Genomic DNA, 121,896 nt, shown 5'->3' on the forward strand with positions numbered 1-121,896 from the left:
AACTGATTAACAACTCCCTCTGATACTAACTGACCAGATCAATATCCTAGAAGTTTCACTGACTTGATGTTACACTCTGATTAAGAAGTGCTGCTTTCTTTTTCTTTTTTTTAGCATTGTAATTTCACTTTAAAAGTTTAACTTGACTCTGACACAGAGGAACATATTAGACAATCACAGGCAATACTGTAAAATATCTCTGTTTTTAGCATTTCACTTTTGAGAAAGAGAAACCAATGCAATGCGAGATTTGGATGAGCAGTTGATTTAGGGGACTCACCTGAACCTTGCACATATATAAAGGTAAAACAACATTTGGATTTCATATCAGTCTGACAACAAAATTCACCTCTTTTGGGGGGCAGAATAGCAATGTGAGAGTTGAGACTGTCTATCACCTGGAAGGCAAATGCTGAAGCCTCCATGACAGCAAGCTTCTGCACTGCTGAAGGCTCCTTCAGCTCCACAAGGGCTTACCTCTATCTCGCCTAACCTCTGACCAGAATCGAAGACCTCTCCCAGGACCTGTGTAAAGCTACCTGATTCCCTTCCTGCCCATGTTTGAAGTAAGATGGAATAATGTTAGGCATTTCCTGCTCTTTGGTTCTGTGGCAGCTGGATTGGATAGAGGACAGGGCACTGAGTCAGCACAACGGGGCGGCTGCACAGAGGAGCTGATTTAAACCACTGCCGAACCAGGGCTCAACTTTCATTAGCCGTTGTCATTATTCCCCGGCCGTTGTCTGACAGATGGCATTGTGGGATATCGGATTTTATGGCAGGTCATCTTTCATATCCAATTTCTTTTCCCATTTGATGAGAAGTTCTCGCTCCAGTCAAATTCATTTTGCAGTTTGAATATTGATCGGACTCTTTTCTCTCGCTCTCTCTCCCTCGTCCTCCTGCCCCGTCTCTATCGCTCTCTCCTTTTCTTTACCGACATCTACTGCGAGTCTCTTAAGACTTAATGGTCTCTTGCTCTTGGCGCTCGGTCTGGAATGCTGGCTCTTGTCTCCCTGATGTAGAGTGAACCGCTGTGGAAATTAAAAAAAAAAAACATGAATAAATATGAGGTGAATTTGGAAGTCAATTAATAACTCTGCATTTATCAATTCTCAATTTTCAAGTTTGCAGTAATACAATTATGACCTATAATTACCGCAAGGCCTAATTACCAGAGTACATTTAAATTAGATGGAATCCGTAATGCAACACAAACAAGTCTAATGGCATATAGGAGCACAGTGGGCCTATAATATTGCTCTGGCTAATACATCATATCAGCAAATCCTTTGAGGGCTGTTGAAATTAGCTTTAGCCTACCCCCGAAATAAACTGATGGCTTTTGAAATGTACTGTCCATCTTGGCAGCTTTTATTCCCTATCTTTTTTTTTCCCCCTTCTTTTCTTTTTTTCTATTCGGCAGACACGTATATAAATGGGGGATCAGTGGAGATATTTCGCCTGTGTAGACGGTGACCTGATAGAACCCTTCTCCACCTGTTTGCTCTGACAGAACTGCTGCTGGAAAATCGCCGGCCATAATGATGGCCATTAAAAATTCAGTATTTGGTGTAATGAGATGATCATGCTCTGCCAGTGGTGTCTTGGATCTGAGGCACGGCTGCAAAGAGCTGAGGCACAGCAGCACAATATTATATTCTAGCTGATAAAAGCCTCGAAGGGGGCTGTAGGTATAAGTAGACCTTGTAGCTGAATACGTCTTTATCATTTAAATATGACTTGCTCCGATGAGGCTGGGAAATATGGGGCCTTTGGTCAGAATGACTTTTGTGTCATATTAGTATAAGTAATGGCTCATTTCTGAATAACACAATTTGCAAAAACAACCTGTAAAATGACTTTTTCAGTTAGGCGCAAAATGAAACAATCCAACCTGAATCTCGTAGAGCGTGAAGGAACCGATTTGTCTTTCCGAGATATTGCAATTTGAGAAGTGATCAAGCATGAGATAACGCAAACCGCAATCTGGACCTGTGCATTTCGAAACCTCTTTTTTTTTTTTTTGCTCCGTGGGGCTACAAGGCAGGCTGTCAATGTGGCTGCACACAAGTGAGCAGAAAGAAAAGCAAAACAAAACAAAAAGAAATATCAGAGTTTATCTGTTTTTCAGCTCCATCAACTCAGTTCCCAAAGAGGTGTGTCAAATAAAGAAATGTCGCCTTCAGAGGTTCCCAAACCTCACTCATGCATAATCATATTAAATCTGCACTGAGCATAATTAGCCAGCTCCCTTTGGTTAAAATACATGAGTTTGTTTGGACACAGTTTTCCCTAACATTCCCATGGGAAGCCTTTGGATCTCTAAGGATCACAAGCGTCATTCGGTTATGGAGTGTAGGCACAACTGTCAGGAGTCAGCGATAAAGAGCCTCTAACTAACCTAACAGTGCATGAAACACAGAAGCCTCCTTGGTCCATTGGTGCTCCCAAGGGCTGGAGTGAGTGCTGAACATCACAAGTAGCTGGATCCATGTGTGTACGTGTACTGTTGGAAAAAAATGTCCACTGCACAGCATCTGTTCAGTTGCTATGGTGATCTCCACACTTTTTGCCCATCTAGAGCTGTGGAGCGAGAAATCACAAAGTATGGAACAATGTGGACTCAAGCTACGATTGGATGGAAAACAATCTGCGGGACTGCATCACGCACACGACGAGAACAGATCTGGGTGTCAAATCCTGGCGTAACAGGAGCAAGGCCTCAGAAGTCAGATTCTCTGACAGAAGAGGATTAAAAAAAGAGAAAGAGCTGTATTTTTCTGTTTTCCTAGAGCTATTTACCGTTGGATTTGTGCTTTTGTGGGTATATTGTTAGTCAGCGCCCATGTCAGCAGTGAGTTCTCACCAATCTTCTTTGTTTTAGCAACTTTAATGGAATTACAGAAAGTTATGTTAGGCTCTATTCAAAGGAACAGACACTAATTATTAGCTGATATTTGGCTCCACACATGCCTACTTGCAGCTACATGCTAACAATACAAATGTGACAATGCTAATATTTAGACTGTATAATATTTAGTACCGTATAGCAGATTACATTAAACCATGGTAATAGTTAGGTAGGTAGTCATTTAAATCCAAAAGTTAGGGGATTAAATTACTCAAAGCCACAAATGTCAATCTTATGGTGACATTAAGGTTTAAATAACCCTTAAAATGGACAAATAATTTATCTTGTTTTTTTAGACTGGTAGATAATAATACCTATCACCATATTTGGATATTGAATTTTTGTAATACATAAGCAGAGGGTAAAGTGCAATTTGGAAGATGTGGGAAGTCCCATAATAATGTCTATTGTGAGTTTAAGTAGATTTGTTTCCTTTATGGACAGGTGGTGGTCTGTTGATCTATGTTGCTGCTGGTTCTAAGATTCCCTACTCCTTTGTGGATTTAGCTAACGACATTCTGCAAATCTACCAAGTATTACTAAACATACTTAGCTTCAGATCAAATTCATAACACCTACCAAGTCCTGTTACTTAGCAGCCATATTGAAATACATCGTTTCACTTATTTGGGCATGTGTTTTGAATTGTTTTCTAAATTGATTTTCATGCCAGTGGTGAAGGAGATATAAAAACTGTGTGTAAAAATATCCAGTTAAATCAGATTAAAGAAAACTCAGAAGATTTGCTGACTTTGCCCACAGGCATAAGTTTAAAAGCTCTATTTCTACTGGAACTTCTATCACTTTCTTTGCTGTAGCACAATTTTACCATAAACTTTCAGAATTCTTTAAGTGCCATGACTCTCTTTTATAATGTCTCTGTTGCTACCCAGGACCTAACCTATTGGTGGCCCTGGATACCACTGTCCTGAAACACGGCATTTAAAAAAATCTTTAAAAAAAAAAAGCAATGCTCACTCCTTTTCAGCAGATAGCTAGATAGGACCACCACCACATTTTTATTGACCTCTGCATGCATGAAAAGGATGACCATGGTGACTTGCTGACTTGGTGTCTATGTGGCATTAGGACTGAAGGGTTATTCCATGGCACTGACAAATGAAAAATGAGCTCGTTTGACACTAATTTATTCAACTGTTAAACATGTCAGCTAATCTTAGCTAAAGTGGTTAGCAAGGTACAGTCATAGACCATATTGGTGAATCGCAGAGAAATATATACTGGCTTCAAAAGTACCATACCACTAACAGTGCAGAAATTAACACACCACTACTGGAGCTCAGAGATCTTGAGATCCCGCTAGTAAATCTATGTTATTTGCTAGATAGCTTCTTTTAAAATGCTCCAAAAAGCAACACTGCAAAATTAGCATTTAGAAGTACAGCCAACACTGGTACCACATCCATTCTTAGTTTAGGGAAAAACTAAGTTCAGGTTTAAGATTTAGATTTGATGAATGATTAAGGTTAAGTTAAGCATTTTTTGCTTAGATGAAATGTAAAGCTAATTTGAAAAGATCAAATAGTTAGCAAATACATAGTCCAGCTAAAAGGGCATGATTTGGTCACTGAAAATCATTTGGTACTTATGTCCTTCTGATAACTAGAGTCACTTATGAGGTCTCTGATGGGCTTTTGGCAAAATAAAGACACAAAGAGGAATTAAATAGAAATACTTGGCAGTCCAGCTAGGTGTATAATCAAAAAAAGCTTAAAAATATGGGTAAGTATCAGTGTTTCCTTTTTTCAAGGCAAATCGCCTGTGCTTGCCATCTGTCTTGTTGCCTGTGGTAGCCTTCTGCCAGTTTCCTCAGCCTCGGGCTTGGTGCTATCTCAAGGTAGACAGCTCAAAGAGAGCTTGAATGTACACCTCTGTGGGGTAGATGATGTTATTTTATTCTAACTGAAGATAAAAAAACTATTTTTTTGTAATACTAATTCTAATTTTTCTGTACTTCAGCTGTACTACATTATGAAAGTTGTTGTTGCACGCAGCAATCACCCAGTATATTCAAGTTTGGATTTTGAGAAATGCATGCACTGGTTTGCTCTCCATAAGGACTGTTTCCTTGCATGTAACCAAAGCAGTTATAATCTGTCTGTAGAGCCTGGATTAAAATTGGATGTTAATCGAAGGCTTTCAAAAATAAAAAATTATACATAAAGGTTTGTGGTTACTCTTTTTAATTTCTCACTTGCACTTTAATTACATTAAAGTCATTATGATTTTCTTACTTCAATATTAATTCAAATCTACATTTATGGCATGCCTGAGGCAATTAGCTGTATCATAGTTCTGACAGTGATTGTGAAAAAGTGCAATACAGTTTATTTGAAATCTTACAGTTTCATGTATCGATCCAAGTTTTGCCCCTAAACTTGTTTGTTGGATTTATTTATATAGTTTCAACTTGTCTTCCTGCCTGTCACTCACACCAGAACAAAAGAAAAAGTTTCCCTTTCTGTTACTGCTGACAAATAATTTAAAGCTTAGATTGAACTTTGCAATTTTTCTTAAGAGTTACATCAGAACAGCTTTCAATTAATGTTTGCATTTTCCACTACATACTCCCCAGCTCCCTTCTATTCCGTCAAGGATGCACAAGATGGTGTTCTTGAACTTGAGTTCAGACGTCGATAAAGACATTTCCTTTTCGAGTTGTTGAATCAGTTAATGAATTTCAGAAAGCCCCCTCCATTTAGTGTGTGGTTAGATCATCTGGCATTTGCATAGAGGAATATTAATAAGAGGCCATGGCTTACTTCACAGGAATTTTTTCATTTGAAAATTGGCTCGTCCACTGAGGTGCTTTTGAAAATGGCTGCCAAGCCTCAACTAATCAGCGGTGGTAAATATTTCATGATGAAGTCATTTTAAAATTCCTAAAATCTTTGTCAACTTCATAGCTAATGCCAAAATAATGAAGTCACTGCTTTGTAAGGAGTAAATAATAGTATCTTCACCATTTGCAGTGACAGTAATATTAGATGATCCCACCCTTCTATTGTATGTTTGAATATTATATTAAGTTGTCAAGAAGTATCTTAGTATGAAGTGTGATATTGTAGCATGCTGTAAATTAATTTTGGTAGACATGCCAATCGCTGCCTCAGTATAGCTCCTCTGGCTCTCATATAAGGTATAAACAACAGCTGTGTGAAATAAATTGAACATTTGATGCAAGTAATTGTGGGCATAAACCTAGTTATGTTGCTACATTTGACTCGGCTGTATTTCCCGTGGAAGTAGCAGCCAAGTTCTTCTGGACATGTGCACAACCTGACAGCTTGAAGAGGCTTTGGGCAAATAACCAAAGCTGATTTAGAGTATTCACTTTCTGTGCAAGTTCTACTTTTTTAATGTGAGCTGCTGCATTGCGATCCCCCACTACTCTTGCAAAAAGCATGGAAAATGCTCACTCTAATCTTCTCTTTTCAGTTTCTTTTTCACATTTTCTTCTATTTTTCTCCTTCTTTGCTTCCCTTGCAATAATTCTTGTCTCTGTATAGACAAGTGTTCCTTTTTACTTTAAAGATTCAACCCATAGCAGTGGATATGTTAATGGAGCCATTCTATAACCATATAATGCACTCCTCTATACCCATCATATGTTTAGATATTCACAGCATAATGTAAAAGAAGGAGACTGCCTGTGTGCAGCACCTATCCAATTACTGTCTGAGATGCTAAAGGCTGCCACATGATGGACAGCTCAGCAGTCTGGCAGCAAAGGATCTAAAGCTTTGAGTGGGATGTACAGACGGGAGTCAAGGAAAATTGATTTCGATGCCGAGGCAGAACGAGTCAGGTGCAGTGGAAGCATGTTGAATTATCTTCAAACAGGAATAGTCACTGATGATGAACAAATCAGTGACACATGCCTCTGGGTGCATCAACCATGTGTGGTATGAGTCACAGAGGAAGTTTGATATGTTCAGACCGGGAAATAACATAAAAGAGTATTCCCCCTTCGCTCCTGTTCTTCTTTAGGAGGGGGGAAAAAAGATGCCACTACGGGCCTTCTTTTCCAGGACAGTTTCAAAGAGGAGACAGTTGGTGGCTGTTGGCACTGCCATGTAGTGTTGCCCCTTCCAAAAATATGGCGGAAATATTCATTCAGGGCCTGTTGTGAATTTCCTGCTAAACCCGCTCTCAACATCAAACACGTTTCTTGGACAACGATCAAAGAAATGCATTGCCGAGGAATAATTTTAGATGCTAAATATACAAATTAGGTGGAGGATGGCCCTTAGAATGCTCTCCACGACTGAAAAAAAACAAGGACAACGAGTACTATTAATGGTAAAGTCTGAAAAACAGCCCCAGCATTGAATTACAGAGCAGCAGAATAGGACTTTTGGCAAGGAAACATAACAGCAGTGATTCAGGATGTCTATGTTAGATATGCTGAAATCCACCGTTTACGTATAAGCAGGGGCCTCATTTGCACTTCTCATTTCAAGTGGCTTATATCCAGATCAAATTCAGATGAGATTTCAGATGCTTTCACTGCAGGCTGCAGCTTATTGTGTTCACCTTGCAAGTGTGTTTATGTCTGTGGAGGGAACTTTGGCAAGTAATAGTGTCCCAAGTGTGCAAGATACAGTCAAGAAACATTATTTGAGAATGCTCAGATGTTTGAAGCACTGTTGCACCTGGTAGAAATGTAATCAGCGATGATTTCTCATGGGCCATCAAAGATAAAGATAGCAATTTGACAGGCATAAAATTGTATTTTTGCACCAACAAGATGTGGTGCAGAATGGTGTGCAGTGTGTCCTTAAAACCTTTGAGGAAACTGAACAAGGGGAGCTCTGAAAAACTATCTTCAGCAAATAAACAGTATGTGAAAGTCATGTTCTAAAGAAATAAGAAAAAAAAAGACGACACTTTTTTTACAGGATAACTTAGAGAAGTTGCAAAACTGCCAATCCATATACACATCCAATGACAAACCAACAAGGATGGGCGCATGATCATGTAGTTTGGGTCAATATGTTAGGGTTCACAAGGAGCAGGACTCAAATACAAAACATGATAATCCATCCATCCATTCGCTACTGCTTATCCTTTTCAGGGTCATGGGGGGTGCTGGAGCCAATCCCAGCTGTCATAGGGCGAGAGGCGGGGTACACCCTGGACAGGTCGCCAGTCTGTCGCAGGGCTAACACACAAGGACTGACAACCATTCATACTCACATTCACACCTAGTGGCAATTTGGATTATCCAATTAACCTATCCCCACAAACTGCATGTCTTTGGACGGTGGGAGGAAGCCGGAGTACCCGGAGGGAACCCACGCAGACACGGGGAGAACATGCAAACTCCACACAGAAAGACCCCGATGGTGGAATTGAACTCAGGACCTTCTTGCTGTGCGGCAACAGTGCTAACCACCGTGCCACCGTGCTGCCAACATGATGATGATGATAAAAAAAGCTAGCCTTTCATTATAATCCAAAAACAAATAGTAAGCACATTCAGAGGAATCAACTCGGAGGCCTGTACAATGAAATATGCAGTGTTGTTCAAGTTACTTGAAAAAAGTAATTAGTTACTAGTTAGTTACTGTTTCTTTTTAAAAACATGATGTGCAACTTGAATACGTAACAAAGCAATAGACCTTTCTACAGTGGCCCCTAGAGACAAAGCACGTACAAATTCCAAAGCACGTCTCTGTGAATTTCACATTCCCATGGCAGCGTGCTAGGTACTTGGTGAACTATGAAGTTTGCTTCCCATGCAGAGTTTGCAGCTGACGCTAATGTTTTTGCCACTTACAGAATAAAACTTGAAGTAATGTAAGTACTTCCACTCTTTTAAAGCTGCATGGTCATACAAACAAATATTTACATCATTGTCATGAGAAACTCTCACAAACAAAATCACGGTTTAGTAATGCAGTAACACCATGTGCTTATGAGAAAGTAACAGTAATCTAATTACTTTTTTGTAATAGTAATCCCTTACGTTATTCGTTACTTGAAAAAAAAAATCGGATTACGTGTCACTGCCCATCTCTGAAAATATGCAATATGATTAGATTAGAGATCAATAGGTACAAAATCACGCCTACTAACTAATTAAATAACATCACCATTCCTGGAAGATCCCGCAGATGTGTGCCTGGATAGTAGAAGGATCTAAAAATTTACAATAGGATCTAATAATTTCAATGTTCCCTGATAAGCATCAGGAAGAAACATAAATTCTTAAATGCAACATTATTCCTTTATTTTATTCCTAATTGTTGCAAACAAATTTACTGTAAATATATTAAGTAAATGTTTTTCTAAATGTGCTATTGACATAAAACTATTACCAGATGTCTGTAACAACTCGTCCAATCTAAACATGCAAAGAAGTCAAGCCATAGATGTCCTTTAATTAAATTATGAGTAATAAAGAAAAATGACACAGCGGAAAAGTATTGCACATGTTTACTGAAATGAATTTAATAGTTCATACAGAAGCCTTTGTTGGTGATGACACCTTGAGATGCCATGAGAAATGATCAGATGTGCCGTGGAAGATCTGGTTTCACCTGATTGATACGCCGAACCAGCAGTCCTCAACCTTTTTGAGCCGACCGGTTTAATCTTCCACAATATTTTGACGGACCAGCCTTTAAGGTGTCACGGATAAATACAACAAAATAAAACCAGTACTGGTATTGCTATTCATAACACTCAGGAAAAGACCCCGGGAAACCGAGTTAACGATAAAAACGATAAAAAAATAACGATAAAAAACTATAAAAACCCTGCAAACCATAAATTTCACACGTGAGCGTAACGGTAGAACAATTACATTCTCTTCACTAGAGGGCAATGCAACTACCTGCTCTAATTAAATGGGCTGCCAACTGCCAGTACAGAAGAAGACGACGAAGAAATTGCATAGTCATGCTGCGGGTGAGACAACACAGCGCATAATATGAATAGATACATATTTGAAAAGAAAAAGTAGTCAATCTGACCTGGGTCCTGGAAAAAATTCCAACTCAAATGAAGACAATAGCATGGGTAGTGGTCAGAAGACAGCAAAAAAGGTATATAAGAGACAAACCAAATCAATTCCACTATGCCTGGTGCACAGGGAAAAATGATCAATATGCTTTTTGTGACATTTTTGTTTGGTGGTGTGTCGTGTGATTTTTCTAATGTGACATATGTGCCATGTCTCCAAAAGATTGGAAAATGCTGGCTTAGGTCTTAAGACACCTCAAGACAACTTTTCGACATACTGGTTTTATCCATCATGAGATGTTTCTTGTGTGAAACCTTGGTAGTAAGATACTTTTTATTGGCCTCAGTTGGGGCTGGACCAGCTGATGTTAGTTTGCACTAAGTGGCAGGATAGCTTTCTAATTACTGATAGTGTTTAGCTGGGGCCATAACTTTCCATGCCTTTTTTGCACCTCACTTTCCTCATGCGTTCAATAGTTTTTTCCTGTGAGATTTCTCATTTATGGACATGCATGTGTGCATTGAATGGGCTGTTGCCGAGATCTGGTGAGTATTTCATGTCAATAGCACCTTTAGAAATACATTTACTGAGAAAATTGGTGACATGTTTAATAACTATTTTACCCACTGTATATGATCCTAAAACAGGACACCTACTGGTGCTGTTATGGTCTCCTTGTCCTCCTTTGCTGTCCTGCCGATTTATTCCACTCATTTTCTCTATCTCTACATGTGGGCGTGTATGCTTGTAATTCTGCTTCGACATTTCAGAGGTGGAGCCTTCTCCTGACCCCCATGCTTTTCCCGCCTGCACACCTGGAAGCAATTAGTAATCGCTCACTCACCACTACTGAGCAGTTCCCTCAGTCGCTGTCAGATTGTTGCATTGTAGTAGTCTCGTTTGTTCCTCATGCTCTGTGTGGCTTCTCTTCTGTGCAGATGCTTCCAGCCATTGTGGATCTGTGGAGAGAAAAAAAGAAAATCTGCAGAGAGAAAGAAAGTTGTGAAGCAAAGTAGTTTTCAAACAGCCTTTGTTTATTCACCTGTCTGCCCTCTCGCTTGCCACCCGGAAGGAAGACATTCAAACAATTCACAAGTCGCAAGTCAGTCTTTGACTGTGGAAAAACATCTGTGAGCAAAATAAATCTGAACTGGTATTCTGGGTGTCTGCGTTTGAGTCCAGAGCTGGTTAACTGAACAATCTGGCCGCAAACATGGACTCAGCAGCACAGATTAAGTCCAGAGAGCACTCATAACTCCATATTACCTCAAATTTGATACATTTGAATTCTGTTTTTTCTATTTATGCTTTATTTACTTTCATGCAGTTAAAACGTCTTTTAAACTTTCAAAACATTAATCTACACAGTTTAATGAAATAATCATAATCCATAAGATTCTCACATATCTGAGTGACAAAGCTGTAATATTGATACAGACACAGTCACTTAAAATGGCCACCTCAACCCTGACAGGACCATGATGGAATTCTGATTAACTGTCGCCTGATCGATGACCGTAGTGATGTCAGTCTTTCACATGGATGATGCAACCATGAGTAGCAACGCCCCTAAGCAGTATTTAGGAAAACTGGTGTAGTGTCTTGTGTATCCACCAGGGGGGGCAGTGTTGAGGCTTTACAGACTTGCTACACACTCGCAGACCAGTTGCTCAACTGTGTGTGTGTGTGTGTGTGTGTGTGTGTTTTTCTGCCAGAATTATGCGTTGTTCTAAATATTTTGAGTGATTAATAAAGTGAAACATTCCATTTTGAGAAAATCACAAAACTGTGGCTCTCGCTATTTATGAGTTCCAAATAAATTAATGGTCACAGCAGCAAAGATCGCAGTCCTGTCTGCTTTCTCAAGCCGTCTGCTGCCTATCATATCACTTTTTTGATTCATACTCTGTCACACTTTAGATGATCGTTCAAACAGCTCTCCGACCCCCACAGAAGGGCAACAACTTTCAAACCCCAGCCCAAATATCCTCTCTAATCCTATGTAACCATTGATGTGTTTTTTCTGATGAATGTTTTTGTATACTTTATTAATCCCCTTTAAGGGCATTACTCTCTGCATTTAACCCATTCACTCTGTGAAACAGTGTCCAGCCACCAATCCAGTGCCCGGGGAGCAGTGTGTAGGGATGGTACATTGCTTCTGACCCAGCGTTTTGAGTTTAATTCTGTATTCTGCTTCTGGTTAAAATGTGTGTGTTATTCCTATTTAGGGTTAGTTGAGTTTTAGGTTAGCCATCATTTATCATCTGTCTCGGTTTTTGTGTTTGGTTTCTTGTCTAGTCTGTCATGTGTTTTAGGTCTGTCAAGCTTGTGTTGTCATGTCTACGTCTCAATGTTTCCTGCTTTATTTTGAAAGAGTGTTCTGTTCTTTGTTCATTGTGTTTAGTTTCACTTCCATTATGTTCATTTCAGGTAATCGGTTTTCCTTTAAGTCATAGTTGTCAGTCTCGTCACAGTTTTCCAGTTTAAGTTTCTCAGTTTGCAATCACCCTGTTCGCCTTGACTAGCTTTTGTTAATGTCAATCAGCCATAATAAAGGCTCGTTTTTTTCTTAAAACCTGCAGTGACTTTCTCAGTGTCTGCTTCTGGGTCCTGTACTCAAACCCACTGGCGTACCCCGCCGTGACAGAATACCAGTCTTTTTTAACTTGGGGTAACTGTGAGAGCATGCACTCTCCTCCTTCAAACAAACTGAAGGTTTCAATTGAAGCAACAAAAACTGAATATGGTAGGAAAACTTACATTTATGGAATTTACATAGTAGTATAGACTGCATTTTTTTTCCCCGTCATCTTCTAATGTCCTGTTTTGAGAAGGTGCCATGAAATTGCTTCTGTTTGCAAGGTCCTGGTCCGAAGACAACATCCCAGCCCCCATGAAACTCAGCCCAAACAGCCTATAAGTTATCCATCAAGTTATCATTGGTCTGTCGCTGGTGTATGCTAGAAGGGAAACCCTTCTAAACAGGAGGAGAAGCAGGGGGTGATAATGGGAACAGAAAGACGTATAAAACCCGGTTAAAATATTTAATAAAAATATAAAGTTTATTTACAGCATAAAAATACCCTGATCAGGAAACAGAATAATTTAAAAAACATGAAACTAAGCACAATAAAAGTACAATCCTCAGTCCGTGAGCTTAAATGGCCTGGTTCTTATATAGTGTTTTTCTACTCATCTGAGCACTCAAAGCGCTTTGCACAACTTATGCATTCACCCATTCACACAAGCACATTTTTCTAAGTTCTTCATAGCTGACATTCACACACATACTCCAATGGATGCATCGGAGAGCAATTTGGGGTTAGTATCTTGCCCAAGGATATTTGGCATGCAGACAATAGGGGAAGCCAGGAATCGAACCACCAACCTTCCGATCAGTAGTTGACCTGCTCTACCACCTGAGTAACAGCCACCCCCTTAAGTCCCCAAGGCTCCCAATCCTGAGTCTCTACAGCAGGGGTGCTCAATACGTCGATCGCGATCGACCAGTCGATCGCAAAGGTAGTATTGGTAGATCGCATGGCATTAAAAAAAAAAAAAAAAAAGAGATGCCAGCCTATCATCCATCCCGTCACTTGATTGATACAGGGTAGCCAGTCAGATGACATCAGATTTTTTCTGACGCTTAGGTCGCTGCGCATGCGCAAACAGCGGCGCGAAGTGTAGTAAAACTGACAAGCTAGTCAGCGAGTTAACTCCAATTTTTAGCTCTCGGTTTTTTCTCGTAAACCTGGCCGTCAGCAGCTACTGTCCGGACTATGCATCCCTGGCTGATTCAATTCAGTGCAAGTCATCAGAGTAAACTCAGGTAATGACAAAAAATTTACATAGTTAATTGTGTTGTGAAATATTGGATATTGCGGTTATGCATGTATATACATTGTAGATCTAAAGAATCCTCAATATATTTATAAATAAGTATATGTTTTGGATTTTTGTAGTGGGTAGATCATTTTGACTTGGTCATTTTATAAGTAGCTCACATGCAGAAAAAGTGTGAGCACCCCTGCTCTACAGCAATAGAAGCATGCAGAAAGGGGGGAGAAAAAATAAAAAAATAATACACTCAACATCAAACATAACAAAGCATGCAACAACTAGGTAAGAAAAATCCTTCTTCCCCGGATGACAGGTCTAATACACTTTAATTTCTATGGTTGTAAGGTTAAAACCATTAAACTCTCAGATAACAAGACACAACTGAAAAGGATTTAAAAAGAAGCCAATGTCCAAAGCACAACTTTGAAATAAGCCCGAAGGGCACTTACAACAAGAAATGTGAACACAAAAGGGGAAACCCTGGGTTAACAATTCAGGCCAGAAACCAGTTTCATGTGACCACTTACCTTGGCTGCCAATGTTAAGGTACATGAAGCCAGATAACATGAAGACACTCTGTGATTGATGAACTGTCTTCATAGAACAGCTTTCCTGAAAATAATACAGGCATGGTGACCATGACTATTACAAAAAAGGAACAATGAATACACAGAGGGGGAAGCAGGGGAACAAAAAAAAAAAAAAAAAAAAAAAACAGCTGAAGCTAATCAATACAACAATGACCCGATAAAGGCCACAAGCCAAAACATATTGGTCAAGAAATTAAATTGATGTCTTTCACCCATGATGCAATCTAATATAACCTATAATCTAAAACCTAAACCACAGCCTGCATCTGTCACGGCGAGTGAGAGGAGCCGTGTGGAGGAAATGAAGGAGGATCCAAACGCAGGCAGTAGTGAAGAAGTGAGGGTGGTTTATTGAGCACAAAACGAGGACAAACAGCAAATGGAGCTCGAACTAAACTATACTGGGAAACAACTAAACTATAGCGCAGAAACCAGAACATGAAGCAGGGCTAGCAGAGGCAGACGATGGTAGACAGCAGGGTGCACACACGAGCGAGACACGGTGGTTACACAGACAGACCAGCAACTACAATGACGGAGGACACGACTTAAATACACACAGAGAAACACGGGAATTACACACAGGTGGTGGACACAGCTGGGAACAATCAGTAAGACGAGACAGAGGTAAAACTGAACACACTCACATGAGACGCAGACCTTCACAATAAAACATCACATGCAGGCTCGACATCGAGAGACAGACAGGAAATGACATATGAAACTAAACCCACATCTTAAACCCAGATAAACAGAAACATGGAACTCTAATAATAGACATCATAATCATCATCATCATCATTAACACAACAAGAGAACAAGAAAACAATCCCTGATGCAAAATTACACCAAAACATAATAAACTCAAAATACTGGGTCCCACGGACCCAGAACCGTGACAGCATCAGCCCAACATAGTGCTTGACCATAAGCTGCACAGTACTGCAAGCTAAACAGTTTAGCCCAGACTTCCTGATACTTATTTATCCAATATATACAATATTTTATTAGCACAAAATCAGCATACTTCAGTTAGTTTAGACTTTTCATAAAAGCTTAATTTATCAATACATTATGTATAGCCTCAGCATCTGATTTTACAATGATTAGGATGAGAGAAGATTTAAATTTCCAGTTAATAAATTGTTGGCTGCTGAGCAGCTGTAACATTTTTTTCTCTTTACCTGCCACTTAAAACGTGTAAAAATGTATACTCACTCCTCTTCTGTAGCGCCAGATGGATGTTTAAATGCTGTGACTGCAGCTTTATATAGAAGGAAAGCTTTACGCAGACTGTGACATGTCATCACTTTCATATTACTGAGGAAATATTTTGATGCCATCAGCTGGAAGCACATGAAAAAATAACTCTTTTAACAATGTATCAGATTTAATTGCTCACTAATTGAAGGTGCCAGAATTCCAGTGCAATCAAACCCCAGTTTAGGATTAAAGATACATTAATAAATCTTCATGTTCTGACAATAAAGCCTCTCTAATTGGTTAAAACTATATACAGCCAGAGGATGTCAGACTTGGGACAAAAATGTTAATATATATATTGAATATTTGAATTTGAATATAATATATATTCAAATTTGACAACTAATATAGGCTATATAACACCATATAACACCTTAACCTGATGCCTCTGTCTTTTTATCATCACTGGACTACACATTGTCCAAGTTTATGATTTTTACTGGCATGTCATCACCCTGGAATATTCCACTTTCATACCTGGTGGACTTACTACTAGAAACAAGCAACTTTTGCCATGCAATGTTTAACTTCCTGAGAAATGCTTGTATGGTGAACCATGAAAAAAAAACCAGTTTTGTTCAGAGTGCACAACAGCAATAACAGCAACTTTCTCTCCAATATTAGAAACTTCAGTAGTCACATGAGGCTGTCAAGCATTTGTTATCCATATAACAACCGTGGCTCAGGGGGGTTGGGAAGCGTATCTGTAACCGGAAGGTCGCCGGTTCGATCCCTGGGCTCTCTGTCCTGGTACCGCCTACTGGTGTTGGCCAGAGGGGCCGATGGCGCAGCTTCGCTTCTGTCAGTCTGCCCCAGGGCAGCTGTGGCTATAACCGTAGCTACCTCCACCAGTGTGTGAATGCGAGAGTGAATGAATAGTGGAATTGTAAAGCGCTTTGGGTGCCTTGAAAAGCGCTATAACTGCAATCCATTATTATATAGAACCAGGCTGGGGCAGCTGTCTGACCAGTTGGAGGCAGTGTTTTGGAGTTGTTATTCAAAATAGTACTCTATTACACATTACTTGTTACTTTGTGCTAGCAAAGCTAGCCAAGATAGGGGTTACCCATTGGTGCTCTATCTTTGCAGGTGCTTGCAAAGAGCTGACGTTGTGTTCGTAATGTGATGCAGTTGTTTCTGTCCTGAACACAGTTTGCATTTTACCATAGTGCTCTTGTCTTTTTGTGCAATAAAAATAAATTTAATGTCTCCATTCCTTAATGGTTCTACAATTCCACCATTTTCCTTCTTGCATAGATGGACTGAAGTCAGCTGATTGTGATGCAAGTCTGCCAAAAGAAAAAAGAGCATGTTTGTTTTAATTTTTTTGTCTTTCAATCTGCTTGCCATTCAGGTAATTGAAGAATCTTTGTAACGTAGGCAACGACATAACAGAAATTTAATTACAGAATTTAGTACAGTAATGTTTCATTGAAAAATGTAATGTGGTTACGGTTAAAAATTTCAATTTGTAACACATCACACCCAAAACTGGTTTGGAAATTGAAGACAGCAACAAAAGACAGAACAAAAGGCAAACTAGAGAGCAGCAGAGTTTAGTAATTGCTAATGATTGAATACAGTAATGATGTGTAAAGAAAATTAAAAAAGATGTGCGAAAAAGAAATGCTCAGTGTGTCATCAGTTCTCGGTTTTCTTTTTTTATTTGTTTCTATTTTTACACCTGTGAAGTCCATATCTGGGTCTACAGTTTTAAACAAATACACTGTTATTTTAACTCCCAGTGGGCAGTGAAGATTGGCATGTGTGTTATGATGGCACCATCCCTTTACAGCAAATCTTTCCTCTGCCACATATGGAGGAGTAACTCTGTCAGAATGCAGCTTTGCTTATTTTTGAACAACTGTGCCTGTTTTTTCCTCCTTGGTGCCACAGGAATACAATTAAAGTAACTGTAATGTTGTTAGGGAAGCTTAAAGCATTGGAAAGTGACATCTGAAAGGCTCTGCAGTGTGCCTTTCCAGAAAAAAATAGGTCCGTTAATCCGCAGACCTTCGGTTTTCACTGAAGCGTCTTATTCACTGAAGAAATAACCCCCATATGAAAAGGACTGATGTCGAGGTCTGTCGATTATCCAGAGTAACCAGGACATTGTTTCTGGTAATTACAGTTTTTTTTTTTTCCATTTACTTTGAAGGAATGCATAATCACCAGCTAATTTACATTTCTCTCATTTTTTCTCCTTACTTTCTGTTACCGGAAGCATTTTCTGAGCTGTACTACTTGCAAAGGGACCTTGTTAGCTGCAAACTCCAGTGAACAGTGTCTTCTTGTTGCAGGAAGTACAATGGGGACACGAAATACATGAGTTAAAAAAAAAAACACTCCTTTACAAAAATCCTTTGTTTTTTCAATGATAATTAATGGGGAAATAATTATAAGATCCCGGTTAAATATATTTACACATCAAACATGCAGCCTGCTAATCAGAGATGACATTTCATTGCATGAGGTCAGTGTGCATTTGTGCAAGTCGTGTGTCTCTGCACGCTTTTGTGTTCATTCTTTTGTTTTTGCTAGCATGCATGTTTTTTCACAAAAGGAAAACGTGGACTTATTAAGATGCAGGATATGTAACCCTTTCTGGGATACACTGCTTGTTAATCTTGCACTTTTACTTGTGCATCATTTGCCAAACACATCCGCCACTGTTGTAAATACACAAACAGCTTACAAAATAGTTGTCCTTTCTTCTGTTGTGTCAGTGAAATAATGCATATTCACCTGCAACCGTGTTTAATTATTAAAGCTGTTTGGAGCACCCTTAATTAGAATGCAAAATATGTGCAGGGAGAATTTTAATATATGGGTGTTACATAAAATAAAAGATGTCTATATTGGTTTAAGATAAATTTACAGACCTTATGTCTTGTTTAACATTGTTAATTGAAATGTCCTGTCTGTAGTTTTCAAGTAAAATAGACGAAGCAAAAATAGCTGCCAATCGCATTGCTAAAATGCTTCTATACATTCTATGAATATGAAATGGAATGTCCAAGTATGAACTCCAGCACTTTGTATCCATCTTTTTCCTATTCCTTTCCCTCCACGGGAGGCGATGGTAATCTTTCTGTGAGCAGAATGAAAGCGTGCGAGTGAAGGTATTTGGTGATCCCCAAAAGGGATTCCCAAGGTTAAAGTGCACGCAAATTCATGCAGTCTGCATGCCTGCACCTTGTTACATCCCGTGCTTATTTCAGTACAGTGAAGAGAAACAGTGTTTTTATTATAAAGAGCGGCGCCCGCCTACCCCCCTACTGATTTTTATAAACATATAATTCAGCCTAGCCACAAAATGCCATGTTTTAATTTCCCCATGCTTCAGTTGAACAAGCACGCAGGATTACAAGCAGTTTGGGTCTGTGCTCGCTCAGATTTATGCCGCCCAGGTAAATTATAAATAAGTATTTTCAAAGCCGCAATTAAAAAATAATCTTTTTAATGGGCAAAACCACAAAAGTTTCAAATGGAATAGCTGTAGCCTATTTGCAAATCCCTCTGCGTGGCCATTTGTGCAGGACTTGCACAAAGCCTTCTGCTCAGTAAAGATAGCTTTTTACCCAGCGCTTTCATGTATTATAGCAGAACAAGAGAAGAATAAAGAAAGCTAGTTCATAAGTTTCCTTATTTTTTTTGTTTATTTTTTGTCATATTTTTAGGTGTGTTGGATGTAAAACATCTCCTGCCACAGCTCGGGGCTACATGTGAAATTAAAAGCCATGGGTGACAGTTTGATGCTGAAACTCAACATGACTTTGAATTGTTGCGCGACGGAGTCATTCATTTGGGATGCCCGATCCATTATGTGCATGAATCATCATCAGCGTGCATTTCCATCACATTCGCCTCTCTGCCTGAAATATGCATTATGTTTTTCATTATTTTTTGATCTCATCTCCCTCTGCATGGAAATGTTTGAAGGTTGCAATAGTGAGTACACAGTAAAGTTGATAAACAAGGGTGCAATGTAGATATTTATCCAAAGAGAGCTCATATTCTGGGAATCATGACACAAAATGCAAAATAAAAGTAAACAATATGTTAAGGTTCTTATGTATATAACAGCAAAACACCCAGATTTATTTTTCAATCTCATGTTCTCTCTGTTTACTGCAGTCTTAAATGTTATTTTATCTTCAAGGATGTGGAGCTTCACAGAAAATATGAGGCAATTCAGCTAGAGTTTACTGGTGCTGGTATGCTACTTAAACATTTTATTGTGCAGTACATGGAAGGTGAGGGGTCACTGAGTGGGTCTTTGTTGTGCACCAAGCAGAAATGTGCAAGAACCTTTACAGCACAGGGGGGGGAAAGTGTTAATATACACCACCATATTTCATTCTCTCTCCACACACACAACTTGTTCGCATCCACACACTCTTGAGATTCATCCCTGTGGGTGGACAGAGCCACTTCCTGATCCACAATGCCTTGCATAATGCCTCTCTGCACTGCGTAGGGTACAGGCTGTGTACCATCAGCCACAAACTTGCAGCAGCAACTGGGCTTCTTCAGAACAAAACTAGAATTTGCTCAATTGCTACAAGTCTGATTTTTAAGTATGTGTTCACTTGTTTGGCCTCTGAGACCTAAGAGCTAAAACCAGCAGGTGAGGAGCTCTACAGCTACCGCCAGAAATCTGCATCCAGGTCTCCAGTGAGACACGCAGGCCAGAGTGAGGGATGCATTTTTCTTGAGGTCAGTCCTCGAGATGTTTGGCACAAGCTCACTTTCAGCTGCCAACAGGGAGCTGACCTGTGAGACTCGAGACTTTGTGAATTTTTTTGGCCTTTAGCATATGTTTGCAACCCCGAGCAAAGAAATATCAAGAATACTTATAAATAGAAGAGGAAAATAAATATTCACAAAAAGTACATCAAGTTTTTTGTTTTGTTTTTTTAGGATGTATATAAACAGAATGTAGTGATTTGCAAATGTCATAAACCCACATTTTGTTTACAATGGAACAGCAAAAACACACCAACTGTGAGAAAATGGAAACATATTAGATCATCTTAAATTTCATAGCAACACGTCTCAGAACAACAGCATGTAAATTTCTGGTAACTGATAAGAACAGTTGCTGGACTTTTTGGAAGAGGATTTATTGTAAATTTGTTTTGATCTCTTGCTCTTTTCCACAGTGTGTCTTTGTCCTGTCTCCCTCCATCTTTCCACCAGATGACTGCTGGAGGTTTCTTCCTATTAAAAGGAAGCCTTTCCTTCCCACCGTAACCAATTGCTTGCTCTTAGGGGCAGCTTGGTTGTAAATGTATTTGTGTCAAGGAGAAAAATATGTAAGTAAAAGAAAACTGATGAATGTTGCAGTGTTATCTGAAATCACTCCAGGAATAAGTCTGTTTGAGTTTATCTTATCTTAAGCTGTTTTTTTTCCTCCCACCACCTAATACACTTTACTTCACTACTTCTGGTCTGGTTCTGTGTGGTGGAGGTAAACTTTAAAAAGCTAGACTATGCATTTAACAGAATTACAGAGCACAAAAGTGGAAAGAACTAAATCTAATATGTACCAGCTATTACATTTTCTAAAGGTTCCGCTAGAGAAAGCAAAACTTTTCCTGCACAAGTGTAAAAGAAGATTAAACACCAAGGTCAGTATGCTTCCAGGTCAGAGAATGCAAAGGCTCTTTCCAGGAGAAGTTATGCGATCAAGCCATTTATAAATCTATTTTCATTCCATTGCAAAATCACAATAAATAACAAATGGCACACAAGCACATAGTAATGCACATTGGGTTCCTTTTACGACAATAAGATTTTTCTTCATGAATTGTTGTCATGATCAGTCAGATAGTTTAAAGGAATCGTGAGCAATTATGAAAATCGAGCCGTCCATAGTGCATACTAAAGTGGTGATTATAACCAGCTCATGATTTAGGGTGATTACCCTAAATGAGCCTTCAGGTGTGAAGGTGAATGCAGACAAAGAGGAGACAATGAAAATATCTATATATAAATTTAAACCTTGAGACAATGAGCCTGAGGTGTGAATTGTGCTGCCTAATATTAAGTTCTCCTTATGTATTATATATTTGATGTACTAAGGCAAACAGTCTCCATCTTCCAGAGAACTCTCTGAGCCGACAGGCATCATAAAAAAGATTCACAATAATGGCCTTCCATCAAGATAGCAGTGAATTTCTTGTTGTCATATCCACAACTATCCATTAAACACCTGCACACAACAGTATTCTTAACCCTTGCGTGCTTATATGGGCAACAATGCCCTGCTGTAAACATTTAGCACAACAATTCTGCTCTGTCACCGGTGATGGATGCGCAAGTAAAAACTGCAATATTGGCATCTAAACAATAGGCAAGGCACTATAGCTAAGTATTTCTCCAGAGAAATCTAAAATTATGTTCTCTCAAGGACATTGCCGACTGAGCATTATAAAAAGGAGAGGAAAAAAATGGACAGGGGAGGAAATTGCAGAGCGCCCCGTTTTGCTCCCCAGCTGTTTACACAGTGCTGCAGAGGCTGTAAATTCTAAAGAGCTGAAGCATATTGGGCATCATCTCCGGCACCCATCATTCCAGAAATTACCTCTCTTTACCCCTCTCTCTGGAGAAGGACACAGTTCATTGCCATGCCCGCGGATCCCTTTGCACTGTCACTTTCGCAGTGACACTCAAGGGCCCCATAAACAACCAGTCTCTGCGATATCTCAAGGGTAGGTGGCTGGATTGGACTCCTGCCTCCTCAAAGATATAAAGGGTAATAATATTTCCCTTACCTCGACTTCTTTCGTTCCTCATGGCAGCAGATGTTGGGTTTTAAAGGACAACATGAAAACGGTGTGCTACTCAAATTCCCATTTCAAAATCGCTGAATTTATATGTGAGAGACCATTTTAGACTGCTTGTATAGAGTCTGTGTAGCAGTGCAATAATTTTGACTTGTTTTTGTGTTGAATGCTGTATGTGGAGTGCAATGAATTTTTAACAATATGGCTAATTATGTGAAAGTATTGCTTATTATAACTACAATGCTTTAAATGACAAATTATAATAAAGAGCACGCATATAAATTCAATTTTAATTCAACTGCTGTTCTAAATTTAAGTAGAAAAAATACACATCAAAAAAATGTTCAAACATTGCAATTCTGCCGTTCTACTTACTATATCCATCTTTTAGTTGTAGAAGCTATTTGCTTTCTATTGTCTACATGCACCAGCATCACAGCTCTTTTGCGGTGGGACACCATCAATGTAGTGCAACTGATCACGGTTGATCCATAATCCGAACCAATCCCACTCCACGGTTCAGCACGCACGTGATCCGAAGATTCAAAAAAGAAGGAAAAAAAATATGTGTATGGTGCGCGTGGTCAGTCTGTCAAGCGGTAGTTATGGCCAGCGCTAGCGGTCCAAGTGGAGGAGCAGAGGAGTTTGCGGCATTTAAACAGCCCTTTGCTGCCCAATCCGACCGGGCTAAAGCTATTACAAAAGCTACTGGAGTGTTTAGCTGCAGACGGGAGGCCGTATTCCGTTGTGCAAAACAAGGGGTTTAAACTATGATGACCGTGCTTGAGCCACACTATGATATCCCGTTGCGCGTCCACTTAAGTGACAGGCATGTATGAGCAGGAAAAGTTTAAAGTTACGGCTGAACTGTCCCAGGCATCTTCTGTTGCCCAACTACAAACAGGTGGACCTCCAGGTCAACGGAAAGCTATGTGACCGCTCATTATATCACAGCGGAGTGGTAGATACAAAGCCCTGTACTGACCTATATTGCACCTTAATTTGTTTTTATATAATTGCGTGGAATGAGTCTTGAGTTGAAAAGTTAATAAGTAAATGTTAAAATTTTGTCTTTTTTTCTTTTTTGCTGATCCGAAAATTTATCCAATCCGTGACTTAAAACCGTAATCCGATCCAAACCGTGAGATTTTTCATCCGTTGCACCACTAATCAATAATTACATCTCATCAGACTGTCATGGGAATTAAACTCTGTGTTGTGTGGTCAGGTCAACCATGGAGGCAGTGCTTGCCCAAAACACGAATTAGCATCACAGCAAAGGGAAAGTGTTCACTTTCCTTACTCTCAGAGTAGTTCTGTCATATAATAATAATAATAATAATAATAATGGATTGGATTTATATAGCGCTTTTCTAGGCACCCAAAGCGCTTTACAATGCCACTATTCATTCACTCTCACATTCACACACTGGTGGAGGCAGCTACAGTTGTAGCCACAGCTGCCCTGGGGCAGACTGACAGAAGCGAGGCTGCCATATTGCGCCATCGGCCCCTCTGGCCAACACCAGTAGGCAAGTAGGGTAAAGTGTCTTGCCCAAGGACACAACGACCAGGACAGAGAGCCCAGGAAATAAATGATTTCATGTTGCCAATTTGTATCCAGTTTGTAGTTTACTGCCCTTTTGTACTAAAAACTTCAGTTACCCTTGGTTCCATTTGAAGCTGGCTACAAAAGGGAATTATTTCATACAGACCTCCATGTCAAAAACATTTACAGCATTAAAAAGCTCATTAATACTGCTGAAATTGCAGATTTGGCCTGTGAGTAAAATCTTTAAGGTTGAAAAGGTAAGGTTTGTTGCTGATACTGAAGCTTAAAAATGAGGAATCCAAAACTAATAGGTTACATCACAGCAGCTACACCCATTTTTGATATTGTCGGCAGTGACTTCCTGACAATTATAATTTTGCATTTATCATATGTGGGCTTATTGATGTTCTACTGAGGGGAAAAAAACCCTGAAGCATATTTTAGTATTTCACACATGCACATAAGACTGTGTGCTGGTCAAGCTTTGCCTGGCTAACTGTCACCTGCTGTGAGATTGGTTACAATGTTGCAGTCTTTTTTTCAAACACATGCAGAAATACTTGTGCTAATGTAGCAGTAGTAAATAAGCTAATTACACAAGGATTTATCATCTCAACAAAGGGAGTTTTCTCTTTCTAATCACCTTGGTCAAACTGTTGTGAACAGGAACAAAGGCAGTGTGAAGCAGCTTTTAATAACTCCTTCAGCAGTTTAGCAAGGAAAGCCTCGACAGAAGATTCAAATCAAATCAAATCACTTTTATTGTCACATCACATGTGCAGGTACACTGGTACAGTACATGCGAGTGAAATTCTTGTGTGCGAGCTTCACAAGCAACAGAGGTGTGCAAAAAAATACAATAACATAAAACAAGCAAAATATAAGAATGGCTAAATCTGAGAGTAATAAATATATGTACAATATGCATTACTGGGTGTATATATTAAATATGTTTTTGACTACGTCAAAAACGTGTGTGTGTGTGTGTGTGTGTGTGTGTGTGTGTGTGTGTGTGTGTGTATACATGTTTTACAAATTAAATAGAGTAAACAATAAATAAAATATATAAAATATACAGAGTATTCCTATGATTGAGTGGGAACAATCAACATCCTACTATGCTGGGATTGATCAAACAGGCAACTTTAACACATGTAGGCACTATCACACACATTTTTTTTGCCAATTATACCAACTTGATTTTTCATAGATTTTTTTTAATTTTATTTTAGAAAATAACTATTAACAATGTCACACAGTTTTCAAGCCTTTTAATTCTTTTCAGGTTTTGTATTATTAGTGTGGTATAATGATTACCAAGTGAGTGCAATTTAGTTAAATTATTATTGAGAAGGCAGACGTTTCTGCAACCAGTATCTCCAAAACTCACACCAAAGATTCACTATTTTGGTGTGAACTGTCCCTGAAACTCTTGATCTATCAAATTTCTATCAATTGTATTTCTATATTCAAACTATTAACCTCTTTAGTAGCAATCACAGGCTATGTTTAAGAAGTGTGTCTCAAGTATTTTAATGATCATGCATTAATTACTGATTTAGTAGTGGGAGGCTTAAACTGCTTTCTTCTAAAGATACAGTTAATTAAGGTCTGATTAGGTAAATTTGAGCATGGAAAATTAAATCTTATTCTTATAGCCTCATCTACACTTTAGAGTACTTTTTGTCTTTTTGGCAACTCTAATTCTCCTTTTCCTTTTATTCTGTTAAAATTCATATATATAGAATAGTCTTCCAAATATATTTATCTTAAATATAACCAAAAATTTAATTCATTGAAGGAAATGTCGGTACCACTTTACAATAAGTCTCCCCTTATAGATGCTAATAAATAGTTTATAGCTATATTATTAATTAATCTGTAAATGCTTTATAAACCATTATTAATGGTTTATTATGCATTAGTCAAGGGTGAGAAAAAGAAAAAAAACTGACCGGTTTCTTGCCAAATAGTGAGCCAAATGTGTTCACCTATATATTTCATCTAGAGTTGCTATATTAAACATTTCAGACTAAGTTACTATCCTGTAAGCACAATCAGCATTTGTAGACATATTTTTTATCATATAAAATTGTACTTCATAAATGCATTATAAATATCCACAACTATCAATCGGAGCTTTGTTGTAAAGTGTAAAGCATAAAACCATTTATTAATGAATAATAAATATTTATAAATGCCATATGGGAGCCTTATTGTAAAGTGTAAAGCATAACACCATTTATTAATGACAAATAAACATTTATAAATGCCAAATGGGAGCCTTATTGTAAAGTGTAAAGCATAACACCATTTATTAATGACAAATAAACATTTATAAATGCCACATGGGAGCCTTATTGTAAAGTGTAAAGCATGACACCATTTATTTATGACTAATAAACATTTATAAATGACAAAAGAGAGTTTTGTTGTAAAGTTTAAAACATGTCAACATTTATTTATGATCAACAAACATTTCTAAGTATTACTGGGCATTACTATAAAAAGTATAAAGCACCAACAGTTATTTAGCATTGCTAAACTTATATACAAGCCCTTTAAAGATAGCTAAAACTATATTAAGGAAACAAATCCCATCCCTAAATTCACCACTGGCATAAAACAAAGGAAAATTATAATAATTATAATATAATAAATTATTATACCTTAACTGAAACTGCACAGCTGTATTATTTACTCTACACACATTTATACAAATCAAATACAAGTCAGGACGCCAGGTCAGGGGGGAGATATCATCACCCGAGATTGGGTACATAGCCCCAAGTGCGATAGGAGAAGGATCGTTGAGTGCGAGAGGAACTGACCTGAAAAATAGGATCATGGCCAAGCTTGAAACCTGGATCCCCCGTAGCCGGTTACCAAGATTACGTGAAGTACCCTCAGAAGGTCTGCTAGATGATGTTAATGCAGCACTACGGGCAATACCTACAACCACGATTACCGACACTAACAAGCTCATCTACAATACGGCAACAGTGATCAGTGAGATGCTTGGCTACAAGTTGAACAGCGACAAGGGGCAGTACCCTCCATGGAGAAGGAGGCTAGAGGGCAAGATCAAAGTAGCACGGAGGGAGGTTAGCCAACTAACGGAGTTGCAGAAAGGTGCGACAAATAAGGTGCCTAAGAAATACAGCAAGCTGTCCATACCTGAGGCCTTGGAAACTGCCAAGCAAAGACTCACAGCCTTGGCCAGCCGCTTGAGGAGGTACACCAGAGAGATAGAAGGCAGGAGAATAAACCAGCTGTTCTCCACAGAACCAGCAAAGGTGTACTCTCAGTGGCAAGGGAACAATAAGAGAACAGCACCACCAAGGCTGGAGACGGAGCAATACTGGAAGAGCATATGGGAGAAGGATGCAACCCATAACGGCAATGCTCAGTGGCTAGAGGATCTGAGGGCAGACCACAGCGACCTCCCTGAACAGGGTCCAGTAACCATCACAGTGGCAGATATCCAAGAAAGGGTCTCCAGTATGAAGAGTTGGACAGCACCAGGGCCCGACATGGTTCACGCCTACTGGCTGAAGAAGCTGACTGCACTCCACGAGCGTCTGGCAGCACAAATGAACCAGCTGCTAGTTAACGAGAGACACCCGGAATGGCTAACTGAAGGCCGGACGGTCCTGATCCCCAAGGACCCCAAGAAGGGACCGGTCCCCTCCAACTACCGACCAATAACCTGCCTCAGTACTACATGGAAGCTCCTGTCAGGCATCATATCGGCTAAGATGAACAGGCACATGGGTCAATACATGAGCGGGACACAGAAAGGAATTGGCAAGAATACCAGAGGCGCAAAACACCAGCTACTGGTAGACAGAACAATCAGCCGAGACTGCAAGACCAGACTGACCAACCTGTGCACTGCCTGGATTGATTACAAGAAGGCCTATGACTCAATGCCCCACAGCTGGATACTGGAATGCCTAGAATTGTACAAGATCAATGGGACCCTAAGAGCCTTCATCAGGAACTCAATGGGGATGTGGCGTACAACACTAGAGGCCAACTCCAAGCCCATAGCACAAGTCACCATCAAGTGCGGGATCTACCAAGGAGATGCTCTGTCCCCACTGCTGTTCTGCATAGGCCTGAACCCCCTCAGTGAGATCATTAACAAGACTGGCTACGGATACCGACTACGGAACGGAGCAGTTGTCAGCCACCTCCTGTACATGGATGACATCAAGCTGTATGCCAAGAGTGAACGAGACATCGATTCACTGATCCACACTACCAGGCTATACAGCAATGACATTGGAATGTCGTTCGGACTGGAGAAGTGTAGTCGGATGGTAACAAAGAGAGGGAAGGTAGTCAGAACTGAGGGGATTGAACTACCAGAAGGCAACATTGCAGACATAGAGGACAGTTACAAGTACTTGGGGATCCCACAGGCGAATGGGAACCATGAAGAGGCCGCTAGAAAAGCTGCAACCACCAAGTACCTGCAGAGGGTCAGGCAAGTCCTGAGGAGTCAGCTGAATGGTAAGAACAAGATCCGGGCCATCAACACGTACGCCCTGCCCGTGATCAGGTACCCTGCTGGGGTAATAGGCTGGCCAAAGGAGGAGATAGAAGCCACTGACATAAAGACAAGAAAGCTCCTTACCATGCATGGAGGGTTTAACCCCAAATCCAGCACCCTGAGGCTGTACGCTAAGCGGAAGGAAGGGGGCCGGGGACTGGTGAGTGTCAGCACCACAGTCCAGGATGAGACAACGAACATCCAAGAATACATTGGGAAGATGGCCCCAACTGACCGAGTGCTCAGTGAATACCTCAGGCAGCAGAAACCCAAGAAAGAGGAGGGAGACGAGGAACCATCATGGAAGGACAGGCCCCTGCACGGTATGTACCACCGGCAGATAGAGGAGGTGGCTGATATCCAGAAATCCTACCAGTGGCTGGACAAAGCTGGACTGAAAGACAGCACAGAAGCACTAATCATGGCAGCACAAGAACAAGCTCTGAGCACAAGATCCATAGAGGCTGGGGTCTATCACACCAGGCAAGACCCCAGGTGCAGGCTGTGTAAAGATGCCCCAGAGACAATCCAGCACATAACAGCAGGGTGCAAGATGCTAGCAGGCAAGGCATACATGGAACGCCATAACCAAGTGGCCGGCATAGTGTACAGGAACATCTGTGCCGAGTATAACCTGGAAGTCCCGAGGTCAAAATGGGAGATGCCCCCAAGGGTGGTGGAGAATGACCGAGCTAAGATCCTGTGGGACTTCCAGATACAGACGGACAAAATGGTGGTGGCTAACCAACCGGACATAGTGGTGGTAGACAAACAGAAGAAGACGGCCGTAGTGATCGATGTAGCGGTTCCGAATGACAGCAATATCAGGAAGAAGGAACACGAGAAGCTGGAGAAATACCAAGGGCTCAGAGAAGAGCTCGAGAGGATGTGGAGGGTGAAGGTAACGGTGGTCCCCGTGGTAATCGGAGCACTAGGTGCGGTGACTCCCAAGCTAGGCGAGTGGCTCCAGCAGATCCCGGGAACAACATCGGAGATCTCTGTCCAGAAGAGCGCAGTCCTGGGAACAGCTAAGATACTGCGCAGGACCCTCAAGCTCCCAGGCCTCTGGTAGAGGACCCGAGCTTGAAGGATAAACCGCCCGCAGGGGCGTGCTGGGTGTTTTTTAAAACCTATATTAATTCTGATTGTAAGGCTGTTACATTACTAGTTCAAGTTGGAGTTATGATCTTATGAACTATGAAATTGAATCAATCAAGTTAGACCTGGCTGAACTGAATTTGGAACCAGATCTCTTTAGGAATGAACTAGCACAACACTTAAAGTTAACTGACTAAAATCTTTTAATCAACACAATGACAATAAGGGAACTTCACTGGGATTGATAAATTATCTAATGTTTATTTGAAGACTGTAAAATAAAAACAATGTTCATGGAACAAGTCTAGTTTCATACTTGTAAGGGATGATAGCTGACTTCGGAGAAAATCTCTCTCTCCTTCCAGTTCTTCAATTCTCTTCTTTTGCCACTCCAGTTTCTCCTTAAGAAAAGTCAATTTCTCTCGCTCCTTGTTAAGAAGGGCAGTTGCAGTAGGGGCAGGATTAGAAGAAGAATCTAAAGAACAAACAATTATTAAATTACAATACTAAAATAATTTATAATCTAAACTTGGGAAACTCAAATAAAATATTGATTAAAAACGGTTACAACTTGAATTTATAAAAAGCCACTTTGGCTGTATGTTATGTTATATACACCTGTGGTGGTTCAGGCATTTCTAAAACAAGGCAAATAATTCTTATGTGTACTGCCTTACCAGGGTGTTTAATATAAATTTAATGATGCACATAAACAAAACTAAAAATATACTGTACAACTAAGTGATATAAATCGTTTGGAATAACCAATAGTAATAGAGCTATTCACATGTTATGTGATGTTAGTTAGCCACTGTAGCTAGCAGCCAAATGGCTCGGTAGCTAGCTAGCTAGCATTATACTCACCTTCATGTCTAACTGCTGACGTCGTTGGCTTAGTGCAATCTAGATCATCCAGTCTCTGCTTTTTGTATCTCTTCGAACGTGTGCTAACTGTGTAAGTCGCAGACGCACACAAATTTTTATCTTCTGCTCCATCCATGGTGCAGCAACTTGAACGAGCGCCTTCAGTGTGTCTGTTCGTGCCCCTTTGGCTTGACCTTCCAGAGCGCTCCACTGCCTGTCGCGCTCTGAGAGGAGGGGCTTTCCTTAATAAAGTTAACTGTGATTGGATGGTTGTATAAGCTCCTCTGCGTTTAAATTAAATTTGTTTTCCCTCCCTTTGGCGGCAGAACATATTTCTTTAGCATGAATCCAGCGGGTTAGATCTACATAACAAAGTCGGAGATACATTATAACAGGTGAGACAATCCTCTTTTTTGCTTGGGACTATTTTTGATTATAGGGCTTGTTTTATATAGCATGTGAAGTTCTTTAACTCTGAACCGATTTGCACTAGACTCCCATAGAGTATTTTACGGTGTTTCGAGGTGATAATAAAATAAATTACTCATTTTTTCCCACCAGAATGTCTCTGGGAATGAGATTGCGCGCCAGAATAGAAGGAAAACAAACTAAATATAAGGCACTAAGGCTCATTAAATGGCTGCAGAAGAAACACCTGCTAAAAAAGAAGCTTAGATGTCCTGTTTGTCACCATAAGATGAAAATGATTTCCGTGGTGAAGAAAGACCAATATATGTGGTATGTATAATGCATGATAATGTAGTGCATGTAGTAAATATAACAAAATATTTCGGTTATCAATGCAAGAGGGAGCATTAACCTCTTTTCATTATTATTTTCTTCATACTTAATTTTGTGATTATCTTTTCAATTAATGCTCTTGTTTAAGGGTCCATTTCTTTACTTAACTCATTTGTATGTTCTCAGGTGCTGCAAAAGAGCAAGTCATAGGAAACTTTCCAGAACAATTAGAACTAGCTCCCTCTTTGAGAAATCAAAAACATCTCTTTTCAGTTGGATGAAGTTCATTTACAGGTATATGTAGATGTAGACATTAATAGCAATGCACCTTTCATAATTGAACACCAATACGAGACTTGTGAAATAAAATTAGGGCCTCAGTAAGTAATAATTGCCTCAATTTCTATCACAGATTTTCACAAGGGCTCAGGCTCAGACAAATAGATATGATCGATGATGAAGTGGCTGGCAGCTCCAGAACACTAAGTAGCATGGCAAGACACATTCGACATGTTTGTATACGTGCAATTAAAAGACACAGAATAAACAATGGACACCGTCTTGGTGGTGACAGAGAATTTGTGGTTATAGATGAAAGCTGTCTCCGTCATCAGCGAAAGGTTGGTAAACTCTCAGACAGGTTTGTTAGAATCAATGCAGATCTGAATGTGTCCTCTAAACATGGAAACCTTTACCATAAGTAAAAAAAATTAGTAGAAGCAACCATCTTTTTGAATGTTTCTTTGTAGATATTCTGTTTAATTTTATTCTTTTTGTTTTCAGTATGCACGTGGACGCTTTGGAAATGCATGGAAAAGGAAGAAATGGGTATTTGGAATGATGGGAATTAAAGACAAAAGGCGAAGGCTCGTGTTAAAACTTGTTGAAAAACGATCAAGGCGCCACCTTGTTCCTCTGATCAGACAGCATGCTAAGTTGGGTAGTGCCATTATCAGTGATGAGTGGAGAGCCTACAAGAATGTTTTGACAAACATAGGGTACAGACATTACACTGTAAATCACAGCAGGTGGTTTGTAGATCCTCAATCTGGCAGTCATACACAGCATATCGAAAGGGCTTGGATGACCATCAAAGGACATGTCCGTAGACTAAGGAAATCGCACTGAGAAGTTGCTGGAGGAACACCTGATGGTTCTTGAGTGGTCATCTTGGCTTGGTTCGCGACACCCTGATGGACCACTGGGACGCTTATTTAAGGACATACAAAAAATATTTCCAGTTTGAACCAGTCTGGCATGAACTTTTTTTGGAGTGGGTGACTGTTTGGTATTTTAAAAAACACATTTAATGTTACATGTGTTACTCTTACAATACATTTTTGACAGTAGTTAAATGTTATTTCAAGCACTGATTGTAATTTAGGTCTAAGTGTTATAAATGGTGACATTATACATTTAAGACTCACTTTTGGCAATTATAAATGTTTATTAGTGATTAATAAATGGTGTTATGCTTTACACTTTACAATAAGGCTCCCATGTGGCATTTATAAATGTTTATTTGTCATTAATAAATGGTGTTATGCTTTACACTTTACAATAAGGCTCCCATGTGGCATTTATAAATGTTTATTTGTCATTAATAAATGGTTTTATGCTTTACACTTTACAATAAGGCTCCCATGTGGCATTTATAAATGTTTATTTGTCATTAATAAATGGTGTTATGCTTTACACTTTACAATAAGGCTCCCATGTGGCATTTATAAATATTTATTATTCATTAATAAATGGTGTTATGCTTTACACTTTACAATAAGTCTCCCATGTGGCATTTATAAATATTTATTATTCATTAATAAATGGTTTTATGCTTTACACTTTACAACAAAGCTCCGATTGATAGTTGTGGATATTTATAATGCATTTATGAAGTACAATTTTATATGATAAAAAATATGTTTACAAATGCTGATTGTGCTTACAGGATAGTAACTTAGTCTGAAATGTTTAATATAGCAACTCTAGATGAAATATATAGGTGAACACATTTGGCTCACTATTTGGCAAGAAACCGGTCAGTTTTTTTTCTTTTTCTCACCCTTAACTAATGCATAATAAACCATTAATAATGGTTTATAAAGCATTTACAGATTAATTAATAATATAGCTATAAACTATTTATTAGCATCTATAAGGGGAGACTTATTGTAAAGTGGTACCGAAATGTCAAAATAATCCTGTTGAGCAAGAATATAATGTGGCACTTAATTCATGTAATGTCATCAATCTGTTTTTAAGGTAGTCCCTTTACCTCCTGGTGTTTGACTATGTCACCCTTTTCTTTTACCTCTGTATGTCCGAGTCTTTCATCCTATCACCCTGTTGTTGATGCTATAGCTGTCATTGTTCCCTTGTCCTCTTGTGTTGACCTGCCTTTATATATATTTATCTCTCCTCTCCTTGCTCTCACTTTCTCTCCTCAGTCTGTGGGCATGTGAGCACATAATTCTGCTTGTGTGTGTTTCAGAGGCGGAGCCTTTTCCTTGCTCCTGTGCTTTTCCTGCTTGCACACCTGAAAGCAGTTGGGTAATCATTCACCTGCATTCAATCTGATGATTACTCACCCACTACTTAAGGCAGAAGATTTTTCTCAGTCAAATTGTTGCTGCCACTGTGGTAGTAAAGTTGAGCTCTTCCTGCTCTGTGGGTGTTTCTGTGAGAAAATCTGTTTTTCCTCTCTGCAAATGCCTCTTGCCATGGCCAACCTGTGAAGAGAAATCCATGCTGGAAAAGGAAACCTGCGGAGAAAAATCTGTAGGAAAAGCAAACTGTGGAGAAACACACCCTAGAAGTATTTTTTTCCAAAAATGAACTTTGTTTATTCAAAAAAAGACATTATTCCTGGTGTTCTGTGTTTGCGTCTAGTTCAGTTTTTACCTGAAACATCTGTCTATAAACATGGACTCTACAAACATAAATTCCATTAAGAAGACACTCATCTAATTTTTGCCTCATAACTTTTGCACTGTCCACTTCCTGCTGTGACAAAACAAATTTCCCAAGTGTGGGACTAATAAAGGTTATCTTATCTTATCTTATCAGCCAGTGAGTGCTCCTCAGAAAACACAAAGTTCCCCAGCACCTCTCCAAACAGCAGAAAGTAAACCTGCAGGAGATGGCTTATATGGGAGGTATGTTACAGTCTGTGTTCACAATCTCAAGCTTCAGCACCAGGCTGCTCCTCCTCCTTCTGGGGTGGCCCAGTGCAAATACTTGTACTGGGCCACCCCACCAGAGATCCCATGCGAACAATCCCTTCCAGCTCTAGAAGTCTACTCTGAGGACCTAGAGAAATGTCGACTGTCTTTGGAAATGCATAGATGGATGGATGATGCTAAATTAGCTTACCTGGTTGTTCCTCTTAGGATGAGAGCACTTGGATGAGCACAGGCTGTGCCAAGTGGTGGAAAGGATCTGACTTGTTCTGAATTCATAAACAAGTTCAAGAGTGACTATTACTGACGCAGCGGCTAACAGACTGTTCAACTTATGGCAGAGAAGAAGTGTCTCTTTTTTTTTTAATGGATTTTTGGATTTTATCCAAGGAGGCTGACTGGAAGACAAGGCTATACAGGGAGCATGCCTATATGGCTTGAGTGGCTATATAAATGATGAGTTGGCTGTTAAAGATCTATCGTGTGTGTGTGTGTGTGGTTAGTTATTGGGTTGTTTTCTCTTCTGGTGGATAGACAAAGTCCAGCAGTAAGGGTGGGGTTACTAGTACACAAAACTTCAGCTGAACAACCCTTACCCAGATTATCGATTCCTGCAAAAATTTGTTATTAAATCAAGTCAAACAATACTTAATGATACTTCCCTGGCTAATATCACGCATTGTACTACTAATCCTTTCAGGAAACCATTGTGACCATATTGGCCTCAAAAAAATTGACATTTTTCCTGTACTGGGCCACCCCTGTTTAAAAGACCATAAATTTAAAAAAAAAAATTTGTCTGTCATCTGCAAAATGTTCACCGTGCCACTGGTCTGTGGTGAAGCTGGCTCTGGTGAATCTTCTGGGCCACTTCTTTTTGTAGATGGAGCGTGTTTGTTGGAGGGAGTCTGCACTGTTTGGTTTCCCCATAACAATGCGCTTGAAACACTCGTCAATAAAACACTGCAAACTGTCAAAGTCTTCTTCATCGTTCTCCAGAGTGTTGAAGTCGATTCAAATATGTCTCCCAGTCTTATTTTTATTACTCTTTAAAGATGTCAGAGTAAATTGGCAGCGAAAGTTAGTGACAGAAATGTTTGCAATTAGCGGCACACCATGTTCAATGCTTCAGAGATTTTCTTTTGGTCTCTTGATACTACAGCATAGCTCTCCTCACTTTACTGTACCTTCCATTCCTGTCACTTACCATCGCCCATCTAATCAGAATGTTGGTGGTTCAATCCCTAGTCCCTATAATCTGCAGACAGTTTTTCAAGGCTAACACACATTTAATGCATTATATAAAGGAAAATAAGTCACCCAGAGGTCAATTAGTATATCTTTTGATTGTTAATTTTTTGCAAGGTCACACCGAAGATCTGTGCCAGCTTTCCAGTGGCTAATTATCCCGGCGCCATCTTTTATTGAATCTGACACTGAAGGGCTTTCTGTTGACCCATCCCTCATTTTTAATAGTATTGATTTTTCACCGATCATATCAGGCCTTGCATTTTCAAAAACACACCGCCAGCTATTTTTTTTTCTCTCCTTTTTAATTCTCTCCCGCTCCCATCCACCTCACAGCCTTTCACTTTTATTCCTGTCCAAAGTGTTTCAGAGCTGGCAGAATTGTAACTGTAAACGCACATCTTCTGCTCAGCAATTATCAAAGGGGGCAGGGCAGGAGATCTGCTGGGAGTGCTCCTCAGAAAACACAACATTGATCTGCTGGCTCAGAGTACAGTAAACAAAGCCTCCGTGCCCCATGTGTGTGGCGCAATTATTAAGTGCGAGAAGGAGCAGGCTTTGCATGATTTATAAAAATACCCACCGCCAAAAAAGTCAAATCACGAAGGTGTTTGTGAAGAAACACTTCGTTTTCATTTCTTTTAATGGTGCACCACAGTTGTACTTAATGAGCAATTGTTTCTTTGTTTTTGATCTTGCTGTATGCACCCTCAATATTATTGTTGCACAAGTGGATCAGCTGTGTCTTTGTCTGTGGTCACGGCTGCTCTAGATGAATCAGAATCGTGTTTATTGGCCAAGTATATGTGCAGACACATACAGGGAATTTGGTTCCGGTAGATGGTGGCTCTCAAGCACAGCAATGTAAAACACACACACACACACACACACACACACACACACACACACACACACACACACACACACACGTGTCTATATATACACATACATACACAAAGCTGTGTAAATCAACTATAAATAACGAATCTAAACTTATATACATAAAATACAGAAATGAATGAGGTGGAATGAATACTGCAAAATGTGCATAAGGTGCAGCTGCAGTGGGAGCAGTGTGACAGGTCAACTGTTAAGAAGGGAGATGGCGAGGGGAAAGAAACTGTTCCTGTGTCGGGTGGTCCTGGTCTGCAGGCCTCTGTACCGTCTGCCAGAGGGCAGCAGATCAAAAAGTCTGTGTGCAGGGTGTGCAGGGTCTGTGATGATTTTCCCTGCCCGTTTCCTGGTTCTTGAGAGGTACAGATCCTGGATGGAGGGAAGGGGCGTGCCGATGATCCTTTCTGCTGCCCGTACAGTCCGCTGCAGTCTGCTCCTGTCCTGTTTAGTGGCTGCTCCATACCAGACTGTGATGGAGGAGCACAGGACAGACTCAATGACCGCAGTGTAGAACTGGATCAGCAGCTCCTGTGGAAGACTGTACTTCCCCAGTTGTCTCAGGAAGTACATCCTCTGCTGGGTCTTTTTGAGGATGGCGTTGATGTTGGTCTCCCACTTCAGGTCCTGGGAGATGGTTGTACCCAGGAACTTGAAGGTCTTCACAGTTGACACAGGGCTGTCTGATATGGTGAGGGGGAGCAGAGTTGAGGGATGTCTCCTGAAGTCCACTGTCATCTCTACAGTCTTAAGAGTGTTCAGCTCCAGATTGTGCTGACTGCACAAGAGTACCAGCCGCTCAACTTCCTGCCGGTATGCAGACTCATCACCATCTTGAATGAGGCCAATGACAGTGGTGTCATCTGCAAACTTTAGGAGTTTGACAGCCGAGTTCTTGGAGGTGCAGTCGTTAGTGTAGAGGGAGAACAGTAGTGGTGAGAGGACACATCCTTGAGGGGCACCAATACTGAGGGACCGAGTTTCAGAGGTGATCTCCCCCAGCCTCACTTGTTGCTTTCTGTCTGTCAGGAAGCCGGTGATCCACTGACAGGTAGCTGGTGACACGCTGAGCTGGGAGAGTTTGGAGGAAAGAAGTTCAGGCACAATGGTGTTAAAAGCCGAACTAAAGTCCACAAACAGGACCCTGGCATAAGTTCCCGGGCGGTCAAGGTGTTGCAGGATGTAATGCAGCCCCATGTTCACTGCATCATCCACCGACCTGTTTGCCCGGTAGGCAAACTGCAGAGGGTCCAGCTTGTAATGTCTTTCAGATGGGTTAAAACCAGTCGTTCGAAGGATTTCATGACCACAGACGTCAAGGCGACAGGTCTGTAGTCATTCAGTCCTGTGATGGTGGGTTTCTTGGGAACAGGGATGATGGTGGAGCGTTTGAAGCAGGAGGGAACTTCACACAGCTCCAGGGATCTGTTGAAGATGCGAGTAAAGATGGGAGCCAGCTGTTCAGCACAGGTTTTGAGGCAGGAGGGTGAGACGCCGTCTGGTCCGGGGGCTTTCCTGGGCTTCTGTTTCTGGAATAGTCGGCTCACATCCTGAGTGTGTATTTTGAGTTTCAGGGAGGAGGAAAGGGGGGTGAGAGGTGTGGTGGAGGTCGTTGAGTCTGGATTGGGGAGGGTGGGGGTGGTCGTTGAGACTGGATTGGGGAGGGGGAGGGTGAGGGTGAAGGGAGGAGAGGTGGAAGGTGTGTTGGGGGTCAATGTCTGAAGCAATGTCCCTGGGGAGGGGAGGGTGGGGCGTGGGAGTCTGTCCGTCTCAAACCTGCAATAGAAAGTGTTTAACTCGTTGGCCAGGTCTTTGTTTGCTTCAATAGTGGGTGGGGGCGTCTGTAGCTGGTGATTTCCTGCAGGCCCCTCCACACTGACGCAGGGTTGTTGGCTGAGAGCCGTTCTTCCAGCTTCTGGGAGTAGATGCTTTTAGCTGCTTTGATCTCCTTGGTCAGTGTGTTCCTGGCTTGCTTGTACAGGGCCCTGTCACCACTTCTGTAGGCGTCCTCCTTGGCCTTACGAAGATGTTGGAGTTTAGGAGTGAACCATGGTTTATTGTTGTTGTATGTGCAAAAGGTCTTTGTTGGCACACACACGTCTTCACAGAAACTGATGTATGATGTCACAGTGTCCGTGAGCTCATCTAGGTTCTCAGATGCAGCTTCAAAAACAGTCCAATCAGTGGAGTCAAAACAGTCCTGCTTTGCTGCGTTAGTCCACTTCTTCACAGTTTTGACTACAGGCTTGGCACGTTTGAGTTTTTGCCTATAAACTGGAATAAGATGGACCATGCAGTGATCAGAATGTCCCAAAACTGCCCAGGGTACAGAGCGATAGGCATCTTTTAGAGTGGTGTAGCAGTGATCCAGTATGATGTTGTCCCTGGTGGGGCAGTCTATATGCTGTCTGTATTTAGGGAGTTCGTAGTTTAGGTTTGCTCTGTTAAAATCCCCATGAATAATTGTAAAGGAATCCGGGAATTTCCTCTCCAGGGTAGTAATCTGGTCAGCCAGCTCGCACAGTGCGTTGTTCGCGTTGGCCTGTGGAGGGATGTAAACTCCGACCAGCATGAAGGAAGAAAACTCCCGCGGTGAATAAAAAGGTTTACAGTTGATGAAAAAACTTTCCAAGTGTGGGCTGCAATGTTTCTGTAACACTGTGACATCAGTACACCAACCTTCATTAATGTAGAAGCAGACTCCACCACCCTTTGTTTTCCCTGAAAGCTCTGTTTCGCGGTCCGCCCGGTGAAGTTGGAAGCCCGGCAGATTTAAGACAGCGTCTGGGACTCGCTCACTGAGCCAGGTTTCAGTGAAGCAGAGGGCAGCAGTGCGTGCAAAGTCCTTGTTAGTCCGGTTTAAGAGAAGTAATTCGTCGACTTTGTTTGGAAGAGAGCGGAGATTCGCGAGGTGAATGGAGGGGAGTGCCGTGCGGAATCCTCGCCGACGTAGTTTCACCAGTGCACCAGCGCGACTCCCCCGTCTAGGTCTTCTCCAGGAGCCACAGAGAGCTGCTGCGCCTCCAACTAAAATCTCCAAAAAACTTTCCGGGTTTGTGAAAAATGGATAAGAACTATAGTGAGACGACTGCCTGATGTTTAGCAGTTGATCTCTGGAGAAAGTGATGTGGTCTGAGTGACCAAAACCCTCCCCCGCATCCTCTGATGTCTCCTTCCTCAACGAGCTCAACAACTTTTATGCTCGTTTTGAGCGAGGGAACCCCACAACCACAACCAAAGCAGACATGACGCCAGACCACCAACCTCTGACTCTCTCCCCCACCGATGTAGGAGCGGTGCTGAGCAGGATCAATGTCCACAAGGCTGCAGGTCCCGATGGCATCCCTGGGCGTGTTCTCAGAGCGTGTTCTGGGGAGCTTGCAGGAGTGCTCACAGACATATTCAATCTGTCCTTGGCCCACGCTGTGGTACCGGCCTGCTTCAAATCCACCTCCATCGTCCCGATACCCAAAAACTCCAACCCATCTTGCCTCAATGACTACCGCCCAGTAGCACTCACCCCCATCATCACTAAGTGCTTAGAGCAGCTGGTCCTAGCACACTTCAAATCCTGTCTCCCCTGACAGACCTGACAGACCTGGGCATCAGTTCCCTCATCTGCAAATGGTTACTGGACTTCCTGACCAACCGCCCCCAACATGTCCGGCTGGATAACCGCTGCTCATCTACCATCACAATGAACACCGGTGTACCACAAGGCTGTGTGATGAGCCCTTTCCTCTACTCCCTCTTCACCCACGACTGCAGACCTGCTGATGGTTCCAACACCATCATTAAGTTTGCAGATGACACCACGGTGATTGGCCTCATCAGTGACAACGATGAGGCCGCCTACAGGGAGGAAGTGGATCGTCTGGCTGAGTGGTGCGACAGAAACAACCTGCTGCTTAACACCGAGAAGACCAAGGAGCTCATCGTGGACTACAGGAGGAATGCTGACCCACATCCACCCATCCACATTAAGGGGACGGCTGTGGAGCGTGTGAGCAGCTTCAAGTTCCTGGGAGTCCACATCTCCGAGGATCTCACCTGGACGACCAACTGCTCCAAGCTGGTCAAGAAGGCTCATCAGCGCCTCTTCTTCTTGAGGACTCTGAGGAAGAACCACCTGTCCTCAGACATCCTGGTGAACTTCTATCGTTGCACCATCGAGAGCATCCTGACCAACTGTATAACAGTCTGGTACGGGAACTGCTCTGCCTCGGACCGGAAGGCGTTGCAGAGGGTCGTGAAAACTGCCCAGCGCATCGCCGGAGCACCACTTCCTGCCATAAAAGACATCTACAGGAAGCGGTGTCTGAAAAGGGCTGGGAAAATCATCAAAGACCCCAGTCACCCATCACATGGACTCTTCACCCTCCTGCCCTCTGGGAGGCGCTACAGGAGCCTCCGGACTAAGACCACCAGGTACCGGAACAGCTTCTTCCCCACAGCTGTCAGACTCCTGAACTCTGCCTCCTGACATCTGACCCACGTTAACATATGGACTGAACATACACACACCCACAATGGACAACTGTACCCTCAAACACACAATAATAACATGGACTGAACCACCACTCACAACCACTAGCACTTTATATAGCCTCTGTAGAAACTATCTACACCCTCACTTATCTTAACTGCACTACTGTATAGCTCTGTGTAAATAATCATTCTGTACATTCGATAATCTTTAATTCTACAACTGTTTACAACTTCCATAGTTCACATTTCTGTATAACTGTATATCTCAGATTTCTGTAAAGTTATTTATTTCATATTCTGTATAGTTTTTCATATTTATATCCTGTTCATAGCCTGTACATAGCTTGTACTCACTACAGCCTGTACATACTTATAGTTATAGCATATTCACAACATACTTCATACCGTGTACATTATAACATACCATAATAGACCCATTTCTGTAATATACTTACATATCTATACTATTGCTAATATATATTGTAATATATCTATATCACTAAAGCACTTCTGGATGGATGCAAACTGCATTTCGTTGCCCTGTACCTGTGCATGTGCAATGACAATAAAGTTGAATTCTATTCTATTCTATTCTATTCAAAAGCACAGAAAATAAACAGAAACAAGAAAAGTGCGAGAGAGCGCAGTACCGAGGCTGCCATCCGCGGCGCCATCTTGGATGAACAGCAAATAACAAACATTTCTTTTTGACAGTTCATTCTTTTTGGTTTGACAGTTTTCATTGGGTGAATTTCGCCACCTCTCTCTCTCTGTCACGTCCATTTTCTGTGTCAGTGTATTGTCTTTTGCCCCTCTGTAGAATTCATTCATGCAACATTAGATTTAAACTCTGATATGCAACATCCCTGGGCGCTCAGCAGAGATGGATATATGAATAGCATTTAGGAAAATAGATTGATCTTGGATGCTTGTCCTTCAGGGGGAGATTATGTGACATTGGTTACTGTCAACAGTCTGTTCTATTTCTATTTTAGCTGAACGCCATGGGTGAAAATGCACTCACGAGGTCCACTGGAATCGAAACAAAATGGGCTATTACCCTTCGATATGATATTTCTGAGGCGATGGAAATGAAAAGAGGTCTCTCATTTGTGCTGTAGTGATCTGGTTATGGCTCTGATGCACATAGAGGAAACCTGCGAGTGTCCCATTTATCAGTTGTTAAGTATGTTTGAAAGAAAGGGAAATGACACATAGCAGTCATACAGATAATGCTAAGTCAAATTTGCTCGTATGTTTTTCACAATTAGCCAAGTTCTGTAGGTCTCATAGGATCTCGGCACATATGGCTGCATAATAAAATCAAATTTTTGCATAAGACTCCCCTCCACTTCCTCTCCGCTCTCCAGTTGCACATGAGTAATAGAGACCATCTGCCTAAAAGATCACAGTCAGCAGAAAGGCAACGCAAGGGCTGCAAAGATTTCAATTATCAATATACCATTTAATACATCGCCGCCAGGCCAAACAGCCTGGCAACTCGACAGCGCGAGATGGAGAATGTTATTTCTCAAACACATCAGCAGATAGCTGCAATTTGGCGTTGTGGTGCAGCAGGGATCAAACCAGCTTCCATCCATCAAACTGTACTTGGAACACGCAGAAGCGGAAAACCTTTACTTCTGCGTGGGCAAACGTTTTAGGCATAGACAAAGTGATTAAAAGAGAAAAGCACCCATCTGAGAGCTGAGTTTAATTTTTGGGATCAGGAGATTTGAAATACTACTGTAGATTTGTCAGCCGCTGTATGAAAGACTTTGATTCCCATGAGGGGATGTGACCATCAGTGTGCTAATGTGATTGTTCCTGCTTTACATTTTGAGAAAACAAGAAACACAAATCCATATTTATACCCTTTTCAAACATGAGCTATATATTACTGCCAGCTTCATATTAAAGTAACAACATTCTGTGACATGGCATTTGTATAATTACTTTAAATGTGTTAAATATTTGACATGTATTCTTAATTTTTGTATATGTGTCATAATTAGGCCATCATTGCAAAAGTAAGCTTTTTCTTTCAGTTGGTCTTTCCTGTACCATTTAGAGCAACTTGCCTTTTTGTAACTTATTTTTGCCACAGGTCTGATTAATGGCAGGGCCTGGGTTTGAACTACCAACTTTGTGTTTAGAAATCCATTATTTAGGCCTAACAGATGGATTTAAAGTACTAAAGTAGCTCTATTTTGACTGTTTCTCAAGCACTGTTATGAGGTTGACAGTTTTTCTTTTTAATTGAAATATCTCAACAGTTGAATGCCTTGCAATTGAATTCCCAGTATTTCCACTGTCATTCAGATAGTAGTGCTTCTTATATGACTTCTAATTACGTTTGTGCAACTCTGGGTTTTTACGCTGATCCTGTTCTCTTGGACAGTTTTCTGTTAAATTTGGTATTGAAATAATCCCCTCTGACTAAATCCTTCATATAGCATAAATGTAAGGATTTTTTTTCTGCATCACTCTAATTTGGACTTTGCTTTATAGCCAGATGCCTTAAAGGTAATGACCAGCAGTTTAGGTTGTGCTTTGTGTTTACTACCTCCCTCTAGGGTGACCATGTGTCCCATTTTATGTGGGACTGCACAGTAATTTTTTTATTCCTTCAGTCCGCCACAAATAGAGACTTGGTTGTTGCAAGACAGCGATTTAAATGCAAACTGATATAGGTGCTCAGCAGCCTCATTTTTGTACAGGAATATAACCAGAACAATTTGGCAATCAGCTGAGTCAAGTCCTCTCATGCAAAGAGGTGTGCCACAGATGAATTGTGCTTATCGGTGTAAAGTGAATCAGATTGATTGCAATATCCTAGAAATTTCCTTGCATTTGTAAATTACCCATAATTATTTGCAAATGTAACCCATATAAACTACTCCCTGTCACATGACCCACGTCAGCTGATTTGAGGTCCCTCTTCTGATTGGCTCCTCCCACGTCGCGGCAACTCTGAAAACCGGCTGTGGAGGGATACTTCCGGGTTCGACTCCTGCTGTGGCTGTGAGCTTGTGGCATTTAGAGCGGTATTGGAAAACAAAGCGTTTTCTCCCCTCAATTCATCTTTAAACTTTAAACTCAGCGGTCAGGTTTTTTTTCCCTCTTTGAATTGATCTTCTTCATATTGAAGTGGCGAGCCGGTAGGACCATTCTTTCTTTTCCCCCACTTAGCCGTCTTTGGATTACGGACATATTTCCCCCTTGTATGAAGCTGGACCCTAAGGAGGAATACCTTAAAAGTGAACTTTAAAAAGAAAAGGACCAAAAAAAGGACTCTTAGCAAAAGGACTCTTGCACAGAAAAATCACAGCACTGATTTATTATTTAATTGTGGACATTTACGTTGTGTGTTGTGTTAATTATTTTGTTCCATTTCCCCTTTCCCCTATTTATTCAATATATTTTTGGTACAAGACATTGCAGTTTTTGGTCTCATCATTCACACCATCTGGGCTCCATAAAGAACTATTTCTTCTGCGCGTCAGTCAGTAAATTCATCCATTGACATAAACTAGTCCTTAAATAACTTAGCGTTACACGTGGCGAGCCAGCCAGGAGCCTGATGGGTGAATGAGTGGGGTTTTTTTGTGTTATTTGATGTAATTTGATATTCAGTATTTTCTGTGGTTTTGATAAGGTCCGCGACAAGAAAAAATGAAGTTTATTCAGGAAAGTGGGGTCAATGTTGCACATTCTGTCATTGTTTCTGGTTCGCCACGTGTAACGCTAAGTTATTTAAGGACTAGTTTATGTCAATGGATGAATTTACTGACTGACGCGCAGAAGAAATAGTTCTTTATGGAGCCCAGATGGTGTGAATGATAAGACCAAAAACTGCAATGTCTTGTACCAAAAATATATTGAATAAATAGGGGAAAGGGGAAATGGAACAAAATAATTAACACAACACACAACGTAAATGTCCACAATTAAATAATAAATCAGTGCTGTGATTTTTCTGTGCAAGAGTCCTTTTTGCTAAGAGTCCTTTTTTTGGTCCTTTTCTTTTTAAAGTTCACTTTTAAGGTATTCCTCCTTAGGGTCCAGCTTCATACAAGGGGGAAATATGTCCGTAATCCAAAGACGGCTAAGTGGGGGAAAAGAAAGAATGGTCCTACCGGCTCGCCACTTCAATATGAAGAAGATCAATTCAAAGAGGGAAAAAAAACCTGACCGCTGAGTTTAAAGTTTAAAGATGAATTGAGGGGAGAAAACGCTTTGTTTTCCAATACCGCTCTAAATGCCATAAGCTCACAGCCACAGCAGGAGTCGAACCCGGAAGTATCCCTCCACAGCCGGTTTTCAGAGTTGCCGCGACGTGGGAGGAGCCAATCAGAAGAGGGACCTCAAATCAGCTGACGTGGGTCATGTGACAGGGAGTAGTTTATATGGGTTACACAAACCTTCGCCAATGTCAGAGTGATTGTAGTCAGTCCAGTTTGGGTTGCTGTTATTTGGAGACTAGTCGTCTCCCACCAAGACACTAATGCAATTGCCTTGTGATTAAAAAGTTGCCACCCAGAGATTGAGTGTGCAATGCCTACAATCTCTGGGCAACCAGTTGGTCACTGCATCTGCTTGCAATTGGTCATCGAATGTGATAAGATTCAGTGCAATCACCGAGCAACTGCTAATTTTACTTTATTTTTTCTTAGGGGGCTGCGCTCTTATTTTTACTCAGTGTAACTGAGCCATGGGACCGTAAATTAGACATTTCACAGTATATCTTCACGAATGCATATGAAATTGAAATAAGAAAAAATATGAGACATTGTCTTGATGTTCTGAAGGATCTATCTTGAACTAATGCAGATGCAGGAAGTCAGTTGATGCATGGGATGGAGGGAATTTTTGTCCTCAAGTAGCCTGGGAGTGTAAATGTTCCAAGCTGCAACACAAAACTGAGAAGGAAACCCTGGTAAACATTATATGCTAATCATTAGCATGTTGACAGTATAACATATCAAGCATTTTTGTACTTCATCCATAGACCAACTATTTTAAATGTAGACCAAAACATGGGAGCAGCACAAATGAATGATGTGTTCTGCTGACATCTCCCTGCCTGTGTCTCTTTATTGGCCCTGTCTGCCTCTTTTGCTTACAGAAATAAGTAAATGTTATAGTAAAAATGTCTTTTATTGCCAGTTACATGGTGACAAAATACCACAATTCTGTGCAGCAAAGCAGCAGATGTAAGTGTAGTCCATAAGTATGTCATATCTGAACAATTTAAGTTGTATAACAACGTTCACCTAGCATGTTGTACAGTCTGTTAGCAGCTGTAGAGCAGGAATGGTGACAAGTGAAGCATAAAGTAGTTACTATCAATAATGTATAATTCCTGAGGCTAAAATATGCCATTTTGTGAAATATGTGTGCAAAGAAGTGGAGGCTCAGTGTTGGGAATGCTGTATCAGGAGAACTCTGAAAGTTCTTCACGTATAGCACCTTCATTAGCTGTAGGTACACTGGAAGGATAAGATGCTAAGAAATTCTCTGGGCCTCTGTAAGAAGGCTTTACCAAAGGAGAAGTTTCTGTGCACTTGTCTGAGATTGTGTACGTGTTGACAGACAGATGGACAGGTGCCCATATTTGTTTGTCTGTACCTGTCTGTCAGCTGCCAGTTACGGTGGCGTGTGCGGATACTTTTTCATGTGTGTATGTTGGTTTGGGCTGTCACTTCATTCTATTTTTGGTTTCTTGCTTGGAGTCTTAAGCCTTTACCATTTGGCACAGATGGCATTCAAAATACATGTTTCACTGAGAATTCTGAATTTGGCTTGTTGAATTTAGTTGTTTACCGAGGGTGCACAGTCAACACCTGTTTAATTTAAAACCTGGGAGTCATAGGTTTTCTAAAAGACTGTCATTTGAGCTACATGCTGATTGTGAATGAAGAGTTCTGATCTCGTAATGATACTAGATAAAAACCTGAGGGATCACAAAAGTTATTTGAATTCATGATGAGAGTTTTACCTTTTCACATTTATTTTACAAAAAAGTGATCAAATTGTTCCTTATGCTACAGTAAAAAGTGAGCGAATCGTCATTGTCTGGTAGCTGTTTATGGCCAGAGTGGACACGATTTTCTGCCATGTACTCAACAGGTGTAAATGCAAATACCTGATAGTTCTACCAACTGTTCAAAGAGTAAGAACTTTGACTCACTGGTGCCGCTATAATACTACTAGGGGTTCATTTCGAATCCTGAATCGATTTCTCAGTTTGAATGTATTTTGCCAGAAACACCAGAATCTCAAGTTAAACTTCACAAAACTATTTCTACAGCCACCAAACAGCTAAAACCGTAAATGAGAGCAGGTAAATGATTCCACACAAAAATGTAAACAAAGCGCAGACCCGACACTTCAGAATCAGTGAGATGTCAGCTTCTCACCTGATGGCATGTACACAGACATCAGCTCAAAGATTCTGATGCTGCAGGTTCTGTCACTCGCCGGACAAAACTTTGCTTCTCTTTTGATAAACATCCTCATTAATTCGCGCTTACTTTGGCTGTCTTGCTTCCACCACAATTAAAAAAAAAAAAAAAAACACACCCTGCACAGCTCTCTCTGTTTCAGTGTACTTCAAGAACAGTTTCCCCGTCTCAAATCTGTTTTCTGCATTATTTTCTTGGTTATTATGCACCAGTATACCACTGTGTACAGTGCTGTCGGCCACTTTTTTTTTTTTTTTTTTTGTTGTTGTTGGTTGGTTTTTTTTAAATGACTTCCAACAAGAAAGCCTGTTTCTGCTGTTCAAGTCCGAAGAAATTTAAACTTTTTAAAATGATGCCAAATTGCAAAACGCTTAGAGGTTTTATTAGAGACACAGCTAACTTTGCTCTGCTTCACTTCAGAACAATCAGGTAATGTCCATATGTTGATTCATGGTTTTCTTAAATTTTTGATCTACTGTAGAATATTATTAAGGTTATCTGTTATAATAAGCCAGGCCAGGAAAATCTCCTTCATGTTTTTCTGTGTTTTATCCTCAGTTACTTTATCAGAGGTGTAAGCACCACAGCAGATGCCTTTGTGACAAAGTCTCATAAGTAACTAAATGATCAGAATTAGAATATTTCTGAATTGAGTCAAAATTGAATTCAATGGTGAATTGAATCAGGAGCTTGTGAATCGGAATCAAATAGATTGTAGAAATCAGTGACGATACCCAGCGCTAAATACTACAGTCATGCTAGGGAAAACTGTAGTTAGCGACTGCAGCACAACCAGCCTTACTGCAACTGTGTGCGGTGAGCACAACGCCATATTAACTTCCTTTTCTCTCACCCATCCGGAATACTTCTTAAGGTTATGGTTAGGTTTAGTCGCAATTCACCGTCAAATTATAATACGGGTAGGACGTTTTGTCAGAGTAGGATGGTTTCTCAGAACACAGTAAGGCCCTCTTATTGGGCCTCTGTGACCTCCCAGGTGTGCCAAGTTAGTAATCAGGGAGGGGCGGAGTCTCTCCAGGACAAGTCAACAATAAATACAATAAAAGCACGCAATAAAACAAAAATAAAACACTATACAATATAAAAAATATTAACAATAATAAAACACAGCATCTCATGCGAGATAAAAAAAAAAAAAACTAGTTAACTTGTCCATTTCCACCCCGTGACAATACTGTACGTCCAACCTGTTCAGACCAAGTTACACCAATATTGAGTCACTTATCCCTTGATCCAATATTCATGATACCTGATGCACCAGAGGTTCTTAAATTAACTTGCTCATAAAAATAGAATGAGATGTGATTACCATTTTATAACCTCTTTTGGCATTGATCTTTCACTGTAGAGGACAAGGAAAGCTCACATGCATTTATAATGAGGTGTTCTGATGTGACTATTGGAACAATGAAGGATTATGCTCACTAAACACTTTAGTGAACTGCCCATATGCCAGTGTTCATTTCAAAGGTTATTAGAAATAGGCATACTGTTTCACGTTATATTTTTCTGCCATCTTAATGTGCATAAACTAATGAAGGAACAATTCTTTATTGCCTCACTATTTTGTATGAATTTTTTGTTTGCATGACGCAAGACCTTTTGTAACAAATGGAAAAAAGTATTGAAAGATAACACTAAGTCTCAAGAGAGTTTAGTAAAGCCAAGGCTGGCACAGAGCAACGCAAGTCCCATTTAAAATTAATATGCTAGAGTGAGCCAGATTTTAAAAAATAATGCAGGGGGTCTCTTGATGTAAAAAATGTAGATTCCTCTACCTGACTTCAGTAACCTTCATCATCCAGTTCATGCCATTTGTTGTAATGATATATGCAAATTCCAAACAAATGCACAAAGCTACAGAAGCTGACGGTGAAATGCATTCTAAGTTGGGCCTACGCTACGATGTTTTAATACTTCCTATTAATATTCATACCCCACCGTGAGACAGTCAAGGATAAAGTGTCTGACTTTCCTGAAAGTCTCATGCCATAACTTGATGCATTGCCACCTCTGTTTCAGCTTCCGCCAGTATGCCTGGAGCAGCTACAAACACTGCAAAACCTGACCATTTGCATTTTTCAAATTTAAAGTGTGGGTGGACAAAAGCAAAAGCAAATGTGTTATGTTCTTTTATGTGGTGCTGTCATTTTCTCCTTTTTCTTTTAATCCTTTTTTTTTTTTTTTAAGTTGCATTGCAGCAAACACTGGTGACCAGCACAAGCGCTCATCGGTGCCAATGAATCATGATTTCAAAGCTGTTATAATCTGTTATTTTTGCCAACATCTGCTATGAAGACTCAAGGTTACATTTCCCCCTAGGGTAAACATAATTGTTTTGAACATATGTTGTTTATGAGCTATTCTGGAGCTTTTTAAAAGAAGAACAGCTACTTCTGGATTGTCTTGGATTCACAGTTAGGAAATGGTTAATCAGTAAGACAAGTTGCTTATTTGTATGTATGAGGCATGTTGCTGGACCATAGAAAATTTAGTTGAACTGAACACTTTTGGAGAAATTTCAGCTGTCTTTCAGGTGGTTTGTTTTGTTTTTTGATTTTTCATTCCTTAATGGATGACATGTGATTTGTTTGCCTCATATTATGAGGTGGGCAGCAGGTGTTTTGAGTACCAGGATTATATTCGGTCAGAGGCAGAAATCAAATCCTATCAGACAGCTCCTGGGCCGCCTTTGACTTCCAACTAGTGAGACAACTAAAAACAGTCTGTCCTCGGGGATGGCTACTATCATTCTAATGTATGCCAATTTGACTTTTGGTTCCTCTGCCAAGGACAGGGTACCACCTGCTGAAGGATCTGATTTTATCTGCATGTTTATGAACAACTCCACTCCAGAGACGCCACTTGAGCGATAGCTCACTGCTCCGCAAGGAGAAACCTGCCCTACCCACTGCCACACCTCAATGCTCATTCATCATAATGACACCGAGAGGGAAGAATATCTCCACGTCCTCACATCCTGGAGACATGGACATAAAGGAGATGTCATGTCGACAGACACAAACTGGCAGGTTGCAAGAATTAAAGATAGCTGCAGGAAAGATAAGCAAGTAAAAGCGAAATTACAAAATTACTTTCAAAGTACAAACAGAATACCCAGCATGTCATCTTATTTAAAAAGAGAACAAATCACTTGTAATTCCCTTTAAAGTGACACAGAAAATCCCAATCAGCAAGCTAAACTCTTTTATTGTTGCAAAATGTAACAAATCAATGTCAAATATTTTATTTTATGATCTGACAAATGTGGATGAGGCTCAGTTAGGTTTAAGCACTAATATTATTTGACCAGAAAGTGGGTCAAAGTTTGGCATTCTGTTTGGCACAATTGCCTTGCTCACAAAAATTTGCTCCATATTATGTCACCTTCTTTCCTCCGTTCCTCATAATTACTACAGCAGCTGAAGGGCTTTGTCACTGGAACTCCAGCATATGTTGTTTTGGAGCACTTGTTGAAAGGCCTGACTTAATATGAAATTGAAGCATTTCGGTGACAATAAAAAAAAAAAAAAACTTATGCCACAATTTTCCCAGGAGTGGACTTAGCAGGAAATTCTCCCCAAGGCCCAGACCGTGCAATGTTCAGGGGAAACTGCAAAAAATCCTACAGACACCTCTCAGATCAGACTCTACAGGCCTCAATTAGCATGAAAAATGGTCTTCATGGGGCAATTAGATAAGACTGAATAAATATGGTTTTTATGGAAGAGTATTCAGTCTCTTCCCTCGTAAAAGAACATGGCAGCACAGCTTAGGTTTGCAAAGTTGTATCAGAACAAACCACAAAACTTCTGGTACAATGTCCTTTGGACAGTTGAGACCAAAGTGGAGATGTTAGGCAATAATGCAAAGTTTGGTGAAAGCCAACGACAGCATATCAGCACAAAAACCTCAAACCAACTATAAAGCACGATAATGGAGACTTGATGTTTTGGGCTCGTTTTCCAGCCAACCTGGGTCCATGAACTCCTCTATATGCCAAAGTAGTCTAGAGTCAAATATGAGACCATCTGCCTAACAGTTAAAGCTTGGCTCAAGCTGAGTCATGCAACAGGACAATGCACAAGCCAAGCAGCCAATCTACAACAGACTGGCTAAAAAAGAGGAGATTGGAGATGTTGCAATGGTCCAGACAAAATCAACTTGATTGAAAAGCTGTGGTGGGACCTTGAAAGAACTGTTCAAAAATAAATGGCTACAAACCTCTTCTATAAAGAAGAGTAGACCAAAATCCTCATCAATATGTGAATAATGATAAAGTCACTCAGAAAACAATTACCTGAAGTTATTGCAGTTCTACAGGTTACAGAATTACAAAGTATTTTTCACCGGACTGTGTAGAGTTCTGTGAAAACGTACTTTTTCACATTGCTACAGATCTTGCATTACAAACTGATTTATATAGGGAGAATACCAACATGAACCTTTGACCCTCCTTCTTGCCTGTCTTTCACATACTTTATTTAGAAGGTCCATCAGCCTCCATTTACACATTTTCAGTGGCTTCTCTTTTCTCAATACTCTCCTGATCGTTTGAAATTCAATTATGCCACTGACGACTGAGGTCGGAGACACACAGACACTCTCTCACTTTTTTCTATTTTTTTTACTCTGCCTGCGTATTTTTGAGAATAATTATTCTTAAAAGCATATCAGGGGCAGTAATTTGTACATTTTGAAGTGTGTTGGATCCTGCTGTCACTGTTAAGAGGTTGCAGATACTGAATAGACAGTGTGACGTTGGTTTTTCAGGGGTATTCCAGACCTCAAGCTTTCTGTTTATAAAAACGCTTTGACTGTATAGTATAGGTGAGCATTGTAGTGTACCCAAATCATGCAGACGTTTCAGTTGTGACAATAGCTAACCTAATGTGATGTTATCCACATTCAGGGCTTAAACCTTTTTAAGTTTTCCTTTTCATATGTAGTTCACACTGTTACACAATTCTAGTTTATTTTTAAAAGCGAGTCCTTGATTTCAGAGGTAAACAAAAATGGTCGAAAAACAATGTATTAACTGCAGGTAAACAAGCGCAACATGATCTTTAAATGTACTGTAATGAATATCATGTTACAGCACAGAACTGTAGTTACACTGCTGTGAAAAGCACTTGGCAGCATTCTCAGGTCTATAAATAACTATATAAATCTCACCTCTAGATTCCACACTATATTGACAACCTAAAATGGCCTGCCAGCCTAAAACACCACTGATTTGTCACTCTGTTTATGCCATGGTTGTTATATTCCACTCTATATGTTCTGTAATATCTTTATATCAGCCACCACCAAATCTAGTCGCATCATTATCTTAATGCTGTATTGTCAATGATGACCCAAGTCACAGTTGTTTGCCGGTGATAGTTGGCATTACTTCTTCCCACATCCTACTGATATATTCAATACAAGCATTTAGATATTTGGATTACATCTAGATCTTAATAACAGGTAAAATCGCTACGCGAAATTACATTTCACTCCAGATAATTTGTAACTGAAAGCAACACCCATCTCCAGTCTGAGCATTACTCCTGACCTCCTCTACAGCAAACTCCAGCAAAATTCACTGAGCTTCTTGCAATGCAGGAGCTGTTTCTGTAATGCTCGGAGCCAGTGAACTAATAATACCATCTGGCCGCGTCAACTCGAGTGTAGTTGAATCACTCAAAAAACAGACACAAACAGTGAATTGAACATGTTGTTTCATGAGGTCAGCCGCGTTCTGTTCTCCAGCACCTCTGTTTTGTTTTTTTGTTGTTGTTTTGGTTTTTTGGTCTGGGAATGGAGCCCAATCCAGCGTTTGCATTCACATTCTCTTGAGTGTTAAGAAATCAAGGGAGGGCTGCTGCAAACATCTGTTCCTGGAAATTTATCAACAGACTTTTGGCCTTTTTTATGTGCAGTCAGTTCAACAGTGTGTCTTTTTAAAATGAAATGTGGCCCCTGCGGGACATTCAGGGACACTTACTATTAACGCACACATGCACACACAAAAATCATAGGGTTTTTTTATGCTTTACATTCACACAAGTCTAAACTAAGAAAAGGGACAGAGTGTTTGCATGATATGATATCACAGTTGCTGACCGAGAGGCACAAAATCTTAAATGTTAGCCCACATTGTAGACTTTTAGCTCACTGCAAGGCAAGATCATTGACGAAATCATGCTGGATGTGAAGTGAACTTTAATTTCCTGGAGGGAATAGGAACTGTAGTAAAAATAGTAGACCACAGCCTGCTGTTTCAGCTCAGATTATTTCCTAAACACAGTGGTCACTTAATTCGATTTGCATTAATGTCACTTATTTACTTTACAAAAGCGTTCTTTTGCTCTTGCTTCTGTTGGTTGCAGTGACTGATATTGTTTTAGGATATTCACATAGCGGGTAGGAAAACTGAATTGCCTAATGTACTGTAGAGAACAAACTGTTTTGTAAATGTATTATTTGACTTGATGAGACTGCCTCGGGTAGTTGTGTACTTCCACTGTTTGGCGAAGCTGCGGCTATCTGTCAGCACACTAACTCCATTATCACAACAGTAATTTCAGCAAAAAGTAAGTGGTTATTTTACAGAGATAAAAAGATCAACAGTAATATTGCTTATACCGTCAAGTTTCTTTAAGTGAGTCCACTTCTTAGTGCAGATATATTTCACTGGGATTGCTGTGTAAATTGGAACATGGTTTACTGAGGTGGGGGGAAAATACCTGTTAAATCATACGCCTTCTTCAACAGGCCGACATTTAATGTCACTAATTATACAGTAATTTCAGGAGGAGGGAATGAAAAAAGAGAGAGGGGCACAGGGAAATTGTAAGGCACAATTGGAGAGCAGGCACAGTGGGGCTGAGATACGATGGCCATTATAGCGGTGGCAGCTTTGGCCAGGTTGAGGACATGGAGGTCATTCACAGTGGGACTTGGCCACACACACACACACTCTCACCTGCCAAGAGGCAAAGGCAACTTCAATAGGCGGGCGAAACACGGCTACAAAAGGCAAGAGGAGGGCTGTCCTTGGCTGTGGTGCATTCAGCAATGTCATCTGCACAACAGAGAGATACAAACAATGCTGACTGCAGTTATGAAGTCCTGCTAACATGGGCGTTATTCTAAATTCTGCCAGCCGACCTCCAGTCTGCCATATTTAACTAGCTCTTCTTGATGGTGGACCAGTGGCAATTATTTAGTTCCCATTTATTAAACACTCAGCAGTGAAAGTAGTAGGTTAGATTAAACACACCTCATTATAATCACTGGGAAGATTTTAACCTCTTTTCTTTGGACAGAATCGCTGGTATTTCATTGTGTGAGGTGCAGCACATTCAGGTGACCAGCCATCAGCCACACAGAAACACAAATGTGTATGCCTATCAAGGTTGCTAATATTGGTGTACTTAACATTTTTATAACTAAAAATATCTATTTACAGTATGATAACCAATAACATCCAAAAAGGGAAATGCCATTAAGATGATTTGAAGTAAGTTAAAAATGTTGACCATGTTAGTAATCTGTTGCAAAAACGTATAATCATGTCTCTGCTGGAGCTTCTGTTGGCAGCCACTGCCATCACTCACTACCTAATACTTCAGCCACACTAGGGAAAAAAGGGATTTGAATCCATGGCATGAACGATATTATTGTGGCTGTGTTCAACAGACTTATGATTTTGTTACTTTTGAGTTGGTTGCTCTGAAGACAAGGACCTGGTCTGTGACTATCATTACAGTCTTTACAGGAACTTGGTAGGTCACAATGTCATGTCAATAAGATGGAGTCTGCAATCAGTCTGCTATCAGTTTAAGACTAAAGGTCAAGTTGGCAATTACGTGCAATCAGTTTGTGACAATATGGTGATTAACTGTGGTAAATCATAAAAGATCACAAATCTGTTGTCGTATGTTGCAAATCTGTTATCATGATGCAAATCTGTTACCGTCTACATACAGAGAAATGCATATGAACTACTTTCATACTTTCATCCAGAACAGCCAGAACCTTAGAGATTTTAAACAGAAATTTAGAAACTAAGACAATGATTTCAATGCAAAATACTTAAAAAAGTAGACTGCAATTATTTTCAAACCTTCAGTTATCTGACTGGCAGGCAGTCTGAGTGGGACCATTGTTGTTTGGTGATAGGCTGCTTCCCACAAAGCAACCAGTGCAGATAGTAAGTGGTGGCTGCAATTGCTACACAACGCAACAATTACTTTTTTTCCAACAGTGGAAGAACAAATCTGGCAACTGCAGATTTTTTCTAGTTGCAAGAAGGTTGCTGTTCTGTTTTTATTCTTGTGTGACGATTGTGTGCCATTTTAAATGCTGTGCTCTGATTTCTCCTCTGGTAAAGGCTGAGCCCAACATATTCGGAAAATGTGTGAAATTAGAAAAGAGGCCCACATTATAAAAAGGCAACCTTCTGTGACAGATAAGGACAGGGGTACACTGTTAACCATTAGCAACAAGAACCATATTCTCCTCAAAAAAACAAACAAACTCTTGTATGCCTTGTAAGCATAAAATTATGGATCCAGTATATCTTATATCTAAAGGGTGAGTAACTTTGGGATGTACTCTCAACTGCTGTTTTCTGCAAAAAATCAATTGTTCTTTTCCGGAAGCGTTTTTGCAGATCCTGAGAGCAACATCTGAAACATGATGGGCATGTAGATGGTACTGAATTTTCATTCCCATTCCCTGAGGGAGCATTTGGCATCTCTAGCTAAGGTCTAGATCAAAAGTCTTGTGGAGTGGCATTCATAGACTGTAAGATGCCAGCATACCTTTCCACCTTGAACAGCTTTTCAAGTTCCCTACTTCTTGAGCTCTTCTTATTTATGATGGTGGGCATGAGATTTGGAAAAGAAATAGTGGAGGAACTCCAGAAGTGCTTCTGCGGTGACTACTGAAGTGGAGAAAATGATACATTTGTGGCCATAGTGATGGCTATATAGCACATATGCGAAGTGTGTCACTATTCTACTCATAACTGAAGCACCATTGATGAGCTATGTATGGTTTTAGCCCATGCTTTCAAATTGCTTCTCTGTGCTGTCTGAGTATTAAATGCTTGGAGCTTGCAGAAAGTATGAAGAGCCTTCGACCATTTCTATCTTTTTAATGATAGAAATTGCTCTTGAAGTAAAAACACGTGTGCTTTGAAGTTTTTTGTTTGTTTGTTTTTTGAAAGGTAAGCTACCTGTTATGAAGGTTTGCATGCTAGCAGAAAAGGTTCAAAATTCTTAGTAACTTGCCAGCTGGGACAATTGTTGTCCTGTGTCCTGGTCTTTCTCATTTTTATTGCCATTTTGTTTCTGCTTTGTTATCATCCTTAAATAAATAAAAAAATAAATTTTTTATTTATTGTAAGACTCATTGCCAGCATGTGCTAGTCTTCTGGGTCACAATCAGTCTAACAAATCCTTTGTTAGACTGCTTAATAGTTCAATCACACTAGAGTAAAAGTTGAATGTCAACCTTCCTGTGGCTACAAAAAAGGGGGGGAAATGGTTGCTTGCCCAGATTTTTTTTTCCTGATTGCAAGTAGTTGCTGCAAAGCCTTTCAATTGCATAGAGACCACTAAGCACTTTGAGGTGAATACTGTCATGTGCTTCTGTATAAATAAAACTGAATTTTAATGAACTGAATTGGGTATAAACTGATTGTATTCTGGTTATTTTCCTGTATAGTAACATCTGCTGCAGACAGTAGCAAATTTGCGATTTTTGCAGATTTATCACAGTTAATCACCATATCATTGCTTTATCATACACAAGACTTAGTCATTGTAAAGCTGTCCAGAGCTTTGGTTGCAAGGTGGTTGGTATGTGTCATTATAGTAATCTCCAAACCAGATGGTAGACACCTGCGGTGAAGGGGATCATCAAGCTGGAGTCCCACGGACTTGGTTGCCCATAAGACTGGCAGCTCACGAGTACCAGGTGGCCAACTGGAATGTAGCTCTTACTGTAGCTGAAGCAAAATGTTGGGATTGGGGGAGTTTAGTGAAGCCATTAACAAAACAAGACGTTTGGTCAGCCACAAAGCGACTCTGGCAAAGATGACTCAGGAGGGGAAAGCAGTGCTCTACTCACAGGTTATATAGTGATGCTGATTTCAATGATGATATAGACCAGGGGTGGTGGTGGGTTCAGGTCACTGAGGATCTCCTCAATTCCACTGCCATGTCAACATGCCACAAGCAGATGAGGTAGACAACTCGCCAATCACTAGGAGAGAAATGCTGGAGTATTGTTCACTGGGGTAAATAACTTACTGCAAAATCACTTAAATAAGTGGCAAGACCCCTGGAGTGGCTAAGATTCATCCTGAGTTCCTTAAGGCTCTTGATGTTATGAGGTTGTCTTGGTTGACCCACCAACACTGCATGAATATCAGGGACTGGACTGTGCTTCTGGATTGGCAGTCGGGGATTGTGGTTCCCATCTTCAACTATAGGGTTTCCTGTCCAACCACAGCGAGAGGTTGATCAGTATTCCCAGCAATTAGACATGTTCCCAGTGCATGTTGGACTCTGCCAGGGGTGCCCTGTGTCACTGATTCTATTCACCTCTTTTTTTTTCTTTTTTCTTTTTTTTTGGAGATGATGTAGTTCTGTTGGCTTCATCAGGTGATAACCTCCATCTCTCTTGTTGTGGTTAAGAGAGGGCTGATTGTAAAAGTAAAGCTGTTTATTTAACAGCTGATCTACATCCATATGCTCACCTATGGTCACGAGCTCTGAGTAGTGACCCAGAAAATTAGACACAAGCAACGAGGTTTCTCCAGAGGGTAGCTTAAGTCATGCAAGAAGGACTCTTGGGTGCCTCCTGGATAAGGTGTCCTACTGGAGGGAAGCCACAGAGTAGATCATGCAAACATTAAGTTAGTCTGTTTGTGACCATAGCAATCAGAAGGAGGTTTTCAGTGCAGCATCTTCTTTTTCATCAGTTTTACCTGTTGATGGCCAGCAACTTCCAGAAACCACTCACCAACAGGTTTTGAGTACATATTTTTTTACTAATGACCTGAGGTTGCCAGGGTTGGCCAACCAGTCTCTAGTCTACAGGCCATCACTGAATATTAAGGAACAACGCGTTGCTGAAACTGCTCCAACACAGTATTCACTGTGTTTTGTATTTAAAGAGGATATCACAGCGACTTTAAATATAAAAAAAAAAAACATTTAAAAGAATTTTCATTATGCAAAATAATACATGTTAAGTGACTATAGCATGATATAAGGAACAATGTAAAGTTAGCTAAAATATTCTCACACTTCACTCTTTTGTCATTTTGAATTGTTACGGCAGCCTTGGAAGAGAATCTGCCTTCCCTCATTGACTGGCACTGCAGTCATTTTAAATTGAGCAATTCTGAATCATCCATGGCCCAGTGGAGTGTTAAACATGTAGTTTGCAATTAAGCGATGATAACAAATGCGGCATTAAAACTCTGGGGCATATTCTGTCAGTCCCTGATAAATAATATATTTAGATTGACTGAAGGGGATGCTTAGTGACTGTGTTTTCAACAAAAGCATAAACAGGCAATTTCAACAAGAAAAATGCCACTGCCTGTGACTGACAGAGCCATGTGTTAATGTGATTCTAATGCACTGCAGAGACATAGAAAAAATAACTAGATGGAATGAATTCATTTCAGGGAATGCTAAAAGAAAAATATCTACATCGCAAATGTCAAACATGATATTGAAAGAAGATGGGGTGTTAAAAGCAGCCTGACTCGTTCAACTACATCGAGGTACCTTGAGTGTGGTGGCCGTTAATGTATTCCAAACACCAAGACAGTTTCTTAGAGACCAGCTGTCCCTGGCTGGAGCCCAACCGCCAATCATCTCGCAGAGACAGACTCATTCCAAAGTTGAGCCCAAGGCGGGGTTGAAGCAGAGTACAAACAGGAACCCATATGGGAAAGAAACGAAGGGCATAAAAACAGAGAAATAAAATGTTGATTCCGGGAAATGAAATACAGCCCCTGGTGAAGTTAAAGCTGTGTGTAAAATACCTCTGGCTTTCACCGTCTTTGATTTATTTGTTGACCTTAAAAACATAGTAGGAACAAATGAGTACATGAAGGATGCTCCAAGAATGTCAAGGCACGTGTGAAATCACCATTTTTTTCTTACAAGGTTCAGCACAATAAAAATGAATTAATCGAGTTAAAATCTTTCAAGTAGAATCAAATTTACGCACACACACACACTCTGTTAGCACTGCATTTGAAAAACTACACAAATGCTTTGGCATTGGCACTGACACTTGAAACACTTGAAAAGAAATTGGCTTATGCCACATTCATATCATGTGGCAGAGAAGGTAATCATGCCTTTGGTTTACAGCTACAGACAATATAAAAAGATAAAGGAAGTGCGAAAGCAACTTAAACCTGCATTCTTTCTACCTCATCTGCCTATCCATCCATCCATCCATCCATCCATCCATCCTCTTAGGCTTAACCAATATCTCTGGTTTAAAGACAGACGGTGGAGCTACCATGATGTCACCCATTGTTTTGTGGGGGGTTTTTGAAGTCCCATTTTAAAGTTTCAATATGAGGAAAATTGAATCTGCTTTGTTGAATGTTTCTCACTCGTGAAAAATGATGGACTTCATATTATTTGGAAATATCCTTATAACGCTCAGATGAACAGCAACTATTGCATCTCTAAGATAACTGCTAATGTCTTTCCTCCTTGACATAAATGCTCCAGAACAGCAAACTGCCAAAGCTTCAGCATTTATAGAGGTGCTTACATTTGCTGATGATCATTTAATCAAATGCATTTTATTAGCAGCAGCTGGCTGCTACTTAGCCTCTTAATTCCTGTGGAAGCAGTAAAGGTGTACGTAGTTTTCCACAGGACTGAATAGAGTCGTGTGAAAACTTTTTTTTTCTTCACACGACTGGATCATTTAATCCAGTTTTTTTCCTTACTTTGGAAAGCTAAGAAAGCAGGACACAAACCTCCCGGGTTTTTTTAGTATAGAGAGCATTATATCCTATGCGGCCCTCTTTGGGATGTGTAGTTCTGCAGCACCTTGTCACAATAACTCAGCTATGAATGGGCAACCAGCATTACGAGAAGGTGTTTAGTAATGTGTCATTTAATAATAAAGAATATAAGAGTAGTTAGCAGAACATCTGGTAAAGGTCTTAACTGCATTTTATACAATTAGAGAAGGCGTAGTGACAGAACGGTGTCACAGTGTTTACTGCTCCTTCTCCTATGGGATCCACTCTAGCGTTTGTGTTCTGAGACTTCTGTTTAAATGATAGTGACCCCCCCCCCCCCCACCCCCCACCACCACCACCACCACCACCACCACAGGAACAGCAGAAGAGTGAAGGAGGGGTGGCATCGATGGGGGTGGGTGAACTGTCCTTGAAACAAGAAACAATGGCTTCAAGTGGAATGTGACATGTATCTCCAGGGTCTGACAGTATTAATCTATCTGCCAATCACCACAGGCACCCAGTCCAGTCCAACACCCCCAGAGTGTGTATTAATTAAGATGCTGTCACACTAAACGAAGAAGTATTTCGTGCACAACAAGACAGTATCTCTAAAGTCATTATCCAGGCACTATGTGCACAGCTGACTGCTTTCATGACATTATTCAAGTGACATTTTTTTCGCATAATTCTTCGGTGACATTTATATGCAGGATAGTTTTAAGAAATGATGCACTGCAAGTGTACCTGTCAACACTAGTCTGTGTGCTGTTGTATATGTACAAGGCTGTAGTAAAATCATTTTCTTTTATATAAATTTGTCGTTGTGTAGCATACTTTTTTACTTTGTCAAAGAGTTTGTAGGGAACAATTAGTATTCAACATTTTTATCAAACCAAGTCTTTAATCTTTAGGGAGATGGAATTGAGGGACATTGTGAGCCAGCTGACCGTGTTTCCACAGCTCAGCTATATAAAGAATGTGGTAATGTGACTCAATGACAGCGACTTGGCAAAAATGAGGCTACCTTCCTCAAGGGTCCCTGTCCATTTCAGATGATAATTGAAAATAATGTAAAAATAGTCCTGTGCTGCGGACATGGGTTAACTCTCACAGGACAAGGTCGAACCCTCTCCTTTTACTTTAATTTCCACATGATTAATTACACACCCTGAGTTATTTTTGTGCAACGTGTTTTACAAGTCATTTCAGATGTTCTACGTTTATTCCTTGAGCTAATTTGATGAAATAACACAGGGGAACTGGTTTAAATAATAAACGTAATGAGACGTCCATGTGTTACACAAGATAAATGCGAACACAGATGCCTTGTTCACATAATGCGGCGTGGCTGTTTCATTTCTCCCTTTCCGACCTCCGTCTTGACAAATCGACATGATGGCTCTAAATCTGATCATCTCTAAGCTGATTGTTCCCCAGAGATGCATAATAGACAGACATTCTCAGACTGTGAAATCAAAATGTTCACACCAATCAGCTGTCAGAGTTCAAGTATATCACATGTACGGTTTTGTTGCTATGGACACAGCTTCTATAAAGAGCACTGGTGTCATAAATCCTGACACAGGCCTACGGCTTGATTTCAGATAACTGCTCTGACTCTTGACTCCGAGACATTTTTCACCCAGCAAAGTACATTTTTATCAAAAATCAATCAGGAAATGAATTATTCTTAGATTAGAATGACTGTTTCAGCCCCTAATCTTCTTAGAAATCCATGATACGGCTAAAGGAATCCCACTTTGATTTTTTGACTGATCAGAGGAACATGATTCTAATCTTGTGGTCCAATAGGATTACTTAAATAATGAGCATGATTACACATCAACACTAAACTCTTACTGTTACTTAATTGAATCATTACATGTAAAACCTGACATATTTGCCCTCAGTAAAGATTTTAATTCAACATTGTGAAGAGTTTTGCATAAAATGATACTACTATGCCTAAAATTGTGATGCTTTTATTGTTTCAGGCTACATAATTAAACCACAGAGCCAGATAACGGCACTCATGTTGTACTGATGACATAATTTGTCTGTAATATTACCAAGCTCTTGCAGAGTTCCCACTATGAATGAAGAAACTGCACATTTAAAAAAAGATTTGCAAAAGACATCATATAAAGCTGGGCAAAAGTCTTGAGCCACCCCTTGTTTCTTCACATTTGCTTCCAAGGAGCCAGACTTTCTGGCTGTTTTTAAAGTGGTCTTGAGCAATAGTTCTCCAGGCTCTCAGAAGCTCTTTCAAATTTTTTTGTTTGACAGTGGCTGCTTTATCATGATGAATCTAAAATTGAATCCTTTGTTTAATTGCCATGAATACATATAGAGGAGGTCAGAAGAGAGGACAGAGAAACACACAGTGAAACACTGTCAGTCATGGATTGGTCTCCCCGAAGCACAGATCTCAACATTACTGAACTATTTTGGGATTGTCTTGACAGAAAACAAAACAGTCACTGTGAACCCCGGTTGGAGATGATACTAACCCCAAGTTGCTCTCTCTGATGCATTCATAAGAGTATGAATATGTGTGAATGTAGTTAGAAAGCACTACATATAGAGAAAGTGCTTGTGAGAATGGTGAATGTGGCATGTTGTATACAGCACTTTGAGTACTCCAGGAGAGTAGAAAAGCACTATATAAGAATCAGTCCATTTACCATTTATATATCAAAAGCCTCATAAGTCACGTTTTCATAAAAAAAAATTAAAATTAACAAACACTAAAACTAGGGATAACTCCTCTTTATTTTGTATTTCAAAATCATTGTTTAGTTTTAGTTAACTAAAGGAGAAATCTTGCTGAGCCAATCCTGCTACTACTGTTACTACTACTACTACTACTAGTACTACGGCTACCATTAAAGAAATTACAAGAAAGGTTGCTTATGAGAGTTCAGGCTGTGTTGAAGAATAAAGGAGGTCATAGCAAATATTTACTTGCAAGCTTGTTAGAGTTGTAGAACCTCTATTCTCATTTTATATACTGTATTTTAGTCATAGTACATATGAACTTCAGTAAATCGCTGCACCTATTTCTGATTTTTGAGGCAAAATTTAAAGAAATGAGTGATGACTTGGAACTTTTGTATTTATAGTACAAAATATTTCAAAGGTCAGTTCAATTTAAAGTCAAATTTATCTTTTTATCTGGCCTGTGATGCTGTTATTCCAGTGAGCTCCTCAGTCTCTAAACTTCTGGCTGTAGATGTTTGCTTCTCTTGAATGCAACGGCACATTAGAGAAACTCAGTAATGTCTTATTCTGTAAATCATGGCTCAGTTATTCCAAACAAACAAAAAAATGAAATCCGTAAACCTGTTTGTCAGCAGTTTCATATAGGAAGTATGTTCTTTCCACTAAGCTGCACTGTATAGCAGGTTAGCTCACATTACAGCTAACCCAGGTAAGATAAGATAAGATAAGATAAGATAAGATAAGATAAGATAGAACTTTATTAATCCCTCGGGTGGGTTCCTCTGGGAAATTCGATTTCCAAAAAGCACAGCACCGACAGAAGTTACAGTTACAGAATATTATATATATATATATATATATATATATATATACACACACACACACACACACACACACACACACACACACACACACACATAAATACAGAGACAAATATAAATAAAATATACGAAGGGGATAAATAGAATAAATAGGAATAAAAAATAAAAATACAAGTGAATTGCACATTTCAAGTATTGAGGTCTATTGCACCATTGACTATTTACAAAAAGTATTGCACAAGGTATTGTACAGTGAGGTGAAGAGGCACTACAGCTTAGTTGTTCCCCCCTCCTTTGTCCTCCTGTTTCCCCTCCCTCTCCCCTCCAGAGAGGAGTTAAACAGTTTGATGGCGTGTGGGACAAAGGAGTTTTTAAGTCTGTTAGTTCTTGTCTTGGGGAGAAGCAACCTGTCACTGAACAGACTCTTCTGGTTGTTAATGGCCGTGTGCAGAGGAGGTAGGATGCCATTAATGTTTACATCCACTCCCAAGCATGATTTTGGGGCGAAATCCCCTTTAATACAAAGTAAAACTATCTATAAGTATGGATTTAGCCTATGATTGACATGAGGTGGTATTCATGCCCTTTCCAGATCTCCTAAGCATTTATTCAGCAACACTTCAAAGCTTCCACAACACACTGAGTGGGTGCATGATTAATGTCATTTACTGCTAACCACCCTTACTTACTAATGTACGCACTGTAATGCACTCTAACGCTCATCTCTCTTGGGCTTTAAAAGGCTTTCAAGTTGCTGTATTTGATTTCAACAGGACTTTTAATGTGTCTTCTTTCCAGTGGTAACTCGCAAATGCCTTTAGCCCCCGCTGCCTTGCATTAATGTTCGCTCTAAAGCTGATGTGATTGAGCAGTCCATCTTGTTACAACTTCTTCAGCATATTCCAGGCTTAGTTCATGCCGGCAAGGGATATTCAGATGAGCACAGCTCGTGATTTTTCATGCAGTCATATGTTAAAACCCCAGTATACTGTAAGCTGCCATATGTACTGCGCGTGTGTGGACAGAGGTAAAGGGAAGATGGGGGAGGGGGGAAAGAAAGTAATAATAAAAGTTTTAAGTGGCTCAGTCCCTTACTGCAAGCAAGATCAGTCAAACTTTGAAGTTGGAAAAGAAACATCCGAAAATCAACAGCCCCTGTAATCTACAAACACAACAGAGACAGAGAGTTGCTAGCGGGAGCCAGTGCCAAGGGGAGATCCAAGGCAACTTCAGATTGTCGGTTCACACACAAATAGGCACTCACTCCTACTCTCCCAATCCTCCTAAGAAACATTCTCACAAACAGTGAGGCGCTCACACACACACACACACAAAGACATCACTTTTCAGGCACAAATGTGTGCCTTCACATATACGCAGGCAAACTACAGAGTACAGACCAGTGGGGTTTGTTGTCAAAATATCATAAAGACAAAGAGCCAGCTCCCACCAGGAAGACTGAATTTGATCAAAGCAAAGCTTTGTTCCAAGTCAGGATCACTTTTCAACTTCTTAAGCTAATGAACAGTTTATACTGGCTAATGAAGCCATCAGTGGCTAATAAGGATGACAGTGTTTTTGTGTTGTTCACAGCACATTCTAAGAATAACATTGTTAAAGCGCTGCTGTACAAACCTGAAGCAGCAAGAAGTAAAAAAAAAAAAAAAACAGGAAGATGATTTTACAGTCTATTTCCCATCCCACTACAAGAACAAGCATGTCGAGGATAATCAATGCTCGCATATTTTTGGATCATTTTATTTCTCCCATATGCCTATTAGTTGTGAGATACGTCAGCTGTAGAACTGTACAGAAAATCTGTCGCCCACATGCTGCGGCTGAGCATCGAAACTGCCAACCTACCACCCCCAGCAGTCCACTTGGCCATATTGTTGATGTGCTATAAAAATACAACTGTAATTGTCCATTAATCTAACATTGATCAGCATTCATTACAGTGCATGTAAGAGGGGCCATTGAATCACTGCATGCATTATATTACATCATTTTACACAGAAGCTTGATTGCTTGGTTTATAAGAATCCTGCATCTATAATGTTGGTGTAATTCTTGTTCAGGGAGAGTGAATAATTTTCCAGTCTGTTTGAAAATTAGCTTCAAGACTAAGAAAATATGGTACGTATGAGAAAGCTGTTATATGCTGCACATGAATAAAATCAGAAATCTATTTAAATATTAGAAGTGCATTTTGTGGCTTTCATTCAGTGGACTCTGTTCATTTTCAGGGTCTACAATATGTGTTAGGATGCCTATCAAGAAAGTCTAAATTAAGGTTGCCTTTCAGTGTTTAGGTCACATGATCAGACTATGTTCTTTTACATTTCAATTTAAGTTCTCAGTAAATGTAGGAAGCAACACTCACCGCTTGCACAAGGAAAAACAAATACACTGGCACACTTTCACTGCATCTGTGAGCTTGCAAGCTTTTTTCAGTAAGGTCTCAGTGTAGCATACTTTTACTTTGTCAAAAAATCATGGTCCGACTCTGACGACAATCATTCTCAGGCAGGTTGGCAAAGCTTCGCAAATAATTGTCATCTAATTTATAAATGCAGACAGATTGCCAACATGTTGGCAATCAATCTGAGCCAGTTTGCCAACTGGTTGTATACTGATCATATTCCCAGATAAAAGCAAGGTTGCTGAGAGCCTGTGTCATTTTGTGGTTTGATCGTAGTCCTACAATAACTACGTATGTCACTGTTTCAATAAGCAGAGATCATTAGAAGGAACTGAACATGATTTATTGATAGACAGAATACAGTTAAGTTATCTGGCGAGTCTGGAGACTCTCATAGCCCATCAGAGCAAAACCCAACCCCAGCAGTGATAGAAATTATGGTAGCACCTCGCAGAGTCTAGATGCTGGTAGTGAAGATAAAGATGGAGGCTTGGGTGGAGCTTGAGTAACATGGGAGAAGCAACGATGTGGAGGACCTGGGTTGCATAAAGGTGTCTTGCAGGGAGAATGACAGATGAGTGGAAGTGAGGCTGATTGGCTTGAAAAAGGGGAGCAGAAAGATGACTGGACTAGACCAGTGATGTCAGCAATGAGCTTCACAGCGAGGGAAAGTGGAAGTAATGTAAAGCATAGATTATTACTTCATAGAGCTTTCGCATAAGCTTCAGTTGTGGATTTCTGTTTCAGCTCTATGAAGTTTTGGCTGGGCTATAAGTAGTTTTGTGAATTTCTGTTTAATATAAATTTCCATGCATAGAAATTGCAACAGACAGCAACAGCTTTGCAATATTTGCAAATATATCACAGTTAATCACTGTATTATCAGAAACAAATTGCAAGTAAGCATCAATTTGACCCCATTCAGTCGCAAACTGTCAACAGACTGACTCTCATCACAGTTTTATGGCTGCTTTGATGCACCAAAGTTGAAGTTGAAAAGCCAACTGACTGCAAGTGGTTGCAGACCTGGTAAAAAAATAAAATAAAAAATACAAATATTCCAAAGGCAACAAGTACACAAAGGTCGGTTTTTTGATCATGCTGTCGTCTCCAACCACAGTTTTTCTAGTCTTTCTAGTGTGATTGTACCATAAGAATGTTGGGGTGATGAGAATTTCTTCACAATGTGTATTACTGTAATATATATACTGTAATATGGGCAGGAAAAAATATTGGGGATTCATCATAATATAGTATTATATTGCAGGGCCACCAGTTTGGACATGGCACTGCTCAGAGGAAAAAGAGGGCTACAATGTAATTAATGTAATGCAGATCCTTGTTGTGCTTATTTTCTTTCATATATGCTGAGCTTTCTTGTGGGTTTTATTACTTTACTGAGATACTTTTCATTAATTTGCTTTAATTTTATCAAACTGATTATTATCTTGTCTGCTTATGTGATATTTAACTGCCATCAGCTTCAAAGTTGAGATAGTTCAGGCCGACCAAAGGACAGCTGCAAATGACTCCAAATAATATTTCTGGTTTGTAACTTACAACTTACTCATGCAAACTGATGAGAGGAAAATGTGGATATTAGACAACAACATAACAGGATGTGAATGTAAATATGCACAGCTCGGGGGGGATTTTGTGGTGATATAACACCCCTGTAAACTGCTCAACTTACATTCATTCTGGAAAAAGAAAAAATATATACATACAGAAAATACAGAGTTTCTTGGAATGCATTAAACAAGTTTTTTTCAGAGTGAGTGAGAACTGCACTGTCCTTTGGATAAGCACGGTTATACTGTAAGTTAGATCCTGCACCACCTGCCAATCTCTTCTCGGTAATAAAAGTGTGTTTGCTCAAACAAAAGACGGCGCGTGCCTTTCCTCTACGTCGACATAGCAAAAGAGAGGGAAGTCACAAATCACTTGTGGCCGAGAGACAGTTTTACTGCGGCAGTAACTCTCCTTCTCCACGGAAAACACACACACTAACACTGCGGACCGATCGCAGCGGCATGGTTGCTAGGAAACACCTTGGGGCCAGCTCCCTTAGTATCTGACCTGATTAGTTAATTGCAAAAAGTGAGCAAGTTGCAAAATTGCTCCGACTGTCATTGACTCACTCAGGCTGTAGCTCTCCAGTGTTTAGTAGGAGATTGCCCTATAAAATCACCTGCTTTGTTTGCATGTTTTAACCCATTAAGACAGGTAAATAAATTGTCTGCCGTTGCACAGTACCTTCAACGTACCAAGCTGACAGCAGTCAAGATAAAATGGAAAAGTTCTCGTAATATACCTGCTCTAAATACCTGATCTAAATGGGACAGGATAGTGTCACTTTGATCAGACACCAAAGTTTAGATTTGATAACATATATTACAAATAGAAAAGGAAGTGCACTAATGTAGAGTTATCTAACTAGTGTATTCTCTAATCTCAGCATCCATCAGGTGGTTGAAGTTGCCTTGAACCAGAAAATGACCTTCGCCTCAGAAAGGAGTCATTGGTAAACCAATTAAAAGGAAATGTCATGCTGGTAATTGCATCCTACAATGTGAATCATCCACACATGGTGCATTGCACTGAATCCAATGACGGGGTGATACAGCATGTGGCATTGAAGTCTCTGTCCTTTCATGTCCTCCTTCTCACGCACTCTTTTGATCTATGCATTTCTATTTTTTTCCCATCCTATTTGAAGTTATTGGTTGTTTAACATCGTAGCGAGGAATCTTTCTTTTACATTTTTCTCCATTCCATCCATTTTCTGCCATTTACTCGGGTCCAGGTTGAGGGAGAAGCAGTCGAAAGACAGATGCCTAGACTCACCTCTCGCTTCCTGTACACTGCCTCCCGCTTTCTAGAGGGAAACCGTGGCATTCACCAGAAAGCTGTGAAACACGATCAAGTTATAGAACTGCTTTTATCTGCGTTTAGGCAATTAGTACTACTGCACCCATCTGCAAAAACTATCTCCATACCTTTTGAAATGTTTGCTTCAAAGATGGGGACCACGTCTGAGACAACTCACAGTCAGTTTTTGTCTTCATAGTGATTTTGGTACATAAAGACAATGATAAAAATAGGGGAAAACAGTTGGTCTTGTTGAAGTCAGCATATATGTACAATCTGTTTACAATATTAAAAAAATGAACTATGATAAATCTCCAGTATCTTGACATCTACATCAAACGTGTATTGTTGTACCAGAGCCAGGGATGAGCTTGCCATAGGCTAACTGTGTGGAATTTTATGTCTGTGAAGGTTCTCAGTCATCCAGGTCATCGTAGTCAAAGGAGCTTGCAAAGAAAAGCGTCTGTCTTCTTTAAGTTGCTTGAAGACGTTTCACCTCTCATCCGAGAAGCTTCTTCAGTTCTAAAGTCAAATGGTGGAGAGTCCCAGATATAAACCTAGTGGGAGTTTCCCCCCACAGAGGGACAAAAGGACCCCCTGATGATCCTCTAATCGCCTGAGCCAAGGTGTGAAACTGGGCGTGGGTCTCAATCAGCCAGAGTTTCGGGTGTGTTCATTGTGAAACCTGGCCCCACCTTATCATGCGAATTCCTGAGGTCAGCTGGCCCAGGATGTGAGTGGGCGTTAAGGCGTCTGGGAAGGGATCTCAAAACTGGATTATAGATGGCAGAGAGTTGGTGTCGTAAACCCCCGCCTCTGTTCAAAGATGGTCGCTCACAGTGGACATAGATGGCTTCTTTCACTCCTCTTTCAAACCATCTGTCCTCTCTGTCCAAAATGTGAACATTGGCATCCTCGAAAGAGTGTCCTTTATCCTTAAGATGCAGATGGACTGCTGAGTCTTGTCCTGTGGAGGTGGCTCTTCTGTGTTGTGCCATGCGCTTGTGAAGTGGCTGTTTGGTCTCTCCAATGTAGAGGTCTGAGCATTCCTCGCTGCACTGTACAGCATACACCACATTGTTAAGTTTGTGTTTAGTGCAGCGAGGAATGCGAGTCTCCACTGGCCTGTAGGTGTAAATAGACTGCAAAGTCCTGGCCTGACCAGGTAGCTCTTCTGTGTTGTGCCACACAAAATAATATTCCACACACACAACCAAAAAACATCTAGTGTATCTCTTTTACCATCTGCCTATTCTGCAATATTTGTGCATTTTCTCACACTTTACACGAAAGGTTAGATTCCCTTTATTAAATATTTACTCAGTACGCTTATAAGGGATCAAAGAAAAACCAAAATAGAACTTTTCTGTTAAACTTTTCTATCTGTCTTATCCATCTGCCTCAGTGCTTCTTTGTCCTTATGAAATTCAAGACAGAATCTAAGAGTGATGTCTGGCAGGTGTTCAAATATGAGACCTTTGTCATAGAGCCAAGGTCCAGTGGAGGAGACTGAAAAGACGTGATTAGATTTTCTTTTTTTTAAGCAGCATCCTGACATTTGATTCTCAGGAAATGATTTCAAATCTGAAATGGCACTGACTTTTGCAAATAAAAAAGGCTAATAATGTTAATATTTGAAATAAATGGGCTGGTATTGTGAACATGGTCATCATGGTGAAATAGCCTGCACTACATTTATTGTGAAATAATGTCACATAGAGAGTAAGTTGAGCACTGAGAATGAAAAATGAAATTACTTCTTCCCTCTGACAGGTTTTCCCATGCCTAGAGTAGGTACTGTAAGTTGTGTATTAAGTTATAGTATGCCTGTGATAGCAGATTGTATAATCTTCGGCTTGTTATCTAGATTGTCTATTTTTCCCCACTAAATGTAAATTTTAAAACAGATTTCAGCACAGATGGCTGCTGTGCCTCTGTCCTACAGCACAGCAGATGGGAGGTCTCAGCTTCACAGCCTCACATTCATTTTGCTCTCCATTCCAGTTGTAAATCAAAGTTAAAAAATTTTTTTGTCTTCCTATCTTTTTCTCTACAACTCGTTTGTTAAACCTTGCTTCTTTTATCGTTAGTTGGCGCTGCACAATCAGCAGCTTCATAAATTACGTGAAAAACACAATGCAATCCCATACTGCACGCTTAGTTGATATTTTATTGTCTTCGCATTACACAGTGTTGATAGAAAACTGAAAATGGATTGTGAGTGAGTTTGGCCTGAGCACTGCGCTGAGACAATAGACTGTATGTAAAAGATGAATGTAGCCTCAGATCTGAAAAGTGAAGCCCGTGCAGAAAACAATCTAGTCTATTCACTATTGCTTGCTCTTACAACTTGAATGGATATCTGCTACCTACACTGAAAACTTGAAAAGTTTTTTTTTTTTGAAGGTAGCAGATACTGGAGGAAATGTCCTGTTCTGTCCAGCAGTCACTGTTTAGAAAGGCAGATCATTATTTTTTAGAAATTAGTAAAATGGTATTTTCTCTTCCTTGGTGCCAGGCTGAGTAGAAGCTAGTTACATCAGCTCAATAACGTCAATAACTATATTTTTTTTCTGCAGTGAAACCTGTAATTTTAGATGAGGTAGGGAGAAGAGGACAAAGTTTTAGTGCTGAAGCTAAGAGGAAAGCTAAGGGGAGCCAATATAAATCTTCTGTTCCATCTATCATCGTGTGGAATGTAAAATTCTTGGACAATAAGACGAGTGAGCCTGGAGTGTTAATTATGACCCAGAGGGAATACTGTGAGTTGTGTTGGATGTGTTTCTTGGAGACTTTGCCACTTCCAACCAGAAAACATGGTGATTGTACCTGACTTTTTGGGCAGATGGCTATTAATCTGAGCAATAAGTGAAAATGAGGAGGGATTGCATTCATTATAAAATAAAACAATACTGTAATGGAACATATCTGTGGCCCAGATATTGAATTGCTAGCTTAACAATGCATCCGAGCAAATTCTCATCCGTCATTTCTGTTGCTTGAGAAAACCTCAGTTTAGATTCCTCCATCAGCTGACACGCAATAATTTGGATGATCTCTGCGTCAGCTGATGAAGGACTCCAGACTCTAATCCATCAGATGACCAAACGGCTGTGTATATGGGGAATGGCTAGGAATAGTAAATTGCTCTGGACCACCTCCGCACTACCTAATGAACAGGTACCAGAGAAAGTTTCTCTAAAATTTGTTTCAGCTTCACTTGCGCAGAAATCTTTCCTGCCTTATACCACAATAAATGTATGCATTTATTAGAAATGAATTAATCGAGGATCTTCTTTAATGTGTTTTATGCCTTTGTGAGCTATTTTGTTCAGTGATATTTACTTAATTTTTTGAACTCTGTTGTTTTTCATGTTTTTCAATCGATTGGGTTTAACTATAATACATCTTATCTTTATCTTAATTGTCATAAAAACAATAACCAATGGTTATAAGACGGACCTCAAACATTAGTCAACAGCATTCATATTAAAGGTGAACTACAGATGGAAACCTGAAAGCTTCTAGTACCACAAATCTTGTCCCATGCCCACAGATTCTGCATATTTATGCACAGACTGTTTATACCCTAAACCTCCATTCATTCTCATTTAAAGGATTTCAATTGTCAGCTTTAAAACAGAACTTTACAAATCAATTGTTGGCCTCATTAGATAGTGGCTACGCTTTGTATATAGTCTGTGGCTGAGATGAGGTTGTCAAAGAAATGTCAACAGAAGATATCAAGAGCTTCAAACTAAACATCTCTGGCTAAAGCAACTGCATTGATTTAACAACTGCAAATTCATTTAGAGATAATAAAAATGCATGGCTGGTACTTGACTTAACATGTCTTCTGTCTGCCGTGAATGCAGCAGAGAAAAGGCAGTTTGCTTGTTGCCAGTTTGAGGGCATGACCTCAGAAATGTTAGAGCGTTTCACTTTTGATAGGATTATCGCCTCCATTATTGAGAAAGAAGCGAGTCTCGCAATGTGGCAATGGCCCTCATTCATGTATTGTTCCAAACTATAATTGCTTCTTTTCATGAATTTTGTAGCGAAAGGTTAGCTTGCTAAATCTTGCAGTTGCTTCACTCTGTGCTAAATTATCAGCTAAACCGAGAAGAAGGCATTAGATTGATAGTGGACGTTTGAACAAATTTGTTGAAGCGTTCTCTGCTCGTCTGGTGTTCTGCTGCTTTCATTCAGAAAGTGATTGCACTTTCAGAACATAACTTTTTCAAAACAACATTTTGTGCCATGATGTGTTTAATGAAAAACACTTGGCATTAAAAGTAACACTTGGTTGACTGATTAGTACAAAATGATTCGGCACCCTGGGCAACAATTATTCACTAGATTTACTTTTTAGAGCCGAAGCATGTTTAAAATAATGAATTCAATCATTTAGAAAGCTTGACTGTTTCGGTTGGGAGGTGTCGAGGAGGGAAATTATTTTACTGCTATTGTTAAATAATTGTCATTGCATTAATAATATAATCTGCAGCATGGATATTGCATTCCAAGGTTTAAACAGTGTCTCTTTCAGAAAGACTGAGTTGCAGGCTGACAGGAAGTTGTATGCAGAAAGAAGCAGGAAGTTATTTTGAGCCGCAGGCTAAGACGAGGCTTTAACAACGTAACAGATAGCTTTAAGAAGGCCTTAAGCAGCTATGACTATTTTATACACAATGCATATCTGTGCTTATTAAAGAGTTGGAGCTCGGTCAATTAATTGGGGGTCGGAAGCTTTGTTCGGCGCGATGTTCGGACAATCTATTGTGCAAGTGACTTGGAGCCATAGAAGGAATTGCAATACATGCTTACAAAACACTTATATATCAGATCATTTTATATTAAGGTTTTAGTAGAGGTTCTTGATTAAAACATTTATTTAGTAGAAGACATACACATAGTCTCAGTGAGCTTCTGGTCTGGTAAAAGGTCAGAAGTGCAACAGGTGAATTGAGAAAGAGCATTTGAGGACGAGACACAGACAGTAGGTGAAGAGGTGACACAAAGAGCATGTGAGGTCAACACACACACACACACACACACTTTAAATTAGATTTATTTAGAGGAGAGGTTAGTTATGTTTGGCTGTAACTGCAAAATTGTCTTGGTAAAAGAGGAACCGTTTCTTGGTGTCTCGGCAAGAAAGAGGAACAAGACAAGAACTGAAAGGTAGACAGGAAGGGCTAGCCATGAAAATAGAAGATGATTTTCTAGGTGAAAAGTCATGATGATGTTGATCTGATCTATGTATAAAATGTATCTGTGACGCATGAAGGGGCGTCAGTAAACAAACCCTGATGCTATAAAATATCTGTTCATGCTTTGATTAAGTCGAAGACTACTTCCTGTCTGCGTACAGAGTTGTCTTCCCACACGTGTGTTCATTAAAATCATCGTTTGACTTCACCCGGCCGGATCGGTGTGGTTATTCTTCGATCACCTCTTGTACCCTTCCTCAATATTGAATCTTAACATTTGGGGGCTTCGTCCGGTTATTGAGGAGGGAGAGTTGGAGGTTTAGACGGAGAAATCCGGGGTCTTAGGTGGTCTGACGGGCAGACATGAATTCCAGTGGTCTAAGTGAGTGGGCATAAGCCGGCTTATCCAAAAGGTAAGGCACTACCTGTTGAATTATTTCCAAAGTGTGCCAAATTGGACATGATAAAATTTAAGTCTACTCACTGAAGTTACTGGTGGATGTCTGTTTTGATTTTGATGAGAATGTCATGACAGTACTGAGGATTTAAAGCAGTTGGACTGCTGGAAAGGATTTAATGCGGTTGGACCGCTAAAAGGAAAAGCAGTTGGACTGCTGGTAATGATTGAATGCGGTTGGACCGCTAAAAGGAAAAGCAGTTGGACTGCTCAATGTTTTTAGTATCTTAGGGAATTTGGTTATTTTTTGGTTATAAGGTTGGACCTGCTTCAGTCTGACACTTTGTTGGGTGTTTTACTGTTGTTTCAAAGTATTATAAATTACTCAAGAACGCCAGTTGGACTGGTAGGAAGCGCAGTTCTCGGAGGTAATGCTCCCTCCTGGCCAAGGACGCTTGGCCCTGACCTATCGGCGAATAGGGTTAGTACGGTTGGCAACCGGGGAGAACTTGGGAACCTCCAAAATAGCTAGGAGTTAGAGTCTCCTTACCGTTTGGAACGGTATCTGCGCTTTTTTGGGCAGCAAAGGTTGGACCTTGGGTGTTGGACACTTTTAAATTGAGTTAGGGACTTTAGAGATGAGGCCAGAAACTGTTGGACAGATACTGGTTAATTGATTACAAAAAAGTTGGACTTTTATCGGTTAGACCGTTAACTTAAATTTTTCGAAATTCGGTAGGTGTTAAAAGGCATAAAATCTGTGCAGTTGTAAATATAAGACGTCTCTGTAATAAAAAAGATCTCTGTGGGTCGAGTCAGCAATGCACTGACTGCCTGCTGCTATTCTTAGATGAAGAGTGTGTGTGCATGCAAATGAGGCAGCTGATGCAGAGCGCATGAGAGGACTATGCTTTCGGTTTTGTGTGTCATTCAGCTCTGTAACTATTGTTTGCAAATGTGGATAAATGTCTGCAATTAAAATGCTGGCTTAGTAAATAACAACATTGTAAATATATGAATGGTGACAGCGTTTCAAAATAGAATATAAGAATTGTTTGTGTTTAAAACCAACGTTTAGGTAAAGAAGATTTAAGGTGGATTTGAAGGCATAAACAAAAAATAAAAGGGTTACAGTCTGCAAGGGTTGTTAATTCATGAGCTGACTGGATGCAGAGTAAGTGGAGTGGTCATCCTGAGAGGATTGAATGATGCTCTAACTCTGTGGTCAAGTCAGACATAGGCTTTAAGCAACCATGAGCCACTAATAAGCGTGACAAATTAATGAGTATGTGTAAATTGAACTTGTTAAATAGTTTTGATAGGAGTAACTCAATGAGCACGCAATAAAGTGGACTTTTTAGGGGCAGTTTATCACTGACACCATAAAAAGCAACTTAATTAGTAGTTCAATAACAAATTGTAAAGATAACCTTTGTTATTTGAAGAGAGAGAGAAAATTCAGGTTACATATAGTGAATAAATAAGGAAATGTTAATCTCTGCGTCATTCCACACTGAAATTTCAATTGTAGGGGATCATTTGGAGGTGAATTGTGTAGGACACGGGGAGACAGAAGAATCTCCCCATGAGTTTTCAGTGTGCATAGAAATTGAGGAGGCTGAACTGGAAGCCTGCCTGGGTCGTTGTTTTTGTTTATTTGAGGGTCTGCTGGAAGTTTGTGAAAACGACCACCTTGATATGTGGGAGCCTTCTCGGGCAGCGATTTTTTTGTTAAACCTGTGGCAGGCTGTGCAACATGGAGAAAGCTTTGACATAATGACATAAAGGTGATTTCGTGGTTTTAGATTTATTAGTACGGGATGCTTGAGGGTGTGTTGTTGTAAAGTATATAAGGGACGCGCAGCGCCGTTAATGGGTTTAAAATAAATGAAAAAACACTAATCCGAGGAACTATTGGAGAGGTAAGTATACGGAGGTGAGCGCGTTGCGCATAAGGGTTGCTGGTGTCATATATTAACACTTTGAGGGCGAATAATTTTGATTGAGTGTCAACGCTTGAGAACGCGAGGACAGCGTCTAAAGTGCTGGGTTAAACTTTGTGTATCACCGAGCAGGGGAAGAGGAGCCAGTGGTTGCGAGAACAGCGAGACGAAGACTGAAACCGAAAGTTAAGCGTGTCTGGGTGACCTAGACCAAGAAGGTGGAGTCGACCAACGCCATTGGAAGAGGTAAGTCTGTGTTTCAGAGAATGGCTGACAGCTCGGGTGCGACACCTAGTGGGAAAAGGGGATGCAAACCTCTGAAGGATCAGCTTCAACAGCTTAAGAAAGCTATTCGTTTGGCTTCACCTGGAGCATTAAAATCAGCAGAGAAAGAGTGCCAAGCGATGGAGGTTGAGGTAAGCAAACTTATTACATCCCAAAAGAAAGGGCTGGGTGAGAATATGCCTCTGAGCTCGGTGTTAAAAACTGAAGGAGAAGTGTATGGACAAATGCATGAGCCCCCACGTGCGTTAATAGAGGCATTAACAGCATTGGAGGTTATAAAGCAGAGAGTAATGCAGGGAGGGCCAGAAGAGGAGAATGAAGACCGTGCGACGTCATCAGAAGAAGAAGACGATGAGGAGGACGAAGATGGAGGAGCTGAACCCCAACCAAGTGCAAGCCTAATTTTGAGGAAAAGAAGTGTGAAGAGAGACCAAGCACAGAGACAGCCCATATTTAAGAGCTCAAAGGGGAAAGGAAAGTTGAGGAAGAGTAGAAGAGTGAGTTTTGAACAAGGAGCTCCTGACCCTGGTTTAAGTCTGCCTCTAATAGCAGGTCCAAAGAACGAACCAGTTTATCGCGCCTATAAGGTGAGAGATTTGGAAGCATTGGTTAAACAACTTCCACCAATAACCAAGGGAGAACATTGGGAAGGAGAAGAATTAGCGCTGGGCGACTTTCGCGCTTTGGCCGGACGTTGTATGCTGGGTGGTGGGTTAGCAGATGTAGAGCAGATAGCTCAAACAACCAGATATGCAAATGACCTGAAATATCATGAGGTGCAGAGTGACTTAGCAGATGCAGTTCGGGAGAAGGACCCAACTCCTAACTTTGGAGCCATTCCAAAAATTATTTGGGATCCCAAAAACACACCCAGAGAGTGTTTAGCTAAAGCAAAGGAACAATGGTTGTTAGGAACAGGAATACATCCGGGGAAGGAGGGTGAAAGTAGAGCGTGGTTTCGTTCGGCAGTGCTGGCAGGGCTGCCCAACCAGGTTGCAGTTGACTTGGAAAAGAACCCAGATTTTGCCGTTGCAGACTCGGTGCAGTGGGAGAGACATGTGACCCACAGACTTCGGCAGGAACAGGATTTGACGAGCAAACAAAAGAAAGAGTTAGATGAAGTACAGGCGCAGCTGCTTAGGCTGCAGCTGGGTGAGGCTCGCGAAAAATATAATGCGAAGAAAAAGAACCGAAAGAACTAAATAAGACTATAATGGTGGCAAGGCCTCAGCCCGATCCTGTGCCTGACTGGTCAGATCAGGATCCGGGTCTCTACCCTGATGATCGTTGGCCCGCCAATGCACCAAGGCAGCGTCAACCCGTAGGGAATTGGGGGACCGGTGGACCGCAGAGAGGGCGTGGTGGATCCGTGAGGGGAGGACAAAGGGCTCGGAATCCAGGGAATCCTAATAATGTGTCTTGGACTGGCTGTTACAGCTGTGGAGCAGAAGGACACTGGTCCCGAGAATGCCCTGAATCGCAGCAAAATTATCAGAGGCGAGGCTATCAACCCCAGGCACGAGGAGGCCCAAGACAAAGAGTTGCTTACAGGGGAGCACATCAAGCTCCAAACCCGAATGCAGCACCAGCCCCCCAGTACCCAGTAGCCGACTGGGGCTGGGAGGGGGAGCAATACTGATGGAGCCCGGAGAAACTGAACAGCGTGGGGACGGCAGAACCTATGCTGTCAATGATGATGATCCAGCATTGACACAGCTGGGAAAACAGACTTTGAAGCACCAATATGTGGTGTCCTGACAGGTGCCTGGAAAATCTCATGGGCAGGGACCTGCTTGTGAAACTGGGATCACCTTCAAAGACTCAATATTTAGTCCAGAACTCTGAACAACCCACTGCCGAAATCTACTGGGGGAGGCTAGTGGAAGAAGGCATTCTGAGACATTATCAGCTGTGGAAACCCTGGATAATGAGCCTGGCCGTCTATTCCCCACCGCGAGATCCTTTCCACGTTACACTCTTTTATGATAGGGAAGATAATGATATCTATCGGGAACAGTTCCAGTCTGATCTTGAGGGACAGACGTGGAATGTGCAAACACATAACATTTATGTTGGACCAGAAGGTGTGGCCGCGGCTGTGAAATTTACTAATGAACAACTGCCTTGGTACAATGTGGGAGAGGATTCAGCCCCTCACATTACATTGGCGGTCCACGAGGGTCATGGGCCAAGAGATCTGGGACCAATGGTCAAGCGGGCGCTGGACAACGCATGCTGGCAAAGCACCCAAATTCCAAACGTTTGGTATGCACCAAAATGTAAAATATATCGCATAACTTGTTTGTCCAACGATGCAGTGATCTTAGAACATAAAGAAATCTCCAGAATACATGGCAGGGAAAGAATGGATCATCCTGATGCAGTAGCTGAGCTCTCAAAATTGCCTGGTACTTTGTGGTCCGCAGGGCCCACAGATGTAGGTCTAGCTAACTGTTCGCCTGTCCTGTTCCAGCTGAAGTCTGACATACCATTTAACAGACCATAATAGAAGCACAAAACTGAAGACCAAAAGTGGTTCACATGTATTGACCTAGCGAATGCATTCTTTTGTCTCCCACTGCACGAGTCACTCAGAGACATTTTCTCATTCACATACAGAGGCCGCAAATTTAGGTACACACGCCTACCACAAGGCTTTGCACTCTCACCAGGAATTTTTAATCAGGTGTTGAAAGAGACATTGTCCCCATGTCAACTGCCAGGGGGCTGTACATTAATAGAGTATGTTGATGATCTTCTTATTGCAGCCCCGTCAGCAGCGGCCTGTACGGTAGCATTGCTCGTGGTGTTGAACAGATTGGCGGAGTGTGGCTTCAAAGTGAGCAAAGAAAAACTGCAGTTGGTCCGGCCAGAGGTAACATTCCTGGGCCGGGTGATCGCACACAGATCAGTGGGGTTAATGAACACACACAGAGACCAAATTCTGACACATCCAAAACCAAGAACTGTGAAGGAGTTGCTTTCCTTTCTTGGCTTGACAGGTTACAGCAGGCAGTTCATTCCGAACTATGCGGGTAAAACGGCCCCTTTAAGGGACCTGATCAAGAAAGTTGGTGTTCGAAATCTGAAGGCTGAATTGCCTTGGACGCCGGACACAGAGACAGCGTTCATTTCACTAAAACAGGATTTGTCAAGAGCCACAGATCTGGCCACACCTAACTATGATGAGGCATTTTATCTTGATGTTTCAGAAACAAAGGGAGTTGTGAATGGTGTGTTGTTTCAGAAAAAGGGGGAGGTAGGGATGTACTTATGTATGTCAGCATAAGATTAAATTCAACAGAAGCAAGGCATCCCACATGCACACAACACGCAGCAGGAGTAGCAAAGATAATTCAGAAAACAGCACATATAGTGAGGGAACACCCACTGAAAGTGCTTACTACACACAGTGTAGTGGCCTATGTGAACTCACAGGCATTCACAATGACTCCACTGACGCAACAAAGGTTCAGCAAAATTTTAGAGGCGCCAAATCTGATATTCACACATGAAGGAATAAATATGGCAGACCTAATGGGGTCAGGAGAACCACATGACTGTATTAAGAAAGCCCAGGTTGAAGGAAAAATCGAGGGACAACAGTCGGCCCAGAGAGCTGAAGTGATAGCCCTAACTCGAGCCCTGAGGTTGGCTAAAAACATGAGAGTGAACATCTACACTGACTCAGCATATGCGTTTGGAGCAGCTCATGTGGAACTGGCTCAGTGGAAGAGAGCCGGGTTCAGAACGGCCACTAATGCACCCATCTGTCACAAAAAGGCCCTGGAGGACCCAGACGAGGTAAGTATTATAAAATGCAAAGGCCACTCACAAGCAGACAGTATGGTGGCAAGAGGAAATCAGAAAGCTGACGAAGCCGCAAAGGAAGCAGCGGGCTACAAAGGACAGAGACAACTGGTGCGGGTAACCCCAGAAGAGGAGGTTAGCACTAACAGCATGGAAGAAGTTAGACAGGCTCAGGAGGAGACATCCCCAGAGGAAAAGGGGGTGTGGGAAAACAAAGGAGCCTGGCAAGATGGCGGTTTGTGGAGGGGGCCAGATGGGCGTCCCGCTTTAACGGCCAAAATGGCGGAACAAAAGGTGAATGAGGCTCACGGGCTTGGTCACGTGGGAGTGAAACAGATGGAGAGAAATTTGTGCCGATGGTGGCATCCTGATTTGAGAAGGATGATACTGGAAAAGGCCAGAACGTGCCTAATTTGTGGGGCACACAACCCAAAGCCAGCAGTAAAACCTGAAGCTGGTAAGTTTCTCATGCCAGAAAGGCCAGGAGAAGAGGTCGTGATTGATTATACCGACATGATTGATACAGGCCCAGGTGGGGTGAGGTATTTGTTGGTGTGTGTGGATGTTTTGACTGGATGGCCCGAAGCATGGGCGACCAAATGTGAAGACGCGAAAAGCGTGATTAAGTGCTTAATCAATCATTACATTCCAAGGCATGGGTTTCCCAAGAGAATTAGATCAGACAATGGTACTCACTTCAAGAATAAAGATTTGCAAGAGGTAGAGAGGATGTTGGGAGTGCAACATAAGTTCGGGACGGTCTTTCATCCTCAATCTCAAGGAAAGGTAGAGAGGATGAACCTAAATTTGAAAAACAAGTTGGCTAAAATTTGTGCGCAGACAGGGCTAAATTGGGTCGCAGCCCTGCCCATTGCTTTGATGACCATAAGATGTTTATGATGATGTTAACTTTGTATTTCAGGTGCAGTTATAACTATTTTATACATATTGCATTTTGTGCTTTTAAAGGAGTTGTGGCTCAAATTTGTCTCTGGAGGGTCACGAGCCTTTGGCTAGCGCTATGATTAGCCAATCTACGGTGAGGATAATATGAGTTCATGAAGGATTGCACACGCTTACAGACACAGAGTTAAGAAACACACATGACAGTATTGATTCCAGGCAAAAGGCCCTAAATTCATTTAGCTTTTAACTGAACTTAAAGAAGGACCAAAGAGGAAGGAAAGCATATATTTTGGTTAAGTCTGATACATTAGAATTAGAAGGTATTGTTACATTAAGGGAGCAAAATGAAATAAAAAGGTTATACCAAAACAGGTGATAACATAGGAAATGTGAGGTTTTAAAATGAAGTTAGTGTTAACACATAGGAGTTGTTTCAAGGCAGCATTTAGCTATGATGAAATGTATACAGGAGTAATTGCTTATATGCTTAAACTTAATTGATTAAAGTGGTTGTTTTCTTTTGGAGTAGATTAACTTGCAGCAGCGACAACTTGTGCACAGGATGTTGATGATCAGATAAGGGAAAGTAGAGCGAGCAACTGGACGTGAAACCAGCGCTTAAAAGAATTTTAAAGTGATGAGTAACGTTGAAGAGTATACATAAATACAAGTCAATAAGTTAAGAAGATAATTAGGATCAGGCTTTTAATTAAAGAGTCCCAGATAGGATAAGTTAGGGTGATGCAAGAAAAGGTGTTTTGTTTCCTTTGCAGAAGATCGATCTCGGCGACCACAGGAGGGGTGAGGATCCTGGAGATCTCGAGGTTCGAGACCACCAGAGAAGGGTCTGCGTGAGGACACAATGTATTGTGACCTCTGGTGTTCCAGAGGTCAAAAGGGGGAGTGTCGAGGAGGGAAATTATTTTACTGCTATTGTTAAATAATTGTCATTGCATTAATAATATAATCTGCAGCATGGATATTGCATTCCAAGGTTTAAACAGTGTCTCTTTCAGAAAGACTGAGTTGCAGGCTGACAGGAAGTTGTATGCAGAAAGAAGCAGGAAGTTATTTTGAGCCGCAGGCTAAGACGAGGCTTTAACAACGTAACAGATAGCTTTAAGAAGGCCTTAAGCAGCTATGACTATTTTATACACAATGCATATCTGTGCTTATTAAAGAGTTGGAGCTCGGTCAATTAATTGGGGGTCGGAAGCTTTGTTCGGCGCGATGTTCGGACAATCTATTGTGCAAGTGACTTGGAGCCATAGAAGGAATTGCAATACATGCTTACAAAACACTTATATATCAGATCATTTTATATTAAGGTTTTAGTAGAGGTTCTTGATTAAAACATTTATTTAGTAGAAGACATACACATAGTCTCAGTGAGCTTCTGGTCTGGTAAAAGGTCAGAAGTGCAACAGGTGAATTGAGAAAGAGCATTTGAGGACGAGACACAGACAGTAGGTGAAGAGGTGACACAAAGAGCATGTGAGGTCAACACACACACACACACACACACTTTAAATTAGATTTATTTAGAGGAGAGGTTAGTTATGTTTGGCTGTAACTGCAAAATTGTCTTGGTAAAAGAGGAACCGTTTCTTGGTGTCTCGGCAAGAAAGAGGAACAAGACAAGAACTGAAAGGTAGACAGGAAGGGCTAGCCATGAAAATAGAAGATGATTTTCTAGGTGAAAAGTCATGATGATGTTGATCTGATCTATGTATAAAATGTATCTGTGACGCATGAAGGGGCGTCAGTAAACAAACCCTGATGCTATAAAATATCTGTTCATGCTTTGATTAAGTCGAAGACTACTTCCTGTCTGCGTACAGAGTTGTCTTCCCACACGTGTGTTCATTAAAATCATCGTTTGACTTCACCCGGCCGGATCGGTGTGGTTATTCTTCGATCACCTCTTGTACCCTTCCTCAATATTGAATCTTAACAGAGGAGATTATAAAGTAGGCAAGCATAGTTTTACTGGTGAATTTAATGACATGTTCTCATATGCAATGCTGGCAGATGTTCGTTAAAATTGATTAGAATGCAGGATATCTCAAGCCCCTCTCTGTTTTAATTAACCAATACCTCTGATAAATATTTAAAACCTTGGCAATGACATTGCCACAGAAGGAGGCACCCCAGGGTAGATTAAGCTGAGTATTCAGGGGGTTGTACTTTTTGACTACTCAATGGCTCGGCAAAACACTGGATCAGAGTGTGAGACTTTGGGCTTATGTGCATAAAACTTACTTGAACTTGAGTGTGAGAATGAGTTTGGAGTGATGATCACAATACAATGTGACTACAGAGTGTAGCGATAGATGAAAATTTGGAATACACAACATATCCCAATAAGTGCAGCTAGTGTCCACTATAATACACTGGCTGAAAATAGTGCTTAATATCAGTGTGTATCAGGCAGACTTTGTTTAAAGTTGTTTAAAATGCCATATAGCCAATGATGGTAGCATCCTGTGGATCTGCTAATGTCTCGTTTGAAAGCTAATTTACTGATTAGCCCAGTTTGAAGTGAGAAATGAGTCTTGTCGTGTCACGCTTGCCTGGCTGCCAACTGTCATCTCTTCACTGTGCAAGCAATGAAGGGAAACAGGGATGATACATTTCATTTAGATTATTTAACAGTATGGAGGGTGAATAACCACTTTCTTCCCCAGTAGGCTTTGATACCAGCTAACAGTCCAATTATTCTATGTGGCGTCGATACTAATAAATCTTTAACTTTATCAACGAGCAGGATTAAAAGGTATCCTTCAAACAATTAAATCGTGAAGGACCTCAGCCATCCCAACAACAGACTGTTCTCTCTGTTGAGGTCAGGAAAGCGATTCCGCTCCCTGAAGACCAACACAGAGAGACTGAGGAGGAGCTTCTTCCCGCAGGCGATACGGTCTCTCAATCACACCACCGCATAGTACTGACCCACACATATGGTTCTTACACACACACTGAACATTCTGGACATTGTTTTCACTTCATCACTTATATCACTTTAAGCATATTTGCACTGCACAAGTCACTTACAAACGTGGATTGCACAACACTGGACATTATATTTCTTCATTTCCATTTAATACTTGTACAGCTGCTGTTATTGTGTGTGTGTATATATACATATATATATATATATATATATATATATATATATATATATATATATATATATATATATATATATTGTTCCCTTGCCACTGAGAGTACACCTTCGCTGGTTCTGTGGAGAACAGCTGGTTTATTCTCCTGCCTTCTATCTCTCTGGTGTACCTCCTCAAGCGGCTGGCCAAGGCTGTGAGTCTTTGCTTGGCAGTTTCCAAGGCCTCAGGTATGGACAGCTTGCTGTATTTCTTATGCACCTTCTTTGTCACACCTTTCTGCAACTCCGTTAGTTGGCTAACCTCCCTCCGTGCTACTTTGATCTTGCCCTCTAGCCTCCTTCTCCATGGAGGGTACTGCCCCTTGTGGCTGTTCAACTTGTAGCCAAGCATCTCACTGATCACTGCTGCCGTATTGTAGATCAGATTGTTAGTGTCGGTAATCGTGGTTGTAGGTATTGTCCGTAATGCTGCATTAACATCATCTAGCAGACCTTCTGAGGGTACTTCACGTAATCTTGGTAACCGGCTACGGGGGATCCAGGTTTCAAGCTTGGCCATGATCCTATTTTTCAGGTCAGTTCCTCTCGCACTCAACGATCCTTCTCCTATCGCACTTGGGGCTATGTACCCAATCTCGGGTGGGGGTGATGATATCTCCCCCCTGACCTGGCGTCCTGACTCCTCCTTGCCGTAGCATTTGTGTTGTACCTCGTCAATCTCTAGCTGTGAGAGCAGTCCCTTCTTTCGAATGTTGGAACACTGAGCTACTAGTTGTTTCGCCGTCATTGTGGATGTTGGGTATCGAAGAATCCATAGGTCCGTCATCCTATTCATGTAGCCCCTTCCGCCGGGGTTACTTGCGTAGTAGCATTCCAACAACGCCCTGTTTTCATCTCTCAGAAAACAGCACCACCAAGGCTGGAGACGGAGCAATACTGGAAGAGCATATGGGAGAAGGACGCAACCCATAACGGCAATGCTCAGTGGCTAGTGGATCTGAGGGCAGACCACAGCGACCTCCCTGAACAGGGTCCAGTAACCATCACAGTGGCAGATATCCAAGAAAGGGTCTCCAGTATGAAGAGTTGGACAGCACCAGGGCCCGACATGGTTCACGCCTACTGGCTAAAGAAGCTGACTGCACTCCACGAGCGTCTGGCAGCACAAATGAACCAGCTGCTAGTTAACGAGAGACACCCGGAATGGCTAACCGAAGGTTGGACGGTCCTGATCCCCAAGGACCCCAAGAAGGGACCGGTTCCCTCCAACTACCGACCAATAACCTGCCTCAGTACTACATGGAAGCTCCTGTCAGGCATCATATCGGCTAAGATGAACAGGCACATGGGTGCCACATGAGCGGGACACAGAAAGGAATTGGCAAAAATACCAGAGGCGCAAAACACCAGCTACTGGTAGACAGAACAGTCAGCCGAGACTGCAAGACCAGACTGACCAACCTGTGCACTGCCTGGATTGATTACAAGAAGGCCTATGACTCAATGCCCCACAGCTGGATACTGGAATGCCTAGAATTGTCCAAGATCAATGGGACCCTAAGAGCCTTCATCAGGAACTCAATGGGGATGTGGCGTACAACACTAGAGGCCAACTCCAAGCCCATAGCACAAGTCACCATCAAGTGCGGGATCTACCAAGGAGATGCTCTGTCCCCACTGCTGTTCTGCATAGGCCTGAACCCCCTCAGTGAGATCATTAACAAGACTGGCTACGGATACCGACTACGGAACGGAGCAGTTGTCAGCCACCTCCTGTACATGGATGACATCAAGCTGTATGCCAAGAGTGAACGAGACATCGATTCACTGATCCACACTACCAGGCTATACAGCAATGACGTTCGGACTGGAGAAGTGTAGTCGGATGGTAACAAAGAGAGGGAAGGTAGTCAGAACTGAGGGGATTGAACTACCAGAAGGCAACATTGCAGACATAGAGGACAGTTACAAGTACCTGGGGATCCCGCAGGCAAATGGGAACCATGAAGAGGCCGCTAGAAAGGCTGCAACCACCAAGTACCTGCAGAGGGTCAGGCAAGTCCTGAGGAGTCAGCTGAATGGTAAGAACAAGATCCGGGCCATCAACACGTACGCCCTGCCCGTGATCAGGTACCCTGCTGGGGTAATAGGCTGGCCAAAGGAGGAGATAGAAGCCACTGACATAAAGACAAGAAAGCTCCTTACCATGCATGGAGGGTTTCACCCCAAGTCCAGCACCCTGAGGCTGTACGCTAAGCGGAAGGAAGGGGGCCGGGGACTGGTGAGTGTCAGCACCACAGTCCAGGATGAGACAACGAACATCCAAGAATACATTGGGAAGATGGCCCCAACTGACCGAGTGCTCAGTGAATACCTCAGGCAGCAGAAACCCAAGAAAGAGGAGGGAGACGAGGAACAATCATGGAAGGACAGGCCCCTGCACGGTATGTACCACCGGCAGATAGAGGAGGTGGCTGATATCCAGAAATCCTACCAGTGGCTGGACAAAGCTGGACTGAAAGACAGCACAGAGGCACTAATCATGGCAGCACAAGAACAAGCTCTGAGTACAAGATCCATAGAGGCTGGGGTCTATCACACCAGGCAAGACCCCAGGTGCAGGCTGTGTAAAGATGCCCCAGAGACAATCCAGCATATAACAGCAGGGTGCAAGATGCTAGCAGGCAAGGCATACATCGAACGCCATAACCAGGTGGCTGGCATAGTGTACAGGAACATCTGTGCCGAGTATAACCTGGAAGTCCCGAGGTCAAAATGGGAGATGCCCCCAAGGGTGGTGGAGAATGACCGAGCTAAGATCCTGTGGGACTTCCAGATACAGACGGACAAAATGGTGGTGGCTAACCAACCGGACATAGTGGTGGTAGACAAACAGAAGAAGACGGCCGTAGTGATCGATGTAGCGGTTCCGAATGACAGCAATATCAGGAAGAAGGAACACGAGAAGCTGGAGAAATACCAAGGGCTCAGAGAAGAGCTCGAGAGGATGTGGAGGGTGAAGGTAACGGTGGTCCCCGTGGTAATCGGAGGACTAGGTGCGGTGACTCCCAAGCTAGGCGAGTGGCTCCAGCAGATCCCGGGAATAACATCGGAGATCTCTGTCCAGAAGAGCGCAGTCCTGGGAACAGCTAAGATACTGCGCAGGACCCTCAAGCTCCCAGGCCTCTGGTAGAGGACCCGAGCTTGAAGGATAAACCGCCCGCAGGGGCGTGCTGGGTGTTTTTTATATATATATATATATATATATATATATATATATATATATATATATATATATATATATATATTTCTTCATACATTCTTATATATTTCTATACTGTGTATTGTGTATTTTGTTGTACAGTTATTTTATTTTCAACTTTAATTTATATATTTTATCTTATTCTTTCCCAGTTAAATTTACCCTTCATTCTAATTTGTGTTGTACAGTTATTTCATTTTTAATTTTAATTTTTATATTTTATTTTATTTTATTCCTTCCTAGTTAATTTTACCCTTTTTAATTTTCATATTTATTTCCTATCTTATTCATAGCCTTTTCTTTTTTTTCTTTAGGTCGCGAGCAGTTGTGTAAGCATTTCACTGCATATCGTACTGTGTATGACTGTGTATGTGACAAATAACATTTGAATTTGAATTTGAAATGTGCTACGGTCACAGACGTTTCTGACTTGTTACTTCTACTAGCAGCGTTTGGCTGTGTATAACAACACAATATGTTTTTGGTTTCAATTAATAATATAGATGTAAATACTGATGGCACAGCATAGTCCTTACATGATAATGACACCCATAATTTTTGTTGCTTATAAGTCTTGTTTTCACTATGTATTGCTGTCGGGCACTAGGTGCAAAATCACCCAGGAAAATAACTGCACAGCCCAGAAGCTTCTAATATATACAGTAGCTGAAATGGACAGCAGTGAAGCTTTTGGTTTGGGGTTAAGCTTAAAAACATAAACACAATTTAAAGCAGATAATGTTGGATATTATTATAAAATTCTACAAAGCCAACTGATTTTTAATGACTTAGTCACACTAGAATAAAAGTAAAGAGGCAACTTTTTTTTGACCATGCAACAACCTCAACTGCTTGGCAACCACTTTGATCACAAGGTTGCCTGGTGGGAGGCAACCTTTCTCCAAACAGACGTGACCCAACACAAACTGCGCTTACCAATAAGTGCTATCGAAATCTATTTTATAAATGTAAATAGACTGATTGCCAACTAGGTGCAGTCTGAGTTAGTCTGCACCAGTGATTGCAATCCAACGACAACGTCTCTCTTTGGGGATTAGGGGATGCAACTCACCTGTTTGCCAGCTGTGTGTATTCTTATAATATTCATATATGAAATCAAGGTTACTGAGAAGCTTCATCATTTTGCATTACAATCAGCAACTAAATCAGTATTTGTAGACAAATTTCTAAATTTCATTTCAGTTCAGTTTTATTTACATAGAGCCAGTCAGCAACAACAGTCTTTACAATGCTGTAATCTACAACAGTCTGCATGGACTGAATGTAAGCAGTTATTGTGAATTTGTATGGATGTAGACGGCAACAGGTTTGTAATTTTCACCAATTCATCTCAGTGGATTGCTGAATTATCACATTGACAACTTTACCTCAATCGCAAACCAATAGACTCATTATCATTTTATCACCATCTTGATCCACCAAAGCTGTTCTGAACACGGGAACTGACTGTAAATGGTTGCAGGATGGTCCCTGTCATCGAAGTAACCAAAGGCCAAGAGGTTGCACAAGATTGCAGTGGTCGTCCTGTAGTCTCCAACCACTGTTTTCCCTAGAGTGACTTTGGTTCAGGCAACTGCTTAAAGTCAGTGAAGGTTTAAATGATGGAGCTGATTATCTGCGCTCCTTTGAGGTGTTTTGTTCCAGGCTTTCTTGATACAAGCTCAGAGTTCATTCAAGTTCATTAATTCAAGATATTTTCAAGTGTACAAGTGTACCAGGTACTGCTGATACTAGTTTCAATTGTTTTTCAGTTTTTCAATGAGCTTCCTGCTAAGGGCAAAGACAAGATTTATGGGGTGTTGAGGTTGAATATGTGGACCATAAACCAAAACAATGAGCTTAAGGACACAAAAAAACTAGAAAACGTCCACATTAAGCAAGAACTGTCTCTGGGTTTGTTTCTAAGTGTGTAACCTTTCAAATTGAACAGGCATCTAAGCCTCTGTTAATAGCAAAACATCAATTATTGCAGCCTCAAGTGAGAACAAGTTTAGTTATCTGGAAAAAAATAAATATGAAATAAAGGGAGAAAGCATATACAACAGTCTGCCACAACATATGACCACTCACATGTGAGGTGAATAATATTGATCATCTCATTACAATGCAATATTCCGGGAAATCTTGGTTCCCTACTTGCGCGTGGAGGTTGCTGTGAAATGCACCACTCGACTAACCATTCCTGCAGACCAATTACACTCCCTAATAGCAGAGGCCATAATGTTCTCTACCACAAAAATGGCTCAGAAACAAGATAAGGAGACAGAGACCTTAACTGGACCTCCAAATTCCCTAAATTGCCAATCTGAGCACGCATCCATGTGAGCCACAGAGGCCCTATCCCGCATCCAAAGCATCCCCTTGCCAGTCTCCCAATACCACAAGGCACCCCCAGAGGCACCATGTCCAGTTGGTTTAGAACCATTTTGCTGGCAGGGAGATTTTAATGTTGTGGCTGATTGGTGTGCCAAATTAAACTTTAGACATTACAGAAAATGTTGTTCAGTGATAAAAGCTGGTTTTATATGAGTCGGTTTATTATAATTTAATGGTCTGAAATGGAACATAGTACAATTGCTCAATTAAACATATATTGTTTTAAAAACAAAAGATATGGGGGTTTTTTAATCTTCTTGTCTTGTTGCTTTAAACAAGTGTGTACACCATGAGTGGGACACTAACATTAACCAGTTATCTATGTTCACTTGACTCAGTTCTTTAGTCACAGTTACTCACCTTCTACGGGTCACAGAGGAGATGAAGCAGCAGATACAGGCTCTTAATTTATCCGAGAAATTAAACGCTATTTATTCTGGCTTAGACTCGAACAGAATATTTGTCCTGTGCTGCTCATTAGCATTGGCAATTTCCTCTGTACAGATGAGTAAAGCAAGCTGATTGAAATCTAAATTAAAAATTAAAAGACCATAAGTGTTAAGGAAATAAACAGTCACTTTTGCCTCCTCTGATAAGGTGTGAAGTTATGAATAACGAAAGGGAGGAGGCGTTTGTGAATTGGGGGGGGGGGGGGGGGGGGGGGGGGATGAGAAGGGAAAAACAATCGCCTCTCTCCGCTGCACAATGTGAAACATCACAACAGCAGGGGAGGGCAGAAGCTGAAGTTTTATTTTTTGCTTGCCACTGTTATCAAGATTTAGTGTTGGTTCACTTCCTTACATTAAGGCAATGATAATCTTTCTGACAACTCCGGCATTAGTCAGAGCTTCTGGCAAGGAAACACTCTGCAAAATGAAGTGGTTGCTGTGAGAGAAAAGCTATCTTCAGAATGGCTTTGAAAGGTGTAAATCCATCAACCAGACCCATGCCATTCTCTCATCTAATCCCTTATCATGCTGAAAAATGAGAAACGTATCAGTTTGGGAATACGCAAGACATTTATCAGTTTAAGTGCGGATGATTCTGATTAGTTTCTCGGAAAGAAGCAGAATTTGACTTTATCAGAGAGCGGTATGGCCACTTTACCGTTTAGTAATCTGGAGGAAGTCAGTCAAACTCATGTCCTTCGGTGTTTAAACTACCGCACAGTATTTCATATTATGCAGCAGCTATAATTTCAAGTAGACAGAAAAATATTTCAAATACACATCTTTTCTGCTTAATGTAAATGTACCGAGTGTACACTCTTTTACTGAGCTACACACTCTTTTACCTCCTGTGAGCTGGTGCCGACCACAGATCCACTGCCGGGACTCATAAGGTTTCTTTAAAATCCGGGTTTGCAACTACAAGAGCCCAGGCCACCAATATATTGATGCTTCTTTACAGCAATTTACGTACAAGCTTCAATATTTGGTTTATGTAACATTTACACTGCCTATTTTTGGAATGTGCTTTCTTGAGATTGCTAACAATGCATCAAGAGAACCCCTTTTTATGTATGAAAACGTACATTTTTCACAATAATTCACACAGGATCTTGTTATGGCGCTTTCTGTGTCAGAACAGAAGGACCGGCATTGTTAAACAAGAATCTGCGCTCATTATGACAAGAAACTTGTTTTAAAGAGATTTGCCGATCCGTTCATCATGAGACTTTATTTATAATGAAACCCAGCAAACTAGACTTACTGCCGGAAATTACACAGAAAACTATAATAACTAAGCAAGATGTTCCATCAGAACCAAAAATGTCTGCATGTAATCAGCAGTTCATTTGGAGAGACGAGTGAAGTCTGAGTTTTACTTTGTGATAAAGCACAAACCTCAAAATGTCAAATCTTTTCACATTCAAACTGTTCCTCCTCATCACATCAAAGAGCTGCCAATGATGTATTTGTGTTTCTTTGCAACATTCTGAGGAAATATTTGTAACCAAAAAACATTCAAGACTTGTTACATTGTGTCATGACTTTGTAAGAAATTATAACCTGCATTTTATAGGTTGGCTCACTGTAATTCAGTGGAAACAGTCAGAGCTAAAAATTCAAGCCAATGCTGAAGTCCTCAGCCTTAAGTGGCCTGCAGAAGTGAGTCAGTCCCCACAGACACCCATATTAAAATGCCCCCAACTTTACAGCAATAAAAAGCCCATGCACAGCCTGGTACAAAAAGGTTTTTGTCTTTTTTAAATTATCCATCTGGTGGCAGGTTTATGACAATAGGGGCCTTCAGATACTTAAAACATCTCCTTGGCACCACATTTACATGCAGTGAATATCATTTGTCAGCATGCAGGGTCAAACTAATTTTTATCTAGACCATAATCTTTTCTCAGCAGCCTAAAAATTAAAGCGAAGTGAGTAAAATGTACAGCAACGCAGCTCTGGGTGTCTAAGACTCTGCTAATATTGCCCGAGTCACTTTATCATGTCACCTTGAGCATATCCCTGCAGTAACAGCAGAATCTGAAAAAAACGGTATCTTCTGATTCCTATTGGTGACAACAGTGGCTGCTGTTCATTATGTTTTCAGAAAGCCACATACGCATGATGCTAAAAATTAATTTAGCTTCTTAACACAAAATGAAGTAGACCAAATCTGAGTGTGCTAATTGTTTTACCTGAGCTTCTGTTTTTACTGGTTTTGCAGAGAAAGGTCGTTAGCGTGACCTGAAACTCAAACCACTGTCGACTCCTCAAGTGTCACAGCAAGTGCTTTAGTGATGTCACTGAGAGGGGAAGGCCAATTACATACTGGAAAGCAGAAGACTCATTACCTTCAGGTAAATTTACATGTGATGAAAAGGAAATACTCTCTCTATAAGTCACACATGCATAACACTGCTGTGGACTCGGAATTAATAATTACATTTTGAAGAGAAAAATGTGAAGATATTCAGGGGGACTGTGTGCTTTGTCGTTGGTAGCTGCAGTGCAAATGATTAATGTGAGTCATGTCTGTCCACACTGTATGAGTTATGTGTTTGCATAGTGCTAATCACTCTTAGTTCAGAGAAAGGTCAAACACCATGTTCAAAGGCGAAAGTGAACCACACGTCAAACACCAACTCTCATTTTACCTCTGCTGCACAGCTTGATGAAGATATATTGGAGATGTGGTTAATTCGTTTTTAGCATAGCCGCCAGTCCTTTGAATTCAATCAGAATAGGTCCTAAAGATAACGCACAAATCCAGGCAGATCTAGAGGCTCAAGTACAGGAGAGGAGGAATTTAGAGGTGGATGTTTTATTTCCAAATTCAAAGTGGCAGCACCCGCACTCCACTGCCTGGCACACCTATCATAGGAAATTGTATAATAGGTATCCATTTGTCAAATTAGATCAGAAGCTGATATTGAGCTAAGACTGTTCATATCTCCGATGGGATTTCATCCTGCAGCACAGATATTTTCAATAGGCATTAATGCGTTTTGCAGTCTCTCACTGCACAGATTTGATAGCAGGCAGGCAAATACGCTGTGCTGGAACTAGTAGGCTGTCTCTTCCTCTATCTTGCTCCTTTCTTCTACTTTTGACATCTGTCATTTGCCTTCCCCCATTAAAAAAAGAAAAGCTTTGCTCTTTGTCCGCATACTAATCCCGGACCATCAGAAATTAGGTTCTTAAACAGGAGCTTTCAGTGCATACAAGTCCTTTATTGTCACATATAAAAGAAATATTACAATTCCCATCACCTAGAGCTTCTTTCAAAGTGTGGAAACTGTTTGCTTTGTGATACATTATCATTTATACCAAACACCACAACATCGTGAATGCTAAAGCAGACACAGACGCAGATTTTCAAGTCTAATGCCTCTCATTTGATGGTCGTTCAGTAGCAAGTTGTTTAATTTATCTAGATATACAGCAGTCAGTGTGATGCTGAGAAACTAGTTCATGCTTTTATTACTTCTAAGCTGGACTGTTGTAATTCATTATTATCATATTAGCTTTTATGATCTACAAGCTCCCTGAAAATCCAACGGTTGATCCAGAACATTGCAGCCAGAGTACTGATGGGGACTCGAAAGAGAGCATACAGTATTTCTCCCACATTACCTTCTCCTCATTGGCTCCCTGTTAAAGTCAGAATCAAATTTAAAATGTTTCTCCTCACATACAAAGTCATCATCCAAATGGAGCACTTTGCCCAGACTGCTTACTTGTGGTATCTGAAAAGTAGAATGGGAGGCCAAGCCTTCAGCTTTCCAGTCTGGATTTGAGAGACTCTCTACTTTTTTTTTAGGCTTAACACTTTCCTTTTGGAAGGCTATGGTTAGGGCTGGATCATGTGACCCTGCCTTAGTTATGCTCCACGCTCTTGTCCAATCTCCTTCCCCTTACCCCCAACATGCTGGCCCTCCCTGAACCCCCTGGTTCTGTTGGTGGTTTCTTTCTGTTAAGAGGGAGCTTTTCCTTCTCACTGTCGCCAAAGTGACTGTTTTTCTTTCTATTATTGTAGGGTCTTTACCTTACAATAGTGATTCCCAAAATATGGATCAGGGCCCACTGGTGAAAGTGAAGGTACTGCAGGTGGGCCGCAGTAATAACAGAAATTCAGTTTGAAATTACTCACTCAAGTATCTACAGTTACATATTTGTTCAAATATATTTATAGAAAAAGTAAACTGAAACTGTGATTTCAGTTTATGGCAGATGGTTAGTTTTTTAATAATACTCATTACTCTGATGTAAATCTACTGCTATCTTATTGAAGTTTGTGTCCCAGTGGCAGGTGGGTCACATATTGGCTTCAAGACTTTGCATATGACTGGGTAACATTAGGAATTTACAGCCAACAGTCTGTGAGGCTTATGGGTTTTTAAACTATAGGTTTTGAAGGAAATACATCACTTTCTTTTGTTTTTGATTAGAGTGAAGATTTAAGATTGGGTAGACCCCATGGGGTTTTCTGGTTTTAAGGAGGCCGCGTCACTCTTGACCTTTGGATTGTACTGAGTGTTTAGGAGTGCAAAGTCTGAGTCTGAGTCCAGGTGGCTTCTATAGGGAATCGAATTGCCAATGCTGTTTCCTGTGTGAGCATTACAACATACCCTACAGCTACTGATATGGGGTGCTTAAGCAAACAAATAAAACTTTGCAGACTCTGTCTTTGGGCTGTTTGGGGTTTTTAGAGCAGTTCATTTCAAACACACTGGCACATTTTACTTACCTCGGGTTGATTTGTTTTGGCAGGGATATATAATGCCATTCAAACCACAGTGGCAACAAATAGCTTCAGTGAAATGCCTGAAAGTGTTGGTCCTGGTCCCATTCCAAGTGAACAATTCCTTCACATACCCGCAGGGTCTAGCATGAGGTATTTTTCACCACCAGCACCAAAGTCACTAAAATCTTTAAACTTGTAGTAATTTAGTAACTGATCATTGTCTAATAGTAATTACTACATGAGATAAATGTTCTGTTTCTAGCTTTTTCATGTTTATTTGTTTTGTTTTGTGTGAACATACATAAAGTAACCCTTCACTGGTTCTTTTGGCTTTCTCTAACAGCATGCACACTCACCATCCACTTTATTAGGTGCACCTGTTCAACTCAGCCAATCACATGGCAGCAACTCAGTACATTTAGGCATGTATTAGAATGGGGAAGAAAGGTGATATAAGTGACTTTAAGCATTGCATCATTGTTGGTACCAGACTAAGTGGTCTGAGTATCTCATAAACTGCTGATCGGCTGAGGTTTTCCACAGAACCACCTCTAGGGTTTACAGAGCATGGTCCAAAAAAAAAGAGAAAATGTCCAGTGAGCGGTGAAAATGCCTTTTTGATGGCAGAGGTCAAAAGAGAATGGCCATGTCCCTTCCTTTATGACCATGGAGTAGCCACCCTCTGACTGCTGCTTCCAGCAATATTATGCTGGAACTGTTTTTGTTTTGTTTTTTTCAATACAGCTGTGCTCAAATGGCCTCAACACTCACCAGATCTCAATCCAACAGGGTACCTTTGGAATAAGGTGAAACGGGAGATTCACATCATGGATGTCCAACTACATGAAACTATCATGTTAATATGGATCAAAATCTCCCATGGTTTCCATGACCTTGCTGAATCTTTGCCATTAAGAATCAAGGCAGTTGTGAAGGCAAAGGAGTGTCCACCCTGGTAATATTAAGATATTCCGTATAAAAAGGCTGGTGAGAAATGCAACAATATTGCAATATAACAGTGCATGACAATCTCATTAACTTTTTGGCCAGTGCTAGCTTTTGAGCTAAAAGATGTTGGCTGCATTGTACGTATTCATAACAACACTGTTCTGGATGCTGTACAGGTGATATTAAAATGTTTGATAGATTTCATTATGGTTAGTCTGTTTGGGTCTAATAAAACCTTTATTGTGGCTTTAGTATGCCACATAGTTTTTGTTTATTTGAGTTTTATGCAATAATCATAACAGTATATTATCATGTAAAGTGAAGGTCCATGTGTCACTGGGTGGATTTATTTGTTTGCTGTCCCCTGAGCACTCTCCCCACTGGATATGTATATCTTAGCACTGACTTTTATAACCTGTGGCAAGCAACCTTTGTTGAATTGTTTCATTTCACCTAAATGGCTTTAATTGGCTTTCATTTAATTGGCAGTGGAAGCTGGAGCCTTGGGCAAGGCTCTTTCATCCCAGAGTTCAACAACTTTCTATCAATTAACAAATTAGACTGAGGCATAGCTCTGATGAAGGCCATGTAACAGTCTGCACACCAGAAGCTGAGCAAAACCGGCACCCGGTGGTGAAAGGAGATGTGCTGAGGGTGGGTAAAACGTACATTTTCATTGTTGACAGTTTCATGGAGACAAGTCATTTGTGAGCATTTTTATCAGGAGCTGTCACATCTGACACACAGCTCAGTTTATCTGCATGCAGTCACATATCACACAGAGACCTAAGTGTGATAAGGGAGTGGGCTGTTTCAGCTCTCATCTTTACTAACATCATCTCAAAGTGCCGAACAGACTTTCTAGAAGACTTACCCATGCTTATTATCAGCATAAAGTAAAAAATAAAAATGTGCAGAGCCACCATCAATGTTTACACACAGATGCCATTCTAATGACAGAGGGGGAAAATTCCACACAGTCTGACCTCTCTGCAGTGCCACCGGTCCTCTGTGCAGCCATTACCAAGCAGACTTAGAAAATTGAACTAATCATCTTTAATTAAGTAAAGACTTCAGGCTTGTGAAGCAGCAATGACAAAGGTCATTCTTCATAATGTGATATGACATTGCAGCCCGAGTCGCTGAGGCAGTGTGCTGTCGCAGAGCCCGTGCACGCACATAGCACGGGGTTACGGGGCCAGGCCCAGTAATTGCACATCGTTCATGTGGACAGATCAGAATGCGACATGACTGTAATGTGAGCGCTTACTGGAAAGTTACCCCCATATTATCAGGGTAAACGTGCTTAGATATTTGGGGGGGGGGGGTTGTTTTTGTTTTTGTTTTTTAGGCCAGAGCACGACAGTTGTGTACTTTGGGCCTGAGTGAGCCATTATCTGGGTGAATGGATTTATTGTATGAGGATATGAAACATTGGGGGTTCAGCTAAAGTTAGCATCTGTGGAAAAAAAAAAACCCCACAATGAATCATGCATAAAACTTTATCTTTATTTTGGTTGCAAAAACAGGTGAAAATCCTCAAAAGACTCCTGTGATTTCTCGGCACCATTAATATTCAATGGGTTTGTTTTTGTCTTTAAAACAGGGAGGGGGAACTCCACCTCATTAAAGCAATTCCTGTCTCTCAGGTGTGCTGAGGTGATGTGGCATTTCATTTTCATCACCAGCCAGCATGAAAATGAAATGCCTGGAAATAATATCTTTCGACCTGAGGAAGTGAGACAGATACGTGGCTGACAGTGAGAATGTTTTGCAGCCCCATATTGTGGGCCAGCATCTTACTACTATGGACTGTGTTTGCAGCGAGGTGTCAGGGCTTTGTAGCTTCATCATCAGGTGTAGTTTCGCATGAATATGCAAAGCGTCGGGACTGCCAAGCTGCCAAAAAAAAAAAAGAAAGCTGGAGAGGAGGAGAATTGGTACAGCGCAGCCCTTTGCTATTGTGGAGATCTAAGCTTCTTTCAGGCAAAGTACATGTGATTTATTTTTTATAGAGAGGCGAGTGCTCAGCAGCCTACAAATGGAGGAATCAAAGAAAGTCTTCTATTTACTGCTCCTATACTGCTGTGATTTTCATCTGTCTTCAACTTTGACAACCCATTTGCTAACGAGGACCATATTCTGTTTGTTTGTTTTTTGTTTGTTTGTTTTTTAGCAAAAATGGTTTAACACGTTAACATTTTTTTTTAAACCATGTTTAGAAATGATCAAAGCAGATTTGACAGAATAAATTTTATGGTCGATCACAGATTCAGGAGGAATTTCTTTCCCTTTCTCTAACAATAACGAAGCAGTTTACTCGAGTTAATTTCAGATTACAAAAACAATTACCACATTTGTTTTCCACAATATTGTTAAACGACTTAATATCCATTTATGTCTTTGGGTATTCATTTCACAAACAAGAAGTAGCTCATTCAAGCTTCAATTTGTGCGCTTCTAGACCCAAATGTTTGCAAAGCTACTTACCAGCACTTCTCTGCAGGGAATGCAAAGCTTGCCTTGTTTATAAGAGAGGGAGAAATATAATTTGAATAAGCTTTTAATCTGCGGAGAGATGATCCAAAAGACTCAGCTGCCGCTGCTTCCCATTTCAGGACACAATCTCCTTACAATGATGGCACTCTATTATCATTCTGTGGCGCATACACCACCGAACAAGAGCAAAGACATCTAACAAGAAGAATGAAGACAGCAGGAGAGATGACGAACCTACTGTAATGCTCACTTTTTGTAGCGTTTCACCGAGATGGGATGTTACAGAGCTTTCAAAATGAGAAAACAATAAATATCTCAGTTTTAGCGCTTGTCCCACATCATCTAACAGATCTCAAAGACACCAATAGGTGGAAATAACCAATTAACATTGTTTTTTTTTTCACATAAAGTGAGGTGTGATGAGTAAGTTCCATAACTCCATGCATAAAAAGGAAGAGATTTACCTAATCACCCCTGCGGGTGTCGCAGTAGATGTGTACGGTGTGAGGTCTCGCAGCAAGCTATCAAATACGGTGCATTTCTCGGCTTTTAACAAAATGCTATGCGTCGCCAGGTGTTTCATCAGATTCGAGGTGTTACTTCCTTTGCACAGTATCACCTTAAAGCACTTGTTGCAGGCTGCTGAGTTTGTATATTTTGCTATGAAGTACAGCCAGACTTTTGACCGCTTCGCCTTGGGCATTTTTAATCTGTAACTCTGCACTAAAAGAACGTACGTACCTGGGCCCGCCTACTATCCTCGGAAACGTAAAATTTAAAAAAGCACCGAAATAAATGTGCACTGTTTTTAGGTCTGGTTACTACCATTTATAATAATGGATTGGATTTATATAGTGCTTTTCAAGGCACCCAAAGCGCTTTACAATGCCACTATCCATATACTCTCACATTCACACACTGGTGGAGGCAAGCTACAGTTGTAGCCACAGCTGCCCTGGGGCAGACTGACAGAAGCGAGGCTGCCATATCGTGCTATTGGCCCCTCTGGCCAACACCAGTAGGCGGTAGGGTAAAGTGTCTTGCCCAAGGACACAACGACCAGGACAGAGAGGCCGGGGATCAAACCGGCGACCTTCCGGTTACAGATGCGCTTCCCAACCCCCTGAGCCACGGTCGCCCACCGTGTCAGAACCGGTGCCATCATGGCATCGGATACCGGTACACATCCCTGCTGAGTGGTCCATAACAATGTGCCAGACACCCCTGCAGGATACCCCAAGGGATGCACTCAAATGACTTCTCCCAGTCCACAAAATACACACCTTCAAATATCTTCGAGAGGAGGTCCAATGTTCCACAACTGGTCAGTTGCAATGTTGATCCTGGACAAAGACTCTTGTTATGAACAGGGGAACCACCAGAGCAGTCTGCCAATCCAGAGGCACAACCACAGATCGTGTGCCACACAGTTTTACCAACAAGTGTAAACTAGGACAGCCCCACAACATCCAGAGCCTTTTTTGAGTAACAACCCTAACACTGGCTACATCAAAGAGGAGAAATATCTTCAATATGCACACATATTTGACCATATAGCATGCTGTCAGTTTGTACATATGTCTTTAAAATTATGGTGACTCTCACAGCAGTGCCAGTGAGATAAGATAAAAGAATCAATAAGGAATCTGTGATGGATTTGGAATCACTACAGTAAATTCTTATCAATTCGGGGTTTTATTTTTTGTTTTTTTGCTTGTGTCAAGCAAACGATGCTGTGGAAGCAACACAGATTTACATGTGCTCTATGCAATAAAAGCATGCACTCACTGTAATATCATTAATTTGCTGGCTGCTGATTATTATGCAACCCCGCTGTTAATTTGCCCACACTGCTGAGTAAGCCTCTGTATTAACCGGGCTACTTATTTTTCATGTATGCATGTGGGATTACACTAACCAGGATCCAAATTATATGTGTGCAGGTACATGCTCAACTCCAGCTATGTAGCTGTTAACAAACAAAATTCCATAATGACAAATAATTATCTATGACGCACCATGGGGGGGGGGAGTAATTACTGTTTCAAGCCATGCCAAATCCAGGCATTTTGATTAATGGGTATCTGCCGTAAATCCATATGCGCAGTGAATGGCAGCTGTAAAAAGCATCCTGCTGTACTCCATTACAGCTGTCTACACAGCACTGAGTGAGCTACCCTCACAGCCACAAAATATATAAAAGCAGTGGATCAGCTTAAGTTAATTATGACAGCAGCAGCAGCGAACAATGCAACAAGCAGCTGTTTTGAGTCTGTCGATATGAAACCATACCTCAGTAGTGCTGCTCTTGTTAACTGTTGTGTTCATGCTGAGGTTAACAACTGCCTTTATAAATCCTGACCAAATTGTCCAGCTATTCAACCTGACATAGCTTTTGAATTTTAGCGGAAAAACTACAGGATGCTACTGCAGCTATTAAAGGAAACAAGCATGTGCATTTTCTTGGTGTAGCGCTATTCAGTTGTAAAACCTGTTCCTTTTGATGCAGGCCCACAGTTTTCATTGAATATTGTATAATGAAGGGGAAAAAATTCAAATAATTAAAATTCAGATGCTCAGCAAAGAAATGACAGAGTCTGTCTGTGATGTTGAGGAGTCAGCACCCCTGAACAGATTATCAAAAATGTGGATAATATTAAACTCAGACGTTGCTATCAATTGATCATTAAAACCCTGTATTGGCTCTTTGGTTTTTTTACTAATACATCAAAGTAAGATCAGCCCTCCCATGGTAACAATGGATGACTTGCACACTCCCATTTTGCATTTTCCATTTTGTGCAGCAAAGGATAGCTACATCTTGAGTTGCTACATTTAAACAGGAAGGGATCCCTTTGTCAGGTTTGTCACTGGGGAAGCACAACAATTTTTGTTCTGTGCAGCAGGAATGTCAGCACTGATAATGTTAAGCCTTGCGTAGGGTCACTAAGGTCACAGAGCAACTGAGCAAAGAGTCATCTTCCCATAGACTTTAATGCAAAAGCCTTTTTCTTTTCAACCAGAATCACTGCCCCACACTTTGCTATCAAACATAATCCAAATTTAAAGCACTTCTGCATTGACTATTCTTTTTAGAACCGTAACCTACATCAATGTTTTATACACGTTTGTTAAAATGAAAACATTTAAGAAACAGCTACAAATGTAAAATGCTGCCTACAAATAGATATAGGGGGCTTGTGGTATCTCAGACAATACATGAAAGATAGTCAAAAGAGTTACAGTGAAGCTAAAGAAAGCTGTCATAAAGTACAGTTTGCACAGCTGTATCAAAGGGTTAGAAGCATTGTGGGGTTTTAAAAGGGATGTTTGAGATGCCCGTTTTTGTCATTAGCTTGGATTTGTTGTGACAATCTGAAGATAAAGTGGCTGAAATAGCTGAGTCATATAGATATGGTGTTTGAGGGCAGACTGCACTTGGCTAATTACTGTTCTGAGAGACAACAAAACAACTCTCAGAGCTTGACAAATTTAGACAATAGACCATTAAGTGCACTCAAAATCACTGAGTTATCATCAAGGCTTTTTATCCAGCTGTAATTATTTTTTTATTGCAAATGTTTGTGGGGAGGGGAAAAAAATACTATTCATAAGCAGCCAGTGTGCAGCTGAGATTTCAGAGGACAGAATTAAACTTGCAAATTTCTATCATCTGTGATTAATGTCGATACGTATTCACTACAAAAAAAAAATAAAAATGTTGAACCCACTCAGGGAGAAAAGATGGAAATCAGGGCAGCTCTAAAGATACTGATTGCAATGGAGAAAAGCGCTATACAAATACAGGCCGTTTACCAATGGAGGGAGAGAAAAGGTTGAAACTGAAGCTTTTCAAAGCCCTTTTGAGTGCTGTGATCCCTCAGCTCTGTTTGGAGTTAGATGCTGGCAACAATTACATGGACAAAGAAACACGAGTATGAGATAACACTTTATTGGTATTCCTGATCAGCACAGTGTTATGCTTCAATGTAACTTTCGCATTAAGTTCCAACTGGGGTGATAAGAAATCCAGCGAATGAGAATGTGTCCTAAATTCATCCTTCCTTAGGGATTAGAAAGCTGGTTCTGCTACGATCTGGAGGAGGAGGGAGAAAAGGCTCCCAGTGGAGTCGGGAGAAAAACCTACAGAGAAAAACTGTAACAGGATCTAATACCAAATCTGCAAGAGCCTAAATCAGAGGAAAACCAGCATGTGGTGGAAACAGGTATGTCAGTGGAAGATACAGTAGTCACTGCATTAGGTCAGGATTATTGACCACGGTGATTTACTTCAACCCGTTTAGTTTCTGGCAAGGCTGAAATCCTCTTCATTTGCACAATTTCACAGAGAGATAGTTAATGCTGAGAGGCATCCGGCCCCTCGCTCTCTCTTTTTCTCTGCTGCTGCTGCTCCTTCGTAGCGACCATTCAGCTAAGCAGCTGAGTGGAAGTGTAATTACTGTTCAGGCAGTATTCCCAATCTCAGAAAAATACCCAAACAGATAAGACTGGCCATGAATAATATGATACTGTTCGCCCTGTTAAATGGCATGTACAGTATAAATAAGGCCCAGTATACCAAAACACACAAACTACCACTGAACAAAGTACTGCAATATTCTGCAGCATGATGTCCTTGCAGTAATGAAACTACTATTAGAATAGATTCCTGAACAAAACAAGTTTATTTTTTCTTCGTTACCATCCAATTTCCGGTATATGAGCCCATTTGCTTTTGGTGCACTGACTAATGCTTGTAAGCAATCCCCGTGCACCTCATGTATCAACTGTGTCTGCTTTATATGCTGATAATTGCCTTTACAGTATGTCCCACGCTGATGGTGAATCATCCCTTTTTACCGACATGTCTCGGAGTCGCGTTTACCTCGGAGATTGCATCAAAACAGTCGCGAGCCCCTCCTCAAGCGTTCTCTCTGATACGTGAAGAGGCTTTGGGGGTATTAAATTGCGAGCTGTACCATAATTCTGTAATCGTGTTTCATTTTGCGCCTCATTCAAACACGCCTTACCTTATATTTGGGGCAAGGTTTTATGTATCCAAATCTCACTTGTGGACTCAGAATATAAAGTGCAAGGAAAATATTGTGGAAACCCATATTGCTTTTGCATTTGCATGTGTGTTTTTGAATGTATGCAACATTAAAATGGCAACAAAAAAAATGTAGTCTAAATAACTCTTATATGCAGGCTGCAGAGAATAAATGTGGAAATAAAACTGACAGCGCCTGTGATGGTCTTCTTGTACTTTATTTAAGAGTGTATTGAGACCCTGTATAATAAAGGCACGTTTAATAGGCTCTTCTGTCAAAGCAGAGCTGAGGGATGAAAAGGGTTCCTGACACCAGCTAAGCCCCTGAGAACTCCCGGCAGCAAAGGATTGTGGGCCAGGGAGCAAAAGTCTGCGCATAGTGACGATGATTAGCCTGTTCCAGGCAAGCCACATGGCATGAGTAGCGTAGAGCTGCTACCTCTCAATTAATATCATCACAACCACACTCAGGGGCTTTGCAAGTGCACACCACTAATGTGTGTGTGTGCACGTGTGTGTGTATGAAGGGGATAACAATGGCTAAGGGTTGTCAAACTGATTTTCCCCCCATAAAGCCATCATGCTGTGCCTGTGGCGGCCACATCACCTCAGCAAATTAAAAATCAATTAATCAGCTCAAAGTCTTTGCGCCTGCTAATGGACTATGGGTGCTTGGATTGATAAGGCTCATCGTTAGTATCGATGCTCTTATACCAATAACACCATTATGGAGTTGTTGTTTTTTTTGGGGGGGGGGTTTCAACAAAACTGCTTTTTAATCTGGTGGATCTGGAGCAGACAGAAAGCAATTTATTCAGGGTTATAAGTTAATTAGCTCACACCTCGTGCCTTGTTCCCCAATGACACTTTGTGGTAATTTCAAATATGTATTTTGCATCGGCACAGTTTCCAAACAGACGTATGCTTAAAGGAATACTGCTTATTTCATTTAATGCCACTGACAATAGAAGAAGAGATTGAAAGAGCTCTTACACCTGAACAGTAAGCAGTTTGAGTTAGCTTAAAGTAAGTTCTATAAAAGATATTTAATAGCTAATTTAGCCAGTAATAAGGTTTGATAAATTTAATGAATGAATATCTTGTATGATGTGTACTGTGTAAAAATAGTATTTTGCTGCTTTTTTTTCTTGTGGTCTTGTCCCATGCTGCAGATCGCAAACTAGCTTAGCTTAGTCGAAAACCATAACCAGTTAGTGAGGTCACTGAGGTTCAGAGTGTGGTAAAAAAAAAAAAAATTCCCAAAACAACTCACTATTATTGTGAATCAATGTGACTCTGCAGAAAAGTCTGCAGGAATTTTTAGAAGTTACAGGTTGTTTGGGGGTTTCAGGCTGACTCACAAACCCCCAAACCGCTGGTTGGCTCTTTTTCCCTTGTGCTGTTCTTAAAAGTTCTTTACAGTTTTAATGATTTCTGGTTTTGGAGCGTAGTGACTAAATCATAAATGTACTCTAATAAGAGAAAAAATTCATTTTATCGCTCGCTTCTGGTTATGAGCAGTAATTACTAACTAATTACTGATTACTTCTCCAAAAAAGTAATGCCATTACTTTACTGGTTGCTTATTTTCAAAAGTAATTATTTACTTAGTTACTTTTTAGATACACGATACACAACCTGAATAATAAAGCAATAGACCTTTCAGCCCAATTCTATTTTTTATGCATAATCCATCATATAAAATTGAATCAAAGCCTTTTTTTAAAAAATTGTTTTAGGACTTTTAATCTTTTAATTTTATGCACATTGCATTAAGCAAAAATTAAATGAATACAAATGTCTTTGACTTGAAGAAATTCTTTAACATTTAAACCTATTTTCTGCATATTCCAGCATATAAAATAAAATGTTTTGTGTTTCGCTCTTTCAAATAGATGCAAGTAAAACACAGTAAAGTCAGAAAAGGAAGGAAAAAACAGAATTTATTTTGCTTCTTAGCAAGATAGAGCACTTTGTGCATCAGTAGCAACATAGAAACACTTGTTTTCTTGCACTTAAAAATATTGCTGCAGCACATTCATGGCTAGAGCCTGGTCAGTGGTCTGTGTGTGGCTTATTAAGCAAGTCATAAATACGCAGCAGTGGCAGTGCAGATAAAAGCTTTCAATTTTACATTCACTCCTGCCATCCTGGATTGTTAACTCAGAGTTGGTGAGGCTGCTGTGACTTTCCGAGTTGGAAATTCAGAAGTTGAGGGGATGTTCCAGATGAAAATTCCAAAGATGAAAATGTTCCAAATGTCCAACCCCCTGTTGTTCAGTCTATCACTGTCTGAGTGGTAGACTGAAAGCCCTTCTGCATAGAAACTTATGTGTGTTCAGATAGAGTAGAAAATCTCTATACAAGAACCAGTCCATTTACTATTAGACCAGAGTAAACAAAATATAGGCGTGATAATGCAGCAAACCTGACTAATTGCTCTATAAAGAAGTGTTGTGACCTTTGTTGAACTAGTTCTAATTTACAAAGGTTTCAGTTTTTGCCTTGAGCTAAGCTGCACTGAGCTAACCAGCTTCTAGTTCCACCTACAAACAAATCACAGCAAGGTCAGTCAACACTCCTAACTCTTAGCAAGAATAGGAATATTCATGTAGTGTTTGAAGTATTTAACAAAATGTTCTTGTTTATCAGGACCACATTTTCTTAAAGCGTCTTGAGCTCTATTACACAGTGTGTCATTTGTCCTGTCATCATCCCATCACCCTCAACCAGTCACGGTAGATGACTACCGCTCACTGAGCCTATTTCTGCCGAAGGTTTCTTTCTGTTAAAAGAGAGTTTTTCCTTCCCACTGTTCCCAAGTACTTGGTCAAAGTATCATATGAAGAAGCTCTTCAAAATGGTCGTAGCTTAAGATGACCCCCTCCTAGGCTGCAGAGAGCATTATAAGATGACCGACCGCTTTTAATTCACGTTGTCATCATCTATACATTATAAGGACTGTACCTTCATGAACACAGATCTTGGGAACCATAGAACACAGGTCATTTGTTTGAAAGCACCAATCCTTTTCAAAAAGTCAATTTCATGCTTGATTTTAATGACTTTCAGCTTTGTACACCAGAAACAGCAGGGGACAGCGCTTATCAGCGTAGCATCTCGAACAAAGTTCACTTTCTTTAGCTGGCTTCCACTCAGCAGCATTAATCATTAAGAGCGAGCTGGTAGATGTAGACTTCTAAAACTATTAGGGTGTCGTTTTAGAGTATAAAAAGCATAAAATCATTCATCTGCGTTGCTTGCAACACCTCCGGTTTGTGATTTATGGATTTCTAATATACACCACAGACAGTTAGTTCTTCCTTTAAAGTGTATACAGACACCCAACCTTTAAAAAACTCTCAGTATGCTGTTTTTGTTGGAATTTAAGCATTCAGAAAGATCCTTTGAGAAAACCTTTGTAACTTCTAATGAGCCCCTTTCATACTTACTGTTTGTCAGTATGCTCCATCTTCCACAATGGGCATGACTCTGAAGCTTTCTGTCTCAATATTTCATATATACACTCATTCCTCTGTGCCCTCCTGCCTCCACTCCATCATCCAGGGTCCATAAGACCTTTCTCCTCCTTATGATGCCATATAGAATTATCTTCTTTGATCCAATACATCCTTTTCCCTCGCTGCCCATCTTAGCTCCATCTCTTTTCACCTACTTTCACTATTTCTTCATGCAGGTTCCCTAGACCCTCTCAGATCCCTCTCTCTTTCTCATTGTCCTCAACTCATCCTTCCTTGCTTTTTCCTCCAGCCATCCACGTGCTTTTCCATCCACTATCTCCTCATCTCTTGCCTCGAGGCAGTCTGTATGCATGCTTTATATATCTTTGTGTAGGTTCCCTGCAAAAAGGAGCCACAACAGAGAGACGGGGGTTCTCCACAGGTCAGAGGACCCTTGATGGCTATCCTAGCTGACACTGAGAGTGACCTCCCTCGGTGCTTCGAGGCAGCCATCAGCGACCTCTACCCGAGATCGCCTCCCTTCAATGCCTTTGACAGTATACACACGATCTTATCAGAACAGAGAACAAGAGAAGAAAAGAGGAAAAAAGAAGAGAAGACTCACTTCTGAACTGTCCCTCTGCAGGTAACGCAGACGGTGTGGATGCCAACACTCTGTCACCTGAAGAAAGGCAAATCCACCTCCATCGCCAAGCCCTTGTCACCTCCCAGACACCGTCACCCACGCGCTCAAGTTGATCAGATGTGTCGCTGCCACTCTGGCTCACATTGGCACACACAGGCTTACAAAGCATGCACACACAAACACACACTGTCCCAAAACGAACACCTGGCAGGTCTGAGCGACAGCAGCATACACTGTACGAACACGGCTGAGTGACAGTGATGTCACTTTCCACAACAACACAATTAAAAGCTAGAATAATTGCCTGCATGGAGAGAATGAGGCTATTATGTTGCCAGGGTGGTTGAAGGATTTAAGACAGCGGCATTGTAAATGCTCCCAGGTGACGATGTAAAAATCAAAATTTTCACCTCTCCTATAGTTAAAAGAACTCCTTCTGCTTCCTTTGCATATTGGACAATGGATACACTGTAGGGTGCACTGTGGCACCCCTCCTCCATTTTCATTATAATCTTAACAACTGTCTGTGGCATGTTTACAAGGCCGCTCATTTGAAATCATGGCATCGGTTTTCCTCTTCTCCCTGCAGTGCCTGCGGAGCCCCTCATAACAGAGGACCTCTACCCCCTAGTGGCTAGGAAGAGCAATGCAGCTGAGAGATTACTGTAACTGGAAAAAAAACTTGGTTGTGCACCACTGAGTGCTTTGAATCCTATTTATATGAATGACATGGCTTTGGAGTTCCCTATTTCTCAACTTTGTTGAGCACACGCTGAGCAACGGCAATCCGAAAATATCAAAACATCCGAAAAGGCACCTTAATTTGCAATTAAGGTGCCTTTTCGGATGTTTTGATATCCGAAAAGGCACCTTAGCATAGCGAAATTGGGTTTGAGGGTTTAAGTCACTGGTGTGTAGTGAATCCAGGCGTGTGTCGGTAAGATTACTTATTGTGCAGCTCGATCATACATATGCAAATTCTCCTTCATGATCCCAGAGCATTGAAAGAATTGCGGTGAGCATCCATCACGCTGAAAGACTCCATACTGGCCCATATAATCACTCAGCTGAATTGAGGGCAAGTGGGAAAGAAAGGAAGCGTTTTTCCTGCTCTTCCTATCATCATTCGGAGACCAGAGAGGAGAGAAAGATCTCCGATGTACTGCAGCGCAGATGCTTTTGAGTCTTTTTCAAAGACCTTTTCTTACCAAACACACCCCCTCTCCACAGTGATCGGGTACAGCTTTTTGGTAAATATTTGATAGTCTGGCCGTGTGTCTTTGAGACATGGAGAACGTCCGTAAGGAGTTGTTTTTTTAGGTCATCTCCAGGACTGCTCCTCTTCTTCTTCGTCTTCTTCTTCTCCCTCCTTGTTCAATCGTGATGAACGCTGCAAAGGACAGGATGTGATAGGCGGAGGAGATTTGTTTGAAATTTGCCCCAGTTCAGAGAAAAAGGCATCTGTGTTTTGTGTGTGTGTCTGTGTGTCTGTGTGTCAAAAGATAGCGGAGGAGGCCCCCTGCCTCTCGCTTTCCTCCCGCAGGGTACACAACCGATTCAGGGCTTTCATCCGTGTTAAACAATGAGCCACCTTCTGAGATAGAGCAGGAGAGTGGAGATAACCCTGAGATGACTCAAGTTTGTGATTTGGATTTAAGAGAAAACAAATGAAAACACTGACCAAAGATCCTGAAACCCTGTAAAGAATCCTTTAAAAATATTTCTGCATCCAGACCCAGATTAACTTAACTAACAGAAGTCAGTCACTTCGAAGTTAGGCCAAGCCCCAACTGGTAAAATGTTTATGCAAATCCACTTGAACTTTCTGAAAACTGAAGTAATCACTAAACCTCCTTGCCGGAGGTAATAATTTTCCAGGAAAATATGCAAATGTAGCCACTGACTGCACCTTTAAAACACAGCTTTATTTTGAAGGAGCCACCACACAGAACGAAATCTTCAAAGAAAAAAAAAAAGCAACAACAAAAAAACTTATAACATGGGCATTAAAATTTATACATGCAGCTTTTGCTCTGAACAGTCATCTCCACTTGATGACTTAACACTTCCTGACAAGGTGTTTTGTTTTTTCTTCTTCTTCGTTTTTGTACACAGAGATATTATCAGACTTGTTCTGCATGTAAATGGCACGGTCATGGCATCGCTAAGTAGTCGCACCACCCACAGACTTTTAAGTAATGGCGTGAAAGATGAAAGTGTGTGTGTGTATGTGTGTGTGTGTGAGCATGTTTTCGTGGGGGTAGGGTAACCAGTTGGCGCCATCAGTGAGAGGTCACCGGGGAGCCGGTTAATGGGAAATCGTTATGTAAATCCAATCAAATTAAAATTAAGGTATGGATGGGGAGAAGGGGTGTTAAATAATATTATTACTGTGCCTCATTTCCATAACCTAATTCATGCCACGTTTTCTTCTCCGAGTAAGTCCAAACAAATAACCGAGCTGTGTTACTCTGCTCAGTTACATGTGCGCCCAACTCAAATTTAGAGTTTCTAAAATAAACTCACACTTCTTGCCTCTCCGCTGCTTCATCCGTGAGCATTCACTGATGATGTGCGGCAACACACACATTGACTGAAGCCATGGGGAGATCATTGATGCTCTTTCACTCTACTAAAAAATCATTGCAGAGGCAAGCTGGGAGGCCTTAAAGTGCCATCACACCTGAGGACACGTCAGACTTCCCATCAAACGCACCACATAGTCAGGATTTGTTTAATAGCACGTATGTACGGGATCAAAGATGCAGGCCTCAAGGTTTACCACAGAGATTGCAGCGACTCTGTCATCTGATTAGGAGGCTTAACACCTTCCCTCGGATACATGGACAGCAAGCCTGTGTAGGTGGAAGGTACGGTATATACAGTCAGTATATGTGTGGAGACTTGAAGCAGGCTTTTAATTTAACCTGTCATGTATTCATGCATCGGCAGCCCACTTAATGTATGCACATATAATCCTGCAGTTTGCTCTGGAACCATGAAATTACTTTTATGTTTTTTCTTTTCATTTGTAATTAAACATTTTCATGTTTCTTGGAAAGGAAACATGGACTCCCACAAACTAACTGATGTGCTAGAAAATACAGGGAGAACAAACATATGGAGCTAAAAACATCTGATTCATTTGGTGATAAATGCAATAAGAGTGTTGTGGTGGTAAAAAAAAAAAACATAACAATTTGTGTTACACTGTGATTAAAAAAAAATTAATAACATGCTTATATAGAGCTATTGAAATAAAACACGTTTACAGATTATGTCACTGTTAAACCTTTACTTCACTTTACTTTGGTATGTACTTCCTAGCAGTTTTTTGTTTTATTTAGCTACCACATTTAAAGCCAGAGCACTGACTAGCACTCAAGCACAGAGACCAGCTGGCAACCACCTGGCCGGTTGCTAAGGAAAAATACGTATTCCACCAAGCAGCTGAGTTGCTAGAGGGTTACTAGCACTCATTGTGAAAGTGTTCGCTAAAGCCTCAGTCACATACACTTAGAGACTGCTTAGTGACCCCTCTGATAACCAACCAGTCGTTAGGAAAAATTAGTATTCCTCAAGTGGTTGGCAAGTGGTTACTGGAGGTTGTTTTCTGTCTCTAGGTAAAACTAGTCACAAAGAAAATATGCAAACACCAAATGCTAGGCAGCAGTGAGATCATAAAGAATGCAATGCAAGCTAGAAACTGGGATCACTCATCTTTTTTAAACATAGCTGCTCCTCTGTTGTTGGTTAGAGAATGTTTGCAGACAAGTCAGTGTCTTCTACACAAGCTATCGCGACCACGGTATTCTTCTAGCACAGCACTGTCTTCGCATCCTATTTCTTTTTTTTTTCTTCTTCTTCTTTTGTGGCCTCATGTCACAAACATGTTTTATGAGGAATACCTGGAATATGAAAATATTACAACTCTTTATTTTATTTTATTTTACTTTATTTTATTTTATTTTCAGTTGTTACAGACGGGACAGACATGACTGAGGGATAGGAAAGGGAGAAAGAAAGATGAAGGAAAAGAAAAACAGAAGGGCAGAGGGACAGTGAGAAAGAGCACTTAAAAAGAAACAAATCTCCTGGATGCTCCTGTTGAGAGAAAAAGAAGAGAAAACAAGCAAAAAAAAAACAGAGCAACATACTAAACACAACACCATCACGTTAATCTAGCTAAGTGTAAACAGCAGTAAATACTAAATATTGAATGTTGTTGTGTAGCAAGCAGGACCGACAGCGCACAATGTGCTTGGAAATAGCAGCCAATAAAGGTGTAGTTTATGTCTATGAACAGTGAACACCTGTGTGGATCAACGCGCTTGTATTCAAAAGGTTTCCCCATGTAATGGTCTGCTAGAGGATGTAGAGAGCCATAGCCCTGTCCCCCAGGGCATGAAGCAGGCATGGAGGAGATCCAGGCCCCGGACATCAAGAGGCCCAAGAGTGCGAGAGCCCAAGGAGGACCACCGGAGGGGCATCCGTGCCACCCTTCTGGGAAGAGCTGAGGAGAGCCCCAGATGAGGGGTCACCCAGTAGCCACGGAGCAGAAGCCAGAGGGGGCTGCAGTGGCGTGCCCGCCGGCTCTGGACCAGCGGGCACGCTGGCAGCACAGCTGGCTCTTCAGCTATGCAGCCCGAGGGCCCCCTTTGCCTCGGAAGAGGCTTGACCGAGCAACAGGCACCAGGCCCCACCAAGTAGTCACCGGGAGTGAGCTGGTACATACCTGAGCGCCCAGCCCCGGACACCAAGAACAACCAATGCACTGACCCCTGAGGGCATCAGTTACCGGCAGGGAGCTTCGCATCCTATTTCACCCGGCAAAAGCCAACTGCACGCTAACCAGGCCGAGAATACACCCTTTCCCTAAGAACTGGCGTTCTCCAACCAGACTCCAGGCTTGTGTGACTGAGCCCTAAATTAGCAAAATATTGGAATATAAGGAAGCTTATCTTGTGCTGTGTCACTCAAAGATTGTTTTTCTTTTCTTTTCTGTAAAAGGCAGTTAAGCAGAAACCAACATAAAAAGCACACCTTTGACAATTTCACTAAGTGGCTCAATCAGTACACGCATTGGGTAGAGTTTTAGCATCTGAAATGATAGAAAAGTTTGCGAAGTACTCAGTACAGTCACAGTCTGTAGATTAGTGAATTCATTCTAAAGAGGTCATTGAGGATATTAAGCAAAAGAAACAGAATTTATGAATATTTATTAGAGGTTTCACAAAAGAATACTCTGATGAGTGACTCTTTGATGCATATTTAAATGTGTGCTTCAGTGCATATTTAGATTTCTCATCTAGTAAATAAAGAAAGTGATGTTGGGAAACTGATTGATGTCAGTACATCTAAATCTTTAAAGTGGTGTAAGAGTCTTCTGAGGAGTGTTACCATTTCATTTTCCTTTGAACTCCCGAACACCTGCAGCATAATCTGAAGTGATGGTTAAAGGCTATTTGTAGTGCTCGAAAATACGTGTGTGGTTACATACATCATACAGGCTTCCACTTTGATTGAACATTTAATCAGCATGTTCAGAGTGGATGTGGAAGAGACTGAATGCTCGCTTTTGATAGTGTAAAAAATGTAAAGAAAGCAGTCTGGTGCAGTATTTAGGGTGATCACCTGAAAACCGCACACCTTTAAAGGCCCTTCTTTTAGCATTCCACCAACAGGAGAATGCTAAAAGAGTTAACTTTAATAATTACTCCCTCCAAACCATCAACGTGTCTTTTAGACCCCATTCCTACAAAACTGCTCAAAGAAGTCCTGCCATTAATTAATTCTTCGATCTTAAATATGACCAACCTATCTCTAATAATCGGCTATGTACCACAGGCCTTCAAGCTGGCTGTAGTTAAACCTTTACTCAAAAAGCCATCTCTAGACCCAGCAGTCTTAGCTAATTACAGGCCAATCTCCAACCTTCATTTCATATCAAAAATCCTTGAAAGAGTAGTTGTCAAACAGCTAACAGATCATCTGCAGAGGAATGGCTTATTGGAAGAGTTTCAGTCAGGTTTCAGAGCTCATCACAGCACAGAAACAGCTTTAGTGAAGGTTATAAGTGATCTTGATATGTAATTTGTATAGTATTTTTTTTCTCTCTTATTTCTTTTCTAAATGTACTTGTATATTGTTCACATGTTGAAATAAATTACCAATCAATCAATCTTCTTATGGCCTCTGACAGTGGACTCATCTCTGTGCTTGTCCTGCTAGACCTCAGTGCAGCGTTCGATACTGTCGACCATAATATCCTATTAGAGCGACTAGAAGATGCTGTAGGTATTACAGGTACTGTGCTGCATCGCCTTCACACACTAAGGTTAATTATGGAGTTCCACAGGGTTCAGTGCTAGGACCAATTCTGTTTACATTATACATGCTTCCCTTAGGCAGCATCATTAGAAGACATAGCATACATTTACACTGCTATGCAGATGACACCCAGCTCTATCTGTCCATGAAGCCAGATAACACACACCAATGAGTTAAACTGCAGGAATGTCTTAAAGACATAAAGACCTGGATGGCTGCTAACTTTCTGCTTCTTAATTCAGATCAAACTGAGGTTATTGTACTCGGCCCTGAAAATCTTAGAAATATGGTGTCTAACCAGATTCTTACTCTGGATGGCATTACCTTGGCCTCCAGTAACACTGTGAGGAACCTTGGAGTCATTTTTCACCAGGACATGTCCTTCAACACACATATTAAACAAATATGTAAGACTGCGTTCTTCCATTTGCGCAACATCTCTAAAATTAGAAATATCCTCAGAGTGACGCTGAAAAACTAGTTCATGTATTTATTACTTTGAGGCTGGACGACTGTAATTCATTATTATCAGGAAGTCCTAAAAACTCCCTGAAAAGCCTTCAGCTAATCCAAAATGCTACAGCAAGAGTCCTGACAGGGACTAGAAAGAGAGAGCAGATTTCTCCTGTTTTGGCTTCCCTTCATTGGCTTCCTGTTAAATCCAGAATTCAAAATCCTGCTCCTCACATACAAGGTCTTAAATAATCAGGCCCCATCTTATCTTAATGACCTTGTAGTACCATATCACCCTATTAGAGCACTTCGCTCTCGCACTGCAGGCCTACTTGTTGTTCCTAGAGTATTTAAAAGTAGAATGGGAGGCAGAGCCTTCAGTTATCAGGCCCCTCTTCTGTGGAACCAGCTTCCAGTTTGGATTCGGGAGACAGACACTTTCTCTACCTTCAAGATTAGGCTTAAAACTTTCCTTTTTGCTAAAGCATATAGTTAGGGCTGAACCAGGTGACCCTGAAACCTCCCTTAGTTATGCTGCAATAGACGTAGGCTGCCGGGGATTCCCATGATGCATTGAGTTTTTCCTTTCCAGTCACCTTTCTCACTCAATATGTGTTAATAGACCTCTCTGCATTGAATCATATCTGTTATTAATCTCTGTCTCTCTTCCACAGCATGTCTTTCATCCTGTTTTCCTTCTCTCACCCCAACTGGTCGCAGCAGATGGCCGCCCCTCCCTGAGCCTGGTTCTGCTGGAGGTTTCTTCCTGTTAAAAGGGAGTTTTTCCTTCCCACTGTCGCCAAAGTGCTTGCTCATAGGGGGTCATATGATTGTTGGGTTTTTCTCTGTACCTATGAAGCGCCTTGAGGTGACTTTTGTTGTGATTTGGCGCTATATAAATAAAATTGAATTGAACTGAAAGTAGCATATCAGCAAGTAGGCTACAACCAGCACACTAAGCTGGAGGATGCTAGGATCAGAAAAAAGATGTAGTGTTAGAAGCACCCATATTTTACTCTTTAAAGTCATATTACGTAAAACTATAAGTGATCCTTTTCTTTAATGTACTTTAGAATACAAGGAGCCACAAACCTTAGAGAGAGGCTCTAAGGAATCCTTTGTACCCACACAACCACCAATTGCAGGTCTGTACTAAGGTTTTTGTGGCCTTTTATTTTCTTTTAATACAATTTCATCGTCATCATTTTCTCTCTCTGCAATGCTTCCCATTGTGTGGATGCTGGAAGCAAAATGAGCAGAAATTCTTCACACACCTAACTGTGACGTGTCAAAATTTGCTACTAGTGTTAAAGACCTGCTGTAATGTCTCTGCTCACGTTTCACTCGTTTTCTCTAATATGCTGCTGCTTACGTCTAGGCTTGACTTCCAGGTGGCTGCCACCATTTGTTATACAGTCTGTGAGAGTGCCTAACCTGAGGTAGGGGTTAAAAACGACCTCTGAAAAAAGGATTCAAAGAACTTTGAACTTTTGAAGAAACTTCCTATTTCCAGTAGGGTGAACATGCAAAAAACGGGGGTACTTCTTTCAAAAGTTATGAGAACTTTCCTCTCCGAAAACACCTTTGTATGCATATTGGTGTGGAAATGTATTACTTTTTTCACTGCTTATGGGTTTGTGTGGGTGTGGGTGTGTGTGGGTGTGTACACAAGTGTGTATGCAGTCCTTCATTTTATGTAGTGATGTGTCTGTGTATGTGTTACTTGGCATGCGTTATGGGGACAGTCTACAGGGGCCTGTTCAGCTCGTGCGGAACAGCACTGTGGGACAGTATCAGGTTACCCTGCATCACTGCACTCAGACAGCTGTGGAACAGTTATTTTTGATCACGGAACAAAGCTTGTGGATTCCTACCTCAGCAAATCTTTTGTGTGTGTGTGTTTGCACGTTACATTTCAGTGTCTCGGTGTGCACGCACAAAAAGGTGTGGGTTTTCAGGCGCTCGTGAGCCGCTGTGTGCTGTATTTGCAGGGGAACAGCGTGTCCCCATCTTCTCTGATGTCTGTTTGTGCTCAGACGGCAAGGTCGGCCTGGCTTAGACAGACAGGCAGAAAGCTTTAGATGCACCTCTTCCCCCAAGGCTGCACACACTTTGAGCAGCTGTGCAAAGCCCACAGTGAACTAATATCCACCTGTGATTAACCCTGCATTACCTAACCCAACGTGTTATCATCTGGAATTCGGGGCCCTCAGGCTGCACTGACTCACAGTGTGGCCTCATAAAACGCACCATTAAACAATTATGAGACTTTACGACTGAACCACCTGACTGTAAGCACTTTGACAGTGAGTGTTTGTCTTTGGCGGTAGGTATAAAGGGGGTACGTTTTGGATTGGGGTTGTGGCATTGGCTGATTACGCCCAAAATTATTGACTTTTAATCTCCCTGGTTCTCTGGCTTTTTTTTTATGCAGTAACGGCAAGACACTGAAGGTGCTGGATATTATCCAAATAAGAGGAGCTTGCAGAGTTATGAGACATGGAACATGTTCCAATTAATTCATCCTTTTTATTGAGTTCTCTGCAGGACTGGAAGCCATTTTTATACAAAAAAAAATAGCACTATATCACTTTAAGTTGCATTAAGAGGTGAGCAGTGGTTGCAATAAACATTACAGGTGATAGATATAAGACATACCATAAAACAGGAGTGCCAACAATGTTGTACAAAAACATTTTTAGCCTCCTCTCCTATTGTGAATGAAGTAGTTTTTCACATGCTGCAAGAGTTTGCCCCCCACAGACAAACAGAGAAAGTTCAAATGTTTGGAGCTCTGGCCCTGTTGCATCGACCTTTTAGAGAATTACTTAGGGCTTCTGTTGAGGTGAAAGATGATGTTGATTGTGTCAGAACTCTTGACTGGGCCATTATTGAACTGTAATGTGATTAATCCTTTCGCATGCAAAGTATAGTATAACCTGCCGGTTATGAAAAAAAGATTTTTAAGCCCTAATTTCTGGCAAGTTCGTTCAACTTTTATGTGTTTTTAATTAGATGATATACAGCAAATAGTGAAATCACAGTTAGTGTATGAATTAAATTTACAAAATGTTCATGTTTTATTCAGCATGGCCTGAAACAAATGCTTGAGCCCAGAAAGTCGACAAGAAAGTTTTTACTCAGGTCACAGACCAAGAGAGCCTGAGGGTCAGTTTTCCTCTATATCAGCTCAGCCTTTCAGAGGTCTGTGAAAAAGCTATGAGAACTGAATCGATTATTTTTGTGTTTATAAACACAAATTGTAATGTTATTTTGTGTCACTGAGCACAAATTTATAAATTTGGAATATTTGCACTTTATCTGATGTGTGAAAAACTGGTGTCTATGACATGGGTCCCTGATAGGAACACTACTTATGCCTCCGTTACACTTCTGACCTCCAAATGCAGACGTTTTTTGTCTTTTAATCAGTAAATATGAGAGCAGACTGATGAAAAGTTGTAATAAAAAGTTGTAATATTGAGCCAAGGAACACAAAAATGAGAAGCAACAGCTAGGGGTATGTGCTACTGGGGGTTTGGAGAGAGCATGGTAAAGCAACATGTGGCGTTATAACCCTAACCATAAAGAAATGTCGGCCAATTAATAGACATTCAACAATAACAAGGCACACAGTCTGACATCAAAAAAGAAGTCAAAGATTCCCTGTTTTCTAAAACTCCTACAAATACCAAAGTACGTGTGGACTGGTGATTATTTCCCATTCACTCCCAAGCAGGTGTGGTGGGTGGCTGCCCCTCCATGAGCCTGATTTAGCTGGCAGTTTCTTCCTGTTAAAATTGAGTTTTTCTTTCCCACTGTCACCAAGTGCATGTTCATAGGGGATTTGAGATCATTGTGGTTTCTTTGTAATACATTACCATATGTAGTGCCTTGAGGCGACTGTTGTTATTGGCGCTAGATATATAAAAGTGTACATTTGAATAGAATATATCACAAAGTGTCATGAGACGGCTGTCTTTACAGGCGTGTGGGCCAATAAAATAATTAAAATAATTCAGGTTTAAAACACTTTTGAGTTTCATCCACATCCTGTGGGACTTCCAGATACAGACGGACAAAATGGTGGTGGCTAACCAACCGGACATAGTGGTGGTAGACAAACAGAAGAAGACGGCCGTAGTGATCGATGTAGCGGTTCCGAATGACAGCAATATCAGGAAGAAGGAACACGAGAAGCTGGAGAAATACCAAGGGCTCAGAGAAGAGCTCGAGAGGATGTGGAGGGTGAAGGTAACGGTGGTCCCCGTGGTAATCGGAGCACTAGGTGCGGTGACTCCCAAGCTAGGCGAGTGGCTCCAGCAGATCCCGGGAATAACATCGGAGATCTCTGTCCAGAAGAGCGCAGTCCTGGGAACAGCTAAGATACTGCGCAGGACCCTCAAGCTCCCAGGCCTCTGGTAGAGGACCCGAGCTTGAAGGATAAACCGCCCGCAGGGGCGTGCTGGGTTTATATTAGGGGTGCAACGATACACAAAATTCACGGTTCGGTTCGGTTCGATACTTTGGTGTCACGGTTCGATATTTTTTCGATACAAAATAAATGTTCATGCCTTTTTAATTTGTCATTTATTAAAATTATAAATATATATTTTAACTCAAAAGTACAGTTTTTAAATTTAACCCTAACCCTTGTGCGTGTTTTTTATTTTGACAGCGAATGCGCACCTGCGGACCACTTATGTGCAGCCCTGGTTATTTAGCTCGTCATATTGCAGCCACAGAAATTCTTTTGTCCATGAAACCATGAAGCTGCACTTTCTTTTTGCCTTATAGTCTGATTTGTCATAACTTCTCCGTTTTGTGGTAAGCTTTTCTTTGGCTGTCACTTCTTCACCCTGACCTGTCTTATTTGGCTCAGAAGAAATGAAATATATATCCTCCTGCTTTTACACACTCACATAAGCTCAGTGATTTTCTGCGCGATCAACCTCTCACATGTTTAAGCTTGCTGCGGGAGATTTCACTTGTCATGTTTGCATAGTGAGCTAACGATTAATAAGACGATGTCAGAGGAATTGGTGCACAAATTTTCATCACTCACAGATCAGTGCTGTCGCTCTCTATACACAGTTCGCGCGATTGCAAAGTGAAAGCAAAAAAACAAGCGCAAATTCAAACGCGATTTCAATATGTCACATATTGACAGTGGCTCACCGATGCCAATGACATAATTACCCAGCTACATTTCTGAAAGAATGCAAAAGCATTGACATATATTTTTCCTTCCTACAATAGCCCGACGGGCAGGGAAGAGATAGATTTTGGTAGCCCGACTGAAAAAAATCGCTAGCCCCAGGACGTCGGGCTGGCGATATTGCAAGCCCTGTATCTGATTGAGGAATCACTCATCTTTGGAAAAGAGAGTTTATTACAGAGAAATGTCTCTTTCCAAAATAAAAGCTATACTATCCGCTTCTTCTGGGCTATATTCTCAGCAGCATAAGGAGAATCATGTGCTAACAGCTGTCTAAATGACTCGGCTAAAGTTAGTAGCATGCTTGTTGTTTTTGTCTTTGCACTAGGATGATGTCGGCGTAAATGTGCAGTCATATTCGTTGTGTTCCCACTAGTGCTTTCAGGTTAATCTCGTTGAAATGACCTTAACGCCACAACACGGCAAATCTCCGTTAACGAGCTACCGCCGATCGCCCCGTGCATGGGGCTAGACGGCCAACACGTTAACGAGCTAACTGCGCTAACACACTAGCTCCCACCCATGTAATTGAGCATTGCACAGCACATCCAACATACTGTTTTACTTTAGTCCATGACTCGCTTACCTTCAGGGTCATACGTCACATGAAAACCAAAATAATTCCAAACGCCAGATCTGGAGAGCTTAACTTCTGTCTTGCTAACTTGCCCTGTGCTCTTCCTTCTGACTATGCTGTCTGTGTTGAGCGCTCAGTGGATCTGCGCTCGACAGTGCAGCCTAGGCGGAGTAGTCGAACGCAGATTCACTGAGCGCTCAACACAGACAGCATCGTCAGAAGGAAAGTTGATAAAATAAATTACAAATGTTGTATTGTTCGATACATATGCGTACCGAACTGAAAGCACTGTATCGAACGGTTCAATATCGATACGAATATCGTTGCACCCCTAGTTTAGATACATATATATATATATATACATATATATATATATATATATATACATATATATATATATATACATATACATATATATATATATATATATATATATATATATATATATATTAGCATTCTGTTGTATTGTTAAACACCTGTTCCATGATAAAGACTTATTAAAGTGGAAACAGTTGCTGAAACTTGGTTTTGTGTCGGTTGGTTTTGTATTAATCAAAGCAGAATACAGTTTGGTTGATATTGTTCAGAGTTAATTGTCGGGTGGGTATCTCTCCCAACGAGATGAGTGATGATGAATACAAATAGGTCAAGTCTTTTTTTCATCTTTTTTTTTTTTGTACTTGCCAGATTGCTTTTGTATGTGTGGGTGTTTGTCTGAGTGCCAGTTGCACATTGCTGGTGCAGCACCTCTCTCGATCTTTCTGGAGGTCACAGCTCATATCCTCCTTTATATTTTAAGCGTGTAATTCTCCTCATAAAGCTGTATTTTATTGGTGTCAGA

The 121,896-nt window shown here is 40.9% G+C and overlaps 2 protein-coding genes and 3 long non-coding RNA genes across 7 annotated transcripts; 4 read left to right on the forward strand and 1 right to left on the reverse strand.

The window, feature by feature from the left end:
• Window positions 1–30,769: 30,769 nt before the first annotated feature.
• Window positions 30,770–32,477, forward strand: LOC309691718. Its single transcript, XR_014272096.1, has 3 exons — window positions 30,770–30,859; window positions 31,026–31,202; window positions 31,989–32,477. It is a non-coding gene; the product is annotated as an uncharacterized lncRNA (long non-coding RNA).
• Window positions 32,478–33,046: 569 nt separating this feature from the next.
• On the reverse strand, window positions 33,047–121,321 carry LOC309692292 (uncharacterized protein). Of its 3 annotated transcripts, none has more exons than XM_082510640.1 (5): window positions 121,065–121,321; window positions 69,472–69,534; window positions 69,320–69,381; window positions 34,578–34,653; window positions 33,047–33,934 (listed from the first exon to the last, which is right to left on the reverse strand). In XM_082510640.1, exons 1-5 carry the CDS (start codon window positions 121,074–121,076, stop codon window positions 33,824–33,826), a joined length of 324 nt encoding a protein of 107 aa, XP_082366766.1. In that variant the 5' UTR covers window positions 121,077–121,321; the 3' UTR covers window positions 33,047–33,823. The 3 variants fall into 3 exon arrangements, 2 of the variants coding, with proteins under 2 accessions (XP_082366766.1, XP_082366765.1); XM_082510639.1 differs by having other exon boundaries at window positions 33,047–33,967; XR_014272274.1 differs by lacking the exons at window positions 69,320–69,381; window positions 69,472–69,534 and having other exon boundaries at window positions 33,047–34,653.
• On the forward strand, window positions 73,779–74,764 carry LOC309693013. Its single transcript, XR_014272555.1, has 2 exons — window positions 73,779–74,303; window positions 74,355–74,764. It is a non-coding gene; the product is annotated as an uncharacterized lncRNA (long non-coding RNA).
• On the forward strand, window positions 79,307–82,678 carry LOC309693011 (uncharacterized protein). Its single transcript, XM_082511959.1, has 2 exons — window positions 79,307–81,711; window positions 81,778–82,678. Exons 1-2 carry the CDS (start codon window positions 80,455–80,457, stop codon window positions 81,889–81,891), a joined length of 1,371 nt encoding a protein of 456 aa, XP_082368085.1. The 5' UTR covers window positions 79,307–80,454; the 3' UTR covers window positions 81,892–82,678.
• Window positions 82,707–83,785, forward strand: LOC309693012. Its single transcript, XR_014272554.1, has 2 exons — window positions 82,707–83,324; window positions 83,376–83,785. It is a non-coding gene; the product is annotated as an uncharacterized lncRNA (long non-coding RNA).
• Window positions 121,322–121,896: the final 575 nt, after the last annotated feature.

This window comes from Aulonocara stuartgranti (assembly GCF_965226115.1).
Source record: "Aulonocara stuartgranti genome assembly, chromosome: 17".
NCBI classification, from domain to species: Eukaryota; Metazoa; Chordata; class Actinopteri; order Cichliformes; family Cichlidae; genus Aulonocara; species Aulonocara stuartgranti.

Excerpts from the sequence above, each read along its gene's own strand:
- LOC309693011 (XM_082511959.1), top strand. The coding sequence starts at position 80,455 with ATGTATGTCAGCATAAGATTAAATTCAACAGAAGCAAGGCATCCCACA. Across the intron at positions 81,712-81,777 it reads AGAATAAAGATTTGCAAGAG|GTAGAGAGGATGAACCTAAA; the intron begins GTAGAGAGGATG and ends TCTCAAGGAAAG.
- LOC309692292 (XM_082510639.1), bottom strand. Across the intron at positions 69,382-69,471 it reads TGAAGCAAACATTTCAAAAG|CTTTCTGGTGAATGCCACGG; the intron begins GTATGGAGATAG and ends CGTGTTTCACAG. Across the intron at positions 33,968-34,577 it reads ATCCTAAGAGGAACAACCAG|GTTTCCTTTTCCAGCATGGA; the intron begins GTAAGCTAATTT and ends TTTTCTCCGCAG.